General features: G+C 41.4%; 1 protein-coding gene across 1 annotated transcript; it reads left to right on the top strand.

Annotated features, from left to right (window-relative positions):
• Window positions 1-3,488: 3,488 nt before the first annotated feature.
• LOC134349535 (sodium/hydrogen exchanger 2-like) lies at window positions 3,489-103,074 on the top strand. Its single transcript, XM_063054014.1, has 12 exons — window positions 3,489-4,124; window positions 16,541-17,004; window positions 26,345-26,595; window positions 48,461-48,678; window positions 52,619-52,821; window positions 70,621-70,710; window positions 77,751-77,821; window positions 81,256-81,417; window positions 82,249-82,345; window positions 87,318-87,440; window positions 95,216-95,303; window positions 101,101-103,074. The coding sequence occupies exons 1-12, from the start codon at window positions 3,827-3,829 to the stop codon at window positions 101,445-101,447; spliced, it is 2,412 nt and encodes an 803-aa protein (XP_062910084.1). The 5' UTR covers window positions 3,489-3,826; the 3' UTR covers window positions 101,448-103,074.
• The last annotated feature ends 17,222 nt before the right edge of the window (window positions 103,075-120,296 follow it).

Consider the following 120,296-nt stretch of genomic DNA (forward strand, 5'->3'; position numbering starts at 1 on the left):
TTTGGAACTCAAGGTTTAGCCATGAGCCCCAGCTACACCTGCCTTTTCACTACGTGGAACAGTCCATGTTCCAAGCCTTCCTTGGTCATGCTCCACAACTCTTTCTGCACTACATTGATGTCTTCATTGGTGTTTCCTCTTGCACCCATGTTGAGCTCATCAATTTTATCAACTTTGCCTCCAACTTCTACCCCGCCCTGAAATACACTAGGTCCATTTCTAACACCTCTTTCCCCTTTCTTAATCTCTCTGTCTGCATTACTGGAGACAAATTTTCTGCTGAAATCTTTAGCATCCCACTGATTCCCATGGCTATCTTGACTATACCTAATCCACCCTGTCTCCAATAAAAACACCATTTCTTTTTCTCAGTTCCTTCATCTGTGCTATTTTCCTTTCCAGAACATCAGAGAGGTCCTCCTTCTGCAAAGAACAGGGTTTCCCTTCCTCCACTATTGATGCTGCCCTCAGCCACATCTCATCCATTTCCCAGACATTCGCACTCACCCCAACTTCCCACTGCCTTAACAGTGTAAAGTTTCCCTTGTCCTCACTTAGCTCCCCATGAGCCACTGTATCCAGTACGTCATTCTCTGTAACTTCCAGCATCTTCAACGGGACACTACCACCAAACAAACTTCACCCACCCCTCCCACACCACTCTCTGTTTTTCACGGGAATCATTCCCTCTGTGATTTCTCTGTCCATTTGTCCCTCCCTAATAATTTCCCTCCTGGCACTAATCCTTGCAAGCAACAGAAATGCTACTCCACCTGTTCATTCGCCTCCATTCTGGGACCTAAGCAGTCTTTCCAGGTGAGGCAGCACCTCACTTGTGAATCTGCTGGGGATCTTTTATATCCGATGGTTCTGCTATGGCCTGCTCTACATTTGTAAAACTAAACATAGATTGGGGACCAACATCGAGCACCTCAATTCTATCTGCAGAAAGTAGAATTTCTCAGTGGCCAATCATTTCAATTCCTATCCCCATTCCTCTTCCAACATGTTGGTCCAAAGCCTCCTCTTCTGCTATGGTGAGGCTACTCTCAGGTTGAAGGTGCAACAGTTCATACTCCGTTTAGACACTCTCCAACCTGATAGCATGAACATCGATTTTTCCAACATCTGGTATTTTTTCCCTCTTCTTCATTTCCCTACTCTGGCCTCTTTCCTCTTCTCCTAACCTGCCTAACACCTCCCCTGGTGCACTCCTCCCTCCCTTTTTTCAATGATCCACTCTCCTCTCCTGTTAGATTCCTTCTTCTTGGCCCTTTGCCTTTTCCACTTATCACCTCCGCCCCCCCCCCCAGCTCCTTACTTCATTACCCCCCTCCCCACCCACCTGGCTTCACCTATCAACTTCCAGCTTATTCTTCTCCCAGTCCTCCCACCTTCTTATTCTGCCATCTTCCCCCTTTCTTACCAGTATTTATGAAGGCTCTCGGCATGAAGCGTCGACTGTTTATCCATTTCCATAGATGCTGCCTGACCTGCTGAGTTCCTGCAGCAATTAGTGTGTGTTGCACTGGATCTCCAGCAGTTGCAGGACCTCTTGTGCTTCAGACATCAGTGTCCTTGTTTTCTAGGTGCATGGCAGATGCGATGGCATTTGTGGTAGAGCCGTTCTGTCCATAGGCATATTGGTGAATGCATGCCACTTCTCTTATTTGTTTCTAAGCTGCGTATCTTTTGCTTTTGTTTCAGATTCCATTTACTGAAACCATTTGTTGCCTTCACCTATCACCTTGCAGCGTCTGTTGTAATCCTCACCCTTCCCTCCATTAATTGGCTCAATTTCCCATTCAACTCCCTCCTTACCTGGATCCACCTGTTGCTTTCCGGCTCTTCCTCCCCCATCTTATTTTATCACCTATCCCCCCTCTTTCCATTCAGATGAATAGTCTCAACCAGAACCTCTGAATGTCCATTTCCCTCCAATGACACCACCTAACCTGCTGAGTTCCTCCTGCAGCTTTTTTGTTGTCCCAGATTCCAGTCTCTCTGTCCTTCACCTTTCTCAATGAGACTGAAGGGCAAAAACAGGAGGGTGTCTAAACTGGGCACAGAAAAAACACAAGGAGAGACAAAATAAACTTATAAATAGCAAAAACATTTACAGTACTTATGAAATAATCCAACAATATTGGGCCGCCCAGTGGTACAGCTGGTAGAAGTCTTGCCTCATGATAGCCGAGACCTGGGTTCCATTCTGAGCTCAGGAGCTGTCAGTGAGGAGTTTGTATGTTCTTCCTGTATCAATGTGTGTTTCCTCTCATAACCCAAAGGATTAATTGGTTTATTGTAGGCTTCTGTAACTTGCCTCCTAGTGTATAGGTGAGGAGTAGAATCTAAAAGTTGGTGCACAAGTCAGTGGGGGTAGTAACAGAGGTGTATAGCACAATTACATTTAATAGCCAAGGAACTGAGTTCAATACTTAGAAAGTTATATATCAGATTAGGCACCATGGAGAGTACTGTATTCATTTCTAGTCACCTTCCCCACCAGAAAGGATGTTGATGCCATGGAGAGTTCAAAGGAGATGTGCTAGTCGAATTTTATTTTTAATTCTATTCAGAGAGCGGTGGATTCCTGGAATGCGCTGGAGATGAACACCGCAGGGAATGTTAAGAGGCTCTTTTCTGGCACGGGAATGTGCAGCGAATGCCGGGATGTGGACCAGATGCAGACGGAAGGGATTAGGTGACATGAGCTTTATTGGTTCAACGCAACGTAGTGGGCCAAACGGCCTGTTCCTATGTTGTATCCTTCTACATTCCAACCTGAAGGAAGTTGATGAAAATATGGGGATTCGCGTAAATGGACGGTTGATGGCTTGTGCAGATTAGGTGGGCTGAAGGGGGCTTGCTTCACGCTGACGACTCTAGGATGTTTTGATCACGGTACAGCCTCCAGTGCTACTATAAATGTCCCGTCTGCCTATAAGTACCTGATATGTCAGCGTCACAGATCTCCATTCAAAAATCCTCAGCAGAAATACAAGATTCACATCCACAGACCTTTCCGAATTAATGCCGTCCTGCTTTTAGCAATCAAGTGCGCATTGGACCGCCAAACACAATCCGTCCGAGGAACTCAGGGCAGGATCGGTGGGAGGAAACGGCATTTCCGATCGAAGCCCTAAATCAGGACAGCTCCCTCCCTCCTGCCGATGCTACAGTCTCTTGTATATCTTTGTATATTAGACCGCCTTCCCGTAGCCTAACAGCCTTTAGTGAAAATCGCCTTCCTAAAGTTGTTTTATGTAAATTTAAAAGTGTCGGGAACGTCTAATATTACAGTCGTCCTACAAAATTTGCTGCGATCCCTGCATTCTCCTGTGAGCAGGCAAGCGCTTTACTTGGCCAGGTGGGACTCACTACTGCCCCAGGTTGTTTGAGTATCTGTTGATGTTTACCCAAACTGAAAACGGAATCCATACAGGGGCATTAAGGGGTTGTTATGTATATCGGACTGCTGAGCAAGGACTGCAGCTGATTGTCAATGAGAACGAGATTGCTCTGCGTTCCTTGGTTAGTTGTTTCAGTGTACAGGACTTGATTTACCTGATACACCGAAAGGGGAAGTGCAGTCAGTATCAATGAGCTGTAAAAGTAAACTACTAGCACGTTCGTCGGAGGGCGGAAGTTGTTGCACCTGTTCAACTTGTTTAGGGGACTCTTGTTGACTTACCTTACAGCCTGAGTTAGGCCAGGATGTGTTCAGACCATGTACTGACTCTAACTTTACAGAATGCGCTGTAATTAACTTGGCTGGTGCATTTTGGCAGAGTAAAGTGCTGATTTCATTTCAGCGTCTGTGACTATGGGCGGTGGATCATCCCGGATTACTGGCAAACACTGCCGTTCATTGCCCCATGTCTATTTCATTTTACTAGCTTATTTTTTAAACTCGTTTGTGGATGCTTCTGGAAACAACTCGGCTTTCGGTATCCAGGATACGTTAGGCAGTGGACGGCATCATGATTCTAACACATATTACGGCGCTACGGCCTCTACTCTTCAGGAGCAGCGACTTAGTGTCTTCTCCCTGGATTACTACCACGTACAAGTTCCATTCGAGATCACCCTCTGGATACTCCTGGCTTCCTTAGCTAAAATTGGTAAGCTTGAGAAGATCAACAAACTGGCATCGTGTTGAAGAACATTTCCACAAGTGGAAAACAGCTGTTTGATGTGATTAAACAAATCTTGTTTTTATGTTAGTGACACTTAAACAGGCGAATCTACATGTTACAATTTAAATCACAGCTTTAGTGAATTGGCTGTTGTGGGGTCCACGTATTCTTCCGTTTTCTCTATCCTTCCCTTTAGTAATAATTCAGTAAATCCATAAATCAAAACTTAGGTGCAGCTATAGAGAAGACTTCGTTATTTACACCTTGAAATGTTTCTTTTAAAGTGTCTATATTTTTAAAAAATACAGCTTTCGCCGTAATGGTCTTGATATCAAAAGGGTTTTTAAAAAAAACTTTTTATAGAATGGGTAGACCTAGGGAGAGCAAAGCTGTTGAAGCCTGAATTATGAATGAATGACAAAGTTATTGATCCTTTTAGCACAGCTGTTCTATTTCTGCAGAGAACTAAAGAGAAGAGAATGCTTTCCTGGGGATATTACAGTTTGTTAAAAGGAACAGAAAAGAGCGAAAACAAACGGGTGGGGGAAGTAGATATTGCCTAAAAACTGGTGAAATAAGCAATACTGTGTATGGCATATTTAATCGAATGATATACCATTTCATAACTTCCAGTTAATTATTCAGTTGGTAGTGAAATCTTAAGGAACATTTGTTTGGAGCTGGTTTCTTTGCAGCAAACATCTGATGGATGAAATAAAAGAAATATGTTGATAACAGGAATGCCAGCGATGTTAGTAATTCAGTTAATCAGATAAGAAAACAGTTTCTGTAATCAACAAAAATAAAAATGCTTGCTGCCCTGAAATTTTAACTCTGCTTTTCTCCTCAGATTGTCCCTGTTGTGCTGAGCATTTTCAACAATTTGTTTTTACTTTGGATTTCTAGCATCTGAAATTAAAAAAAAATCAGGCAAAAAATACCTGCTCATTATCAAATTCATTATATCTTTAATATGCATCCCAAGATATTTCACTGAACATATTCAAACACAAAATTGACATTGAGCCAAAGCAAGATTGTTTCAGAGCGGTGACTGAAAGTCTGGGTGAAGAAGCGGACGTAGGAGGTGATAACATTGGAGAATGGAATAGCAGAAACTAGGACTGGCACTGGCGTGCTTTTGCTTGTGTCGTGCTGCAGTGTCTTTACTGGGCTGCAACAATTTTGCCTGGTTTGCCACCAGATTGTACCACTTCGTGTTTTGGCCTCAACTGTTTCAATTTCTTTGTGGAACTAAATTCCCCAAAGCTTTCATCAACCTGTTGTCTATATTTAAGTTGGCATATTACACACCTTCTCTTGTGTCGTAACTAATGGAGCCCTCGCTCGGGATCCTGCCATTTATTGGCTGGCTGTATTTCACTCTGTAGACTGAACAGAGAAATAATTGCCTTGGTCCTTGCCTTTCTCTCTGCCAGCACATCATTTTCAGTATGTCCACCAGCTGCAAAGGAATGCTACCACTTGTCCTATTACCCACCCACCCCATCCAACAGCTGCAAACCTTCCTATATTTTGGATTTCAACCCCAGTTCCAATCACATACCTGGCTCATAATCTAGAACTCGTCCTGACATGCTCTAGAACCCAAGATAAGCCTCTGGATTAATGAAGAAACCAGGTTCTGGATTGTCAGACCTCTGAATGAAAGGATGCTAGATTTTCAGAGTTTTACTTTATGCCTTTATTTTTGGAAAAAGATGTGAGGCATTTTATCAACTTGGGGTGAGGGACAGTCTCCCAGTTTCAACATTTCCTTTGATGAGATTCTATTCTCCTATTGCTCTGATATTCTTGAATTCTTTTTTGCTACCAGATTTCTTTATCCTTATTGTCGTATACTCTTAATGTTTCCCTTCCTGTTATCCTTCCTTTGTCTTCCATCTACTATGCATTCCCAAATGCTGTTTCATCAGTAATACTTGTATCTATAGAAGACTTGTTTTTGTGACTCTGTTTCTCTGTTACATTACCCTGTTGGCTGTATTTTCTGTATTAGTATTTCTAACTTGTCTCTTTCCTTTGGTGAGCTCTCTCAATAACATGTCTGCAATTGTGACATCATCTCCTAGATTTCATTTACTAAGATACCACCCGCATCCCTCACCACCAATCCTTTTGCACTTTCGATTAAATTTCTGCCATTTTCATCACTAGAAGATAAGCTGAAAACAAAATACATACTACAAGCCATTCCTTTCTCTGCATTCTGAAGAGGAAATCTGTTTTCGTCATTTCGTTTCTCCAGCATATACATTTCAGCTGTTTTTTTTTTGGCAGATTTCTATACAGTTGTAGCAAATGCAAAGCCAGTTTATCTGGGGCCTCTGGCACCTTGTGTGCTGTACTTTATTGGCCGGTGGGAGTTGCTGCAAGTGTAATCACACTTCTGTCCACTTTTGAACCTGCCTAGCATGTTGGTTATGAACTATACTTATCTCCAAACTTGTTCACCACTTCTCATATCTGTCAAAGAATTGGCTTCCAGGGGAGGATACGTAATCTCACCTGAGCATTTTGCAACCTTCTAAAATTATTGTTTTTATATGTGGCACGTCTAACTTGGGTGGAGAGATTACTTTTGTCACAATATCAGGGTAGCAGATAGCCGGGGTATCAACTTTTATATAAGCAAAGCATGTGAATTGTTCTGTATATTTAATTTAAAGCAACTAAACATGGAGGTCAAGGAGGGAGAATATAGAATGTATATACAGTAATGTATCAAAGCCCATTGGAACTTGTGCTTGAAATTAGATATAGTATCACCTATGGATAGAGTGCTCAGTTTACTCAGTGATTCATTATCTTTTGATAACAAAATCAAAAGAGATTAGGTTTAAAAGAAGTGAGGATAAGGCTGAAGCCACCAAGCCTATTATCTTATTGCAGTATTGCCATTATATATGAGTGCAATGGCCTTGATTGGGCCCCACCTGTGGTTTCACTTGGCATCAGTCCACCGTACAGAAAAAAAGAGGTGTTCTTACTTGATGTATTCAGACATGCATCTAAAATTGACTCTCTGAGATTTTGCATGGTCCTTAATTCATACTCGCTCTGGGTTTGGGTATGAAAGTTGCGAGCCTACTCTTAAGCTTACTGGGGTCACTTCTTGACATTGCACCCGCCGATCAATAATTATTGAGGTTATTCTTTCAATCTGTTCCTGCTATCTTCTTGCATCCTTTTGTCATCTAATGTCCTTGACCTGCACTCAACTATTATGAACAAGCTCAGATAGTGTGTTTAAAAGAACTTGTCCCTACAGCACAATATTGTGCATTCCACCCTGTTGATCAGCATGTCATCAATGTATTTAGTTTGGCAAGCCTGTTCACAAAATCACAGAATGATAACAGCATACAGAGGTCATTCACACCATCATGTGCATGATGATAAAGGTGTTCTCCACCTTCATATGGTATGAAGACAAGTCCTTTGGCTTATGAAGTCCGTTTTCATCTACCCATGTTTGGCCCATATTCTTTATATCCATGTACCTATCCAAGTACTGTACCTTTCAAATGATGTTAAAATACCTGCCTCAACCACTTCTTCTAGCAACTCATTCTATATACTGACCTGCCTCAGGATGAAAAATTGCCCCATGGATTCTTATTAGATTTATCCTCTCTCACCTTAAATCTATGCTCTTTAATTCTTAATTTCCACAATCCTCGGAAAAAAAATGATCTCATCTATGCCCCTCATGATTTTATACACTTCTGAACACTTGTTGGTGCGTGGCCAAGTGGTTAAGGCGTTGGTCTAGTGATCTGAAGGTCGCTAGTTCGAGCTTCAGCTGAGGCAACGTGTTGTGTCCTTGAGCAAGGCACTTAACCACACATTGCTCTGCGACGACACCGGTGCCAAGCTGTATCGGCCCTAGTGCCCTTCCCTTGGACAACATCGGTGGCATGGAGAGGAGAGACTTGCAGCATGGGCAACTGCTGGTCTTCCATACAACCTTGTCCAGGCCTGCGCCCTGGAAACCTTCCAAGGCATAAATCCATGGTCTCACGAGACTGACAGATGCCTATAATAAGATCATTTATTCTTCTGTGGTCCAGTATAAGCAGTCCCAACCTCTATAATTCAGTCCTGGCAACATCTCCTCTGCACTCTTTCCAGCTTACTGACATCTTCCCTATGTCAGAGTGACTGAAGCTGAACAAAATGTTCCAAGTGTGGCCTGGCCAGTGTCATGTACAACTGCAAAATGCCTTCCAACTTCTATCCTCATTGCCCTGACTAATGAATGCCAGTGTTTCAAAAGCATTCTTCACTACACTGTCTACCTGCAATACAAATATTCCTAGTTCCCTCTGTTCTACTACACTCCCCAGTGCCCTGCTGTTAACTGTGAATGTCTTACCCAGCAGATCAAGATCCCTCTATGAATCCTGACTTCACTGTCAGTGATACTGTCAATCTGTGAACTTATTAACCATGCCTTGTAAATTCTTATCCAAAGCATTTGTGTAGATCATCAATAGCAATTGACCTAGCACTGACCTCTGGGGAACACCACTAGTCATGGGCCTCCAGTCAGAGAAGTAACCCTCCACCATTGTATGTTCTCTGGTTTCATCCAATTGCATTTTTCTTTTAAACCTTGTAATTTTTTCTCCATGTCACTGTATATTTGTGAATTTTCCTCTTGAAAGACACAATGGAACCAGTTTCCATCACTTCTGCAGGCAGTGACTACCAGGTTTCAACCACACACCGTGGAAGAAGGGTTTTGGGGGGAAGGAAATCATCTTTCCTTATGTCATTCCTCTAAGTTCTCTTCTGTTTCATTTTGTACTTTTCATGCCTAGTCCTCAACTCCCTTGACTGAAGGTACAGCCTTTCCTATTGATTCTGATTTGATCCCTTTACATCTTACATCTTTTAAACATGTGTATCTCCCATTTTCCAGAGGAAGTGGTCTCAGTGTCTCTGCTCTGACCTTGTAACTACAATCCCTCTTCTCAGGAACCATATTTATAAATCTTTTCTGGACCCCCTTTCTATCCTTTCACGTTCTTCCTCTAGTGTGGTGACCAGAATTGACAAAATACTGATCCAGCTTCAGATTAAGTACTGAGGATCAGCATGAACTGTCTGCCTTTGTGTTCTGCCTCTATTCCTGAAGCACAGATCTGACTGTCTTATTAACCACTTTCTCAACCTGTCCTGCTGCTTTCAATGATTTATGCAAACCTGTCTCTCTGCCCTTAGACCTTTTGTATTCGTAATTCAATATTACTTTTCTACATTTTTCATACTAGAATGCTTCTCCTCACATTCATCTGTTCAACTTTACCTGCTATACAATGGCTATTCTATATTCTGTTTATATACCGATGTACCCTGTCACTATCCTTCTCATAGCTCAGAATACTGCCAAACGCTGAAGATTCTTAGCTGTGTAAATACTGGGAATTAGAGAATGAAGTATATTTTGGCTATTTCTGGTCTGTGTTACACTTGGATGGGTGATAGTGTAATCTATATTTGGCTTTGGTAATAAACTAGTTAGGAAAAATAGTGCTTGAGGTTGAAAATGAGAATAGGTTATGTGAGTTGGAGTGTAATATATAACACACAATATATGGAATTGTGAAATTGTCTACTTTTGAATGAGATAAAGAAGTGTTAAAGTTAAAAAACTTTAAATGTTGGTATTTAGAGGTCCATGATTTAGAAGTTAACACGCAGGCATAGAAGCAATTAGGAAGACAAAGTTTGTCTTTATTTCACTTGATTTCAAATACAAAGCATCATAAAGTTTTGGTCCAATTATACAGAGCTTTGTAGATTATGGAAAAGGAAATCTATTCTTCAGGTCATCTGAACTACCTCTGAGAATACGAAAACTCCCATATGCAGATTTTGTGTCTGATGGGTCGGTGTGCTCTGGAATTTAAAAGGATGAGAGGGGATCTCCCACCCAAAAAAAAATTGTTGCCGGCTCATCGAAATAGTTTGAATGTGTTTCTACAGTAGGTGCAGATTAATTTTTTCTTTAGCTGTTATCCTGTCAGTACACTGAGGTGAGGAATAAAACTGCATTTTTGAGGCTGGTCATGATTCTGTGATGAATTTGAACCCCACTGTGTCCCATACATTATCTTTTAATCCCTTAGGCCTCATCCATTATTTTCCAATTTCCACTGATCATTGCCACTTCTCTGGCTGGCCGGTCAGACCTGACCTGTAGCCATTGGCCTGCTTTTCGTGCACTTGCCTCTCCAATTTAGACAGGACCTTAGATACCACCAAGTTCACAATAGAAATCTCCCAACAGGAATAACTTTTAGTGTAATTCACTACAGTTCTGAAACATAAAATACCGCCTAAAGAAAGTACTAGAATTTTGACACCATTGAACGAGAGTTCAAAAGTTTACTGACAGGAAATATTATGTAGGTTAGGACGTGACATTCTGTTGGCATCATTCGGCAATAACGTACAACATTTGGAGTTCCAAGATCCATAGAGTGCTAACTTCTCTGATTTTTGCTCATTATTCAGAGGATTTGAAAACAAAACATTTAACATTGCAAGCTTTTCTCTGCTGAAGTTGAAGTGACACATATGTGTATAGCACAGAAACCTGCCCAGTTAACTTTCGATCCACTTTCTTCTTATTTGAGGCTTTCCCTTAACCATATCTGTGACCTGCACCATTTCATATAATAACGATGTTTATTTGTGAATACCTGTACTTCATTTCTCCATTCCTCAATATTGAATTTGCCTACACAAGGAAAGCTGATCTCAGCTATGCTATGAGACTTCTGCATAATTTGAGTCTATTATCAGATCCTAGTGTAAGGGGGTTTCGTCTCTTAAGTTACTGCGTAGGCTAATTAAAGTGGCTTCTTTGTTATGTTATACTTGGGAATGCGTCTTTGTTATGTTAAATGCTGAGAAAGTTTTTGCGCTAGCAGCATGTTTTGGGTTAGGCGGTGATAAGATGATGTTACGAACCAATTGGGATAGTTGTTATGATTTTGGTGTATCTGGAAGATTTGTATGTGCGGGGTTTTGGAGGCAGAAGGCGGGAGAGAGAGAGAGAGACAGAGGATGGACCAGGTGCTGTGATGTCCGCTAACGGGTCGGACCCTGAGGAGGGCGTTCGGCGAGGAGACGGAGAGGGACTCGTGGAGCTTCTGGTCGACCGCTGTTGTTGGTCCCAGGTGGCCGGTTGAGGTGGTCCAAGGGGTCACAGGGTGAAGAAGAAGGGTCCTGAGCTCCAACTGTTTATGCACGAAGAGATTGAACATTGATAAGTGTGGCGCCTTTTATTTTCCTTTTATATTTTATTCTCTATTAACTATATAGTTCCAGTAATATCTATAAACTGTAAATCATTTAATCATATCCGGTGTATTGTCTGTTATTTGGGTGGGGTGGGGTACATCACACAGCGTCCACACAAACTAATTAACCAGTTTGGTGGGGCCGAGGACTGTTTCCCTAGACGACAGCGAGCCAAGCGACCCTGAGGTTGGCCAGGGGGGCTACACTAGTACCTCCAGAGAAGGACAAATCCACAATGATAGCATGTAATGATTCAGAATGAGTTGGTTTGATAAGGCAGAGTGAAGTGCCTTATTGACTCTTATGGAAGCTTTAAAGTCTGTCCTATTTGCAATTGGCAGAAAACCAAATCACAAATAATGTTATTATTTGAATACAGAGGACTTGAGCATTTTATTTCTTGCTGTACCCTAAATCTGGGAACAGGATGCATTTTTATTTAAACCATATTATTGATTTGACATGTTCAGATATTTACAGTGTTGTAACTATAGCCAATATTACTTTAGCTATATGTATAGTAACTATTATTAATAACACCTTTTCTGAAGTAAATTGTGGTCAATTATCACCACAAACAACGAAAAAACAAGCAGAGATGCAGCTGATTTGAAGGATGGGCCGTGCGAGTGCATCACAAAACCGAGGGGCAAAATGTTCAAGACAGGGTTGCAGATGGAGTTCATATTGCTGTCACTGGTGGAGTGAATGATTTGGAGAGGAGTCGATGCGGAAGAGTTTCAATGCCCGTCCACCTAATCCGGGTGCAAGGTTCAACCACTCCAAGCGCTGAGCCAACTTGGTGAGATCGAGAACGGCTTTGGACTGTGCGGCCCAAGTGTATCACTGCGCTGGGGCCCGGGTCCTGGAGCGTGGCTCTAGATGGTGCTTGGACAATTTAAATGCTGGTCCAGATAGACTGGAAAGCCTGGGTGTCGTGACCAGAGGCGAGGGTCAGCCTGATTTCGCTCGCTTTCCAGCGATATTCATTCCTCTCTCCAGCGGCTGTCATCTCTGCGTGTTTTGCAGTGTTTTTGTCCCGCTAATATGATGAACTGAGATAGCTAATATGATCAAGCTTAGGTTCACTCCGGCTGCTCTGGGGAGTGGATCTAAGAACTCAGTCACATTTGGAATATTGTCATTTGCTTCTATTCTTTGCACGATGTGTGTTTGTTTTTCCTCTTTTATGGTCTTTTTTTAAATTGGGTTCTTTGGTTTCTTGCTTTGGAGCTGCCTGTAAGCAAACAAATCTCAAGGTTTTTCAAGAGGTGCTTTTGGAAGTTAGCTATTTGATTACATTTTTGATGGCAGCTTGTTTAGACTCGCAGGACATTTGTTTATGGCATACTTTGTTGAGCTAATATATTGCAACTATACTACTTTTATGATAATGGCGAGTAAGATTTGTATCCAAATCTTGCAGAGAGAAGTTAATTTGAGAAGAAGCACTTTGACTGAATTGAGTAATCTTATTCAAGCTAAGTGTCTGAGAAACTACCATGAAACTACAATAGCACAAACTTGCTGTCTTGAATATTATGTTGATAAACATTATTCTGGAAATGTTTACAACATTATAAATTTAAATACATCTTGTACAGGAGAAGTGAGAAGACTTGAGTAAAGAGCTTTGCTTAGTCATAGCAGCACAGATCATATTTCCGTGAAATGTTTCATGGTCGCATTTCACCAGTATTGGCTCCTGTCCATTTCCAAAAGTATCGGTCTAAACATCCTTAAGAAACTAGAGGGGAACTCCAGGCACTTTGCAAAACTACTTCAGTTAATGTTCAAATGTAAGGCGATTGATGTGAAACATTAGCTGTTTCTCTTTCCACAGGTGGTACGGCACTTTCTGCTTTTATTTCACATTTTCAGCATCAAAAGTTTTCTTTTACTTTTCCATTTGTTTAATTCACTTTTGCTTCTCTTCTGTGAATACTCAGCTTGAAGCTTTGCTTCTCTCACTGATAAGATTTCCTCTTGTCCCTTGCTGCTCTGTTGAAAGGCCATTGACCTGAAATGGTCAACGCTTCCTCTCTACACAGTGTTCAGCAGATCAAATAGCACTTCTAGTTTCTTTAGCTACACTGATTCTGCAACCCAATATTTCACTCATTAAATTGGGGTACATTTTTTGATCACCATTTAGTTGTGAAGTAAATGTTTGCTGACTTCTGATTAAATGTAATCTGATACTATCAGCCCTTTATATCAAATAAGGAATGTCAAAGTCTGTTTCAGACTTTTTTGAAAACCTTCCGATCTTCCATATTCCCCAAGATTTGGAAGCCTTAATTCACTTCACTTTTTCTTGTGATCATATTGCATTAATCGACGTAGCACCCTCATCTGATTTTATAGCTGTACATTTGACTGTTGCAGACCCAGAGGCATTGCACATGGAAGGATATCTGCTTTCCACGTTATTCAGTGCTGCCACCCACCTTTCTGTGTGACCACACTCTTTTCTGGTGCTGACTCGTGGTTGGGCTTCTGACCCACCCAGGCACCATCTCCACTTATACCATTGACTCATCTGGGTGTCTGTCTCCTTCTTCCCCTGTTATGGTGTTAAACGAAGAGGCGAAACAGCTGATTCGGGAAAGAAATACGAGACGACTTTGCTGCTTCTCTCATCCTCTTTCATTAAGTGCAGAGCTTGCCCAGAATATGTCACTCCAGAGTATGTTAATCCTGTCCCTGCTCACTATTTCAGGTTTCTGGGAGCAGTCTACAATAATTACCAATATCACAGCTTCCCTATTATCTTGGACTATAGTGCACTTCAATAACTCTGGTACTTCTTTGGAATAATACTCATTATTTATGGTACATGGCCAAGTCTGTGGCTGTGGGCTCTCAGCTCATTATCGAGCAGTAAGCTGTGGGATCTACACTCATTATAATGTGCTGACAATTTATTTCTATTTTTTTGTTGAAATCTTTTTCCATACATAAACTACAATTTTAAGATGAAGAAATACATAACACAATCCCTTGAGGGTTGGAGTAATCCACCAAGCTTAAAGTAACAGTTTATTGAACAATTACTGCATATGTCACCTTCATAGTTGAATATAGATGCTCATTTTCATAGAGCAATGTGATGCATGACCAGATTTTATGTCTTGATCAATAAGCTACAGAATCTCCCTCTGCAAATGGATCCTCAGCTTCCTAACCAGATGACTACAATCTGTGCAGATTGGTGACATCTCCTCCTCACTGACAATCAACACTGGTGCACTTCAGGGGTGTGTGCTTAGCCCACTGCTTTACTCTCTCTCTATACCCATGACTGTGTGGCTAGGCATAGCTCAAATGCAATCTATAAATCAACTGATGATACAACCATTGTTAGTAGAATCTCAGATGGAGTTGAGAGGGCATGAAGGAGCGAGATATAACAGCTAGTTGAGTGGTATCACAGCAACAACCTTGTACTCAATGTCAGTAGGACGAAAGAGCTGATTGAGGACTTGAGGTAGGGTAAGATGAGGGAACACATACCAATCCTTATAGAAGGATCAGAAGTGGAGAGAGTGAGCAATTTCAAGTTCTTGGGTGTCAAGATCTCTGAGGATTAAACCTGGTCCCAACATATCAGTGCAGCTATAAAGAAGGCAAACAGCAGTAATATTTCATTAAGAGTTTGAAGAGATTTGAAAACACTTGAAAATTTCTATAGATGTACCGTGGAGAGCACTCTGACAGGCTGCTTCACTGTCTGGTATAGGTGGTGGGGGGCTACTGGATAGGACCGAAACAAGCTACAGAAAGTTGTAAAATCAGTCAGCTCCATCTTGGGTACTAGCCTCCACAGTATCCAAGATATCTTCAAGGAGCGATGCCTCAGAAGGGTGGCATCCATCGTTAAGGACCCCCACCACCCAGGACATGCCCTGTTCTCATTGTTACCATCAGGAGAGAGGTACAGAAGCCTGAAGACGCACAATTAGTGATTCAGGAACAGCTTCTTCCCCTCTACTATATGAACACTACCTCACTTTTTTGTTATATATATTTCTGTTTTGCACTATTTTTAATTATTTAATATACACTTATTGTAATTGATCTACTTAATTTTTTTTCTTTCTATATTATCATTTATTGCATTGTATTGCTGCTGCTAAGTTAGCAAATTTCACGACACAGTGATAATAAACCAGATTCTGATTAAGGGATAATTTATTGGCTAGGGCAAAATGATCTCCCTGAACTAGCCTACCCAGTTTGAAGTGGTAGTTTATTTAACCTATGCAAATTCATGCAAGATTTAAATTGCTGCAGGTAAATTCTCCTGCAACCTTTAAAGCCAAATATTTATGTGAAGTTTTTTCTGGAAACCAGCAGTAGTATTTCCTACCACATATATCACTAAGAATGTAAAGAGGTTTGCACTGTTTATTCTTTTGTGTTTATGCTTTTATTATGAGCAAATTTATTTTTGAAATAATAAAATGTAATTATTCCCACCTCATATCTCATTCAGTAATGGCAGCTCAAGGGGTAAGAAAGTGTAACACCTTTCAAACAGAAATCTTCAATACTTTCTTCTTGTGTGTTTTAACAAACAATTTCTTTTTTGGAATGCCTTCATTCTTATTTGCATTTGAAGCGGAGAATATCATAAACCAGACTACTGTGCAAAGGAGCTTCTGCATACAGTAAGGAAATGCATGAGTGAGTTGTTTTCTACCCAAACTAAATTGTATTTTGCTGCTTAGATTTGCAAAGCACAGAATTACAGTAGAATTTTGTCAATACTTTGTGTAATTTTATAAATTTTGTTTTGATTTGTTGAGATCATTACACTTTGTAAACAAACACCCCATTTGGCCTTTATTTGTAGTAACTCTAGATGATCATTGACCTAAAACAATTCTGTTCTACTTGCAAAGAATTTTCTGAGCATTTCGGAATTTTCTGTCTGTAGCTCAGATTTCTAACATTTCAATCCAAGAAAAATCTAAAAAAGATTCTTCTACTGAATAACCATAACTTTACTGAATTGCTCTTTTAATAGGCTAACATTTTTTATTTTGCTTTCCTCGCAGGATTTCACCTTTACCATAAACTCTCCACTTACGTGCCAGAGAGCTGTTTGCTGATCATAATTGGGCTATTAGTGGGAGGAATTATCTTTGGAGCTGAAGAGCGATCTCCTCCTGTTATGAGCACAGATGTATTTTTCCTATACTTACTGCCACCCATAGTCCTAGATGCAGGCTACTTTATGCCCGGCAGGCTCTTCTTTGAAAATATCGGGACCATCTTGTGGTATGCTGTGATTGGAACCATATGGAACATAATTGGCATCAGCCTGTCACTATATGGAATATGTCAGATTCAGGCTTTTCAGCTGAGCGACATCCCACTCCTGCAGATCTTAGTCTTTGGAAGTTTGATCTCAGCTGTGGACCCTGTGGCAGTTTTAGCTGTTTTTGAAGAAATTCATGTAAATGAACAACTTCATATCTTGGTATTTGGGGAGTCACTGCTTAATGATGCTGTCACTGTGGTAAGTAATTCAGTCATTATCCATTAATTTGTATATGCTTAACATTGAATCTGTCTCTGAAGTCCCTTCCCTTAACATCCCATCCAATTTTTTGACTATTAACATCTCCAACTAACTCTTTCCCTCAAGACCTGATTTATCTTGGATTTTCATCAACTAATAAGGAATTCATCTTCTGTTCATCCAGGGAACTGATCAAATACAGTACAACAATATTTGTTACTCATCCAGTAATCTTATCATTATCCTTTACTTCAGTTGTCTTTTAAAGCTGTTCAAAACCTCTTTTCCTCCAATCAGATGTTAATATACGATGTAACTGATATAGATGGGAGCAGGAATTTAAAAGGGGCACATGCACATAAGAGAAGTGTCAAACCTGTGGTGGATGGACTTCCATGTGGAGTTTTGAGTCTACAAGTTAGAAGTCCTGATTATGTTGCTGAAGTGAGGAAACTGGGAACAGTGAAGGGATTGAATTGTTGGTATACACAAATCACTGAAAGATAATTTACAGGTAGAGAACTATTTATCTGGATTTTAGTGGATTAAGCTGCTGTGCCCAGACCTCTTGCCCAATTTCAGCATTCCAGAAAATAGAGGCAGGTTGCAGGTAATTTGCTTTAAAGAAAGAAGCTGATTTAGCTTGCATTCCTTTTTTTCAAAGGGCTTTAGTGTTAATCTAATTGTGTTCAATAGTATTTTTCTAGGGTTAAAAAAATGTTGTATTTTTGCCAGTGGGGAATCCAAAGCATTTTAAAATTAATTACAGTAAACTATTTAAGTGAGAAATTGGGAAGCACAGTGCTAAATGGAATAATTGAAATTTGGAACTAGAGGCTTCAAATGTCTTTGGTTTTGGATCAGCTTAAGCTTTAAAATTGACAGATTTTAGTTGCTGAAAGCTGAGGCATAAAGAAAATGTGGATGATTTAAGTTTAAGCACCAATTGAACATGATTTGATGGTCTGAAATAGGCTTGCCTTGAATGGTCTCTTCTTTATACCTATGTATATTTTCATTCCTCCTTAACCCACTCCCACCTTCTTAAAAACCTCATGATTAAAAATTGCACATCACATTTGTATTAATGTTTAATGTAAACGTAAAACCTTGAAGTTGTTGTAGCTGGGAGTGGTTCCCACTACCTACTAAATGCTCCCAATGGCGTGTGCTTCAAACAGCCTTTAATAACAAAGCCCAGCTCTTGGCCTTCACATGTGGCTTAGATACTAAGGTTGGTGGAACCATCTCTACTGACAGGAGAAGGGGCAAAGGTAGGTTACTGGCTCCTTAAAACCAGCCGCTTTGGGCAGATGGGTCTCGTCAACTGTGGTTGGCAGCTCATCTCGGAGAAGGAAAACTCTGATCTCAAACCTTCACTGCCTTGTGGCTATACCCACTCATGGGGAAGGCTTCGGGAATAAACTCTTGAGCTAAAAATTCACAGCAGGAGTCCCTAAGGCAGTCCTACATTGAGTTTAATGTTGACTCTTAACTCCTGCGATGCTTCTAGTATCGAATTGTACCGGTCTCTGCCATTCCTTTGGGTTCAGCAGATGCATGTAGATGGGAACTTGCTATACATGGGCAACAGCTTGCTCTCCAGATCGTACTGCCCAGGCTTGCGTATCTAGACAGCTAGGATGCAATATCCATGGTCAACTCTGACTCACAGATGTAAACCCATGTATTTAATAACTCATGATCTATTAATGGATGAACTATTTTAAAGCTGGCATAGCAATTGCTCTCACAACACCTTTTGATGCAATCCAAATGATGGAAATTTAAAGTAGGTTTTGTTCTGGGCCATGGCTAATTTTATTTTGTTTTCTTTGATGTTTATGGAACAGAAATAACCACCACTTTGTTACCTACACCTTGACACTTCAACTTGTTTATCACTGACTGATTTTATAAATGATTTTTAGTTCCATAATATGAATTGGGTGGCAGGTGGAAATACCCGCTATAAAGGAGGTGTAAGGTGCTCCTTCCCTCTGCTAGCCTGCAGGTCACCCTTGGGAAAGGTGTAGCACCTTCTTAGTCCCCTAATCAGGGTCACGTGAAGCCATGGGAGCAGGTGGTGGATGGTTGTTTGAGCAGCTGGTGCTGATCACAAATCCTGGTTATGCGACCACGGATGCCAGCCAAACAATCTCTGAAGAGAATCCACAATAGCTGGGGTCACCCATCCCATAAGACCACTTCTGTAGAAAAATTTGCAAAGAACGATCATGGTCAAAAACCCATGATCGCCCACGTCACACGACATGACGCATAATGATGATGATAAATAAGGTATGGTGAAATATTTCTAATAATTTCTGTTATTGACTGACGTAAAGTAAAGGATACCTAGTATAGGAACCTTCTTCAGAAAGTTCCAGTTGTGTCAGATAGCAGAAAGCCTACTGCAGTTAACTGAAACCACTGATTCTTTCCATTCTTCATTTCTTGAGAAAAGCTTGATTAGTTTGGTTTTGAACATGGTCAGACAAGGTGAGCCTGAATACGAATGTAAGTGCTATTGCTAGGTGACCGTTTTCAATGAGCTAGGCCTTCAGTAATTTTATTAAAGGGTAACCTCATGTTTTTGCATACACCTCTCATTAATGTTCCTACCCACTGCTTTGAATGCAAAATTAACTTTAAATAAAACTAAATTTGTGGTCTCATTTACTTTACCTTGAAAAAGAATTCAGACCCCACAACTATTTTCACATTTTACTGCCACAATATATTTTCTAAACTTAAAATATATTAAAGTAGGAATTTTTTAGGTAATCTACGAAACATTGTGCATCATGTCAAATCAAAATAAAAATTCCAAAACCTGTAAACATTTTACAAATTAAAAACCAAAATTGTGAGGCTGAAAAAGTATTCATCCTCTTTTTAATTACTGTGCTACCTTTCCTCAGTAGCAATATATTACCTTACCAACTCACCCAATTTGTTGATAAAGAAAGTTGGAGGATCGCCTGCTTCCAATGAATTCACAGGGATACTGTTAATACCCCCTCCTGCTGTAAGGTCCAACAGTATGGTAGATTTTCTACAGACCAAAACGAAGACAAAAGAGCATTCAAGACAAGTCAGGGAAATGATAACAGAGAAACGCAAATCTGGGGAAGGGTACAAGAGCATCTCAAAGCCACTGAACATACTCTGAACTCAGTGCAGTCCATTGTAGAAAAAGTATGAAACCATAGCCACACTGCCTAGGACAGGCTACCCATCTAAACTTAGTCGCTGGAGAAGAATAAGAGAGCCAAATTTGTAGGTAAACTGCCGAAGTTAGCAGCTGCACCTGGAGATGAAGTTCATGGCTCCACAAACACTGCCTTGCACAAAAGGAGTATTTATGGAAGAGCGGCAAGGAAGAATCCCTTGGCTAAAAAAGAAAGCATATCCTTGCCCAGAATGTGTAAAACATCACTTAGAAGATGCTGTAAAGATATAAGATTGAGTGTTTGATGGCTCTGGGTCTGTATTCGCTGGAGTTCAGAAGAATGAGAGGTGACCTCATTGAAACCCTTTATTGAGTGGATGTGGAGAGCATGTTTCCTATGGTGGGAGAGTCCAAGACTAGAGACCAGAGGACACAGCCTCAGAATAGAGGGGCATCCTTTTAGAATGGAAATGAGGAGGAATTTCTTCAGCCAGAGAGTGGTGAATCTGTGGAATTCTTTGCCACAGGCAGCTATGGGGGTCAAGTCTTTATGTATATTTAAGGCAGAGGTTGATAGGTTCTTGATTCATCAGGGCATGAGGGATATGGGGACAAGGCAAGAGATTGGAGCTTAGGGGAAAATGGATCAGCCATGATGAAATGGTGGAGCAGATTCAATGGGCCAGATGGCCTAATTCTGCTCCTATATCTTATGGTCTTATGTGCCAGAAGGTCTTGTGGTCAGATGAGACAAAAATGGAATTGTTTGGCCTCAACTCTAAATGGTACGTGTGGTGTATATCTAATACTGCACATCAGCCAAGTAGCACCAGCCCTCCTGTAACGTACGGTGTTGGTAGCATCATGCCATGGGGATACTTTTTAGCAGCAGAAACTGGAAATTTGGTCAGGATTGATGCAAAGATGAATGCTGTTAATTACGCAGAGATCATGGATAAAAAAACCTGTTAGCCTCTGCCAGAAAGCTTAAACTGGGGAGGACGTCTGTCTTTCAGCAGGACCACACCTAGTGTACTCTGCCAGAATGGAGTGGCTTCAAATGAAGAAAACTAATGTCCTTGAGTGGCCCAGTGATAGTCCTGACCTTAACCTGATCAAACATCTCCAGCAAGACCTCAAGGTTGCTGCCCGCTGTCGCTCCCCAACTAATCTGACACAGCTTGAGCAATTTTGTAGGGAGGAATGGGCAAATCTTGCACCATCACAGACTTATCCAGAAATACTGCTGACTGTAATAGCTGCGAGCGGTGGTTCAACTAAGTACTGAGCGAAAATGGATGCTTTTGAACTGCTGACATCTCAGTTTTTGGATTTTTAGTTTTTCATGCCTTACAATTTTCTGGGCTCAACTGTGAAGAAAGGAGCATGTGATTGACAAATAAAATTTCTCAGTTAAATTAATCAAAATCCCTCTTTGTAATACTCATTTACGTGAACAAGAGGTTTTGGGCTGAATACTTTTTTAAGGCACTGTACATTAATTCAAATTTTGGATTTTTAAAAAATATCAGCTTTGGCTTTGTAATTCCATTGTCTAATTGCCATTACTGATGCCAGTTTGAGACCATGAGTTTCCACATTTCATCGGTGAACTGTGTTTTCTCATCCTGGTAAAGGTGGTGGGTGTAGAGCTGTAAGATCTTATTGATCAGTCTCAGCACAGCATTGTACACTAGTTTTTGAGTTTTGTGATTGCCACTTTGCATATGAAGGACATGTTTACCCAAAACTGGCATGTTGAAAGGCATCATCAGCTATTTAGACAATAGGTATTGGTGACATTTAGTGAATTTAAATCCAACCATTGTGTTTTTGAGGGAACAGATGCACAGAGCATACATGGTTAGTGTTGGCGGCGTGCAGTCCTTTGCCATATGTATATAATGAACTGTCATGTGCCGCTAGCATTTGTCCTAAACATTTTCAATGCCTTTCTGGATATGATGCTTCACTATTTTGAGTGTTTTAGGCTAGGCATTCAGTAGGGATTTTTCTTTCTCTGCAAGAAGGCTCTGAGAACATGCTGGAGACTGCAGATGCTGAAATCTGGAACAATACACAATTGCTGGAGGAACTGCCGCCAAGCTTTAGAGTTGGTGAATTTTCAGTGATGAACTTGCTCCCATTATCGAAACAAGCCATTCAGTCCACCACTTCTGTGTGGACTGTCATGCCTATTTACATTAAACTCACTTGCCTGCCTTAATTCCATAACTCTCCATTCAAGTACCTGTGCAGTTGCCTCTCAAATATTATTACTGTTCCCTCCACCATCGCCTCCAGATGCTGACTACTATTGGTGTGAAAAAGTATACCTCCTCAGATCCTCTTTTAAAGCTCCTCCGTCCCGCCCTAGTTTTAACCACACGTACCAAGGGCAAACAGACTCTGGCGATCAACCCTATCCAACCTCTGGTAAATTTATATTTCTCTATCGTGTCACTCTTGGCCACCTTTGCTTCAGGAAAAACAAACTCAGCCTATCTGATCCCTCCTCATTATTTAAGCCCTCCAATCCAGGCAACATCCTTGTGAATCTTTTCCAAGCTCTCTCTATTCTAATCACATCCTTTCTGTAGTGTGGTAACCAGAACTGCTTGCAATGCTCCAATCAGTGTAGCCTAACCAATGCCATGTGCAATTTGACATGACATCCCAAGCCCTATACTCAATACCTTGACCAATAAAGGCAAGTCTGCCGTCAGTCTTCTTCATTACCCATTCTAAAAGTGTTGTCACTTTTTAACATTGTGTTGTCACAAAGTACTTGCACACCAAGGTTTCATTGTTCATCAGCACTCCTAGGACCTTTCTGTTCACTAAAATTATTATGTCAAGTTTCAACATTCCAATATAGATCTGACCACATCTGAGTTATTTTTTTTATTTTTTTTATGCATTTCTACAATACAGCAACAAAAAAACCCATCAACAAAATAGAGATTTATACAGTGCAAAACAAATGTGTCCAATATATAATTCATAACAATAAGGAAAAAGCACCCAAAATAAAATCATATAAAATTAGTGTCCTCCCCACCCTCCCACTATATACCCCAGGCCTACCATTTCTATGTATAAAACAAAAATTAATTGGAGCATTCAACCCCACAGAGCTGGAAGTATATATATATATATATATATATATATATATATATATATATATATAAAAAAAAAGAAAATATAATGCCAACTACCAAAACTGTAATGTAATTCACAACAAAAAACCGTATACGAAAAAAAGGATAAACTTAATCTAAAGAGGAGTTACGAAAGTATTCAAGAAAAAGTCCCCACTCCTTATGAAACTTTATGTCCGAATTAAGAAGTGAATAATGAATCTTTTCAAGGTCTAAGCAGGACATAACATCACTAAGCCATTGAGCATGAGTGGGTGGGGCAGCATCTCTCCACCTAAGAAGAACTAACCGTCGAGCCAAGAGAGAGGCAAAAGATAGTGTTTGATGTTTAGTCAGACTCAAGTGCATGTCTACCTCACCCAAGGTGCCAAAAAGAGCAATCAGAGGGTTAGGTTCTAAGTGGGAATTAAGAATATGGGATAGAGTTGAAAAAACTTCTCTCCAGAATTTCTCTAGACTAGGACAGGCCCAGTACATATGAATAAGAGAAGCCTCACCCCCTTTACACATCACAAGTGGGACTGATGTCAGGGTAAAACCGCGATAATTTAGTTTTAGATATATGAGCCCTGTGTACAACTTTAAACTGCAAAAGACAGTGGCCAGCACATGGAGAGGCTGAGTTAACTGACTTAAGAATTGAATCCCAAACCGCATCAGATAAGGAAATATTTAAATCATGCTCCCAGGCAGTTCTAATTTTACTGAAGGGGGCATGCCTCAAGATCACTAACTTATCCCGAACAGCAGATATTAAACCTTTACCCAATGGATTAATACAAAGAAACAGGTCCACAATGTTTTTCTCAGGCATCTCGGGAAAGTTTGATATTAAAGGGTTAATAAAATGTCTAATTTGAAGGTATCTAACGAAATGAGTATTAGGTAGGTTAAACTTTACAGACAGTTGTTGAAAAGTTGCAAAACGATTACCTATGAAGAGATCTTCAAAGCGCCTAATACCCTTTCTATACCAATCATAAAATGTTGAATCCTGCATAGAAGGTAGGAAAAGATGATTGTGTAGAATAGGACTAGAGAGAGAAAAACCATGAAGACCATTAAAGTTTCTAAACTGAGCCCATATTCTTAACGTATGTCTAATAGGAGGATTAACAATAAGTCTAGACAAATGACAAGGAAATGTGGAACCGAGAAGTGTAGAAATGGAAAGATCCTTAGTAGAGTTCAACTCCATTGCCACCCATTTTGGGCAGTCAGACTTACTATGGAGGAAAGACCAAAAAATAAGACAACGAATATTGGCTGGCCCAATAATATAAACGAAAATTAGGCAGGGCCATACCACCTTCCTTTTTAGATTTTTGAAGGTGAGCTTTATTAAGTCTGGAGTGTTTGCCCTTCCATAGATAGGACGAAATAATAGAATCTAACGCATCAAAAAAAGCTTTAGAAATAAAAATTGTTAAAGTTAGAAATAAATACAAAAATTTAGGAAGGATATACACTTTAATAACATTAATTCGACCTACCAGAGACATGGACAAGGGTGACCACTGTATCAGATTCTGTTTTGTAGAATTTAGAAGATTGGCAAAATTTTCTTGAAAAAGATTCTTGTTACTGTAATACCAAGGTAAGTGAATTGATTATTAACTACTTTAAGAGGGAGGTCATGAAATACTAATGTTTGTGCTTCTGTATTGATTGGAAAGAGTTCGTTCTTGTGTAAATTAAGTTTATAACCGGAAAGCTGACTGAATTTATTAAGAAGTGAAAACATTGGGGGTAAGGAGGGAGTCGGGTTTGATATAAAAAGTAAAAAATCATCGGCATAAAGGGAAACTTTATGCTCAACACCTCCCCTCCAAGTCCCCATCAATTCAGCACAGCTACGAAAGGCAATCGACAGTGGCTCTATAGCCAATTCAAAAAGTAAGGGACTTAAAGGGCATCCTTGACGGGTGCCATGTTTAAGGCTAAGAGACTGGGATTGCTGAGAGTTGGTTAAAACAGAAGTAGTGGGACATGAATATAACAATTTAATCCATGTAATGAAACCTTGTCCAAAATCAAATTTTTCTAAAACTGCAAAAAGGTAATTCCATTCCACAGGATCGAATGCTTTCTCTGCATCAAGAGAAATAACACATTCAGGAGTCCCAATTGAGGGTGAATATAAGATATTAAATAAGCACCGTATATTAAAAAGGGAAGGCGATTTTTAATAAAACCAGTTTGATCTTCAGAAATAGTAGAAGATACAATGTTCTCTAATCTATGACATCTGAGTTAAATTCAATCTGCCATTTCCTTGCCTGCTTTTCTTGTCGATCTAGATCCTGTTGTAACCCTAAACAGCCTTCTTCATTGTCCAAATATACCACCAATTTAGGTGTCATCTGCAAACCTACCAATGATATCCCCTACACCAAACCGTTCTAGTTTTTTCCGATGGGGAATGGAAATGACAGGTACCTATAACAGAGGCTCTCAGAGGCTTTGGTGTTATACCGCAGATGCTCTTCAGCTCCTGTCAGTTGGGCATTGTCAATCCATTGAGCAACACACACAAAATGCTAGCGGAATTCAGCAGGCCAGGCAGCATCAATGGAAAAGAGCGCAGTCGATGTTTCAGGCTGAGACCATTCATCAGTTCTGTGTGTGTTGCTTGAATTATCACCACCTGCAGATTTTCTCTTGTTTTTAATCCACTGAGAAAGTGCTGGTGGAGGAGAACCACCATTTAGAATCTCCTTGAGCCCGTAAACATTGATTTTCTTTTGGCAGTGTTTCTGTTAGTTATTACTTTGGGCTCAAGCTGATTGAGGAAAGAGAGCAGCTTTGGTGATTTTTAGTGAAGCTACTTTGGTCCAACTTTGATTCCAGGTATAATTCTTTTCCATCATGTAATTCATTTCATTATGTAAAACAAAATTAAGTTTGTGGTATAAACATTATTTGTTCGATTGTACAGTGATGGAATTTCAGCCATCTAAACGTGATCTAATGGATAATTGTTTTATTTCGTTTCTTTCAGGCTTTGTACCACTCATTCAAGTTGCTCTGCCAGATGCGCACCATTGAAACTGTGGATATCTTTGCCGGCATTGCTCAGTTTTTTGTGGTGGGCGTTGGTGGTATTCTAGTTGGAATTATTTATGGATTTGTCGCAGCTTTCACCACTCGCTTTACAGAAAATGTTCGCATTATTGAGCCGCTGTTTGTCTTCTTGTACAGTTACCTCTGCTACCTGACGGCAGAAATGTTCCGCATGTCTGGCATCATGGCGTGAGTATCTGATAATCTGTCTTCTGTTATTCGAAGATTACTTTATCTTCAAAGTCAAGTAATTAAGGTTGAGAGTGGGCAGAAAAATAAATCACGTAAAATGTTATCTGGGTTGGAGGGCTTGAGTTTGAAGGAGAGATTAGATAGGCAGGAAGTATTTCTCCTGGAAGGAAGGAGGCTGTGGGGTGCACTTTAGTAATTTATAAAACTGTGAGAAGCATAGACAGTCAGCCCAAAACATTGACTGCTTATTCTTCTCCATAAACACTGCCTGACCTGCTGAGTTCCTCCAGCATTTTGTGTGTGTGTGGCATATCCTTTCCAAAGCAAGGGAAGTGTAAATCTTAGGTTCAACATGAAATGAAAACTTTTACAGTAAAAGGGATCTGAAGGTAATTTTTTCTATACAAAGGGTTGTAGGTATATAGAATGAGCTGGAAGAGGAAGGTACAACTGCCACATTTAAAAGGCATTTGTAAAGGCACAGAAAGTACATTAAAAAGAAAGGATCGGGGGATGTAGACTAATCAGGAACAATGGTATTAGCATAGATGAACATTTTGTTCATTGAGGACAAGGTGAGCCCAAGACACTGTTGCAGTCCTGTGTAAGTCTGAAGAATCTTTTCTGCATCTTATTTTATTCAATTGAGTCTGTTGTTTATACTTATTTATTGCAGCATCCTAAAGCTCTTTAGTATTTAAATTGCTTCACTTTCATTCCACTCTGCCTTATCTTAAATAGCAAAGCCATGCAATGAAACTTTGGTTTAGTTGTCCCCTTAACCATTAATGTTCTGTGCATTTTGAAGGCAATTAGGATTGTTAGTAAAAATATTTTTGACAAAGCATATTAAGAGAAAATATCACCTTTTACTATCACCTTTCACAATCGATCTCAAACTGCTATATAGACAGTTAATGAATGGTTGCTGGTGATGCAGAGGTCATGCAGTACAATTGTATACAGCAAGCTTCTTACAATTTTTTGAGGAAATTACCAGTAGGCTAGACAAGGGAGATGCAGTGGATGTTGTATATTTGGATTTTCAGAAGGCCTTTGACAAGGTGCCACACATGAGGCTACTTAACAAGATAAGAGCCCATGGAATTATGGGAAAGTTACATACGTGGATAGAGCATTGGCTGATTGGCAAGAAACAGAGAGTGGGAATAAAGGGATCCTATTCTGGTTGGCTGCCGGTTACCAGTGGTGTTCCACAGGGATCAGTGTTGGGGCCGCTTCTTTTTACATTGTACATCAATGATTTAGATTATGGAATAGATGGCTTTGTGGCTAAGTTTGCTGACGATACAAAGATAGGTGGAGGGGCCGGTAGTGCTGAGGAAACGGAGAGTCTGCAGAGAGACTTGGATAGATTGGAAGAATGGGCAGAGAAGTGGCAAATGAAGTACAATGTTGGAAAGTCTATGGTTATGCACTTTGGCAGAAAAAATAAATGGGCAGACTATTATTTAAATGGGGAAAGAATTCAAAGTTCTGAGATGCAATGGGACTTGGGAGTCCTCGTACAGGATACCCTTAAAGTTAACCTCCAGGCTGAGTCAGTAGTGAAGAAGGTGAATGCAATGTTGGCATTCATTTCTAGAGGAATAGAGTATCGGAGCAGGGATGTGATGTTGAGGCTCTATAAGGCGCTGGTGAGACCTCACTTGGAGTACTGTGGGCAGTTTTGGTCTCCTTATTTAAGAAAGGATGTGCTGACGTTGGAGAGGGTACAGAGAAGATTCACTAGAATGATTCTGGGAATGAGAGGGTTAACATATGAGGAACGTTTGTCCGCTCTTGGACTGTATTCCTTGGAGTTTAGAAGAATGAGGGGAGACCTCATAGAAACATTTCGAATGTTAAAAGGCTTGGACAGAGTGGATGTGGCAAAGTTGTTTCCCATGATGGGGGAGTCTAGTATGAGAGGGCATGACTTCAGGATTGAAGGGCGCCCTTTCAGAACAGAAATGCGAAGAAATTTTTTTAGTCAGAGGGTGGTGAATCTATGGAATTTGTTGCCACGGGCAGCAGTGGAGGCCAAGTCGTTGGGTGTATTTAAGGCAGAGATTGATAGGTATCTGAGTAGCCAGGGCATCAAAGGTTATGGTGAGAAGGCAGGGGAGTGGGACTAAATAGGAGAAAATGGATCAGCTCATGATAAAATGGCGGAGCAGACTCGATGGGCCGAATGGCTGACTTCTGCTCCTTTGTCTTATGGTCTTATGGTCTTCAAACAGTACGATAGTTCTTTTTCAGGGGTGATTGAACAGCTGATAGGTTAAGCTCTTTAATGGAAAGATATGGGTTTGTGTTATGTTTTTGGGCTAGAAATTAATTTCATGTTGTCCATAAACAGGGGTAGAAAATCTAGATGTTACGGCTGCACTGCTCCTGGTGGGTGGCATAACTGAACCTGCACTTCATCTGAACTTGAAAACTTTCTTTCATTTGTCTACAAATATACGAACAATTGTTCCACAAGGCCCAATTATATCTCTGTGAGAGCTCACGGTAATAAAATCCGTGTATTTTTTCCTTTTCTGCAAGCACTGTTTGGTGAATGCATTTTCAGAAACACAATCTGCCTCGGCAAGCAGTGAGAGTTTAAAACTGTTCACGGTGTAGTGTTACTTTTGGGGAGATGCTTTGTGTTTTGGGTTGTATGGGATCAAACAAGTAGGAGAAGGGAGTCTGGTGAAGATGCTGTTTTTCTGAAAAGGGACAATAGGCTTTAGCTGAATAATTTGCAATATTTAAAATCTGATCTTTTAAGAATAAATCGTGTGCAGTGTGTCTAGTTATCGTAATCCAGTAAAATGAATCTTTAGGACAAAGCAGTGACATTGCAGTCTTTTAGCTTTTAGTTATTCTGCATCTCAGTTGCACAGGCACGTATTTCTCATTTTCATGGGTTCATTGCAGCTGTGGCTTACTACTACTGCTTTAATAGATGGGGAAACACTTTGTTCAATTAGATGCAGTTGAAACAGGACTCCATCCATTACTTCATTCTCAAAATTAGCTTCACCATATTATCCAAGTCTATAAATTCTATGGCGTATGATTTCCAACTTTATTCAATATAAATGCTTGAGATTAAAAATAAAGCAGATGTAGGAGTAGGTTGTTGGCCCTTCAAGCCTGCCCTATCATTCACTGTAGCTGATTTTCTACTTCAGCACCATCTCTGCATTTCCTTGATTTCCTTGACATCAAGATTGGTTTTCGAGTAACAATACTTGAGCCTCAATAGAACTCTAGGGTAGAGAATTATGAAGACTCACCATCCTCTAAGTTGCTTCTTTTCCCTCTTCTGTCTCAAACTGTTTGCACCTTATTCAGAGACTGCCATCAATGACCATAGGCTCCTCAGCTGGAGGAAGCATTCACTCTGCATCCAAGTTTCAATGTGATCTCATCTTTTCCAATTTGGTTTTGAAATGCTCTAAGATATAGTCAATGAAAATTTAAAAAAAACATACAACTACTGGAAATCTGAACTAAAACTAGAAAATTGGAGAAAATTCAATGGATCAGGCATCTGTTCTCAGAAAGAGATTTACATTCTAAAACATCTGAGATAACCTCCTTCAAAGAACAGTGTTTCCCTCCCCCTACCATTTGTACTCTCCTCATCCACATCACCTCCATTTCTCAGACATCTGCTCTCACCCCATCTTTCTACCACCATGATAGGGAAAGAAGTCTCCTTTTCCTTACCTACCACCCCACAAGTCTCTGCATCCAGCATGTCATTCTCCATAGCATACACCTTCTTCTATGGAATCCAACCACTAAGCATATCCTTCCCTCCCTGCCACTCTCCACTTTCCAAAGGGATTATTCTCTGTGACTCCCTTGTCCATTCATCCATCCACACTGATTACCCTCCTGGCAATTTTGCCTGCACGGAATTCCCTTAAATCAACCCAAAGACCTGGCTTCCAGAGAAGCCTGTGGCAACAAATTCCACAGATTCACCTAAAGAAATTCCTCCTCATCTCCATTGCAAATGGATATCACTCTATTCTGAGGCTGTGCCCTCTGGTGCTAGACCGGCTCACTATAGGAAACATTCTTTCTACATTCATTTTATCTAGGCCTTTCAACGTTCATTAGGTTTCAATGAGAACCCCCCTCATTCTTATTTAAATTCCAGTGAGTATAGGCCCAGAGCAATCAAAAGCTCTTCTTTTGATAACCCTTTCATTTCCAGAATCATTCTTATGAACCTCCTCTAAACCCTCTCCAATGTCAGCACAGCCTTATTTAGATAAAGGGCCCGAAACTATTCAAAATACTCCAAGTGAGGCCTCACCAGTGCTTTATAAAGCCTCAGCTTTACATCCTGGCTTTTATATTCTAGTCCTCTCAAAATTGCATTTGCCTTCCTCACCACAGACTCAACCTGCAAATTAACCTTCGGGGAATCTTGCACAAGGATTCCCAAGTCTCCCTGCACCTTGGAGTTTTGATTTTACTTCCTGTTTTGAAAATAGTCTACACTTTTATTTGTCAGGCAAGATTTCCCCTTGGGGAAACCATGCTAAATTTGGCTTCCAAGTAGCCTTAGACCTCATCCTTAACCATTGACTCCAACATCTTTCCAACCACTGAGGTCAGGTTAACTAGCCTATAATTTCCCTTCTTATGCTTTCCTCCCTTCCTGAAGTGTGGAGAGACAGTTGCATTCTTCCAGTCATCTGGAACTATGCTAGAATCTAGTGATTCTTGAAAAATCATTGCTAATGCCTCCACAATCTCAACTACCTCTTTTAGAGCCTTGGGGTGTTGTCTGTCTGGTCCAGTTGACTTATCTACCTTCAGAATTTTCAGTTTCAAAAGCACCTTCTCTCTATTTATAGCAACTACACTGACTTCTGCCCGACACTCGAACTTTCAGCTTACTGCTAGTGTCTTCCACCATGAAGACCGATGAAAAGTGCTTATTCAGTTCATTCACCATTTCCTTGTCCTCCGTTACTACCTCACTAGCATCATTTCCCAGTGGTTCAATATCTACTGTTGTCACTTTTTTATTTTTTATAAATGTGAAAATTCTTTTGGTATTCTTTTTGATATTATTGGCTAGCTACCTTCATATTTCCTCTTTCCCTCCTTATGGCTTTTTCGGTTGCCTCCTCATGGAGCTTCCCAACCCTCTAACTTCCCACTAATGTTTGCTCTATTATTTCCCCTTTCTTTGCTTTCAAATCTGGTTCATTACAGAACACCCAATCCTGTATAGCCCTTCCCCCAGTGGGCTCGATCTCAAGCTGCTTTAAGTTCTTCCAGGTGAGGCAACACTTTATCTGTAAGTTTATCCAATGTTCCCGGTATGGCCGCCCCTACATTAGTGAGGCCCAACGTTGATTGAGGGACTGCTTCGTTGAGCACCTTCCCTCTATCTGCTACAACAGGAGGGATTTCCCGGTAGCCAACTATTTTAATTGTATTTTCCGTTCCCACTCTGACATGTTGGTCCATGGCCTCCTCTTCTGACATGATGAGACCACTCTCAGTTTGGGGATGCAACACCTCATATTCTGCCCTGGTAGCCTCCAAATGGATGGCATGAACATCTATTGCTTTAACTGACGGTAATTTCTCCCCCTTCCATTTCTGTCATTTTTTAATTGCACCTCCTGAATCCCCTTTTATCCCTTCTTCTCTCATCATCTGCCTTTCACCACCCTTCGGTATCCCTCCTCCCTCCCTTTATCCTATCAGATCCTTTATCCATTAACCTTTTCCATTTAAGTTTCTCACCATTCCCCTTCCTCCAGCACCTAAAACCTGCCAGCTTGTACTCCTTTCCTTCCTCCCTCCTTTTTATTCTGCTCCACCCCCTTTATTTCCAGTCCTGATGGAGGGTCTTGGCCTGAAATTCAACTATTTATGAGGGAGGGATTTCAGCCCACCAACCAGAGATCCTTCTGGCCAAGTAGGATGCATTGGCATACTCCAGCAACCTAAGGATGTGAAGGCTGGTAGGTTAATTAACTATAACTACCTTTGGTGTGTGGGTGAGTGGCGAAAACTGGCTGGTGCTGATGAGAATGTGGAAAGAATTAAGTGGGATTATTGTAAACGGGTAATTGATCAGTAGGGATAATTATTTGGAGAGTGAATAGCGTTGGATAGTTTAATTGTGGATTAACTAAATGGGAACCAGGCTTCAGGAAATAAAACCTGTACACAATTTAACTCCCGACTGATATTTTATGGCTAATGAAGCCATAAAATGGGCATAGGACATTCTCTGTCCTATTGAAAACACAACACATGGATGTTCCTGCTATTAGAACATTGTTAAAGGTGTATCTCTGCCATTTAATGCACAGTTACAGTTCAGGACAGGTTTGGTTTGTCTTCTGGTTAGTTGTATATTCATGGAGCCATCCTTCTACTGTGTAATGAAAAGGATGTATTTAGGCTGACTACAGTTTATACGTTTGTACTTATGAATCTTTTGGAACAGACACCAAAGGGGTTCTGCTAGTTGGGATTTCCTACCATTGTGGATATGTAATTCTGTAAATCTACCTGACTATATTTAAAATGTTAATTGTAAATTGGGGGATCACTTCATTGAGCATCTCCGTTCTAATATGTTCTCCTCTTATGCCAGGATGAGGCCACGCTCAAGATGGAGGAACAACACCTTATAATCCATCTGGGTAGCTTCTGGCAAAAAAAAAAATCCCTACCCCTCTCCTCTTCTATTCCCCACTCTGGTCCCTTACCTCTTCTCACCAGCCTATCACCTCCCCCTGGGTCCCTCCTTCCCTTTCTCCTATGGTACTCTCTCCTCTCCTATCAGATTCCTTCCTCTCCAGCCTTTAATCTTCCTCCCAACTTTGCTTCACCTTCTAGCTATCCTCCTTCCACTTCCCCCACCTTTTTATTCTGACATCTTCCCCCTTCCTTTCCAGTCCTGAAGGATCTCAGCTCGAAATGTCGGTTGTTTGTTCATTTCCATAGATTCTGCCTGGCCTGCTGTTCCTCCAGCATTTTGTGTGTGTTGCTTTGAATTTCCAGCATCTGCAGAATTTCTCGTTCAGAATGTTAAAGTTAAATAAATGATCATAGCAATTGAAACTGTAGTTAATAATTTACTGTAATCTTTGTGTTGAAGAGGTATCAAGCAGTGTGTCAGGAGATAAGACTCTCTCTTTTGGAAGTTCGCTATGGCACTGATTGAGACAACTCCTAAAGAATGTAATAGTGGGCATCAACTTGGAAGCTAAGGCCTGCTTCAGCAGCCGGGGAATGTGTGTGGGCATTAGCAAAATGCACAATAGCTCTGTGAATGCTAATTTGACACAACTGTAAATGTTTTAGCAGTTTCTGTATTGAAGTGCTTTATCATGCAGCACAGCATAGCAATTTGCAGAATGCAGAATGGACATTATTGGTCTCTGGCCCTCTCCTGTTTTGTTTCAATTCTGGCAGAGGTCTGAGAAACATTATCCCTCCAACTGTTGTGACTAAAACAGGTTACTTTTCTATAGACCGGTTCTATAGACTGTTCTATAGACAGGTATATGGAGGGGTTATATGTGAGGCAGGGTTTGAGGGTCAGCACAACATTGTGGGCCGAAGGGCCTGTAATGTGCTGTACAATTCTATATTCTATGTAATTTTCCACTTATCTCACTTGTGGTTTGTTTAACCTTGTGCTGGATTTGCCTTTTTAAAAATTGCTGAAGGCAAGTTAATCCATATTAAATAGGACCTAATTTGAGTTTATGATTCACCAGAGTTTTTCCTGCTGTGACAGCTGAGCATTTAAAAGGATTAGCGAATTACAAAATGTTTTCCACTACGTTTGGTGCAATTGAATATGCAGAGCTCTTTTTGTGATTTCCTACTTTGGCAAGGCACCTTCTTTAGACAAGTCTTCTGTATCTGCTGCCTATAGACTAGCCATATACTAAGCACATGAACATATGCCCAATATGATTGTGATCCAGGGAGTAAGCAGCCTAGAAGCCAGGGTGGTTGAACTTGCTGAGGTGGCAACTTCTAACTATGTAGGGTTTTCTTATGTAAAACGGAAGCAAGCAAAGAATTGCTTTGAAGTTGGTCATGAATGGGATGCTTAATTACTTATTTCAAATTATCATATTTATAAACCAGAAGCTGAATAATGTAATAGTTTCTAAGGATGATATGGGTATTTGGACTTCTGGTGAATAGGAATTTGAGGTTCAGGCCAGGAGTCTATCAGTTGTGTTCTTTGATGGCAGAGTAGCATTGAAGGGTAGCATAGGTCTGCCCCTAATTCTGCTTTTCTGTTCTTGTGTTTTTATTATAATTCAATTGTTTGAGGTGAATGTCCACTTTTTGAATTTGCTTTGCTTTCCCTGATACTTATCACATGGACCTTTGAAGTGCATCTGGGAGTGTGTCTAATCTTGGTCCAAATGCTCGGTCTGATCAGTCACTGCAATGCTGCCTTGTGCCATAAAATTTTCTTGTAATGAGTTGGAAGACACAATTAAAACAACCAGAGAGCTTGAAGAATTGATGATTGATGGTTGGAACCTATCTTGTGCAATTCTTTATCTGTACTCATGTTTAATATTGGAGCAGTGTTTTGACTCTGACAGTATTTGATCTAAGATTTGTCTCTACATCTAGGTTATCAGCTGGGGCAGTCTTGTATGTAGCTGATTGTATTATGCTAACTGTTTCATGTCACATGATCTGAATTCTATTAAAACTAAAACAAATGGAATATGGAATCTGGTTTAAGATGGCGCTAGTGAAGCACGGTGGTGACTTACTGACAGCGAATGAAGCTATTAACTACTTATTAATCGCACTTTCTCTGGTAAACGATCACTGCAATCAGTAGCCTGTAACTTCCCTTGTTGGGTTGGGCTTTTGAACCACCTGTATAACCTGGCATTTTTGCAGTGTGAACCGAAGTCTCAACAGAGCAGGATGGTTGCAATGTGGCGGATACAGGCCGAATCGAGGCGATGGAGCCCAGGCCCAAGAACGAGGAATGAGCCAGTCCTTTGCTGGAGTGGACTTAGAGGCAATTCAAAACAGCAGACCTGAGGCAAGACAGAGCCAATGCAGTGGGGCCTGTGCCCGAGAGTGAAGAATTAATTGAATTTTTTTGAATTGAATTGAATTGAATGAATTGAATGATCTTTAATGTCATTATACATAGGCACAATGAAACTCTGTTTGGCTTCCTCTCAGGCAATTAAATAAAGCAGTAGATAAAAACAAGACAGTAATAGAAAAACAGTATTAAATAGATAAGCAACAGAAAATAAGTTGCAGCAGCACCCGAATATCACAGTAATGCACAAAGTGCCGTTAGTGCAAGTATTTGAGTCCCTGTGTGTGTGCTCACAGTTTCAGTCATTGTTCTGTGGGAGTGGTGTGAGGGAGGCCACAGCTCTGGGATAGAAGCTGTTCCTCAGTCTACTTGTTCTGGCTTTTAGTGTCCTGAACCATTTGCTGGACGGCAGCGGGTCAAACAGGGAGTGGCCAGGGTGTGTGGTGTCTCTGGTTATGCTGATTGCTTTCCTCCTGAGTCTGCTGGGATAGATGGTGTCCAGTCCTGGGAGCTCCATCCTGACATTTCGCTGGGCCGCCTCCACCACGCGATGCAGGTCTTGTTGCTCAGCGGCTGTGCAGCTGGCATACCACACTGTGGCGCTGTTGGTCAGGGTGGTTTCAATTGTGCTTCTGTAGAAGTTAAGCAACAGCTTTTGTGGAAGTTTGGTCTGCTTCAGCTTTTTGAGGAAGAAAAGTCTTTATTGTGCCTTTTTTACATGCAGCGAAGTGTTGGTGGTGCGTGTCAGCTGTTTTGACAACATAACTCCAAGGAACTTTAAGTTTTCCACACTTTCCACTACCTCTCTATGTATATGGAGGGGGGGGGGTGTACTCTGTCCTTTGATCTCCTGAAGTCAGTGATCATCCCTTTTGCTTGGCTGATTTAAGCACTGCGTCAGATTGTAAAGATTGAGTAGGGGCTGGATTAAGTCGCGATGCCCAGGTCCAAGAGCAGGGTCGATCCAAGGTTTGGCAGATTTAAGCACCGGGCCATATTGAAAATGTCAGGGTGTTGGGATCGGAGGGAGGGGATAGGCTGGTGCTCAGTTGGCTGCTCACGAGCTTTACTCATTTCTGCGCTGAACTGAGGCTGAGGCTGAGGCCTGCAACTAACAGGCTCCTGAATCAGCTGATGACTTGCTTCATGGCTTCAGTTCTGAATGTTATTTGCATACGTTTGTGTTTGCACAATTTGTTATTTTTCTGCACATTGGGACTGTGATGGTCTTTTTTTATGGGGTCTTTTGGGTTTCTTTGTTTTGTAGCTGTCTGTATGGAAACAAATATATGCATTGATAATAAATGTACTTTGAAATTGGAACTTAATGGATGCTTTGCAAAGTGGCCAGTCTCCTTTCTGGGTTCTTCAATGTGCATGCAATGTAACGTATAAAGTGTAGTGACATACAATGGCATTAATTTAGGTGCCATTTCTAGTCTTGTTATTTGCTTTGGGATGCCCTATCATACATGCAGGTCACTCTTGAAGGCAAAGACTCCTGATGTATCTGTGAGACTTGCTTTTGCATGTCTTAAAGTTGTCCTTACCAGGCAGGTTCCAGGCCAGCACTGGGAATCTTTTTCTGCTAGGCCTCTAAGAAATTGGAATTCAATGATATTTATTTCCTTACTCTGATATTTTTCCATGTGATTAACCCAAGCACTACAACAAGCAGGGTCTTTGCTGACTACCACACCTCTAACTGTGCCTCTTTATTGGTGCTTTAAATATCTCATACCTTGTTTCAACATTCTTCCCTTTCCAAGTTAAGTTGGTACATTTCCCCCAAGGTTTCAGTTTTACCCCTTGTTCCTCTGGCCAACGAATCCAGCCTTCATTGCCTGAAGCTTCTGTAAATTTTAGGCCAGTGGTCTTGGATGACTGCTGATATCCAGTACTCCTGCTTTCTCAGCCTTACTACCTTGAAATTCATTCAACATCTTGACTGCTTGCATACCCCAACTCGAATTTAACCATGACTTTGGTCAATTGTCGCTGCTTCCAATTTAAAATAAACTTTTCTCATTGTGCCTCATCCCAAAACGCTACAGTCTCAGTTTCCTTTCCCAGTCACTGTCCTGGGCACTGAGCTGAACTTTCATTCCCAGGTTTTTTCCATTACTAAAACCAATCCTTCCCATTGTCAAAACTGCTTTCACAACTATATTTTATTTCTGAAAGCTCATGTAAATTCCAATATTTACTTAATTCATTCTGTGCTTTGGCCTACCTCCCACGGAATCTAATTCACTACTTGCATATGCTCTTCCAAATTAATTCCTGCAGCAAGATTGAAATCAATTGGGATAAGCAGATATTCAGTGCCATCCTCCTGCACTTGACCGGTCTTCTGCTCCTCCTCCTCCTCCTTCTTTTCTCCCTCTGTCCCTCTGTCCCTCTCGCTGAAGGAAGGTGCAGGAGTATTGGGTCCTTGGCATGGTTTAATCAGCACAGTTTGTGGATTGGACTTGTTTTTAGAGGAACCTGTTGTTCACGTTGTATCTATTTCTGGTTTCTAGTTACACCTTTTTTATTGCTATTTTGCACAATTTTGATCAGGGCAGATGGGTTCTGCAGCCTGCAGTTAATGAATAACACAGCGCCACATTGAAGAGAACTGAACTAACTGAACATTCCTCGAGGCTGGGTGGCACTCCAACCAAAAGTCATGGGTTAAGGGTGAAAGGTGAACCATTTAAGGGGAACATGAAGAGAAACTTCTTCACTCAGAGGATGGTGAGAATGTGGAACGAGATGCCAGCGCCAGTGGTACATGCGAGCTCTGTTTCAACATTTGAGAAGTTTGGATAGGTACATGGATGGGAGGAGTATGGAGGGGTATAGTCCAGGTGCAGGCAGTTTATATGGTTCAGCATGTAGTAAATGGGAAAAAGGGCCTGTTTCTGTGCTGTACTTTTCTATGACTCTATCTTCCAGAACTATCTGTTTCTCTGACTTTGACCTATGAGGTACTTTCTCTTGATGTTTTCCCTGCGTTTTGATTGGAGCCTGGGCTTTTATCTTGGTCTCCCACACTTCATCTTATATCTTGCATTATCTAACATACTTTCAAAACTATTTCTAGGTAACACTGAGTTCAGTGTTTTGGATTGTTGCCCATCTGTGAATCACCTTTAGGACTTTCCAGTATGTTAAAATTACCATGATTCATAAACACTCCTGATTAATGTATTACCTGCCAGAGACTTGATGGGGGGCGGGGCGGGGGGGAGGGATGAAAGTCATGTATTCAGATTAAATGCTTGTCAAAGAAATTTTGTTGTGAGTATTTTTTTCCTTGTGGAAATCGGGCTTAAAATGGCAAAGGAGTAATGTGACTAAGTAATAAAATTGAAATGGGTGAAAGCTAGTTTATTTTTGCTTTAAAATTTCTTATATATGTTCAGTTTTATAATTCCTACCTTGTAAACTATTGTTGCCAGTTCAGTGACTTGAAATATAAATCAGATTGTTTGAAACTTTTTGTTGCTGAGAGGCCTGTTGTAGTTTTAAAAGATAAAAGGTTTCTTTGTGAAATAAGCTTCTATTGTGAAGGAACTGAGAGTCTGGAGCCTCTCTATTAACTTCTCAGAAGTTCAATTCGCTTAAGAGTAGTTTCTGTTTATTTCTGTTGAAGTAAGACCGCACAGCTTCATCTTTCCCCAATATTTAACCACTTCCTTCTCCCTCTGGCAGATATATATTTTTAAAATAAAGGGAAGTTCACTGGTTAGATATGGGTGCATTCCTGAATTTTTTTTTGTTAAAGAGGAAACTATAACCTGCAAAACACACAAGAATTGGATCCTATATTTTGACAGCATTACACTAATAAAGTAGCTTAAGAACTGTAACTTGTGTGACAAGGAATTTAATAGTGAGGATGAAGTGCTGCCTGATGTATAGTCATTAAATGATGTAGCACAGAAATGGGCCCTTTGGCCTGGCCAGTCTGTATTGATAACCATTTACAGTACACCAATGTGACAGGACACCTGTTTTTAAACTTTCTCCCCACACTCTCATCATCTTGCCCGCCCCACCCCTTCATATTCTACTATTTGCCTACATGCCAGCAGCATTTATAGTTTATTCCAGGTAGACGTGTGGCAAAATGTTCACTTGTGGCTCTGAAGAATTTTGGAAACCTAGAAATTTTTGAATGTTGCATTTGAAATCTGTATTCTGGTTTCTTACTTCTTCCTTTCCAATCCTAATGAAGGGTCTCGGCCCGAAATGTTGACTCTTTATTCATTTTGAGTGTGTTTCTATTAACCTATTGCTAACCTATTGCTGTGCTGTGTGGCTTGCAGAGTAAAGACCACTTATTACATACTAGGTTTGTAAACAGTCAACTACTAGCCTATTGCCACAAAAATAGGAACAGCACTGACACACAAGCCTAGATATTTACAAAGTCAGATGCCTGTTGTTCAGAATTAAAGCCTAGTTCTTCTGGATTTCTTTGCAGCAAAGTCAGATCACTAAAATCCAGTTTCTGAACGAGATCAGTTTCAAGTGACATCAGAGTAAGATGATTCAGCCTGTCCTGTCCCATTGTGGATCTGAGCCTATGTAGTTGCCGTTATCAGGCCTGCCAAATATGTCACTGGAGCCTCAGATAGCCAGTCCCCTCTTGACCAAAAACTTCACAACCACCAACACTCTTCTCAATACGTCAGTCCAGTAGACACACTCTGACTCAAATTGTTTTTGCAGTTCTGTATCTATTCTTCCGCTGTCAGACGCTAGTGTAACGTAGGTCAGTATCATTTTGAGGAAGAACTTCTTCACACAGAGAGTGGTGAATCTGTGGAATTCTCTGCCACAGGAAACAGTTGAGGCCAGTTCATTGGCTATATTTAAGAGGGAGTTAGATATGGCCCTTGTGGCTAAAGGGATCAGGGGTATGGAGGGAAGGCTGGTACAGGGTTCTGAGTTGGATGATCAGCCATGATCGTACTGAATGGCGGTGCAGCCTCGAAGGGCCGAATGGCCTACTCCTGCACCTATTTTCTATGTTTCTATGTTTTCCTGCTGTGTTTGCTATTTTCATGCTCTCTTATGCGCTCAGCGGCATGTTTCCAGTCACTAAAGCCAGTTTCGAAGGTGGACTGACAGTTACCATCACTGAAGATGCAGCATGCAAAACAAAACACACAGCCGGTGGAAGGGGAATATAAGAGCCATTGCCTTGATATGTACTCACCATTTACGAGCTTGCATTTGAAGTGAAATTTGGAGAAAAAACGTCTCTGCTGTTTGTATACTCGTCCCAAAGCTTTGATATCTACATCCTTATTCTGGCAGGACTCCAGCCCTTTCTTAGCCCAGTATGCTCGGACTGAATCATCTACCGTTTCCTTTCCCCGGCGAGCAGGATCAGTGCTGTAACGTTGAAGAAGTCAGTACTGATCCTCAGTAGCGGTAACGTTAACATTAATGGCGGCCCGACTTGGTTGTTCGGAGGCCTCTGTGGTCGGGAATCCTAAAGTCATGCTCTCTGCCTCTTCAACATTAGCTGCTGACTGTGGCAAGGACGGTGGTCCTGTGCTGGTGCTAGCGCTAGCTGTTGAACAAGTCTCCATTTGTCCACCGGTCTCAGACTGTGACAAGAGCGATGGTACTGCAGCATCATCGAGAGCAGGTTTAAAAAATTCTGTCAATTTCAATGTCTTTTTTAATGCTTCTCTCTCACGGTCCTCTTTTTCTTATTTATTTTTTCTTTTCTCATATTTTATTTTGCAGCCGTGATGATAGCTACCTATTTTGGGCCCCTGGGCCGCAGCCCAGTCTAGCCCTGCCTAAAGTCCGGCCCTGACAACAATGGTCACTTTGCCAGCAGTACAGGTTCAATTTGTATGTATTAACTTGTGTTCCCAAAGATCTTTAGTCAACTTGTTGATTATGTATATCTATTTTTTCAATTTATATGGGGAGTGGTGGAGGTTGTATGTCAATTAGCTACTACCTTTTAAAGCTGATGGCTGTTGCCCATCACATGGTTATCTTTTGGGACATTGCTTACATAGAATGCAACTCAGTTGCTAGACCAATTGCTAGAAACAAAAGTTGTGTTCAAGTTTGTGAGTGAAAGCTTGAATGTAATACTCGTCTCTGGAGATTGGTTTGAAAGAACCCGTAATGCAAATAAAAGTGAAGACATGGGATATATATGTGTAAGTCTTCGACTGAATGCGGAGCTTAGGGGAAAAATATGGCAGAATAGATGATATGTCATTCTGGTACATTTGTTTGTATATGCTAATCAAGAATACACTGGAAGTCGCAGGAAATACAATAAAGCTCAAGAGATTGTTGGTATTGAGCTGAAGTGTTTGGACATAATCATCATGGTGAATATTATTGTTTAGACACCTAAACAATGGAAAGGATGAAGATCAATATGTGATGAATCTCGAGCAGAAAATGCCCTATTATTAGAGTCATAGAAAATCATAGTGTTGTAGAGCAGCAGTCCCCAAGCACCGGGCTGCAAAGCAAGTGCTACCGGGCCGTGAGGAAACGATATGAGTCAGCTGCACATTTCCTCATTGCCTGTCACGCACTGTTGAACTTGAACATAGGGTTGCCAACTGTCCCGTATTTGCCGGGACATCCCATATATTGGGCTAAATTGGCTTGTCCCATACGGGACCGCCCTTGTCCCGTATTTCCCCTGCTAAGGTAGAGTGTTCCTATGAAACCTTTCATGTTGAAATGGTGTAAAGCGAAGAAGCAATTACCATTAATTTATATGGGAAAAATTCTTGAGCATTCCCAGACCCAAAAAAATAACTTAGCAGATCATACCAAATAACAAATAAAACCAAAATTAACACTAACATATAGTAAAAGCAGGAATGATATGATAAATACACAGCCTATATGAAGTAGAAATAATGTATGTACAGTATAGTCAGGAAGATGAAGGCAAAACCGATTTGTGGGAAAAAAAATTGGCACGTACGCGCATGCACACACAGGTGCCCGCGCAAGGTTTCATGGTCATGGTAGTCTATCCTGGGGTAAAGTGTCCTGGGATTTGACTGCTACTTTTGTCCCTTATTTGGGAGTGAGAAAGTTGGCAACCCTAACTGTAAAAGACATGTTGAGGGTTGGGGACCCCTGTTGTAGAGGACTACATACAGAAACAGGCCGTCCTGCTATTTTGTCCATACTGAACTATTATTCTGCCTAGTCACATTGAGCTGAGTCTTGGACCATAGCCCTTTACACCCATCCCATCTGTGTACTTATCCAAACTTCTCTTGAATGCTGAAGTCAAAGCCACATCCATCAGTTTCACTAGTAGCTCATTCCACTGCTAGCAGAACCAGTAGAGTTAAGATCCAACATTTGCACAACACAGGCAGAATTTTTGGGATCACAGTTCAATAAACATCATATATTATGAAACTGTTGCCAAGTAAAAAGTGCACTTCTATCTTCACCAGCAGGAATACTTCAGAGAGAATTTTGGCAAGCAGAACCAAATGAAGAGGTAGTGATGGGGAATTGTATCATCCAAGGGACTTGGCGAGATAGTTCTTTGACAGAATATTAAGGGATTAATTAATGTGTGGGTGCAGTAACAAGAGTACAGACTAAACTCTTTACGGTGCAAGTGCTTGCTTTTGAGAAGGCTGCAAGGTTTATGCTTTGATACAAGGACACTATGAAATACCTTAAGCTGAAGAGGTACCAAGGGAACATGAAGATTGCTTGACTATAGACGGCCCTATAACTAAAGGTGAAGGAAATTGTGCAAATTTCCTTCTGTCTGTGTAAAGCAGCCTGCTGTGATAATTGTAATAATATTGGATAGCAGGCTGTGTTTTGCAGAAGCAAAGGGTTTGGATAATGCAGAATTGCATTCCACAGTTTGTTTGGTGGTAGGAAAATGTGAGACCGAATACTCCCACGAAGAATGATGATATTGATCGTAACAACACACATAAAAGTTGCTGGTGTATGCAGCAGGCCAGGCAGCATCTCTAGGAAGAGGATATTTATTTATGTATTTATTTATTTATTTATTTAGCGGTTATTTATTTATTTATATACACATTCTTTTTCTCTCTCTCCTTTTTCTCCGTCTGTCCCTCTCAATATACCCCTTGCCCATCCTCTGGGCTCCCCCCGCCTCCCCCTTTTCTTTCTCCCTAGGCCTCCTGTCCCATGATCCTCTCATATCCCTTTTGCCAATCACCTGTCCAGCTCTTGGCTCCATCCCTCCCCCTCCTGTCTTCTCCTATCATTCCAGATCTCCCCCTCCCCCTCCCACTTTCAAATCTCTTACAGCTCTTCTTTCAGTTAGTCCGGACGAAGGGTCTTGGTCCGAAACGTCGACTGTACCTCTTCCTAGAGATGCTGCCTGGCCTGCTGCGTTCACCAGCAACTTTGATGTGTGTTGCTTGAAATTCCAGCATCTGCAGATTTCCTCATGTTTATGATATTGATTGTGGTGACTTCACCCTTGCTATTAGAACAAGTGGTCAGAATATCAAGTGGGGATACTACAGCAGCTTTCTTTGTTTGATGTTTAGGTACCCACAGGTACAATTTGGAACAAATATAATGAAAGAAAAATAAAGTCTTAAATGTGTACTTTAGAATTTCTTAGGAGAAATAAGATGAAAATAGCCCAAGTTGATTCGGAAGGACAACCATTGATTGCTCTAGCACTCTACACCCAGAAACTAGATGGTGGTGGATTAGGGCACTTGGAATGACATGTTTTGTGCAAGTTCAGTGCTCGGTGGAGCAGGAAAGAAGCAGTGTTCCCTCCAGAATCAAGTGTTTGTGTTTTTTGACACTGTGAAGAGGAGGGAACAGTCCCATGAGGTTAGACGCCCAACCATGAGTCAGCAACAGGAAAGTGTGGCCATAGGATAGGTGAACAGCAGCACAGATACTGTGGGAAGTGCCCCAGAGGTGGGCAGATGCAGGGCAAGCATTGAGAAATCAGTTGCAAAATTTACAAGAAAAATGGTATGTGTGTTGTAATAGGCTTGGTTGATCAGACCCAACATCTTGAGTTCCAGGAGATGTAGTGATAAGCGTACAAGCAAAGTAACTTAAGCTTGATTTATTAACATAAAACAGAAAGCACAAATAAACCACACAAAATGTTGCTTAACAGTCACAAAGGTTTCAGGCCTCACAATTCTTAGTCACCACTTGATCGTAGATGTTGTCTGAGAAACTCTGAACCTGGACTTTCTTATGAAACTACCCTGGGTCACAGGCACCAGTCGCAATCTGGCCCTGCTTGATGTCCAAAGAAAATGCAAAGGCAGCCCAATATATTTACAAGCTTTGCAAGGCAGAGGCACACAGAAGTAGACAAACTCTTTGTTCTTGCATTGACTCAGCCTGGTTTCTTTCATTCAAACAACACATGTTCATTAACATAATGTTCAACATAGCTTCATAAATCTATTAGGTACTCCCCATAGAACACAAGCTTCCCTGGACTTATGAAATGGTATTAATGTCTATACACATAAACAGTTGGCTTGAGTGCAAACACTAAGAAAGAGTCCATCAATTGTAGCTCTCAAAGTGGCCAACAGACATTTAGTTGTTAACAGAGATCCTCATGTTGATGGTGCCTGAGACTAAGAAACAATCCAGCTGCTATCAGCAAACATTCTACTGACATTAACAGACCCACATTGTTTATCTTGTACATTCACGCTACGTGCTGCACGCAGAAAGAATTAAGTTGTTATTTTACCTTCCAGGCATTCATCTAATGTTTTACAAAATTTAATATAAAACCGTCAACTGCAAAAAGCTATGAAAACAGATGGTGATATAGTCCCAAGAGAAATTGGAAATGGACATTCTAGCACTTGTGAAGAATCTGGACCATGAGACAGCAGGCTGGTAATTCTGGACTGAGTTTGACTGAAAGTCAACGATCAACAGATAGCAGTTGAAAAGGCACTCCAGTTTAATGAGCATGAAATAATGGGATGGAGAGACAGTATAGTCAAAGCGACCAGACAGACCAGGGAATGGAATAGTAGTGCAGCTAGTGGAGCCATTTCCTCACGGTGCTAGAGACCCAGGGTCCATCCTGAACTGTATGTGTGGAGTTCGTACTCCCTGTCACTGCATGTCTCCACTGACGGCCCTAGACTTTTCTCACATACTGAAGACATGAATTGTTAGGTTAGGGGGGCACAGTAAATGGCCCCTAGTGTGTAGATGATTGGTGGATTCTGGGGGAATTTGAGGAGAATGTGGGCAGAACAAAAAATATATTTAATGTGAAGTTAGTGTAAAGTGGGTGGGCCCACTTTCTATGCTTTATCTTTCAACGTCTGTGACAGAGTGTGAAGACAGTCAGAAGGAGGAGAGGAATTGGTGTTTACAAATGTGAAGTAAGCAGTGTTCTGCTTGTAATTGGACAAATAGAAACACTCATCGTCAATGTCACAATGGTACTTTCTCTGAAAAGGCACCTTTGAATCAATTGTTGGGAGAGATGGGGTCACTGGCTCTCCACACTGGGTCAAAACTAATGCAGGCAAGGCCCATTAGCAGTATGAAAAGCATGGTCAATGGTAGGTCTGCCTTCTCAAATAATCCAAAGCTTAAAGTTCATGGAATCTCTCTTGAAATGTCCGGACTCAGTGTTGCAAATTATAATGTTCCCATTGAGGATTAATGTTGGTGAGGAGAATGTTGTAGCCACAGCACTGGGATGTAGCAAGGAATAAATCATTTCAACAAGTTGAAGGCTGATCACTGATATCTGTTCAACATGCTATTGTCCAAACACAGCATAACCAGCTTTGAGGTGTTTTGGCAAAGGTAGAGAGAGCTAAAGGAAAAAAAAAGTTAAAATAGGGCTTGAAAGCTAAGCCTTTAAAAAGGGAAGCAATGGAGAAGAGCAGCACAAGAATATGACAGGTTAAAAGCATCACTGTAAATACACATTGAAGTACTGAAACTATAGAAGTTAAGTCCAGGAGTGGGTAAGTCTAATGGCTGAAGTAGTTGTGCCACTTTCTCAAGGTACAGACTTCCTCAGAGACAAGAGTCACAACTGCACTGGGGCAAAACCTAATGGAAAATCCAGGGTGGGGTTGTAGTGCAAAAAGATGACAGATGCTTCTGGCCAAAAAAAGAACTGCGGTATGTCTAAGGGTGTATGTATATGTTTTTTGAAATGTAGTTAAGTTAAAACATTGATGTAATATGCACAAAAGCTTTGTTAACAAGTATACATAAACCAATAACCCAATACAGCATTGCATTGGTTTTTAAAAGGGGAGGTGGTATGGTGTAAGTCTGTTAGCTACTGAGCAAGTCTACCTTTATGATCAGTAAGTTGCTCCTACCTTAAAAGACCATGTCACCTCTTTGGTGACACTTAGTGAAGCCTGGTCGCCACAATGATCAATTGCTTATATTTCCATTTAAGTGATGAAAGTTGCAGCAATATAGCATGAGAAGCCTCTGTACATTGAGAGGTTGTAGCTAATGATGGATGTGTATGTCTTCCTATTATGACTCTGGGTAATGCTGATGACTGTAGCATAATGGAGATTACTCATGGCCTTCTACGTGAAGAGATTTTGTTCCTTTTGCTAATTTATCCTGGGCCCCTAACCTCAAATATACCCACGTCTGGGATGAATTAAAATAAACCTACTATGCAAAAGAGAGACTTTAATTATGAAAGCGAGAATTCCTTTGCTTTCCCAATAGACCATTTAGAAATGGAGTTGTTTTCATCAACTGCTCTCAGTGGTTAGAGAATTACGGAAATATTTTTCACCATGAAAAGACTTGGAGAGATTTACTTAGTTTAATTGTCAACTAGTCACTCCTTTTTGTCTGACCACACATTGTTTCACTCGCTCTGTCTTGAAATCTTGGTCTCACCCCTCTCCCAACCCCAAGAAAAGTAAGACTAAACTAAATAAACTTAAGGTCAATACTTCAGCTTTCTTGCAAGAAAAAAATCCATTCACAGTATCTGTCTAATTACATATCTAACAAGAGTTCATGTGAACATCTGATAATTGGTGGAGATTTTTGAGGTTCTCCTTTCCAGGGTGATAGTTGTCATGATTACTTACTCTGTCCTCCAACTCATTTTCTTTGATTGGCAGATAACCATTGATGACAGGTCCAGCAGTTCCATTCTGATGCTGGTTTAGAAGATGCAACAAGAGCTTAATAGGGCTGTATCTCTGTCAGCAGCTCCTCTTCCCAGCCATATAGTTTCCCGCACTTCTGTGGCATTGATAATCGGCAACATCAGTTGAACATTCTGAATTACTGGGGTCAGCTGCATGGCCTTCTGACTCCATTAGGGTCCGTGTTGCCAGTTCTTTGGACCTATGAGCAATTACCACACTGTAGATACAAACTGTGCTGAATTAATCAAACTTAAAGAGCATTTAAAAATAGGGTATTTGGTGGGTGAGAAAATGGAGGCATGTATTTTTTAAAACCCAACTGATGGAACAATGTTTTGTTAGGCACCCTCTTGCATTACTCTCGGGGGTGGGGGGTGGTGGGTTTTTTTGCTTACTTGACAATATTTGTTTATGCACATTTTCAGTATTGCTAAGTGGCAGTATTCTACAGGGGGGTACAATATCAAATGGTGCTTTTAACTATTCAGTTACTGGGCGTAAAATGATCTTTTTAATGGGAAGGAAAGTGACATCTTTTATTTTTTTTTCTTTTATGATGTTTGTGGACACTCAACTTCATACAGAATCAATATCTTTTCCCCTTCAGTCTGATAGCCTGTTCTATGAGCATGAAGCGCTATGTGGAAGAAAACATTTCGATGAAATCCAGCACCACAATTAAGTATTTTCTGAAGATGTGGAGCAGCGTCAGTGAGACTCTCATTTTCATTTTTCTCGGTGTATCAACAATCACAGAAAAGCATGAATGGAACTGGGCCTTTGTTTGCTTCACTTTATTATTCTGTTTGATTTGGCGTGCTCTAGGTAAGCAGCTGTTAGTATTATTACTTATCTGTATAAAACTGTTTTCACTGGCTCTGCATGCACACTAAAGCTTTTGGGTGCAAATGATAAGGGATTTCAATCTGTGAAGGCAATTTTTGGATTTAAGTTAATTCAAGTTAATGGGAAGAAAGCTGGATTATTTTTGGTATGGATGTGCATTCCAACATATCCTGCTTTCCAACTTGTGCTGTAATATCCCTTATTGCATTTGAGTGTAGAACCAGGAAGGCCTCCCCATTAGTCCATAAAAGTGTAAAAAAAAGTGCAACTTAATTCTTATTTGTGCTTGCACTGTTTTCTTCCAGTCTCCTCAGTTAAAAATCAAAATGTTTCAAAATGATTGGGAAGGTTGCAAGAAGTATATGGAGGCGAGACTCCCTTAGCTGTTCAGTTGAAGCAACAGATGAGGCAACAATTGAATTGTGCTTCAGAATGTGTATTAGTTATACTACCACAAACAAATATTTAAATTAGTTGCAGTTGTTTCTTTTCCAACAAGTGGTTAGCATAGCGCTTTTACAATGCCAGCAACCCATGTTCAATTTCCATGCTGAGGAGTTTGTTCATTCTCACTGTGACCACATGGGATTCCTCCAGACGTTTCGGTTTCTTCCCACATTCCAAAGGGTCAGTAGGTTAATTGGTCATATGGGTATTACTGGGTGGCTACAAGCACCTCTTACCAAGCTGTATCTCTAAATAACTAAAAATAAAACCTTGCATTTTCATCTCCACCTTGACAATCGTCTGTCTGTTCCAAATAGATGAACTAGAAATGCTGGTAAACGATTAGGACAACCAGGCCTTCAAAATCGATCAAAATTTCATACGTATGTATCCTTTGGGGCAGTCAAGCTTTGACAGAATTCGAAAATGTAGAATAGAAGAACAGAGCTCATAGTTATTTGAAATAATGTAAAATCATACATTGATGTGGAAATGTGAAACGCCTCATTGTTTTTATAATAAAGTCCAGTTTTATGGGTTTAACATTACAATCAGACTCACACTTGAATCTAAACGCGCAAACAAGAGGAATTCTGCAGATGCTGGAAATTCAAGCAACACACATAAAAGTTGCTGGTGAACGCAGAAGGCCAGGCAGCATCTCTAGGAAGAGGTGCAGTTGACGTTTCAGGCCGAGACCCTTCGTCAGGACTACCTGAAGAAAGAGTGAATAAGGGATATGAAAGTTGGAGGGGGAGGGGGAGATCCAAAATGATAGGAGAAGACAGGAGGGGGAGGGATGGAGCCAAGAGCTGGACAGGTGATAGGCAAAAGGGATACGAGAGGATCATGGGACAGGAGGTCCGGAAAGAAAGACAAGGGGGGGGGGACCCGGAGGATGGGCAAGGGGTATATTCAGAGGGACAGAGGGAGAAAAAGGAGAGTGAGAGAAAGAATGTGTGTATAAAAATAAGTAACAGATGGGGTACGAGGGGTCGGTGGGGCATTAGCGGAAGTTAGAGAAGTCGATGTTCATGCTACCCAGGTTGGAGGCTACCCAGACGGAATATAAGGTGTTGTTCCTCCAACCTGAGTGTGGCTTCATCTTTACAGTAGAGGAGGCCGTGGATAGACATGTCAGAATGGGAATGGGATGTGGAATTAAAATGTGTGGTCACTGGGAGATCCTGCTTTCTCTGGCGTACAGAGCGTAGGTGTTCAGCAAAGCGGTCTCCCAGTCTGCGTCGGGTCTCGTCAATATATAAAAGGCCACATCGGGAGCACCGGATGCAGTATATCACCCCAGCCGACTCACAGGTGAAGTGTCGTCTCACCTGGAAGGACTGTTTGGGGCCCTGAATAGTGGTAAGGGAGGAAGTGTAAGGGCATGTGTAGCACTTGTTCCGCTTACACGGATAAGTGTCAGGAGGGAGATCAGTGGGGAGGGATGGGGGGGACGAATGGACAAGGGAGTCGTGTAGGGAGCGATCCCTGCAGAATGCAGAGAGAGGGGCGGAGGGAAAGATGTGCTTAGTGGTGGAATCCCGTTGGAGGTGGCAGAAGTTACGGAGAATAATGTGTTGGACCCGGAGGCTGGTGAGGTGGTAGGTGAGGACCAGGGAAACCCTATTCCTAGTGGGGTGGCGGGAGGATGGAGTGAGAGCAGAAGTACATGAAATGGGGGAGATGCGTTTAAGAGCAGAGTTGATAGTGGAGGAAGGGAAGCCCCTTTCTTTTAAAAAAGAAAGATATCTCCCTCGTCCTAGAATGAAAAGCCTCATCCTGAGAGCAGATGCGGCAGAGACGGAGGAATTGCGAGAAGGGGATGGCGTTTTTGCAAGAGACAGGGTGAGAAGAGGAATTGTCCAGATAGCTGTGAGTGTCCTAGCTATGCCTGCCTTTTTGTTGGCTTTGTGGAACAATCTATGTTCCGTGCCTATTCTGGTATCTGTCCCCCACTTTTCCTTCGCTACATCGACGACTGCATTGGCACTGCTTCCTGCACGCATGCAGAGCTCGTTGACTTTATTAACTTTGCCTCCAACTTTCACCCTGCCCTCAAGTTTACCTGGTCCTTTTCCAACACCTCCCTCCCCTTTCTAGATCTTTCTGTCTCTGTCTCTGGAGACAGCTTATCCACTGATGTCTACTATAAGCCTACTGACTCTCACAGCTATCTGGACTATTCCTCTTCTCACCCTGTCTCTTGCAAAAACGCCATCCCCTTCTCGCAATTCCTCCGACTCCGCCACATCTGCTCTCAGGATGTGGCTTTTCATTCTAGGACGAGGGAGATGTCTTCCTTTTTTAAAGAAAGGGGCTTCCCTTCCTCCACTATCAACTCTACTCTTAAACGCATCTCCCCCATTTCACGTACTTCTGCTCTCACTCCATCCTCCCGCCACCCCACTAGGAATAGGGTTCCCCTGGTCCTCACCTACCACCCCACCAGCCTCCGGGTCCAACATATTATTCTCCGTAACTTCCGCCACCTCCAACGGGATCCCACCACTAAGCACATCTTTCCCTCCCCCCCATCTCTGCATTCCGCAGGGATCGCTCCCTGCGCGACTCCCTTGACCATTTGTCCCCCCCATCCCTCCCCACTGATCTCCCTCCTGGCACTTATCCATGTAAGCGAACAACTGCTACACATGCCCTTACACTTCCTCCCTTACCACCATTCAGGGCCCCAAACAGTCCTTCCAGGTGAGGCAACACTTCACCTGTGAGTCGGCTGGGGTGATATGCTGCATCCGGTGCTCCCGATGTGGCCTTTTATATATTGGCGGGACCCGATGCAGACTGGGAGACCGCTTTGCTGAACACCTACGCTCTGTCCGCCAGAGAAAGCAGGATCGCCCAGTGGCCACACATTTTAATTCCACAGCCCATTCCCATTCTGACATGTCTATCCACAGCCTCCTCTACTGTAAAGACGAAGCCACACTCAGGTTGGAGGAACAACACCTTATATTCCATCTGGGTAGCCTCCAACCCGATGGCATGAGCATCGACTTCTCTAACTTCCGCTAATGCCCCACCTCCCCCTCATACCCCATCTGTTACTTATTTTTATACACACATTCTTTCTCTCACTCTCCTTTTTCTCCCTCTGACTATACCCCTTGCCCATCCTCTGGCCCCCCCCCCACTTGTCTTTCTTCCCGGACCTCCTGTCCCATGATCCTGTCGTATCCCCTTTTGCCTATCACCTGTCCAGCTCTTGGCTCCATCCCTCCCCCTCCTGTCTTCTCCTATCATTTTGGATCTCCCCCTCCCCCTCCAACTTTCAAATCCCTTACTCACTCTTCCTTCAGTTAGTCCTGACCGAAGGGTCTCGGCCTGAAACGTCGACTGCACCTCTTCCTAGAGATGCTGCCTGGCCTGCTGCGTTCACCAGCAACTTTTGTGTGTGTTGCATATATATATATTGCAACTAGTTTTTAACTCAGGTTTATATCTCCCTTAGGTGTTATTGTCCTGACATGGATTATTAACAGATTTCGTAAGCTATTGGTTACCCGCAAGGATCAATTTATCATTGCCTATGGAGGGCTGCGTGGGGCAATTTGCTTTTCGCTCGTATTTCTACTCCCATCTCATGTCTTTCCTCGGAAGAATTTGTTCATCACAGCAACTATTGTGGTTATATTCTTCACCGTCTTTATTCAGGTTAGAGATATAATCCCAGTATTGTTTTTGTTGAAATCTTTTGCATAAGGTCTTAAAATATTATCAATGCTGCCAAAATAACAACTTTTCCCTTAATGTCTTTGCATTACAACAGTTCCTACACCATTACAACACTGGTTTTGTTTGTATTACTTGCTACCCAGAGAAACAAATTAATTAAGCCTACCAAGAAGTCTGTGTAGTTTATATACGTGAAGGAAGTAGGGCAAATATTTCAAATTCTTCAAGTTCCAGCGTAAGCAATCAGGTTTCCTCAAGTCTGGGCAGTTTTTCATGAAAGTTGTGTTTTAGTTTTATTTCAACAGTTTTGGAAAGTTGCCAAAACAGAAAATGCTCTAAGTACTCACTGTCACATTGTATCTCTTAAGGGATACAAAGTTAATGTTTCAGTTTAATGACTTTTCTTCCAGAATTCACTTGGGTGTGCTAAATTTCTGTAATATTTTCTAATTTTTATTTAGTTTCCGGCATCTACAATTTTGTGATTTTGGAAAATGTAATACTTTATCTTTTTAAAGGGGAAAATAATAGAACCTGAAAGGTTGTAGCTTCACATTGACAGGAGTTAGCAGTCAAATATGATGCCAGAATTGAAATGAACATAAATGATAAATATTACTAATGTCCTGAGCATTGGCTTTAAAGTAACACTTGCCATTCACAAGGTATATTTTATTACCCAAAGGTCAACACCACACAATTATTTTGGGTGTTACCCTCAAGCATTTGACCTTTTTCTAATAAAGCTAAATTTGATGATCCATCCAGCCAGATCCAAGTTATACATGCCAGAAGCTGTAATTTGCCTATTTTATTTTAGCCATTTTGTCTTTAGTATGTGGAGGATAGGAGTATTTGGTGAGGTGACATAAAGAGAAGCTCATTTGGTATGAAAAGCATTGATGTCTGAATTGATTTTGCTTTTTGCGACCTGTCCAAATTTCAGATTTGATGAGGGAGCAACACTGAAAAGTTGAAATGAATTGAATTTACCTCACAGTTTGAGTGGTGCGATCTGCCTTCCATCCTTTTTGTTCTGCACTTGCTATCCACATCAAGCAAAATTAAAAACACATTCTGTTGTAGGCTGTGGTTATTCATCACTGGGTGTTTTTCTTCAGTAAGAGGGATTCATATTTATGTTAAATAGCTCTCTCCTAGTGATCATTCATTGAAAAGATATGCTGATTTTAGAAAACATACCTTCAGGAACCTTTTTGCTCTGAAGCAGACAATATTAGCATTTGCAAGTTTGATGTCTGCATGACAATTGAGAAGTTGTGCTGCACTGTCAATATAGTTTAATATATGTCAATATAGCAATAACTTAGCTGTGTCACTAACTAAATAAAAACAAAATAAATAGCTTAACTACTTACTAATTCTGTTATAGGTTTAAACCCCAGTAAGGAATCTCAACACCTAATCTAGTCTAACTCTGTTATGTAATATCTGTTATGAAAGTTCAGGTGGATATTGGGGATTGTATTAAAAAATAGGAGGTTCATATACTTTCAAATCCCTTACTCAGTCTTCCTCAGTTAGTCCTGACGAAAGGTCTCGGCCTGAAACGTCGACTGCACCTCTTCCTAGAGATGCTGCCTGGCCTGCTGCGTTCACCAGCAGCTTTTATGTGTGTTGCTTGTTCATATACTGGTGTTTTTTTTGTATCTCAAAGCAGCATTTTCAGTAATTGGCTAATTTATCACACTTTGCTGTTTGAGGGATCTTGTTTTGCTATTTGTGCTACATGTTTACCGATGAATGTGACTAGGGTTTTACAATGATGATTAAATGTGAGCACTTTGGGGCGTTCAGAGAGAAGTAAAGGTTTACTGACAACTCCAGACTGGATAGGAAACAGATTTATATTTGTTCTCTGGAAAAAGTTATTAAATTAATTCCAGGAGTTTGCTCCTCTTCTATACCTTTATATCCATTCTCCCTACTGAGTCTTTTAAATATTATTTTTGAATCTGTTTCCAGCATCCTTTCAAGGCAGTAATAGTTGTTTATAACATGTAATTATTTTAATAGGGTCGGAAACGTCATCAGCTTGTCTATATTCCAACAAAATTTCCCTCATTCAAGCTGCTGTCCCTACATGCTTCAAACCAGCCACCATCATCCCTGTACTAAAGAACTCTACTCCTTCAGAACTAAACAACTACCACCAGGCGGCACTGATGCCAATCATCATGAGGCACTTTGAACAGCTGATGACGGCACATAGCAAAACTCTTGCCACATTCTTGCCACATTGGACACTCACCAATAAGCTAACTGACAGAACTGTTCTACGACAGATGCCATAGCACCTGTCATGCACCTGGCCCTGATACACCTAGAAAACAAGAACACTTATGTCAGGATGTTGTTTCTGGATTTCAGTTTGGCATTCAACACTATTCTTTCCAGAACTTGATGTACAATCTCCCACTCAAATCTAATGGCTAAGAAATTAAAAGTGGTCCAGGTACAATCTCCAGAAAGCCATCTCACAGGTTAAATGGCAACTCTGGATTAAACTTGATTCAACAAAGGATGCTCAACAGTTGTGGCTGGGCACGAATGCTATTATCTCTAATAAAGTAAAATCAAGTGACATAGTTGAGCTCAATGCCTTCTGTGCTTGCTTTGACTGTCAAAACATGGAGGAACCATCACAAACTGCTTCAGTTCTGGATGAACCTGTGATTTCAGTCTCTGAGGCTAATGTGTGAGCAGCCTTCAGGATAGTTAATCCATGTAAAGCATACAGCCCGGACAGGGTACCTGGCCAAGTACTAAAGGCCTATACTACTCACCTGCTTCAAGCAGACTTCAGTTATACTGCTGCCTCAGAAGAATGAGGTAAGCCGTCTCAATGACAATCATCCAGTAGCACTTACATCCAGAGTAATTAAACATTTTGGGAGGTTGGTGATGAAACATATCAACTCCTGCCAGAGAAGTGACTTGGCTGCTCCAACAAGAGAAAATCTGCAGATGCTGGAAATCTGCGCAACACACACAAGATGCTGGAGGAACTCAGCAGGCCAAGTAGAATCTATGGAAAGAGTACAGTCGACGTATCGGGCTGAAACCCTTTGGCAGGACTGGAGAAAAAAAGCTGAGGAGCAGATTTGAAAGATGGGAGGAGGGGAGAGAGAGAAATGCCAGGTCAATAGGTGAAACTTGGAGGGAGAGGGGTGAAGCAAAGAGCTAGGAAGTTGATTGGTGAAAGAGACAGAAGGCCGTGGAAGAAAGAAGGGGGGGGGAGCACCAGAGGGAGGCGATGGGCGGGCAAGGAGGTAACATGAGAGAGGGACAAGGGGAAGGGAAATAGTGAAGGGGACATTACTGGAAGTTTGAGAAATAAATGTTATTCTCCATCCACGGCCTCCTCCACTGTTGAGATGAGGCCACATGTCGGTTAGAGGAACGACACCTTGTATTCCATTTGAGTAGCTTCTAACCTGATGGCATGACCATTGATTTCTCAAACTTCCAGTAATGCCTCCCCCCTTCACCGTTTCTCATCCCCTTGTCCCTCTCTCATGTTATCTCCTTGCCCGCCCATTGCCTCCCTCTCGTGATCCTCCCCCCTTTCTTTTTTCTTCCATGGCCAAAGCGTCGACAGTACTTTATTCCATAGATGCTGCCTGGCCTCCAGTATTTTGTGTGTGTTGGATTTGCTCCAATTTGCCTACCAGCACAACAGATGCACTGCAGATGCCATTTCATTGGCTCTTCACTCGATGCTGGAACATCTGGAAAGCAAAGGTGCAGACAACAGGATGCTCTTTATCAACTGCAGCTTGCAATTCTTTCAAAACTAATCCAAAAGCTTCAAGAGCTGGGCCTTAATACATCCTTGTGCAACTGGATCCTCAATTTCCTCACTTGTAGACCCCAGTCAGTTCAGATTGACAACAACATCTTCTCCATGATCTCCATCAGCACAGGTGCACCACAAGGCTGTGTGCTTAGCCCCTGTTCTACTTGCTTCATAGTTCTAACTGTGTGGCTTAGCACAGCTCCAATGCTATATTCAAGTTTTCTGACGACGCCACTGGTGTAGGCCAAATCAAAGCTGCTGATGAATCAGCATATAGAAGGGAGATTGTAAGTCTGGCTGAGTGGTACCACAATAACAGCCTCTTACTCAATGTCAGCAAGACCAAAGAGCTGATTATTGACTTGAGGAGAAGGAAACCAGAAGTCCATGAGCCAGTCCTGATGGGGGATCAGAGGTGGAGACAGTCAGCAACTTTCAATTTCTCTATGTTATTATTTCAGCGGACCAGTCCTGGGCCCAGCACATAAGTGCAACTACAAAATAAGTGTGGCAATGCCTCCTCTTCCTTAGGAGTTTGCGAAGATTCAGCATAATATCTAAAACTTTAACAAACCTCTATAGATGTGTGCAGGAGAGTATATTGACTGGCTACCTCACAGCCTGGTGTGGATATACCAAAGCCCTTGATTGGAAAATCCAACAAAAAGTAGTGGATATGGCCCAGTCCATCACGTGTTAACTCTCCCAACCATTGAACACATCTACATGAAGCCTTGTCCCAGGAAAGCTACATCCATAATCAGGAACCACCACCCACCCAGGTCATGCTCCCTTCTCACTGCTGCCATCAGGAAGCACGTATGGGAGCGTCAGGACACACACCGCCAGGTCAGAAGAGTTATTACCCCTCAACCATCAGGCTCTTGAACCAAAGGGGATAACTACATTCAACTTCACTTGCCCCATCATTGAAATGTTCCCACAACCTTTCAAGGACTCACTTTCAAGGACTCTTCATTTCATGTCCTTGATATTTATTTATTATTATTATTATTATTTCTTTCTGCAAAAATTTTGTTGTCTTTTACGCACTAGTTGAATGCTCAAGTTGGTTCAGTCTTTCATTGATTCTATTAAGGATTTATTGAGTATTCCCACAAGAAAATGAATTTCAGGGTTGTGTATCTGTGACATATATGTACTTTGATAATAAATTTACTTTGAACGTATTTGTACTTATCGGTCTAAATACACCACTGTGCAACTGAGCGTTGGACTTCCAAGTGAACAGACCTCAGCACAACCACTCTTTTCTCATCATTCTCAATATGGTTGACCACCCCCCCCCCCCCCGGCTGTCTGCTGAGCCCATTGCTGTACACTCGGATCACACTTGACTGCGTAGCTAAACACCTGAGCAATCGCATCTTCAAGTTCCTCAATGACACAACAGTGGTGGGGCGCATCACCAACGATGAGGAGAGAGCCTACAGAGAGGAGGTGGAGTTCAAGTCCTGGTACCAGGTGAATATCCCCTTCCTTAATGTCAACAAGACAAAGGAGATGGTTATCAACTTCAGGAGAATTCACACCACTTTTATATCAGCGGCACAGCTGTGGAAACTGCACACAGTTTCAAACAACTGGAAATGCACATCATGCACAACCTCTCATGGTCCCACGTCACATCCAACACGGTCAAGAAAGCTCAACAATACGCCTACTTTCTGAGGAGGCTAAAGTGGGCTGGGTTTTGCACAGCCATACTCATGTCATTCTACAGGTAAGCTGTAGAGAGCATCCTAACTAGCTGCCTCACTACACTGAATCTGAGCAGCAGCGGACAGGAAAACTGTGCAATGGGTAGTCAAAAATGCCCAATGCATCACTCACATAGGCCTACCTGTCATCAAGGACATATACTGCAGAAAGGTGCCGGAAAAGGGTCGGTAACATCATGAAGGATCCCACCCACCCTGCTCATGGACTGTTTGTCCTTTTCCCATCAGGGAGGAGGCTACGTAGCATCCACACCAGGACCACCAGACTCAACAACAGTTACTCTCCTCAAGCAGTAAGGTTGATCAACCCACTATCTCCACCACTATTTTATTATTTCCTGTCAGTCACTTTATGTACAGCCTAGCATCGTTTTATAGACAATCAATGTAGATAAGCTATCTTCTATATTTTGTGTGTTTTCTTTACCATTGTTATTGTGCCTTTATTGTCCTCTTTGGTGGTTTTTTGCATCATATCAGGAAGTAAATCATTCTTCTTACACTTGTATACGAGAAATGACATTAAACAATAGTGAATCTATCATCAAATCTCATCTTGTTATTCTCTGTCTGAAGGATTTAGTACTGCCTTTTCTCATAACTTCCTGTATGCGTGACTCCATTTTGATAAATCCTTCATGTACCCTGTATTTCCAATCCCTCCTAAAATAGTTAACTATGAGACTGAACACCATGTCCCAGCAGGTTCTATTTATGATTGTCGATCTAAGCCAAGTCTGCATTTATAGCTGCACACTAATTAAGTTGAGGCTCTCTATTAAGACTCTGGGAACTGTTTGATAATTCATCACTCAGACTATGTGCTCAGTTGAAAAAGGGTATGTTCCTCGCTCCAGATTTTACTCTTTACTTGGCTACTTCTCTGCTTGGTTTATTTAGTCTGACACAAATGGCACTAATTTATCTTGACTTGTGTAAATTGTTGAAGTTTGTTTATCTGTACTGTTGAAGGAGTAGTATAAGCCACTTCAGTAATTTATGTAACTAGTAACTGGTGCAAGTCAAAATTACATCGTCAAGCTGTCAGTTTTGAGGTGGGTGCAAAAGTAAGTTCTATAATTACTGACTTTTCTCCCCTTTTGGAGGATTATAATTGCTGTATTTACCTAGATAATCAGCAAAGTTATGACAAATTAAATCTTAAATAGTAAAATATACAGATGACAAATAATAAAGGTTTATGGGTTTGGAGACCATCTTTTGGCTATATTAGAATCTGAATCAGATTTATTGTCTCTGACATAACGTGGAATTTATTGTTTTATAGCAGCAGTACAGTGGAAGTCATAAAATTACTAGAAGTTACAATAAAAAGTGCAAAAGAGGAATAATGCGGTAGTATTTGTGGGTTCATGAACTGTTCAGATAACTGATGGCAGAGCGGAAGAAGCTGGTCCTAAAATTTTGAGAGTGGGCCTTCAGGCTCCTGCATCATCTCCTCAATGTCACTGGCTTTTGAGCTGTCCTCTGAGGTGGGGAGAAGCTCTGCATATTGTGTATTGGAAGCTCCATACCAGGCAGAGATGCAACAAGTCAGAATGCTCTCCACTTACCTCTGTAGAAACTTTCTGGAGACTTTGGAGACATACCAAATCTAAAAATCCTAATTAAGTATAGCTACTGACATGCCACCTTTATGATTGGCCCCAGGATAGATACTCTGAAACATTGACGGCCAAGGACTGTTGACCCTTTTCACTATTGACCCCTCAATAAGGACTGATGTGTGTTCTCCTGACTTCCACTCCATGAAGTGCACGATCATTTCCTTGGTCTTGTTGACGCTGAGTGCAAGGTTATTGTTATGACACCACTCAAGCAGCCAATCTATCTCGCTCCTGTACACCTCTTTGTCACTGTTTGAGATTCTGCCCACAACAGTGGTGTCATTGGTAAATTTAGAGATGGTGTTGGTGCTCTGCATAGTCATGTGTAGGCAGAGAATAGAGCACTGGGCTAAGCACACATCCTTGAGGTACACCTGTGTTGATTGTCAGCGAGGAGATGTTATAACTGATCCACACTGACAGTGGTCTCCCAATGAGCAAGTCAAGAATCCAGCTGCAGAAGCCCATGTTTTGAAGCTTGTTCATTAGTCCTGAGGCGATGATGGTGTTGTACGCTGAGCTGTAATCAATAAACAACAGCCTGACATATGTGGTGGTGTTGCTGTAGTGCTCCAAAGCCGAGTGGAGAGCTTGTGAGATTGCATCTGCTGTAGACAGTTGTGGTGTAGGCAAATTACAGTTGGCCCAAGTCGTTGTTCAGGCAAGAGTTAATTTTCGGCTTAACCAAGCTCTCCCAGCACTCCATCACAGTACATATGAGTGCTACCTGGTACTAGATATTGAGGAAGCTCACCATTTTCTTCTTGAGCAACAGTATGACTGATACCCTTTGGAAGCAGATGGGAACCTCTAACTGTGCCAGTGAGAGGGTGAAGATGTCTTTGAAGACTCCAGCCAGGTGGTTGGAACAGGTACAAAGTTCAAAGCAAATTTATTATTGAAGTTCATATATGTCACCATATACAAACCTGAGATTCATTTACTCACAGTCTTCCATAGCAAATACAAAGAAACACAACAGAATCAATGAAAGATCACACACAAGGCGGACAAACGACCAATGTGCAAAAGACGACAAACTGTGCAAATATAAAAGGGGAAAAACAAATTATAATAAATAAATAAAGAAGCAAAAAATATTGAGAACATCAGTCCTTGAATGTGTCCATAGCTTGTGGTATCAGTTCGGTGTTGGAGTGAGTGAAGTTATCCCCTCTGGTTCAAGAGCCAGATAGTTCAGGGGTAATAACTGTGGGTTCTGAGGCTCCTGTACATCTCCTTGATGACAGCAGTGAGAACTGAGCATGGCCTGGATGGTGGGTGTCGTTGATGGTGGATGCTGCTTTCCTGTGATAGCACTCCTTGAAGATGTGACAATGTGGAGAGTGCTTTACTCATTATGGACTACCTTATATCCATGACTTGTTGAAGGTTTTTCCATTCAAGAGCATTGGTGTTTCCATACTAGGCCATAATGCAACCAGTTAATATACCCTTCGCAACACATCTATAGAAGATTGTCATAGTTTTAGATGACATGCTGAATCTTCTCAAACTTCTTAAAAAAAAAAGTAGAGGTGCTGCCATGCATTTTTTGTAATGGCACTTGTGTGCTGGAACCAGAACAGATACTCTCAAATGTTTAAATAACCAAAGTTCAAAGTAACATTTATTATCGTGTACACAAATGTCACTTCATACAACCCTGAGAATCTTTTTTTCCTGCGGGCATACTTAGCAAATCTATAGAACAGTAACTGTAAACGGGATCAATGAAAGAGCAAGAGCATAGAAGACAAAAAAACTGTACAAATGTAAATATAAGTAATTACCAATACATAACAGGAGCATGAAATATCAAGATAAAAGGTCCTTAAGTGAGATCATTGGTTGTGGGACCACCATATAGAGTGTATGTAGTTTTCCTCTTTTGTTCAAGAGCATGAATGGTTGAGGTATAGTAACTGTTGTTGAATCCGATGGTGTGAGTCCTGAGGCTCATGTACCTTATTCCAGTGAGAAAAGAGCCTGCCCTGGGTGGTGAAGATCTCTGATGATGAATGCTGCTTTCCTATGACAGCATATCGTGTAGATGTGCTCAATGGTTCGGTGGGCTTTACCTGTGAGGTATTGTGCCAAATCCACTACCTTTTGTCGGGTCTTCTGTTCAAAGACATTGGTGTTTCCATACCAGTCCACGATGCAACCAGTTAATATTCTCTGCTACACGTCGATATAAATTTGTCAAAGATTTTGATATCATGCTGAATATCCACAGACTCCTAAGGAAGTAGAGGCTTTGTTGTGCTCTCTTTGCAATTTCTGAGTCCAGAACATGTCCTCTGAAATAGTAACACCCAGTAATTTAAAGTTGCTGACCCTCTCCACCTCTGATCCTCCGATGAGGACGGGCTCAGGGACCTCTGGTTTCCCTCTCCTGAAGTCTACAATCGGTTACTTGGTTTTGCTGACATTGAGTGAGAGGTTGTTGTTATGACACCACTCAGCCAGATTTTCAATCTCCCTCCTGTATGCTGATTCATCATCAACTTTGATATGGCCCACAACAGTGGTGTCATCAGCAAATTTGAATATGGCTAAGCTGCCCTTAGCTACACTGTCATAGGTGCAAAGTGAGTAGTTCAGGGGGCTAAGCGCTCATCCCTGTGGCGCACCTGTACTGGTAGAGATTGTGGAGGAGATGTTTCCACAATCCAAACTGACTGAGGCCTGCAAGTGAGGAAATCCAGCATTCAATTGCATGAGGGTGTATTGAGGCCCGGGTCTTGGAGGGGATGATGACATTAAATGCTGAGCTGTAATTGATGTATGCACCTTTGCTGTCCAGATGTTCCAGCAGTCTGTGATGAGCCAATGAGATGGCAACAGCTGTAGACCTGTTGCTTTGGCAGTTAAATAGGAGTGAATCCAAGTCACCACTCAGACAGGAGCTGCTCTGTTTCAACACCAGCCTCTCAAAACGCTTCATCATTGTAAGTGCCACTGGGCGATAATCACTGAGGCAGGTTACCACACTCTTCTTGGGCACCGATATGATTGAAGCCTGCTTCAAGCAAGTGGTACCACACATTGCCAAACGTTGAAGATATCCATGAACGCGCCAGCCAGTTGGTCAGCACAAGTCGTCAGTACTCAGTCAGGTACTCTGTCTGGACAAGAGGAACTTAAAGTTACTGACCCTCTCTACCTCTGATCCCATAATGAGAACTGGCTCATGGACCTCCAGTTTCCTCCTCCTGTAGTCAATAATCAGCTCTTTAGTTTTGCTGACATTGAGGGAGTAGTTGTTGTCGTAGCACCATTCAGCCATATTTTCTATCTCTCTCCTATATGCTGATTCATCACCACATTTGATTCGGTCAACGACAGTGGTGTTATCAGCAAACGTGAATATGGCATTGGAGCTGCACTTAGTCTCACAATCAAAAGTGTAAAGCAAGAACAGCAGGGCTAAGCACACAGCCTTGTGGTGCACCTGTGCTGATGGAGATTGTGGATTGTGCTGTTGCCAGTCCGAACTGACTGGGATCTACAGGTGAGGAAATCAAGGATCCAATTGCACAAGAAACTGGAGCATCCTGATCTATGCATCTTCGCTTCATCACTGTGGATGGAAGTGCTACTGGAAGATGGTCACTGAGGAAGGTTAACATTTCCTTCTTGGGTGCCGGTATAATTGAATCCTGCTTGAAGCAGGTGGTACCTCAGACTGCTAAAGTGAGAGGTTGAAGATATCAGTGAACCCTCCAGCCAATTGATCAGCGCAGGTATTCAGTACTTGGCCAGATAGACAACATGGGCCATATTCTTTCCATTGCTTCACCCCACTGAAGGATGCTCTCAAGGCAGCCTCAGAGACCGAAATCACAGGGTCTTTGTAGGTTGTGGGAGTTCGTGAAGGTGCCTTCAGTTTTGTCAGTCAAAGCTAGCATAAAAGATCATTGAGCTCCTCTAGGAGGGAACATTGTTGTCACATATGTCACCTGGCTTTACGTTGTACGAGGGGAGAGCATTCAAGCCGTGCCACAGCTGTCAAGCATCCTTCTGTGATTTCAGTTTGGTCTAGAATTGCACTTTGCATTTGAGATGACTTTCCAGAGGCCGTACCTGAACCTTTTGTATTTAACTTGGTTGCCCACCTGAGCACCACTGACCAGGCCCTCAGCAGATTGAGGATCTCTTGGTTAATCCAGGGCTTCTGGTTGGGGAAGACTCTGAATTACTTTGTGGAGACACACTCATTCACAACTGATTTTACAAAGTCTATGATGATTGTGGTGTATTCATCCAGCTCCTTAGGTGAGTCTTTGAACATGGCCTAATCTACTGACTCAAAGCAGTCCCATAGCCTTTCCTCTTCCTCCTATAACTACCTCTCCATGACTCTTACTGATGGACTCTTGCTCTTTAGCTTTGCCTGTATGCAGGTAGGTGGAGGATAGCCCGCTGATCAAATTTACCAAAATGTGGTCTAGGGATGGAACAGTAGGCATTCTTTCTGGTAATGTAGCAGTGGTTGAGTGTGTTGGGTCCCCTGGTGCTGCAGGTGATATGTTGATGTTAATTGGGCAGAGATTTCTTCAATCAAGTTTGATTGAAGTTCCTGGCAATGATCTGAAAGGTGTTGGGGTAAGCTGTTTCCTGTTTGCTCATTGCAGCACTCAATACATTGAGCGATTGCTCAGTCTGTGGCAATATGTAAACTGTGATCAGGATTATGGAGGAGAATTTTCTCTGTAAGTGATATGGATGGCACTTAACCATCAGATGTTTCAGATCAGAAGGACAAGAGGGCAACGTCTGAGCACCACAATGAGTTTATCACGAAGCACAGACTCTCATCTTTTGCCCTCTTTCAATATCCTGCCAGTTACATCATCGGGACCTGATGCCTTGCGAGTGTTTACACTCTGGATCAATGTTCTGACATTGGTCTTTGAGACAGAGATTACAGGGTTGCCAGATGCCATAGGGATTTGCACCAGTGTGATTTTATTCTCTCTTTCAAAGCAAGCATAAAAGTTGTTGAACTCATTGGGGAGTGAGGTATCACTGCCATTTGTGATGTTATGTTTCACTTTATAGGAAACAATGGTTTGCAAACCTGCCACAACTGTCACACATCCAATTGTGTCCAACTTTACATGAAATTGTCTTTTACTCTCACTATGGCCTTCCATAACCTGTTCCTGAATTTCTTGTAGGGTTCTGGAGCACTGGTCTTGAACACCACAGATCTAGACGGCGAATGTCCTGGTTTACCCAGGCCTTCTGGTTTGGATATGTTCTCGAAGGCACAGACTCATCCATCCAGGTCTTGATGAAGTTGATGATGACTGTGCATATTAATTCAGATCTGAAGATGAGTCCCTGAATATGGTCATGTCCAACAATTTCAAAGCAGTTTTATAAACACTCCTCTCCCTCCCTTGAACATTCCTTCACCATCAGGTTTTAAGATCAGCCTATATGGCCTCAGCCTATGTACTGGGAGTAGATGTATAGCCAGTTGATCAAACTGTGGGATGGCATGGTCAGTGTTCTTAATGATGGTGTAACACTGATCGAGTGTGTTGGTTCCTCTTGTTGCACAGGTATGCTGATTGTAGGTAGTCTGAAACTTCAAACTGGCCTAGTTGAAATTGCCTGAAATGGCTGAGCAGGCATCAGGATGCTTTGTGTCATGTTTGCTGATCATCGTGCTTGATGCCAGCTTGATATTTGCTGATGGAACCAGGATAACAGCAGGAAATATCTTGGCAGATAAAATGGGTGTCACTTGACTGCCGATGTTGCTGGTCAGGGGAGGAAGGCTGAGAAAGAGCAGCCACATCTGTGCATGATGATGAATAAATCATGAAGCCAACACCAGCACCTCTGCCAGTACCTGACACTGCTATCTGGTCCATAGGGTGGATGGTGGATAGAATAGGAGGTTGGAAACAGGAAGATGGATGGCTTTGTGCTCAAACTGGCTGAGATATGACACGTCTATAAGAGGGCTGTGGCCAATTGATGACATTAAAGAAATATTCCTTTATGGTGACAGTGAAGGAATAGAGAGAATTTCTTAGTGTGTGGGGACAATAAATTGGAATGATGGAGTAAATTGTGTGCAGTGGCTACAAGTGCAGGTTAACATCTGAGCATTCTCCAGTAAGTAATTCTGATAACTCAATTTTCTCACCGCCTTTGAGTCAAGTTAGGCGTACATAGGAACAGTCTTTACCTACTGTATGAATGGCGCTCCAACAGTAATTTCAATGGCCATCAATATTCAATAGTACGCCATCTACCATTCTCTGTGTTTACTTCCCCCATCAACAGATTGTCAGATGTGTGTACCATCTTCAAGCTGCACTGCAGCAACTTATAAGAACTTCTTCAAGAGTTCTTGCCGAAGAGCTTTGGCCCAAAATATCGACTGTACTTTTTTCCATAGATGCTGCCTGGCCTGCTGAGTTCCTCCAGCATTTTGTGTGTGTTGCTTGGATTTTCAGCATTTGCAGAATTTCTCTTGTTTGTGTCAAGAGATCTCACACATCAGGAACCTCAACTACATAGTAGGACAAAAACAATATATGCAAGAGAACAGGTCCACTTGCAGGCTCCTGTTAAAATCACTTGGTGCCCCTTTGTCTCTGCTGGGGCTAAAAGCTCAGAATTCCTTTCCCTAATGACACTGTGGGTGGGAGAGTCATTTTCAGTGCAAGGTCCACAACAGTTCAATAGCTCATCACAACCTTCTCAAGTGCAATTAAGGAATAAATGATTTAGCAAAATTTGTAATGGATTTCACTGAGGTGATCAACACTGAGCATGAGAAATGTAAATTATAAGGTTAGGAAATGCATCTATCGAATCCTCTCTCCCCATCTCTGTCCATATCCAGTAAAACGTCTTACATGCAGTTTTCAGAAGTGAATGAAATGCTCTACACAGGGATCGAACCGATCTCTATACAAGTGTAATGCCCTGGTTCATATCTTTACTGTTATGCTGTAGGTATTTCATTTAGCAGCTCTGTAAGAGTTGTTTGTTCTGCTTTCAGCCTGTTTGGGTTATTGGTGAAGATCAGGGATGATGTGGAATGTGTGTCATCCAATTAGTAGGAGATTTTTCTTGGTGAGGGACAATAAGGTTGGTCTTGGGCTTTTGATCGAGAGGAGATGAACTGGTCGTAGCATCCGATCTGATGGGAGACTCATTTGTTCGAGCTGGGATTGCGAGAGATGTTCGAAAGGTGGTGTGTGTTTTCACATTGACCGAGGGCCCAGCATGTGAGTGACAGAGAAGTTCAAGATGAGATCCAACTTGTGCACATTTAACTGTTTAATTAAAATAGGCCCTTTTCTTTGTAATTCTTTACTAACCCTTTAGTTAAGATTCATAAATATAATTCCTCTATCCGTATGCAATGTACTGTCTGTTATTTCGTGGCATTAATTTGTAATAGGGTAGCGAATTATGCAGCATCCACACAAACGGGAGTTTAGGGAAGGGGCTCATGCCTCAGTCTCACACCTTTGGCAGGGCCAGTGATTGCCTTCCTCAGACTTACGCCGCTGTGGAAGCCAGCTCTGTTCAATCCCAGTGTGGGGCATTTCGTTCACTTCTGAAAACTGCATGTAAGACGGTTTATTGGATATGGACAGATGGGGAGAAAGAATTGGATGAGATGGCTCTTAAAATTAGTACTGGGGACTATTCAGGATGATCCCTAACATAGAGTAGCAGTAATCTAGAGATCTAAATTCAAAGCAAATGATAGATCATTTTAACATGTTTTGGGACCAAGATGGAGATGGAGTTAAGACACAGAGCAATTATTTGTTGATCCAACTGAATCTGACAGGGTTGTATTTGTTTTCTTCTTCCTATCTAATGCCTGTTTTACAATTTGGAATGTAGAAATTGTGAAATTATGTTACTTTTAAAAGGACTATTTGATGATGGGACACTGAAAAGTTTGGGGATCATCAGTATGATATTTTATTGTAAGGAAACTTTTTCTTCTGTTGATTAAATCTCTGTTGTGGTTTCAATTGATCAGCTGTGGATGACGATGGTAAAAGCAGATTTTATTAAACATTCTTAACTGCCTCAACGGCACTTCTTCAGTAGGTCGTGATTCTTATGAGAGCCAGAATGGGTAAAGATGCAAAAGGGATGAGGTGTTGAAGAGATAATTTAGGGAGCTAGGCAGAAAGCTGAAAAGCAGGATCTCCTGGGTAATAATCTCTGGATTATTGCCTATATCATGTGGCAGTGAGGGTAAGAATAGGGTGATTTTGGCAAATGAATGTGTGGCTGAAGAACTTGTGCAGGGGATGAGGCTTCAGATTTCAGGATTATTGGGTTCCCTTCTGGGGAAGATATGTCTCGTACAAAGGGGCTGGGTTACACCCGAACCTGAGGGGGGTCAATATCTGTGTGGGCATGTTTGCTAGAATTTTTGGGGAGTGTTCAATCCAATTTGGCTGTGTGATAGGGTTGAGGATGGGCAGTTGGTATACAAGCAGAGACAGTGAGACAGTCAGGAAGGACAGGCAGATGATAGGGCAAATTTGCAGTCAATAGAATGAGTTGCATTGAAATAGGGGGATAAAAACAAAGAAGAGTGACAAGAGCAGGACTGAAGGTATTGTATTTGAATGTAGGCAGTGTACAGAATAAGGTAGATGATTTTGAAGCACAGTTAGAGATTGGCAGGTATGACATTGTGGGCATCACTGAGTTGTGCCTGAAAGAAGATTATAATTGGGAGCTTCACATCCAAGGATACACATTGTATTGAAAGGACAGGCTGGTAGGCAGAGAGGGAGGTGTGGCTCTGTTGGTAAAAAATTAAATGAAATCCTTAGAAAGAGGTGACATAGGATCACAAGGTATAGAATCATGATGAATAAAGTTAAGGAACTGCAAGAAAAGAAAGACCCTGATGGGAGTTACGTATGGGCCTCTGAATACGGGCTACAAATTACAATGGAAATCAGTGTTGGGAAGTGTATGGTCATGCCCTTTTGATTGAGGAATAAAAGCTTAGACTATTTTCTAAATGAGGAGAAAATTCAAAATCCGAGATGCAGGATCCGCTGAAGGTTAACTTACAGAATGAGGCAGCGGTGAGGAAGGCAAATGCAACGTTAGCACATATTTTGAGAGGACTAGAATATAAAATCAAGGATGTAATGCTGAGGCTTTATAAGGCACTGGTGAAGTATTGTGAGCAGTTTTGGGCCCATTATCTAAGAAATGATGTGCTGATATTGGGTCAGTGTCAGAAGAGGTTCACAAGAATGATTCTGGGAATGAAAGGGTTTATTATATGAGGGGAGTTTAATGACCATGGGACTGTATTTGCTGGAGTTCTGAATATAGAAACATAGAAGTATAGAAAACATACAGCATAATACAGGCCCTTCGGCCCACAAAGCTGGCCGAACATGTCCCTACCTTAGATCTACCTAGGTTTTACCCATTGCCCTCTATTTTTCTAAGTCCATGCAGCCATCCAGGAGTCTCTTAAAAGACCCTATCGTTTCCACCTCTACCACCGCCGCCGGTAGCTGATTCCATGCACTCATCACTCTCTGCGTAAAAAAAAACTTACCCCTGACATCTCCTCTGTACCTACTTCCAAGCACCTTAAAACTATACCCTCTCGTGCTAGCTATTTCAGCCCTGGGGAAAAGCCTCTGACTATCCACACGATCAATGCCTCTCATTATCTTCTACACCTCTATCAGATCACCTCTCATCCTCATAAAGAGGGATCTCATTGAAACCTATTGAATGTTGAAAGGCCTAGAAAGAGTGGATTGGAGAGGATGTTTCCTATTGTGGGGGAGTTTAACCTCAGAATAGAGGAACATCCAATTAGAATGAAGATGAGGTAGAATTTCTTTAGCTAGAGTGTGGTGAATTTGTGGAATTCATTGCCACAGGTGGTTGTGGAGGCTAGGTCATTGAGTGTATTTAGGGCGGAGGTTGATAAGGTCTTGATTAGAAGGTGTAAAAGGTTACAGGGAGAAAGCAGGAGAATGGGTTTGAGAGGGAAATAAATCAGCCATGGTGAAATTGCGGTGCAGACTCGATGGGTCGAATGGCCTAATTCTGTTCCTATGTCTTATGGTCTTAGTATAGTCTAGCCCAGTACTGTAATTACTTGTGATATTCCTGCTTTAGTTTAATTTATGTGGAATTAAATTCTATGGCAACATTGGTGGGATATAAGCTTGTGTTATTGGATCAATGGCCTGGTATCCAGAATACTGGGACAGGAATTTGCTGTCACATTCATAAAACTGAAGGATTGAAAACCATTTTGGACAACATTTTACTTCTACAATAAAAACTTCTGGTATAAAACTTGGTCCTATTTATATGTTCAACATTTGAGATAGTAACTTGTGCATTGATTTCACTATTGAAATTCAGTTCTGTTGGTTTTTGATTTCAGAAGTCAAGTTCAAAGTGTATATATTAATCCACTTGTCATTAACACACTATGGATTTCTACCTTTTACGTTTAAAGTTTTAAACTCCCCAAGTAAAGTTGTCAGAAGTACAATTTTGAATACCAACTTTTTTTTTCTCTTTTCAGGGAATGACTATCCGTCCATTAGTTGCGTTCTTGGAGGTTAAAAAATCAAATAAAAAACAACCAACAGTGAGCCAAGAGATTCACATTCGAGTAAGTAGCTTGTATCAGTTATTGCTGTTCATGAGTATTATAACTTTGCAAGTATGTAGTAGCAATTTGTAACAGATTTTCCAAAATACCCTATTCAAGTACAGTGGATTCTGTTTAATTGGGACTAGTACACATTGGCCCAATTAGGTGGCTGCTTCAGTTAGCCAAAGTTTCATTAAAGTAGTTAAAAAGTTATTTTAAAAAAAGAAACTAAATTTCAGTGAATAACAATTATGTATTTAAATGACACACGGAACAAATTGGAACACTACTAATACTTCTACAATGCTATAAAACTGTTTATTAGTTCCTAATTGTTATTGATGGAAGAATTCATCTAGCCTATGCCCTGGTACTCCTTTGACTGTAAATGAACAAAATCAGTGCAGACACCTAGTGCAGATATTGGACATCCTTTATACAATACTATTTTTTCCATTGGATCTTCCAAATTTTACTTTCCATTGTATCATTCCAAATGATTGTGGATACCTTAAAATCCATTGTAGTTCCTAACTTGTTAAAGTAGTGAAATCATTTCATTTTCACTCCCAGCTGTTTCTGGCATTATCAAGCCTGAATGCTTGAAACCACAGTAAACAAAACAGTTCCGATTTATCTTACTGCTTATTTCTTGGCAACGATCAATGATAAAAATCACTGCTTTTTGAACACAAATGCTGCAATTGTTGTTATTTAAAACTCTTCACTCCAAGCATGGCGTAGTGTCTAATGGCTATGCAAGTGCATGTATCTGACACTAGTTAGAAACTGTTCAGGAGCACTCTCCTTTCCTAATTAAGCAGCATAATGTCCCAAATAAACAAAGAGAATATTGGCTATTTTCTCGAGTAGTTTTCTTTTTCTTTAAGAGTTGTCCCAAATAAGCAGCTGGCCCGATTTATCGATGGCCCAGTTAACTGGAATCCACTGTATATGGGAATACCCATGGCAATCCTGGGATGATTTAAAAATTGGATTCAAAAATCCAATTGAAGATGGGCGTTTTTAAAGAAACAATTGTCTGTGATCTTCAGTTATATTCTTTACACAATGCTGATCCATCATGGGTAAAGCCCTCCCCAATATTGAGCACATCTACCTGAAGCATTGTTGCAGGAAAGTAGCATCCATCATCAGGGAACCCCATCACCCAGGTCATACTCTTTTTCTCGCTGCTGCCATCAGGAAGTAGGTACTGTACATGAGCCTCAACATTCACACCACCAGGTTCAGAAAGAATTATTAACCTTCAACCATCAGGCTCATGAACCAGAGGGGATAACTTCGCTCAACCTCACTTGCCCATCACTGAACTGTTCCCACAACTTAGGGATTCATTTTCAAGAACTCTTCATCTCATGTTCTTGATAATTATTGCTTATTTATTTAATATTATTCTTTTATTTCTCTTTTTTATTGGCACAGTTTGTTGTCCACCCTTTTAGGTGCAGTCTTTCATTGATTCTATTATGATTATTGGAGTTGCTATGTATGCCCACAAGAAAATGAATCTCAGGGTTGTATACGGTGACATATATGTACTTTGATAATATATTTACTTTGATCTTTGAACTCTGAGCTCGAAAGCCCCACCTTTCTTGCTTTGACTCCTGGACTATATGACTTAGAAACATAGAAAATCTACAGCACAATACAGGCCCTTCAGCCCACGATGCTGTGTTGAACATGTACTTACTTTAGAAATTACCTAGGGTTGCCCATAGCCCTCTATTTTCCTAAGCTCCAGGTACCTATCTAAGAGCTACTTAAAACATCCTATTGTATTTGCATCCACCACAGTCATCGGCAGCCCATTCCACACATTCACCACTCTTGGTGTAAAAAAAAACTTGCCCTTGACATCCCCTCTGTACCTACTTCCAAGCACCTTAAAACTGTGCCCTCTCATGTTAGCCATTTCAGCCCTGGGAAAAAGCCTCTGACTATCCACACGATCAATGCCTCTCATTATCTTATACACCTCTATCAGGTCACCTCTCATCCTCCGTCGCTCCAAGGAGAAAAGGCCAACTTCACTCAACCTATTTTCGTAAGGCATGCTCGCCAATCCAGGCAACATCCTTGTAAATCTCCTCTGCACCCTTTCTATAGTTTCCACATCCTTCCTGCAGTAGGTGACCAGAACTGAGCACAGTACTCCAAGTGGACCAGGGTTCTATACAGCTGTAAGATTACCTCTAGGCACTTGAACTCAATCCCACGGCTGATGAAAGCCAATGCCTTCTGAACCACACAGTCAACCTGTGCAGCAGCTTTGAGTGTCCTATGGACACAGACCCCAAGATCCCTCTGATCCTCCACACTGCCAAGAGTCTTACCATTAGTGCTATATTCTCCCATCATATTTGACCTACCAAAATGAACTACCTCATGCTTATCTGGGTTGAACTCTATCTGCAACTTCTCAGCCCAGTTTTGCATCCTGTCAATATCCCGCTATAACCTCTTACAACCCTCCACACTATCCACAACACCTGCAACCTTTGTGTCATCAGCAAATTTACTAACCCATCCCTCCACTTCCTCATTCAGGTCATTTATAAAACTTACTAAGATAAGGGGTCCCAGAACAGATCCCTGAGGTACACCACTGGTCACCAACCTCCATGCAGAATACGACTCATCTACAACCATCTTTGCCTTCTGTGGGCAAGCCAGTTCTGGATCCACAAAGCAAGGTCCCCTTGAATTCCATACCTCCTTACTTTCTCAATCTTATCAAATGCCTTGCTGAAATCCATATATACTACATCTACTGCTCTATCTTCATCAACGTGTTTAGTCACAACCGCAAAAAATTCTATCAGGCTCGTAAGGCACGACCTGCCCTTGACAAAGCCATGCTGACCATTCCTAATCATATTATGCCTCTCCAAATGTTCAAAAATCCTGCCTCTTAGGATCTTCTCCATCAACTTACCAACCACTGAAGTAAGGCTCACTAGTCTATAATTTCCTGGGTGATCTCTACTCCCTCCCTTGAATAAGGGAACAACATCTGCAACCATCCAATCCTCCGGAACCTCTCCCGTCCCCATTGATGATGCAATGATCATCGCCAGAAGTTCAGCAATCTCCTCTCTCACCTCTCACAGTAGCCTGGGGTATATCTCGTTCAGTCCCGGTGACTTATCCAACTTGCTGTTTTCCAAAAGTTCCAGCACATCCTCTTTCTTAAGGTCTATATGCTCAAGCTTTTCAGTCTGCTGTAAGTCATCCCTACAATTGCCAAGGTCATTTTCTGTAGTGAATACCGAAGCAAAGTATTCATTAAGTACCTCCACAATCTCCTCCAGTTCTATACACACTTTCCCACTTCCACTGGTCCTATTCTCTCATGTCTTATCCTCTTGCTCGTCACATACTTGTAGAATGCCTTGGGGTTTTCCTTAATCCTGTTCGCCAAGGCCTACTCATAGTTCCTTCTGGCTCCCCTAATTTCATTCTTAAGCTCCTTCCTGCTAGCCTTATAATTTTCTGGATCTCTATCATTACCTAGTTTTTTGAACCTTTTGTAAGTTTTTTATTTCTTCTTGACTAGATTTTCAACAGCCTTTATACACCACAGTTCCTGCACTCTACCATCCTTTCCCTGTCTCATTGGAACGTACCCATGCAGAACACCACACAAATATCCCCTGAAGATTTGCCACATTTCTGCCATAGATTTCCCTGAAAACGTCAATTCCCAATTTATGCTTCCAAGTTCCTGCCTGATAGCTTCATATTTCCCCTTACTCCAATTAAATGCTTTCTTAACTTGTCTGTTCCTATCCCTCTCTAATGCTTTGGTAAAGGAGGTAGAATTGTGATCACTGTCTCCAAAATGCTCTCCTACTGAGAGATCTGACACTTGACCAGGTTCATTTCCCAATACCAGATCAAGTACAGCCTCTCCTCTTGTAGGTTTATCTACATATTGTATTAGGAAACCTTCCTGAACACACCTAACAAACTCCAGGCCATCTAAACCCCTCGCTCTAGAGAGATGCCAATCAATATTGGGGAAATTAAAATCTCCCATCACGACAACCCTGTTAATATTGTATCTTTCCAGAATCTGTCTCCCTATCTGCTCCTTGGTGTCCCTGTTACTATTGGGTGATCTATAAAAAAGCACCCAGTAGAGTTATTGACCCCTTGCTCTTCCTAACTTCCACCCACAGAGACTCAGTAGACAATCCCTCCATGACTTCCTCCTTTTCTGCAGCCATGACACTATCTCTGATCAGTAGTACCACATCCCCACCTCTTTTGCCTCCCTCTCTGTCTCTTCTGAAAGATATAAAGCCTAGCACTCGAAGTAGCTATTCCTGCCCCTGAGCCATCCTAGTCTCTGCAATGGCCACAACATCATAGCTCCAAGTACTGATCTACACTCTAAGTTCATCCGCTTTGTTCATGATACTCCTTGCATTAAAATAGATACATCTCAAACCAGCAGTCTGAGCATATCCCTTCTCCTTCACCTGCCTATCCTTCCTCTCACACTGTCTACAAGTTTCCTCGATTTGTGAGCCAACCGCCCCTTCCTCCGTCTCTTCAGTTCAGTTCAACCCCCCAGCAATTCTAGTTTAAACTCTCCCTAATAGCCTTGGCAAACCTCCCTGCCAGGATATTGGTCCCCCTTGGATTCAAGTGCAACCCGTCCTTTTTGTACAGGTCATGCCTGCCCCAAAATGAGGTCCCAATGATCCAGAAATCTGAATCCCTGCCCCTTGCTCCATCCCTTAGTGACGCATTTATCCTCCACCTCACTGTATTCCTAGACTTGATGGGTGTTATGTGTACAATGGCTCTCTTTTCCTTTTTGAGCTCCCATTGCTGTGATTTATCCTAATCATCACCACCTCTTCGATTTCTGTGCACTTGCTCCCATGTGTTTCTCTGGGTCTGATTCTTAAATAGGTAACTTGAAAAACTTTTGGTTTGTTCCAGATTTTTCATTGGAAAACCTGCTCTACATCATCAACTTCATTCCCTTCTTTGACCACTGTTTTCTGTTAAATTTAATGGCTTTTCCACAATAACATAGTTCAAGTTCAAGTTTATTGTCTTTCAGCTATACACATGTATACTGATAAATGAAACAACGTTCTTCTGGGAACAAGGTGTACAACACAGTACAAATAACTCACATACAATACATAAAGATATTACCACTAATAAATTAACAAATAATACGATGCATTTATGATACAAGTTTAAAGAGTATACAGTATAATGCTACTGACGCTTCGTATGTGATGAGAGCTGGTACAAGGGAGTACATGGCATGGGGGGAGAAGTTGTTTCCCATCTGAACAGTATTGTCATACTTCCAGCCTATTGGTAGAGGGTCACCAAGAGATTGTTGGACAGTTGGGAAGGATCATTGACTATGTTAAGGGCCCTGTGTATGCAGCACTCCTGGTAGACATTTCGGATGGACAGAAGAGACTCCAATGATTCACAGCAGTCCTTGCAATCCTTTGATGGGTATTTTGGTCATGTGTCTTGCAATTCCCATACCAGACGATGATGCATCTGGTCAGGACACTCTAAATGGTTTTCTTGTAAAAACTGATTAGAATGGGGTGGGGGGGGCATAGTGCGGGTTGTGAGTTTCACCTAACTCAGTCTTCTCAGGATGTGGAAATGCTGCAGTGCGTTCTTGACTAAAGAGATGGTGTTGAGGGACCAGATGACACTGTCCATTATAAGCACTCCCAGAAACTTGGTGCTCCTAACTCTTCGCATGGAGGAGCAATTTATCTGCAGTGAGGAGTGGTCAGCCTGCACCTTCCTAAAGCACATCTCTGTCCTAACTCAGCAGTTCCATTACTTCACTGTAGTGTCATTGTTCTGTTCAGCACAGACATGGGCCCCTCAAGTCTATGCCCTCTAATTTTAGACTCCCTACCCTAGGAAAAACACTCTGACCATCTGCCTTATCTCTGCCCCTCATAATTTTATAAATCTCTCAGTTCACCCTTCAGTCTCTCCTATGTTCTAGTAAGAATAAACACACACTATCCTCTCTCTCTCCTTACAACTACAGCTCCATAAACCATGAAACATCCTGGTGGAATTGTTCTGTCCTCTTCCTAATGCTACCATGTCTTTCCTGTATTAGGGTAACCAGAACTGTATACGTACTCGCTGTAAGTGCAACCTGAACAATGTTCTGTAAAGCTACGATGTGATATCCTGACTTTGTTACTCACTGTCTCAGCCTAGGAAGGGAAGCAAGCCAATTGCCTTGTTCATTACCCTACCCAACTTATCTCCATACTCGACCATTCTTGGGTAGTTCACATGATTTGCACAATCTTCACTTTATTTCCTGATTTCCAATCCCTCAAGTACGTGTTTACATGTTTAGTTCCCACTGTGGCCTCACATTTTCAGCTGTCTGAAGTCTCTTTCAACTGCATCACTTCATCTAACCGCAGCCCTGCCTGTCTTCAACCCTTGATTTCTCTCACCACTGGCAACCTTCAGCTAACTGGACTGCACACCATTGAATCCTCTCCACCTCTGACTTCCCTTCATTCAGTCAGGGTTTCCTGAAAGTCACGTCTTTAATCAAGATAACAATCAATTCCCCTAATCTGTCTTCGCTCTTAATGTTCATTTGATTCTTGGGTCAAAAAGCTGGCAATAGTTATTTTACTCTTAATGTTATAAGATGCTGATAGTTAATAACCATTCTGGAAGTGTACAAAAACACCAATTAACTTCCTTTATCTTGAGAAAGTATAAGCTGAAACCTCAACGTCAAGTCAGCTTCTGCACATCTGTGCCTCAATCAACAGAAGAGATTTGAGCACATGAAGGAATAGTCAATGTAGTTCAGGGCTCCACTATTATTTTAAGTTTGAAAATATCACTCTTCTCATTGTAATCAATTCACAGTATTGCAGTACTCTTGCTCATTCCAGCACAAAACTAATCTAGTTGTTTTCTTTTAAAAACGCAAGACCCGCAGGGGGAAAAAATGGTATTTTAATTCTAAATCTCATTTCCATGTCTAGCTTTTTGACCATGTGTTGGCCGGAGTTGAGGATGTCTGTGGACAGTGGAGTCACTACTACTTGAGAGACAAGTATGAATATTGCCTCATTTTTGTTATTTGTAAAAAGCAAATGCCTTTGAAATAATTTTTAAAACATTATTGTTTTACATGTGTAACTTTTTAGTCCAATTATCCTTCCATCAACCTAGCTACCAAATAAATTCTGCTGGTTTTAGTTTTAATTTGTAAATTAATCACTAATCCATTTGCACAATATTTATATGATAAATATGTGTTTACAGTTGCTGTCATAATTTAGAAACAAGGGAGGGGGAGGAAATGTATATAAGTATACATTTATATACAAGATATATAGATATGATATATATAGATGAGATATATAGATATGATATATATATATATGAAGATGGCTTTCCTTGAGGAGAAGTAGCAATAAACTAAACTGTACATGTAAAGCAAAACCAAACTACAGCTACTAGGAATCTGAAATAGTAAAAATAAGTGATATAAAAACTCAGCAGATCAGGTTGCATCTGTGGAGAAAAATGCTTGATGTCCAGATCAATAATCATCAGATTAGTTCAAATACCTACTTTTCCATGTGAGCATATGAGAGTGGGAGAAACAAAACTGATGGACTTGTCTTGCTCATTGTCCATCATGTGATGATGTATTATGGAATAGCTACAATAATTAATTGCATTACATTTGTCACTTTGCATGAAGAGACATGTTCTTTAATATCATTTACGACATTGATTGTATGGGCCGAGATTCCCATTTGGGTCATATTTACCCATTCCAGTTTGAAAGTAATGATATTGTACTTGTTGCAGACTGTCACATGCAATGTTTCTGTTCCTTGCTGCTGTACAATGTATGAACACTCATTGATACAAGCAGAGGCTTTGGAGAAATGAGGCTCAATTGCAGTAAACCATCACCAAAAAAAAAATTATTTTGCTAGCACACCTAAACCTTACCAGGTGTTGTCATCAATGTACGTCACCTACTTGATAAAAATCCAGCTGAGAACCCATTAACATCACCACTTCGTAATATGTTTACAAATGCATATACATGAGAAGAAGTTATGGTTTATATGTGTGTTGGAACAATTAGATGTTTATCAAAGCTCTGTGCTTCGGCTCGAAGTGAGTGCCCTAGTCACTGTTATGAAGTTAGCACACTATATGAGTTTCCTCAGGAACATGTGTCCAAGTATAGATATTATCTCTGTCTATGGTTCAATTCCTGTATGTTTGCTCTCATTAGTCACTGTCGACAAGAAATGAGACAAAGGGGGCAACAGTTCCGGATCATTGCAACACACGCAAAATGGTGGGGTAACTCCTCAGGTCTGGAGGGTAATGAGCAGTTGGTGTTTTAGTCTGAGTTCCAGGTCATTGTGTTTTGTTCGTGCATCATCATTGATGAACACCTCGACACCATTAGTAGTTTTTACGAGGTTGAGTTGCTAACTCAACACAACCCGGTACGGATGGAAAGCGTGCCCGGGAGCTGCTCGACTAGATTTGAACTCAGGAACCTTCGCTCCCGGAGTCCGGCACTGATGTAACTGCACCACCAGCTGGTTTGATGGTGTCAAGACTAGCGCTTGATTTGGATTTAAGTGAGGGAGAGTTGCGCAGTGTCAGCCTCACTCTCTCCTCCCAATGTATTTTGTACCGATTGCTGCAACAACAGAGCTGAGGTGCGTTCACTTAGATAAAATGGTGTTGAGTTAACTCTACAATTAATTAACACATATAATGAAGGAGAGCAAGGCATAATTCAGGAAACGATTAGGCAAAAGCTGACATCAGTAACAAACATTTAAATAGCCTGGACTATCCACATGATATTCAAAGGACGAGCAGCTTTTCAGTTATGTTAGGATGTAACTACATATGCTATTTTTAAAATACTGACTACTAGAGAGAGTTCACTTGAACTGTAAAGAAAAAGAAATAAATAGTTAACCATAGGCATGAGACTCTGCTGGTGCTGTAAGTCCTGACCAACACACACAAGATGCTGGAGGAGCTCAGCAAGTCAGACAGCATCTATGAAAAGGAATAAACAATTGACATTTTGGGCCAGGACCTTCATCAGGACCGAAAAGGAGGGGGGCAAAGTCAGAATAAGAAGTTGGCGGAGGGGAAGGAGTACAAACTGGTGGGTGAAAGATGAGGGGGAAGGCGGGTAGGTGGGGCAGTGTGGTATGAAGTAAGAAACTGGGAGCAGATAGGTGGATAAGGTAGAGGACTGAAGAGGAAGAATGGCTTGGTGGCCTAGCAGTCAGTGTAACACTTTACAGTGCCAGCGATCAGGGTTTAATTCTTGCCGCTGTCTGTAAGTAGTGTTTATGTTCTCCCTGTAACCATGTGGATCTCCTCCTAGATTCAAAAGGTTAGTAAGTGGTGGGCATGCTAGGTTGGTGCTGGAAGCATGCGACACCTGTGGGTTGCCCCCAGCACACCCTTGGACCATGCTAGTCATTGATACAAATGGCGCATTTCACTGTATGTTTCAATATTTAGATGTTCACATGACTAATAAAGCTGATCTTTAAGAATATAATAGGAGAGGGCAGTGGATCATGGAAGGAAGGGAAGGAGGAGGGGAACCCAATGAAGGTGATGGGCAGGTGCACCAAAGAGAAGGGGTAACAAGAATGAGGAATGGGAGAAGAGGAATGCAAGGAAGGGGTTAGAAATTACCGGAAGCTAGAGAAATGAATGTTGGAGTCTATTGAGACAGAATGTGAGCTGTTGCTCCTCCAACCTGAGTTTGGCCTTATCATCAGAAACAAAAAGTGCAGTTGCTCAACACCTTTTCAATGCCCTTGATGTTGGGTAATTTTAAATTGTTTGTTCATCCTATCCTTCTCAACAGTGTGCTAAAGCACGCCTGGGTTCACAGTCCATGATGAATTAATGTGGCAAACACTCAGAGCTCCAGGACCTGTATTTGGTTTATTGAAAGTTCTTCTTGCACCATGTGGAGGTGTGCACAATACACTTCTGATCAAATATGTCATCCAGAGACATCATAGATTTACTGCACCAAAGCTTTTTCAGCAGTGATGTTGTTGAGATTTTGGTTAGTCTCTTCTGTTTTATTTGCCTTGCATTGTGTATGAAACATGCTCCCACGATGAATGCTGGCTCTCTCTGCTACAGGAGAGCACAGGCTGCTGGGTAAAGGAGGTCAATAAATCCATTTTATATGGGTTATTTTAAAAGGGTAGTTATAGTAATTAGGGTACTTTTGTTCTTGCACCATTCTGCTCTAAAAACTATTACTCAAACTTTCTTCAAAACCATCCCTTCTAGATGGAAAACGAGGGTGTGCATGCGGTATCACGAAAGAAAGGAATCCAAGATGCCCTGTGCATCGGTAAAATATAAAATGCATCAGCTCATCGTTGCTGGTAAACAATGTAAATTGCTGTGCTTCATGCACTCATTAATACATTTGATCTTGGACTTTATTTCTAGAGCCAGGAATTTTGATCACAGTTATTTGGCAAAGCTTTTGATACGGGGTAATGAACCAAAGAACAGTATTGTTGCTCTATATAAGAAATTGGAATTGAAGCAGGCCATTGAAATGGCTGAATCAGGTCAACTCAGCAAGGTGTCGTCATCTGCCTCCCTGTTGTAAGTAAAATATTTAATTTCACTGTTAACTCAGAAGTTAAATATACTGTTGTTTATTTAACTTTATGTCTTATATGCACTTTATGTCAACTTGTACCTCTACAGAATATTTTAATGTTATTTTATGTGCTGTGTATGGTATGTATGTACTATGTTTTCCACCTTGGTCCCAGAAAAACATTGCTTTGTTTAACTGTATACATGTGAGCTGTTGAGACAATGAACTTGAACGTGCTTAGTCTAAATTTGTAACTAAACAACTAAAACTGGAATTAGTTCTGTCAAGTGTGAGCTTAAGGGTGTTCCCAAGTGCACAAACTCAGAACAGTGCTGATATTAGAGGAAATAAGATACAAGTAGTGCATTGTTTCAAATGAGTTTTGGCTCAATGCATCAAATTAACTAAGTCTGAATTTTAAGGGTAGGAATTTTAGAGCAGAGGAAAGAATATGATTTTTGAATCTTCTAAAATTGGGTTAGATTAATTTTATCATGAAATTGTCACTCTATTAATTTTCATTCAGTTTTCACCAGCACCCTTTGCTTGTCATGTGCTTTCATTTACCACTCCTTACACTACGTGAAAGTGTGCACACTTCTGATCAAATGTCATACTTTGATATCATACGCATACCGCACCAATTTTTGTAGTGGTGATGCAGTGAAGAATAAAATTTTTTTGAGAGTTACTTTTTATCTCATCACTGAATTGCTTGATAGATTGATAAGCAATATTTGTTTTCAGATAAGGTTTTGAGAGGTTTTTTTATTTGATTGTAAGTAAAATATCAAAACTAACTGGGTTGTGGTTTATTTTATCTGAATTTCCAGGGGTAAAAAACCTAACGAAGTTAGAAGTCTCTCACCTGAAGAACTGAAGAATATGAAAGAAATTTTAGCTAAAAATCTGTATCGGACAAGGCAGAGGGTACGTTCAATTATCTGCGGTGGCTGCTGAATACCAAATAAAACTTCACATAAGTTGGGCCTGTGAATGTTGGGATAATACACTGCTTTTTTCCTGTAGTATTCCCAGAGTCGTTACAAGTTGATTTTATAATTGTTCTCGCTTTGAATTGTTCCTCACAGTGAGCCATGTTCTTTGTACTGCTCCTGTGCTCTGACATCAGGTGATTTTACTTCAAGAAATCTTCTGCAAAATCAACAAATGCTCACAAGTTGTAGATCATGCTGGCATTACTACCTTTATTGACTGTGATGAATTTCATAAGAGACATTTCCTTGTTAGTCCAGAATTCTGTGTTTGTGTGGGTTGCAGAACCTTTTGTCCTTTTTGATTGGTAAAGGTTTATGAACTGGGAGTGATAACTCCTTTAGCTTGTTGAATTTTTGCATTATTTAAGAACATAACATAAGAAATAGGAGCAGGAGTAGGCCATCTGGCCCATCGAACCTGCCCTGCCATTCAATAAGATCATGGCTGATCTGTCCGTAAACTCAGTTCCATCTACCTGCCTTTTCCCCATAACCCTTAATTCCCCTACTATGTAAAAACCAACCTAACTGTTTCTTTAATATATTTAGTGAAGAAGCCTCAACTGCTTCCCTGGGCAGAGAATTCCACAGATTCACCACTCTCTGGGAAAATCAGTTTCTCCTCATCTCCGTCCTAAATCTTCTCCCCTGAATCTTGAGGCAATGCCCCCTAGTTCTAGTCTCACCTACCAATGGAAACAACTTTCCTACTTCTATCTTATCTATCCCTTTCAAAATTTTGTGTGTTTCTATAAGATCCCCTCTCATTCTTCTGAACTCCAGAGAGTATAGTCCCAGGCGACTCAATTTCTCCTCATAGGTTAACCCCTATTTAGTTATGCAAACACAAGGAATTCTGCAGGTGCTGGAAGTTCAAGCAACACACATCAAAGTTGCTGGTGAACGCAGCAGGCCAGGCAGCATCTCTAGGAAGAGGTACAGTTGACGTTTCAGGACGAGACCCTTCGTCCTGAAACATCGACTGTACCTCTTCCTAGAGATGCTGCCTGGCCTGCTGTGTTCACCAGCAACTTTGATGTGTGTCCCTCTTTAGTTATTTTGTTTTTAATTAGAAAACTTTGTCAATACATTTTGCAACATTTAATCAAAGCCTTTTTCCTGAAAATTTTCAGTTCACCTCATAACTTTTGGCAAATAATTAATTAGTGTTTTTCAATACTTTAAACCTCTTCTATTTTGAACCCAACAACAGTTTGGAGAACAGACCTAACAGAAGATCTAATAAGCCAGCAGACATAAATGTGTGCAGCATCCATGCACTGGAACTACTTATATTCCTGAAACTAGTATAATAGAAACAAGTATGTTGGACATGCAAAAACTAAAGATGCTGGAATATGGAGCAATGAAAAAATAGCTGTTGGAGGAACTCTGCAGGAGCAGCATCTGTGGCAGGCATGGAATTGTCGGAGTTTCAGGTCAAAACCCTGCATCAAGACTGACAATAGCTTCGACCAGAATCGTTGACAATTCCCTTCCCCACACAGATGTTTCTGGACCCACTGATTTCCTCCAGCAGTTTGTCTGCTGCTGTAGATGTTATTCAATAATGAAGTCAGTAACTCAAGTTTCATTCTGAGACTCCCAATGCTACAGAACTAAATGTTTTCTGTTCAGAAGGTCCTGGCTGATAGTAAGTGCCCTACGTGCGAAAAAAATTACTAAAGTGAAATAAAATCATCATGTCTGAGGTGAGCAGTTGAAAAGACACCACATTAGAAAATGTAGAATGTCAGTCTGTGCTATGTGCTAGATGAGTTAGATGCTAAGTTAAAGCGCAGGGCCTCTAAGGTTGTGATCTCAAGATTGCTACCTGTACCACATGCTAATGAGACCAGAACTAGGAAGATTAGATGTGGCTAAGAGGTTGGTGTAGGAGAGGGGGCATAAGACTCTTGGATCATTAGGCTCTCTTCTAGGGAAGGTGGGTCCTGTACAGATGGAACATTTGCACCTGAACTGGAGCGGGACTAATATCCTAGCAGGAAGGTTTGTTAATGCTCTGTGGAGGGGTTTAAACTAGAGTTGCAGGGGGATGGGAACCAGAGTGCCAGAATAGTTGATGGAGAGGTTGTGGAGGCAGATGTTGGTAAGATGTCAGACAAAATTAGGAATCAAACGTTGGAGTATGGTGCAACTAGTGTCCTGAGCTGTGTGTATTTCAATGTGAGAAGTATCGTAGTTAGGGCGGATAATAATGCTGAAGACGAGGTAGCTGGTTTGCAAACAGAGGAAATTTGTAGTGAGGGGAGGCTTTTGAGAGGGTAAAGTTGCAGTCAACAGGATAAGTTGCAACATAAAAGGCAGACTAAATCGAAAAGGGTGAATACAGGATTGAAGGTGTTACATTTGAATGCGTGCAGTATACAGAATAATGTAGATGAACTTATAACACAGTTGCAGATTGGCATGTGTGATATTGTAGGCATAATAGCTGGGAGCTTAATGTCCAAAGATACACATTGTATCGAAAGGAAAGGCAGGAAGGCAGAGGGGGTGGCATTGCTCTGTTGGGAAAAAAAATGAATGCAAATCATTAGAAAGAGATGACATAGGGTCGAAAGGTATTGAAACATTGTGGATAGAGCTAAAGATTAGAGAGTTTAAGGTAAAAGAACCCTTGCGGACAAGTAATCATAATATGATCAAATTCCCTCTGAAATTTGAGAAGGAGAAGCTAAAGTCAGATGGATCAGTACTACAGTGAAGTAAAGGGAATTATAGAGGCATGAGAGAGGAGTTGATTGGAAAAGGACCCTGGCAGGGATGATGGCAGAGCAGCGATGACTGGAATTTCTGGAAACAATTTGGAAGGCATGGGATATGTACCTCCAAAAAAGGAAGAAATATTCTAAAGGCAAGATGACACAACTGTGACTAAGAAGAGTAGTCAAAGCCAAAATAAAAGCTAAAGAGAGGGTGCATAATAGAACAAAGATTAGTGGGAAGTTAGAGGATTGGGAAGCTTTTAAAAACCAACAGAAGACAACTAAAAGGCTATTAAATATGGAATATGAAAGTAAGCTAGCCAGTAATATTGAAGAGGATACCAAAAGTTTCTTCAGATACATAAAGTGTAAAAGAGAGGTGAGAGCGGATATTGGACAGCTGAAAAATGATGCTGGAGAGGTAGCAATGTGGGACAAGGAAATAGCGGGTGAACTTAATAAGTACATTATTTTGCATCAAGTCTTCACTGTGGAAGACACTAGCAGTATGGTGGATGTTGGAGGTGTCAAGGGTCGTGATGTGTGTGAAGTTACCATTACTAGAGGGAAGTTTCTTTGGAATCTGAAAGGTCTGAAGGTAGATAAGTTACCTGGACCAGATGGTGTTGTCACCTCAGGGTTCTGGAGGAGGTGACTGAACAGATTGTGGAGGCATTAGTAATGATCTTAGAGGAATCACTAAATTCTGGAATGGTTCCGGAAGACCAGAAAATTGCAAATGTCCCTCCACTCTTGAAGAAGGGAGAGAGGAAGAAGAAAGGAAGGGTGAGTTAGTCTGTCCTCAATGGTTGGGAAAATGTTGAAGTCGATTATTGAGGATGGGTCTCAGGAAGCACAAGATAAAATTGGCCATAGTCAGCTTGGTTTCCTCAATGGAAAATCTTGCCTGACAAATCTGTTGGAATTCTTTGAAGAAAGAACAAGCAGTATAGCAAAGGAGAATTGGTTGACGTTGAGTATTGGGATTTTCAGAAGGCCTTTGACAAAGTGCCACACATCAGGCTGCTTAAGGCAGAGGTTGATAGATTCTTGACTGGTCAGGGCATGAAGAAATATAGGGAGCAGGCAGGAAATGGGGCTGAGAGGAAAATTGCATCAGCCATGATGAAATGGTGGAGCAGACTTGATAGGCCAAATGGTCTATTTCTGCTCCCACATCTTATAGTCTTATGTTCTTATCAATGCTTTCATTTTCTTTCTTTGGAAATCTGACCTACTCTTTTTTTTGAAAGATGTTTATCTAGAAATTTTGTACAATAAAAATAAGTTTATTTTGGTAATGCCAATTTAACTCCTCTGCATAAGAAAAAAAATCTGTGACCAAATAAACATTTGGAAAGGTGTTAAGGTGATTTAAATACAGGTTCCCAACAGGTCAAACATTTTAATAATGTAGGGGGAGCTCGGAAGGTTGAGCAGCACCTGTGGAGAGAAAAAAATTGGTGATGTTTTAGGTGAAGATTGGCCTAGTAAACAGTCATTCTGGGCAGAGACCCTTGAGTCCAGATGAAAGGTCTTGGCCCAAAGCATCAACTGTTTACTCCTCATCATAGATGCTGCCTGACATGCTGATTTCCTCCAGTATTTTCTGTGTGTTACTCTTTTCCAGCATCTGCATGCTAATGTAATGCCTTGTGTCTTTGAATAGTAGGATGTTTCACATAGGAGCAGCTAATTTCATTTCACCTGGAGATAACCTATTCTAAGTAAAACCAAGTTGTCTATGATTAGTGGTGAATAAAAGAATCCATTTTCTAGGTTAAGGTTTTTTCAACTCTAGTAATTTCACAACATGAACTGCATCTGCGTTAAGTGTTACAGACTATAAAATGAGCATTGCACATTTTTCTGCAGCTGTCATGTACCATTTAAAAAATATATATCAACTATAAATGATAAATTGCTTAGCATGTAACTTTAGACTTTTGCAACTGAATGTGTACATACAACATCTCAGCAACTGATTTAATAATTTACGCCATTAATCTCAAGCATCAGTAGTCTTACCTTTTTCTGAATATATCTCAGGAAAGAGCACTGCCAAGGACATGCAGTATTCAACCCACTGACCCATAATCGTAATGCAAATTAATACCAGATTTCTTCTCTGTGCACTAATTGATATTTATGTACCATGAAATTTTTGAATTACAGACACCATCGTACAACCGGCACAGTCTACCAAGAGAGGCCAATGAGAATCAGGTTAAGGAAATCTTAATCCGGCGACATGGCAGCCTACGGGAGAGTATGCGGAAGACTACCAGAGCCAGGCAGGTGTGTCCTTGAAAATGCTGCATTATGGTTTATTCATTCAGCATTGCATGCCAAACAGGCCATGGTGGCAAAACCTAGGAAGTTATAAATTATTTTTGAAACTTGACTTTAAGTGGAAATTAAATGGTACAATTTCCTAGTTGGTTTTACCCTGATTATGAATCCTGATAAGTGGAAGTCCAAAATGCATGTTAATTGCACAGAGTTGAGTGTATTTTGTATAATACTTTATTCTTGATGTTGAAAAAAACAATATTTAAAATTATAATTCTCATAAATGTAAATTACTGGGTGTTATGATAATCAGTATAAGGAACAAAGAAATTACTCTTGGTGACTTATATAATCTTTCAAACATCTATTATTTAAAAAGAAACAGTGCTAGGGAGTTTTTTAATAAATGGGATAATCCTCATAATGTTATACAATTCTGGCATGAAGTGTTAGATAGTACATTAAATTTGGCAGAACATCTAAAATGAAATCTTAGCAAGAAGTGAGACAAGATCATAAGATTAGAATCCTAATGGATACAGTTAAGACACTTCAACGATAAAAGTCCCTGATTGGAGTCATATACAGGCCCTTGAATAGTAGCCATGATGTGGGGTACAAATTACAAGAAAAGATGGGAAAGGCATGTAGGAAAAATTGTATTACAGTGGTCAAGGGGGACTTCAATGCAGATAGAATTGGGAAAACTAGGCTAGTGCTGGATTTCAAGAGAAAGAGTTTGTAGAATGCTGAAGAGATGGCTTTTTAGAGCCACTAGTGATTGAGCCCACTAGGGAAAAGACAATTATGGATTTAGTGTGGTACTGGTTTGGATTTGATTAGCAAACATAAGGGAAAGGAACCCTTAGGAGGCAGTGATCACAACATAATAGAATTTATTCTGCAATTTGAGAGGGAGAAGTAAAATTGGATGTATTGGTATAGCAGATGAATGAAGGTAACTACAGGAGAATGAGAGAGGAGCTGACCAAATTGGAAGATGCAGGCTCATTTCATCCCAAAGAAGAAGAAGCATTCTAAAGCAGGGGGTCCCCAACCTGGCGTTCACTGACACCTTGTTTAATGGTATTAATCCATGGCCTAAAAAAGATTGGAAACCCCTGTTCTGAAGGGAGGATGATGCAACCATGGTTGACACTGGAAATCAAAGACAGTATAAAAGCTAAAGAAAGCATACAATGGAAACCCTTTACTGGGCGTCTCTAGAAACACGGCTGATTAGCTCCTCGCTAAGAAGTCAATGGACTCAGTGGTGAGAAAGCCACCTTTCTCAAACTACATATGTCTAGGGTTGATATGACTTGGGTCCCACTGACCAGGAGAACCAGGATGTCTTAACTACCCACCTCCAATCTGAGCGAATACTGTCTAAGTGCTGCCCTCTTGCAATTACCCGACGGCAAGAAATACCAGATCGTACACCACATACAATTATAAAGAAAGTATATTTACAAATTTCAGCTTTATTGAACAGTTAGCAGGAAAAAGAAAATAAGAAAAAATAAAAAGTACCCTTTGCAGTTAACCCAATCTAAATGTGCACCTAAGTTGGAGCTCATCTTGAAGTTTTCTTTAACTCACGTGCTGGACTCACAGTCTGTGTGAAAGCACACACCACTTTCCAGATTGTTGTTCAAGATCTTTCTTGAACAAATGGCCTCTCCCACAGGAGTGTTGGTCCTTCCTCCTTGAAGCTATTCATTTGTGCAACAGGGAAATCATTCACAGCCACCTTTCCTTCTGACTTCTCCCAGCTCCTGAAAAAGAGACCTCAACCCACACCAGTGTCAGTCACAAAACCCTGTCCACCCAGCGTTCTCTAGACCCTTCTCCCAATTCCTCTATCCTGGTTGGCTGTCACAACATTCCTAAGTTGAACAACATAGCCCCTTATCCCTAGCTCAAACCCAAGCATGTTAAAATTAGTACAAACTGCACTTCAGAACTGCTAAAATGAAATACCCACAGCATAACAGTAAAAATTTTAACCAGGGCATTATACTCGCTCCCCCCCACCAAAAGTAGTCATGCCCTCATGACTTTGAAATTCGTCAACCCATCAATAATACAATTTTCAAAGGAATTTTGTGATGTCAGGACTTCCAATCCATTTGTGAATTGTAGTGACATATCTCACTAGGGGGATAGACACAACACTCTGTAACCCGGTGTGTCATAGCCCAGCCTATCAGGGAGTTTCCTGACTCTTTGAGACCTCTTTATCCTATCTTCAGCTCCTCCAGCTTCAACCACTCCTTGTGACCCTTCCTGTCTACTAGAGGATGCCTCCCCCGTCTATCACTCGTGTCTTTCGTGACTCAGGTCCCCCTGCTCCACGACTGAACTTAACTACCTTAAGTTTAAGATGGTGCTGCCAAACATCTTCAACCTCCACTTGTGCTAACCAGCGAGACCTTTCTCCCAAAGGGGTGTCCTTGGTCACTCTAATAGTGTGGCAAGTACTCCTGTAGAAACCAACATCAGCCTCGTCAGTAGAAAATGCATTTTGCAACCCAGCGTCTCAGTTAATCTCCTTTTTCCTTCCTCGGACATTCCGGCAAACTTGGGGGTTCCTGTCACTCTAGCTACTCCTCCAGGATGTAACATGATAGGTTTAGACTGGGCACGCCACACAGTTCCTTGTTTCTGCTCATCATCCTGCATAGGAGAAACCTGCATCTTCTCCAAGGCAACTCTGAACACAGGGTGAATGGACAAGGTTTTCTTCTTGCATTCTCCCACGAGCCCTTTAAGCTCCCTACCAGTCTCAGTTTTCTCATATTACCTGAGCTCTGCCATTTATCCAGTAACTGAGACATCTGCTCAGCCCAAGCCTCATATTCTTCTTCCCCATCAGGTGTGGGCTTGAGCCCAGAGCACACTCCCAGCCTACAATAGCTTTGTTTCTCTACAGATATACTTCTGCATTTATCAACCAGTGATGTATTAGCCAAAACAAATTCTGAATTTAAATCAATCATCGAAGGATTCATTAGATCTTTCACATCAGACAACTCCTTCCCCTCACTCCACAGAAACGAGAGCAACTTGTCTTTAAGGTCTCCACCCTCAGCTATGGAAACTCATTTCTCAATTCTTCACCCTTGCCTACAACCCCTGCTTCCCTAAAAGTATGGACAGCCTATGGCTCCGCTTCTCCAGGTGCCCCAGTCATAGGCAGATCTGCTCCCTTGCTTGTCCTTGCTAGTTTGAACTAACACATCTTAACCAGCCAATTGATCAAAACTCCATTCAGCAAGAGTAACTTTTCCTATTGGTACTTAAAACCCTAATCAACAATTCACCTGGGCTGTGGATATCCACCTTGTTCAGAACACAAGCATTTGTTGTGGGCAATCTCTTTGAAATGCACTAAAGCTTAATCCCTGTGGTGTCCATAATCAAGTATCTTTATCCTTTCCCAGGCACTACTTTAAACACAGGCTTAAGCACACAGACCACTTCAATTCTTACTGCAAATACACAGTATTAGCCAATCAGATCGCGGATGACAGCCCCGACAATGAAACCCCTTTTTTATTAGGCGTCTATAGAAATATGGCTGGTTAGCCCCTCACTAACAAGCCAATGGACTCAGCTGTGAGAAAACCACCTTTCTCAAGTTCCGTACGTTTAGGATCGATAAGACTTGGGTCCCACCAGAGCGGGAGAGCTGAGATATTTCGACCACCCGCACCCCAATCTGAACGAATACTGTGTAAATACTGACGAAGGGTCTCGGCCCAAAACGTCGACTGCATCTCTTCCCAGAGATGCTGCCTGGCCTGCTGCGTTCACCAGCAACTTTAATGTGTGTTGCTTGAATTTCCAGCATCTGCAGATTTCCTCGTGACTGTGTAAATACTACCCACTTGCAATTACCTGTTGGCAAGAAATAAGACTGTACATCGTATACAATTATAAAGGAAGTACATTTACAAATTTCAGCTTTATCGAACAGTTAGTTGGAAAAAGAAAAGAAAACAATATAAAAAGGGCCCGTTACAGTTAACCCAGTCCAAATGTGCACATAAGTTGGAGCTCATCTTGAAGTAGTCTGTAACTCACGCGCTGGACTCTCAGTCTGTGTGAAAGCACACCCCATCTCCTGAATGTCACTCGAAATCCATCTCCAACAAAATAGCTTCCCCACAGGAGTATTGGTTCTTCCTCCTTGAAGCCATTCATCTGCAGAAAACACCTTGTGCAAAAGAGATAGCATCCTCAGCCATCTTCCCTCCTGTCTTCTCCCGCCAACAAAGACCTCGGCCCACACCAGTGTCCATCACTAAAATCTCTCCACCCAGCATCCTCTAGGATCTTCTCCCAATTCCGCCATCCTGATTGGCCTACACAATATTCTTAAGTTGAACAACATAGCCCCTTACCTTTAGCTCAAACCCAATCATACTAAAATCAGAACAGACTGCTCTTACAGAACTGCTAAAACAAAATACCTACAGCATAGCAGTAAAAATATTAACCAGGATGTTGCACGATATAGCAAAACATAGTGGAATGCTAGACGATTGGGTAGCTTTTAAAAACTAACAGGAGGCAACTAAATAAGCAACAAGGAAGAAAAGATGAAATATGAAGGTAAGCCAGCTAGTAATATATAAGAGGATACCAAAAGTTTTTCAGATATGTAAAGGGTAAAAGAGAGGGAAATCTAGACATTTGTCCATGGAAAAATAATGTTGAGAAAATAGTAAAGGGGAACAAAGAGATGGTCGGTGAACTCAGTATGCATTTTGCATCAGTCATCACTGTAGTCTAACAACATGCTTGAGATTCAAGAGAGCCAGAAGGCAAAAATGAGTGTAGTTGCTATCACTAAGAGAAATTACTTGGGAATCTGAAAAGTCTGAAGGTGGATAAGTCACCCTGGCCTGATGGACTATACCCCAGGGTTCTGAAAGAGGTAGCTGAGATGATGTGAAGGCATTAGTGGTGATCTTTCAAGAGTCACTAGATTCTGGAGTGCTTCCGGAAATCTGGAAATTGCAAATGTCACTCCACTCTTTAGGAAGGGAGGGAGGCAGAAGAAAGGAAATTATAGATCAGTTAGCTTGACTTCAGTGGTTGTGAGGTTGTCAGAGGTCATGATTAAGGATGAAGTTTCTGGGTACTTGGAGGCACATGATAAAGTAGGCCAAATTTAGCGTGCTTTTCTTAAGGAGAAATCTTGTCTGACAAATCCATTGCGATTCTTTGAGGATAGAAAAAGGAGAGTCAGTGAACGTTACTTGGATTTTCAGAAGGCCTTTGACAAGGTGCCAAAAGGTTGCTAAGCCAGGCAGGAACCGATGTTATCACAGGAAAGGTACTAACATGAATAAAAGATTGGCTAAATGTCAGTCAGTCAGTGGGTGCCGTCCCGAATCCGGGGTTGGCGGCTATGCACCTCCATCTTCTTTGATCTTGCGTCAGCACCGAATACAGCCTCTCCTCCAGTTTGTTCTCGCTGGCTGCCTTGGCACCGCCCGCTGTCGCCCCGCCGAACTCGAGCCCGAGGCCGTGTTGGCCACCAGCCGCGGTCGCTTCTTTGAGCTCAGCCGTTCCTTAGGCGGAGGTCTTGGGCAGGTCCCGGCACACGGTGCAGCGCCCAAGTTCATCATGTCTCTTCTAACTAGGTGCATAGCATACGATTCGTAGATACGTGGTGAGGCTTTAATCTCTTCCATGGAAGATGGCTTTTGGCTCACAAGGAGCTCATCTGCCGTTTGTCAGGTCTTGCTTTTTCTAGTCCTGCTGGGTGTCCTCACACACTCCTCACCAGACTAAGTCCAGTGGGGGAGCCGGCCCAAGTCGCCGATGGGCAAAGGCAGATTGTGAAATAAAGAGGGCCTTTTCAGATTGGCTGCTGGTAACTTATGGTGTTCCGCAAGAGCTTGGTTTTGAGCCCATTTCTTTTCATGTTACTGTATATGTTAATGATGTGGATGGCAGAACTGATGGCTTTGCCCCCAAATTTGTGCGTGTTACAAAAATCTGTGGAGAGCAGGTAGTGTTGATGAAGCAGGGAGTCTGCAGAAGGACTTCGACAAGTTGGGAGTACAGACAAGGAAGTGGCAGATGAAATACAGCGTAGGGAAATGCATGATCATACACTTTGGTAGAAGGAATAAAGCCACAGACTTTTTTTTTTAAATGAGGAAAAAAAAATTGGAAGTGGAAAGGGACCTGGGAGTTTTACTCCAGGATTCAATAAAGTTTAACTTACAAGTTGAGTAGTAGTAAAGAAGGCAAATGCAAAATGTTAGCATTCAATTCAAGAGGAATAGAATATAAAGGCAAGGATGTACTTTTGGGTTTTATAACGTGTTAGTCAGAGTATTGGTTGGATTATTACAAGCAGTTTTGGACTCCATATCAAAGGAAGGATATGTTGGTATTGGAGAGAGATGAGAGGGGGTTATAAGAATAACCATAGGGTTGAAAGAGTTTAGCATTTAGGGAGTATTTGATTATTCTGTACTCTCTGGAATTTAGAAGGATGAGAAGAGATCTCGTTGAAACCATTAAGTATTCAAGGGCATGAATAGAACTATCGTGGCAAGGATGACTTCAGTGGTAGGAGAGGCTAAGTCTAGAGGGCACAGCTTCAGGATAAAAGGACACCCCTCTAGGACAGAGATGAGAAGGAATTTCTTTAGCCAGATGGTGATAAATCTGTGGAATTGATTGCCACAGATAGCTGTGGAGGCCAAGTCATTGGGCATATTTAAAAGGGAGGCTGATTGGTAACAAACACAAAATGCTGGAGGAACTCAGCATGTCAGGCAGCGTCTATGGTGAGGAATAAAGAGCCGATGTTTTGGGCCAAGACCTTTCATCAGGACTCGACAGGCACTTGATAAATAAGGCTGTCAAAGGTTACAAGGAAAGGCAGGAGATTGGGGGTGAGTATGTAAAATAAATCTCTAGAAACAATTGGTGAAGAAGACTCAGTGGACCAAATAGTCTAATTCTGATCCTATATCTTACGTTTTTAAAAAAAAATTATCCCTCGAGATACAGCGCAACATAGACCCCTCGAGCCACGCCACCTAGCAATCCCCCAATTTAACCCCAGCCTCAACACAGGACCATTTACAATGACCAGTTAACCTACCAACCAGTAGGTCTTTGGACTGTGGGAGGAAACTGGAGCACCCGGAGGAAACCCACACAGAATGTACAAATTCCTTACAGGCAGCGATGGAAGATGGACGTGGATCACTGGTATCTTAAAATGTTGTGCTATCCACAACACTGCCATGCCGCCCCGTGTTTTTACATTTCAAACAGTCAGCCTTTCCATTGATGTTATATGGAACTACATGAGTAAAAGGGATATTTGAATGTCCTTTTCTACCACCCTTAACCTTCCCTGTATATCAATCTTGGTTTATTCTAACATTCCAGTTTGATCTCTTGGGCCTAATGTATAAATTTAATAAAAAAGCTTTATCAGAGACACAATTACTAAATATGATCACGTTCTAATAATTTACTTTCATAAATTTGATCACAGTCATTCATGCATGTAAGTACGGAGCCTTTTGTTGGCGAACACTGTCATGTTTTTCCTTACCTACACATCTGTAGTAATTAGCGGAATTGTTGTCCACCCTGTACCAATCACTCCTCCTTCACCACTGAAGAACTGTTAGTACTTAAATATTTACAAACCAATGCCACTGCAACTGTCAAAAGATACCACAAGGCTATTGGATTGTTGTTACTTACTCTTCTCACTTTTTCTTCTTTTCTAGTCTAGTGCAATAAAAAGTCGTCCATTTTCACTGCCTCATGATACCAGAATTTCTTCCAGATCCCCGAAGAGGAACGCTGCTTTCACAGGTAATGTGGGTACCACGGCAAACTATTTTCAGAAAATTGTTTGAGAGCCTTTTAATATCACAAAGGCAGTGAAAGGATCAAATGACATTGTGGAGAAAGGGAATTCAAAAAACAAAATTCAATGTCGGAAACAGTAGGATAGGCAGTATCTGTGAAAAGAGGAATAGTTAACATTTCAGCTCTGAGACCATTTATCTGACCTAAGAAAGAGAAAGCAGTTGGTTTAGAAGCAGAAAAGGTGGGGAGGGAAACGGGGTGAAAAGAATGTTGTCATTAAGAAGCATAGAAACATAGAAAACCTACAGCACAATACAGACTCTTCAGTTCACAAAGTTGTGCCGAACATGTCCCTACCTTAGAAATTACTAGGGTTACCCATAGCCCTCTATTTTTCTAAGCTCCATGTACCTATCCAAAAGTCTCTTAAAGGACCCTATCGTATCCGCCTCCACCACCGTCGCTGGCAGCCCATTCCACGCACTCACCACTCTCTGCGTAAAAGAATTTACCCCTGACATGTCCTCTGTACCTACCCCCAAGCACCTTAAACTTGTGCCCTCCTGTGGCAGCCATTTCAGCCCTGGGAAAAAGCCTCTAGACTATCCACATGATCAATGCCTCTCATCATCTTATACACCTCTATCAGGTCACTTAAGCAGTTAAGTTTTGATATAGGAAGGCCAAATTATACAACATCAGCAGAATCATTACACAGACAAGAGTTTGAGTTTTTATGGTAGAGGAAAAGACTTTAGTTTCATTGAAAATTTAAAAAAATCAATGCACTGTTGGAAATTGAAAGTTTCACTCGTGAGAGTAAGGACCTATATGTAAAGTTAGTAAAGGAATAGAGAAAATTCTTGCGACAAAAAGCCACTAAGTCCCAGGAAAATGATGTGCATTCCAATATTTTAAGAGATGGTAGTAGAGATTGTGGATGCATTTGAAGGAAGTGAATGTAACATTATCAGTCATCAGTTGTGTGAAAAATACTTAAGTTCACTAATAAGGAAGTACAATTTGGAAGTCATGTGATGAAGTAGAATCAATGTAATTTTGTCAAAAAGAAGCTGAGCTGACAAATCTAGAAGTCTCTTTTTGGAGGATATAATCACTAGCTGTGTTAAAATTGGATTTCAAAACCATTTGCTAAGGTGCCATTGAAGCACTCGTAGCATTAAGAATAACATATTAGCTTGCAGATGATTAGTTTATAGGAAACTGATTAGGAAGAGAACATTATAAATAGACAAGTCAATTTTGATTTGGAAAGCTAATGCCTGGATGTCACAAAAATTGATGCTGGTACCAGTTATTTATAACCTATATTAACAAGGGAATAGGTGTGATATCTCCATTTGTACTGTTGGAGACTGTGGTGTTCATTTTAGAAAGGCACGGACAAGTCACACCTATTGGATGATGGGTGATGTAGCAATTACAGACCATAGAGCTCTTGTTCTGAAGTTCAGTTTTGCTGACTACACCAGGCATTATGTCATGCATCTATATTCCAAACATATTTATTAATCCGTAAGAAATCAACAAATGCTCCTGTAGATATTCAAATATCTTGCATAAAATACATACATTTTTGGGCAGAAATAGCATATCATCATGAAGATCAGCAGAATGCCAGCCTTTACTACAATGGGTTTGGAATGTAGTGCAAGGAAGACACTATAAATGAGCAGGGATTTTGTGCAACCCAATCTCAAGGACTGTGTGTGGTTTTGGTTTCATTATACTTCTGGAAGATATAATTGCCATTGAAAGTCAGTGGCATATGTTTACTAAATGATAATCCTGCAATGAGATTAGACAGGATTCTTAGAAATAGGATTTGGAGCATTTGGAAAATTGTGTCTAAAACAGGGACAGTCAGCATGGCTTTGTGTGGGGCATGCCATTGATTTATTAACTTGCTTGTGTTTGTTAAGGAGGTGGTGAGGGCAGTTGATGAAGGTAGAGCTGTAGCTGTTGTCTACGTGGATCTTAGAAAGGCACTTGACAATGTCCCTCCTGGTAGGTTCATCCAGAAGATGCATCGAATCCATGGTGATTTTGGCTGTTTGGATTCAGAATTGACTTGACCATAGAAGAAAGGGGTGACGATTGATAGGACTTACTCGCCTGTGACTAGTGGTGTTTCATAGGGAATCATATAATGTATAGGGGCCGGTCAGTAAGTTTGCAGATGACACAAAGATTGGTGCTGTGAATAAAGTAGAAAACTGCTAATGGATCATTTGGAGATATGGGCAGAGAAATATCAGATAGAATTTAATCTGCCTAAATCTGAGGTGTTACATTTTGGAGATCAATGTAAAGGAACAATAAATTATATTAATGTAAAAATCCTTAGCAGAGTTGATGTGCAAGGGGATCCTTTGGCCTAGATCCATTGAAAGTGGCTGCACAGGATGGGAGGGAGATAAAGAAGGAATATGGCATGTTCGCCTTTATTAGTTGAGTTCAAGAGTCAGGAAGTTGTATCGATGCTTTATAGAGCTCCAGTTCGGCTGCATTCGGTTCTGGCCACTATTATATGAAGGATGTGGAGGCTCGGGAAAGAGGTCTACCAGGATGCTGATTGGATTAAGGGACATGTGCTATAAGGTTATACACATGGATTGTTCTCTCTGACGTTGAGGAGGCTGATTGGAAGCCTGATAAGAAGCTTAGATGAGAGGCATAGATAGTGTGGACAACTAGTCTTTTTATTTGGTTGTTTGCTCTTTTAGACTTACAACCTTTTCCCCAGGGCTGAAAAGTTTAATAGAGGACATGCATTGAAGGTGAGAGGGGTTAAGTTCAAAGGAGCTGTGTGGAGCAAGTTTTCTTTTAAATATACAGAGTGGTGGGGGCCTGGAATGAGCTGCCAAGACTGGTGATGGAGGCAAATAGGAGTGAGGTATTTAAGGTGCTTTTAGGCAGGCAGATGAATGTGCAGAGAATAGTGGGATATGGATATTGTGTAGTCAGAACAGAAAGGATTAGTTTAGTTATCCATTTAGTTACTAGCTTGATTAATCTGGCACAACAATATGGGCTGAAAGGCCTGTTTCTGTACTGTATTGTTCTTTATTCGAAGATGGATTCTCCGACAAGGAGAAATTGAGTAAAGTGTTTGCGTATTCACTGGAACTTCGAAATGTGAAGTACAGTATGTTGGCCTTCACTAGTCAGGCAATTTAGTTCAAGAGGACAAAGTAATGTTGCAACTCTATATAACCCTGGTTAGACTACAATTGGAATATTGTGTTTTGCTCTGGTCACCTCATTAAGGAAGGACGTAGAAGCTTTAGAGAGTGTGGAGAAGAGATTTACCAGGATGCTGCCTGGATTAGAGAGCATGTCTTATGAGGATAGGTTGAGAGACCTGGAGTTTTTCTCTTTGGAGCAAAGGAGGATGAGGGGGGATTTGATAGAGGTACACAAGATGGTAAGAAGCATAGATCGAGTGGATAGCTAGAGACGTTTTTCCCAAAGTGAAAATGGCTAATATGTGGCATAATCTTAAGGTGATTGGAGGAACATATGGTGGTATATCAAAAGTAAGTTTTTTTTTGCACAGAGATTGATGAATGCATGAAATACACAGCCAGGGGTGGCAGTACGTGAGGGGTATTTAAGAAACTCTTAGACAGGCACATGAATAATAGAAAAAATAGGAGACTACCTTTGAGGGAAGAGTTAGGTTGATCAGAGAGCAGGTTATAAAGTCAGGACAATATCGTGACCCGAAGGGCCTTACTGTGCTGGAATGTTCTATGTGCTATGATCTGTAATGTGACAGCATTTTTGTATTTCCCTGTGTGCAGAACTATGGGAATCTGGATGTTGTTGCTGAGTGCTCCACTGTATAAGAGAACAAACTTGGATTACCTTTTAGAATTCACTAGTGGGTCTAAGGATATATTTTTCAGATTCTATTAAAAAAGTGTCCGAGAGGCTAGGGTACGGGTTTGGTAATTTCATGACACAAATGTTTTTAGTAAAAAGCTCCAAGAACCTGTAATTAACAAAACACTAGTTTTTAAGCTCTTTTTAGGATGATTTCAGACATTTTTGAAAAACCTGAATGTTCAGTATTTGAATAAAAATATATTATTTCCAGCTAAATATGGAGGCATGTATACCTTGATTAATTATAGGACCATAAGACATTAGAGCAGAATTAGCCCACTCAGTCCATGAAGTCTGCTCCACAATACCATTACGGCTGATTTGTAATCCCTCTAAGACCCATTCTCCTGCCTTTTCCCTGTAACATTTGATGCCTGATTTATCAAGAACATATCAACCTTTGCTTTAAATATACACAATGATGTGGCCTGCACAGCCATCAGTGGTGATGAATCCCACAGATTCACCACCCTTTTTCCTCATTCGTGTTCCAAATGCTTGTCCCTCTATTCTGAGGCTGTGCCTTCTGGGCCTCGGCCTACCCCACTATAGGAAACATGCTCTCCTCATCTATTCTATCAAGGGCTTTCAACATTTGATAGGTTTCAATGAGATCCCCCTCATTCTTCTAAATTCCAGCGAGTAGAGGTCCAGAGCCATCAAATTCTCCTCAGATGATAACCCTTTCATTTCCAGAATCATTCTCATGAACCCTCTAGAATGTCAGCACAGCCTTTCTTAGATAAGGGGCCCACAAATGCTAACAGTTCTCCAAGTGAGGCTTCACCAGTGCCCTGTGAAGTCTCAGCATTACATCCTTGCTTTTGTATTCCTCCCAAAATGAAGGCTAATATTGCTTTTGCCTTCATCACCACTGACTCGACCTGCAAGTTAACCTTAAAGGAACCCTACACAGTGACTCCCAAGTCCCTCTGTACCTCTTATTTTCGAATTTTCTCCCTATTTTGAAAATATTCTGCACCTTTATTCCTTCTGTCAAAGATTTAAATTTCTCTACGCTATATTTTATCTGCCACTTCTTTGCCCATTCTCCCAGTACATCTAGGTCCTTCTGCAAACTTCCTGCTTCCTCAAAACTGCCTGCCTCTCCACCTACCTTTGTATTGTTCACAAACTGGCCACAGAGCCAACAATTTCTTCATCCAAATCATTGACGTATAACATGAAAAGAAATGGGCCCCTGCAGAACACCAGTAGTCACGGGCAGCCAACTAGAAAAAGCCCCCTTTACTCCCACTCTTTGTCTCCTGCCAGTCAGCTAATATTCTATTTATGTTAGTATTTTTCCTGTAATTCCATGGGCTTATTAAGCAGCCTCATATGCAAGACCTTGTCAAGGGCCTTCTTTAAATCCAAATAAACAACATCCACTGATTCTCCTTCGTCTATCCTGCATGTTATTTCCTCAAAGAATTCCAACAGATTTGTCAGCCGGAATTTCCCCTTTAGAAAACCATGCTGACTTAGGCTTATTTTATCACCAGCCCTCAAGTAGTCCGAAACCTTAGCCTTAATGATAGACTCAACATTTTCCCAACCACTGAGGTCAGGCTAACTGGCCTATAACTCCCTTTCTTCTCCCTCCCTTCCCTTCTTTAAAAAGTGGAGCCACAGTTGCAATTTTCCAGACCTCTGGAACCATTCCAGAATGTAATGATTCTAGAAAGATCATTACTAATGCTTCCATAATCTCTTCAGCTACCTCTTTCGGTACCCTGGAGTGTAGTCCTTCTGGTCCAGGTGACTTGTCTACCTTTATAGAGTGTCAAATATAATTAATTTATAAATGGTTCTCTAGTTTATCTTCAGTGCTAGAATAAACTTCCTTTTGATTTTAAAATGTTTACATGGTGCTCTTGATCTTCAGTGGGAGACGACATCAACTTGGAAGCAGAATCTTTGCAGCTAGCGAATCTATCACAGTCCAGAGCAAAACCAACCCCTCATCAGAATCCAAACAATGTGGAGTGGACAAATGAAATTCAGAGAGATGACAGGAAGAGTCGTTGGCCTGACTCTGGTAGTCAGGATGATGGTAGAAGGCGTCAAGCACTGATGCCAAGGGTAAGATTTAGTCAACTGGATCCTCAAGGTTTTGAAACTGGAAGAAGTCGGCAAGGAATTGTGGAAATTCCACCAGATGGGTGGATGGCAGAAGATGCACATGAAGAAGATACTGAAATCAATGATCCCTTGCTAAGAAAACCAAAGTGATACCAACCAATACTTGGACCGATATGTTGAGATTTTATTCAATGGATTAACTTTATTACTTGCATAAACTAAAGTTAGATCTCAAATAACGCATTAGTTAACCAAATATAGATGATTAAGAAATTACTTTTTCCCTGCCTATGAATTCTAACAAACCTAACAATTGTCCAATCATCTGAATGCTTTATTCTAAATTGAAGCTTTGTTTTTAACATTAAGGTATTGGGACATGGAGTGGCACATAATCTAATTTATTTATGAGTAGTACACATTGAATACTCAGTCATTTGTCATTCCTAGGCAGTTCTATGGCTAAACCGACTGATCTGTGCCAAAGTGCAATTCTATAATTGCGAAAAATAATTCTCATTCTAAAAATCTTCCTTGGAAAATGTAATCTGCCCCTTGAAATCCTATTGTTTCTATTCAACCAACCAATGTTAATGCTTCAGTTTTGAGCAATCGAGCCAAGCCATAGCTATCTTAATCTCTAATACCTTGAAAAGTCTTGAACCTGCTTGCAAAACTGAAGGGAGGAGATTGCTCACAATCCAAAATGCCTGTTCTTTGCTATCTATCCAATTGTTGGGTTTTAATTTGTTCTGATTGTTGAAATTAACACTTCTACTTTTTGGTTCATTTTGCAAATGACCTACAGTGCTTTTGTACCTGCCACCACACATATATCTTGGGAAATGGCTCATTCCCATTTTTCTCTACTCTCCCCATTCTCTCCTCTTTCCCACAACACCATCATCACTAGCTGTAACCCTTCTCTTTCTCCATTCATTGCTTCCCACCTGCTTTTCCTTTTACCATCTCCTCTCTCCCCGTCTGTTAACAAATCCATAAAAGACAGTTCTTTATGACCTTGCCTGATGTGAATGTCCAAGTGAATATCAAGACTTCTTAGTAGAAGACATTTTTAAATGGTATAATTGCAACATTGTTTTAAGGCAAAACAAAATGTAAAGGCTGAAACTGAAAAGATCCCCCTAAATGTTTCATGCTCAAATTATGCATGAAACATAATAAAATTGGTGATGAAAATTTTATATTACAGATGGTTATTGGAATATTTGATAATTAGATTTTAAACTTAAAACTGCTTTGTATTGAAAATTTACAGTGTCAGTGAATAGTAAATTGCTTTCATTAAATATTAGTGTGGCTAAGGTTAGTCCACATTTCAATTGTTGCTTCTCCATTCTTGGGCCCCAACTGCCAAAACAAAGGCATTTATTAATTACACTCAAGCAAGTTCAAGGCATTTTTTAAAATCAGATTTTGTATCTTTTATTTTCTTAACATAATACTGAATCTTTTGAGGTCTGTTTTTCATATTCAACAAGTGTCTGAAAAATTCTGTAGTTTCATAACTTTTGGAACTTGAGACAGTGGTCTTTGAGCTGTTCAGTCAAAAGTCCTTAAAAAAAAAAGCAATTTCTGTTGATTAGCTATAAAAATTTACTTATTTAGAGATACATTTGGCATTAGCGACTGATCAAGTGATTGGAAGAGAAGAAGAGCTTTGCACAGGTCGGGAAGAAGAGTTTAAATAAGGAGCTTTTTATGGGGCTTAGCGCATTAGCAATGGACCAATCAATTTGCTATTCATTAGCAGAAGCAAATAAAAGTAAAGCAGGGTCAAAGAAGATCGGCCATTCTGTGAGTGGACCAGTGTAGGAATGGGAATTTGAGACTTTGTTTCAAGAGGCTTTGGCGAGGAGGCACAGGTAAGTAGCAGGTAAGGCTTTTGTAGTGGTTGAATAACAAGTCACTAAATTACAGCTGATTAAATAAATAGGGATGATACAGGATCAGGTGATGTGCTGTAGCTGCATGATGTGGGAGCTGGTGGACCCTGTTGTGGTTCCTGGTGACCACAACTGCAGCAAGATACAGTTATATAGGACCCTGGTCAAACCCCACTGGGAGTACTGTGCTTAGTTCTGGTCACCTCACTACAGGAAGGACGTGGAAACTATAGAAAGAGTGCAGAGGAGATTTACAAGGATGTGCCTGGATTGGGGAGTATGCCTTATGAGAATAGGTTGAGTGAACTTGGCCTTTTCTCCTTAGAGCTCGGAGGATGAGAGGTGACCTGACAGAGGGGTATAAGATGATGAGAGACATTGATCGTGTGGATAGTCAGAGGCTTTTTCCCAGGGCTGAAATGACTATCACAAGAGGGCATAGTTTTAAGGTGCTTGGAAGCAGGTACAGAAGAGATGTCTGGGGTAAGTTTTTACACAGAGAGTGGTGAGTGCATGGAATGGGCTGCCGGCAATGCTGGTGGAGGCAGATACAATGGGGTCTTTTAAGGGACTCCTGGATAGGTACATGGAGCTTAGAAAAATGGAGGGCTATGGGTAACTCTAGGTAATTTCTAAAGTAAGTACATGTTCGGCACAGCATTGTGGGCCAAAGGGCCTGTATCATGCTGTAGTTTTTCTATGTTTCCAAGTATTGGCTACTCGAAGAACTCAAAGTTGATGACCTGGAATCTGAGCAAACACCATAGCACATCAAGGAGGGGGGGATTTACCAGGATTTTCTGTTTCAGAAGGTAGTCATATCCATTAGATTAGCTGCCTCAAATTCGGTCTGTGGTCAAGGGCAAGAGGGTGTGACTAGAAGTGAGGTGGGTAGTGGGATCCAAGAGACACTGCTGGAGGAGCCTTAGCCCTTGAGCTTGTCAAACAAGTCTGAGGTTCTTGCTCCTTGTGTGGATGAGATCAGGGGCTTTAGAAAGGATGAGCAATCTAACTGTGGCACTGTTCGGGGGGGGGGCGGATAGAAGAGAAATGTGGTGGTATTGGGGATAGGATAGTCAGGGGAACAAACAGAGTTCTCTTTCATGAGGATAGACTGTTCCGAAGGCCGTGTTGCCTGTTGGTGCCCGAGTTCGGGATGTCTTCTCTGACTGGCAGAAGAATTTACAGAGGGAGAGGAAAGATCCTGCTGTTATGGTCCATGTGGGTACCAACGACATAGGTAGAACGAGAAAAGAGGTTCTGCTAAGGGAATTTGAGCAGCTAGGGACTAAATTAAAAAGCGGAGTCAAAAAGGTAGCAATCTCTAGATTACTTTCTTTTCTAATCATTTTGTTAATTTTCAAATTCATAAACATTGCAACAGTACTAATACAAAGAGATTGGGAATACATTGATGGTAATTGACATGTGCAAGTATAAACTACAGATAATATAAGTATATTAGTCCTCCCAAACTCTTAATATAATTAAACATGATAAAAAGAAAAATGAAAAAATATCAAGAAAAAAACCCAAAAATAAAAAAAACTAAACTAAACTGAACCAAACACTGAACTAAACAAAACTAAAAGTAATCTCTAGATTACTACCTGAGCAAATTGGCATAGAGTCAAGAAGATTGGAGAGTTAAATGCATGGTTTAAGGATTGGTGTGGTAGAAATGGGTTTGAATTCATGGGAAATTGGCACCAGTATTGGGGAAGGAGGGTGCTGTACCAATGGGATGGGCTCCACCTGAACTGTGATGGGACCTGGATCCTAGCGAATTGCATAACTAGGGCTGTGGATAGGGCTTTAAACTAAATAGTAGGGTTGCGGGGGGTGGGGGGGGCTGGGTTAAACGGATTAGAGAAGTATGGATAAAGTAAATATGAAAAGTGTGAATAAAGAGAAAAGTAAGAGTAGAGTGAAGAAAAGTCGAGTGCAAAACAGTAAAAGATTACTAGATTTTAAAAGCACAATGAGTGTAAGGGCACTTGATTTGAATGCCTGTAGTATTCAAAACAAGGCCATTGAACTTGTGGCACAAAATCAGTAAAAGGGGGTGTGATTTAGTGGCCATTACAGAAACATGGTTGCAGGATGGACAGGATTGGGAATTAAAAATCCAAAGTTATCAGGTAATACGGAAGGATAGGCAGGAAGGTAAGGGAGATGAGATCAGGGCGGTATTAAGAGATTATATAAGATGTAAAGTGGAGAATGTTGAATGCATCTGGGTAGTGATTAGGAATAGCAAAGGGAAAAAAATCACTGCTGGGAGTTGCCTATTGGCCACTGAATAATACCATTAAAGTGGCACTGGCAATAAACAGAGAAATATCTGAGGCATGTAAGAATGGAACAGCAGTTATCTTGGGGGACTTTAACTTGCACATAGACTGGGTGAATCAAGTTGGTGGAGGCAGTCTTGAAGAAGACTTCATAGAGTGCATCTGTGATGGCTTTCTTGAACAGCATGTTACTGAACCTACAAGGGAACATGCTATCATAGATCTGGTTCTGAGCAACCAGACAGGTAACACTAGTGATCTTGTAAACATGAAAACATAATACAGGCTCTTTGTCCCACAATGCTGTTCCAAACATGTACTTACTTTAGAAATTACCTAAGGTTACCCATAGCCCTCTATTTTCCTAAGCTCCATGTACCTATCCAGGAGTCTTTTAAAAGACCCTATTGTATCTGCTTCCACCACTGTCGCTGGCAGCCCATTCCACACACTCACCACTCTGCGTTTAAAAAAAACTTACCCCTGATATCTCTTCTGTACCTAATTCCAAGCACCTTAAAACTGTGCCATCTTGTGTTACACACATCAAAGTTGCTGGTGAACGCAGCAGGCCAGGCAGCATCTCTAGAAAGAGGTACAGTCAACGTTTCAGGCCGAGACCCTTCATCAGGACTAACTGAAGGAAGAGTTAGTAAGAGATTTGAAAGCAGGAGGGGGAGGGGGAGATCCAAAATGATAGGAGAAGACAGGAGGGGGAGGGATGGAGCCAAGAGCTGGACAGGTGATTGGTAAAGGGGATATGAGAGGATCATGGACAGGAGGTCCGGGGAGAAAGACAAGGTGGGGGGGGAACCAGAGGATGGGCAAGGGGTATAGTCAGAGGGACAGAGGGAGAAAAAGGAAAGTGAGAGAAAGAATGTGTGTATAAAAATAAATAACGGATGGGGTACGCTGGGGAGGTGGGGCATTAGCGGAAGTTAGAGAAGTCGATGTTCATGCCATCAGGTTGGAGGCTACCCAGACGGAATATAAGGTGTTGTTCCTCCAACCTGAGTGTGGCTTCATCTTTGCAGTACAGGAGACCGTGGATAGACATATCAGAATGGGAATGGGATGTGGAATTAAAATGTGTGGTCACTGGGAGATCCTGCTTTCTCTGGCGTGACAGAGCGTAGGTGTTCAGCAAAGCGGTCTCCCAGTCTGCGTCGGGTCTCGCCAATATATAGAAGGCCACATCGGGAGCACCAGACACAGTATATCACCCCAGCCGACTCACAGGTGAAGTGTCGCCTCACCTGTATGGACTGTCTGGGGCCCTGAGTTGGCCATTTTGTCTGGGGCCATCTTGTGTTAGCCATTTCAGCCCTGGTAAAAAGCCTCTGGCTATCCATACAATTAATGCCTCTCATTATCTTATCCCCCTCTATCAGGTCACCTCTCATCCTCTGAGCTCCAAGGAGAAAAAGCCAAGTTCACTCAACCTATTCTCGTAAGGCATGCTCCCCAATCAGGAAACATTCTTGTAAATCTCTTCTACACCCTGTCTATGGTTTCCGCATCCTTCCTGTAGTGAGGCAACCAGAACTGAGCACAGTGCTCCAAGTGGGGTCTGACCAGGGTCCTATATAGCTGCAACATTACCTCTTGGCTCTTGAAGTCAATCCCATGGTTGATGAAGGCCAATGCAGTGTATGACTTCTTAACCACACAGTCAACCTGCGCAGCAGCTTTGAGTGTCCTATGGACTCAGACCCCAAGATCCCTCTGATCCTCCGCACTGCCAAGACTCTTACCATTAATGCTATATTCTGCCATCATATTTGACCTCCCAAAATGAACCACCTCACACTTATCTGGGTTGAACTCCATCTGCCACTTCTCAGCCTAGTTTTGCATCCTATTGATGTCCCGCTGTAACCTCTGAAAGCCCTCCACACTATCCACAACATCCCCAACCTTCGTGTCAACAGCAAACTGACTAACCCATCCCTCTACTTCCTCATCCACGTCATTTATAAAAATCATGAAGAGAAGGGGTCCCAGAACAGATCCCTGAGGCACACCACTGGTCACCAACCTCCATGCAGAATATGACCTGTCTTCAACCACTCTTCGCCTTCTGTGGGCAAGCCAATTCTGGATCCACAAAGCCAGATCCCCTTGGATCCTATGCCTCCTTATTTTCTCAATAAACCTTGCATGGGGTACCTTATCAAATGCCTTGCATCTACTGCTCTACCTTCATCAATCTGTTCAATCACATCCTCAAAAAATTCAATCAGGTTCGTAAGGCATGACCTGCCTTTGAAAAAGCCATGCTGACTATTCCTAATCATATTTTGCCTCTCCAAATGTTTATAAATCCTGCCTCTCAGGACCTTCTCCATCAACTTACCAACCACTGAAGTAAGATTCATTGGTCTATAATTTCCTGGGTTATCTCTACTCCCTTTTTTGAATAAGGGAAAAACACTGCAACCCTCTAATCCTCTGGAATCTCTCCCACCCCCATTGATAATGCAAAGATCATTGCCAGAGGCTCAGCAATCTCTTCGCTTGGCTCCCACAGTAGCCTGGGGTTTATCTCATCCGGTCCCAATAACTTATCCAATTTGATGCTTTCCAAAAGCTCCAGCACATCCTCTTTCTTAATATCTACATGCTCAAGCTTTTCAGTCCGCTGTAAGTAATCCCTAGGTCCTTTTCTGTAGTGTATACTGAAGCAAAGTATTCATTAAGTACCTCCACTATCTCCTCCAGTTCCATACACAATTTTCCACTGTCACACTTGATTGGTCCTATTCTTTCACGTCTTATCCTCTTACTCTTCACATACTTGTAGAATGCCTTGGGGTTTTCCTTAATCCTGTTCACCAAGGCCTTCTCATGGCCCCTTCTGGCTCTCCTAATTTCATTCTTTAGCTCCTTCCTGCTAGCCTTATAATTTTCTAGATCTCTATCATTACCTAGCTTTTTGAACCTTTCATAAGCTTTTTGTAGTTAGGGATCCTCTTGGAAAGAGTGATTCCAGTATGACTGAGTTTCTCATAAAAATGGAGGGTGCAATAGTCATTCTAAAAGCAGTGTATTATGCCTAAACAATGGAGACTACAATGGGATGAGGGAGGATTTGGCTAGTGTAGACTAGGAACACAGGCTATATGGTGGAACAGTTGAGGAACAATGGAAGACTTTCCATAGAAACCATAGAAACTACAGCACAGAAACAGGCCCTTTGGCCCTTCTTGGCTGTGCTGAACCATTTTCTGCCTAGTCCCACTGACCTGCACACAGACCATATCCCTCCATACACCTCCCATCCATGTATCTGTCCAATTTATTCTTAAATGTTAAAAAAGAACCCGCATTTACCACCTTGTCTGGCAGCTCATTCCATACTCCCACCACTCTCTGTGTGAAGAAGCCCCCCCTAATGTTCCCTTTAAACTTTTCCCCCCTCACCCTTAACCCATGTCCTCTGGTTTTTTTCTCCCCTTGCCTCAGTGGAAAAAGCCTGCTTGCATTCACTCTATCTATACCCATCATAATTTTATATACCTCTATCAAATCTCCCCTCATTCTTCTACGCTCCAGGGAATAAAGTCCTAACCTATTCAACCTTTCTCTGTAACTGAGTTTCTCAAGTCCCGGCAACATCCTTGTAAACCTTCTCTGCACTCTTTCAACCTAATTTATATCCTTCCTGTAATTTGGTGACCAAAACTGAACACAATACTCCAGATTCGGCCTCACCAATGCCTTATACAACCTCACCATAACATTCCAGCTCTTATACTCAATACTTCGATTAATAAAGGCCAATGTACCAAAAGCTCTCTTTACGACCCTATCTACCTGTGACGATACTTTTAGGCTTTCAAAGAGATTCACTTTCAAAGAGATTTTTCACGGTGCTCAACAAAAGCATATTCCAGTTAAAAGCAGGGACAGTTAGGGTGGGGAGAGCCAGCACTGGATAAATAAGAAAATAAAAGAAGGCATCAAACTAAATGCTCGTCCATACAAAGTCACCAGGAGTGATGAGAAACTGGAAGACTGGGAAAACTTCAAAAAGCCACAAACCCAGTAAATGAGCAATAAAGAAAGAGGAGCCAGATTATGAAGATAAACAAGCCCAAAATATAAAAACGGATAGTAAAAGTTTTTATAATTATATAAAGTGAAAAAGGGTGGCTAAAGTGAACGGAGGTCTCTTGGAGGAAGAGAAGGGGGAATTGATATTGGGTAATGAGGAAATGGCAGAGACTTTGATTAACTATTTTGTGTTGGTCTTCATGGTGGAGGACATGCCTAACATGTCAAAGGGAAATGCTATGGATGGTGAGGACCTCTATACAATAGCTATCACTAAAGAGATAGTGCTGAGCATACTTGTGGGCCTGAAGATAGACAGGTCCCCTGGTCCTGATAGAATGCATCCTAGGGTACTGAAAGACATGGCAGTAGTTATAATAGTGGCTTCGGTGATAATTTACCAAAATTCTCTGGTCCCAGTGGATTGGAAGATGGTGAATGTCATGCCACTGTTCAAAAGAGGATATAGGCAAAAGGCAGGTAAGTATAGGCCAATTAGTTTAACATCTGTTGTTGGGAAAATGCTTGAAGCTATCATTAAAGAAGAAATAGCAAGGCATCTGGAAAGAAATGGACCTGGCAGACATAGCATGGATTTGGCAAAGGATATAACATAGAAACATAGAAAATAGGTGCAGGAATAGGCCATTCGGCCCTTCGAGCCTGCACCGCCATTTATTATGATCATGGCTGATCATCCAACTCAGAACCCCGCCCCAGCCTTCCCTCCATACCCCCTGACCCCTGTAGCCACAAGGGCCATATCTAACTCCCTCTTAAATATAGCCAATGAACTGGCCTCAACAGTTTCCTGTGGCAGAGAATTCCACAGATTCACCACTCTCTGTGTAAAGAAGTTTTTCCTAATCTCGGTCCTAAAAGACTTCCCCTCTATCCTCAAACTGTGACCCCTCGTTCTGGACTTCCCCAACATCGGGAACAATCTTCCTGCATCTAGCCTGTCCAAATCCCTTTAGGATCTTATACATTTCAATCAGATCCCCCCTCAATCTTCTAAATTTCAACGAGTACAAGCCCAGTTCATCCAGTCTTTCTTCATATGAAAGTCCTGCCATCCCAGGAATCAATCTGGTGAACCTCCTTTGTACTCCCTCTACGGCAAAGATGTCTTTCCTCAGATTAGGGGACCAAAACTGCACACAATACTCCAGGTGTGGTCTCACCAAGGCCTTGTACAACTGCAGTAGTACCTCCCTGCTCCTGTACTCGAAACCTCTCGCTATAAGTGCCAGCATACCATTCGCCTTTTTCACCGCCTGCTGTACCTGCATGCCCACTTTCAATGACTGGTGTATAATGACACCCAGGCCTCGTTGCACCTCCCCTTTTCCTAATTGGCCACCATTCAGATAATAATAATATGTTTTCCTATTTTTGCCACCAAAGTGGATAACTTCACATTTATCCACATTAAATTGCATCTGCCATGAATTTGCCCACTCACCCAACCTATCCAAGTCACCCTGCATCCTGTTAGCATCCTCCTCACTGCTAACACCGCCACCCAGCTTCGTGTCATCCGCAAACTTGGAGATGCTGCATTTAATTCCCTCATCCAAGTCATTAATATATATTGTAAACAACTGGGGTCCCAGCACTGAGCCTTGCGGTACCCCACTAGTCACCGCCTGCCATTCTGAAAAGGTCCCGTTTATTCCCACTCTTTGCTTCCTGTCTGCTAACCAATTCTCCACCCACACCAACATCTTACCCCCAATACCATGTGCTTTAAGTTTGCACACTAATCTCCTGTGTGGGACCTTGTCAAAAGCCTTTTGAAAATCCAAATATACCACATCCACTGGTTCTCCCCTATCCACTCTACTAGTTACATCCTCAAAAAATTCTATAAGATTCGTCGGACATGATTTTCCTTTCACAAATCCATGCTGACTTTGTCCGATCATTTCACCGCTTTCCAAATGTGCTGTTATCACATCCTTGATAACTGACTCCAGCAGTTTCCCCACCACCGACGTTAGGCTAACCGGTCTATAATTCCCCGGTTTCTCTCTCCCTCCTTTTTTAAAAAGTGGGGTTACATTAGCCACCCTCCAATCCTCAGGAACTAGTCCAGAATCTAACGAGTTTTGAAAAATTATCACTAATGCATCCACTATTTCTTGGGCTACTTCCTTAAGCACTCTAGGATGCAGACCATCTGGCCCTGGGGATTTATCTGCCTTCAATCCCCTCAATTTACCTAACACCACTTCCCTACTAACATGTATTTCGCTCAGTTCCTCCATCTCACTGGACCCTCTGTCCCTTACTATTTCTGGAAGATTATTTATGTCCTCCTTAGTGAAGACAGAACCAAAGTAATTATTCAATTGGTCTGCCATGTCCTTGCTCCCCATAATCAATTCACCTGTTTCTGTCTGCAGGGGACCTACATTTGTCTTTACCAGTCTTTTCCTTTTTACATATCTATAAAAGCTTTTACAGTCCGTTTTTATGTTCCCTGCCAGTTTTCTCTCATAATCTTTTTTCCCCTTCCTAATTAAGCCCTTTGTCCTCCTTTGTTGAACTCTGAATTTCTCCCAGTCCTCAGGTGAGCCACTTTCTCTGGCTAATTTTTATGCTTCTTCTTTGGAATTGATACTATCCCTAATTTCTCTTGTCAGCCACGGGTGCACTACCTTCCTTGATTTATTCTTTTGCCAAACTGGGATGAACAAGTGTTGTAGTTCATCCATGCAACCTTTAAATGCTTGCCATTGCATATCCACCGTCAATCCTTTAAGTGTCATTTGCCAGTCTATCTTAGCTAATTCACGTCTCATACCTTCAAAGTTACCCCTCTTTAAGTTCAGAACCTTTGTTTCTGAATTAATTATGTCACTCTCCATCTTAATGAAGAATTCCACCATATTATGGTCACTCTTACCCAAGGGGCCTCTCACGACAAGATTGCTAATTAACCCTTCCTCATTGCTCAAAACCCAGTCCAGAATAGCCTGCTCTCTAGTTGGTTCCTTGACATGTTGGTTCAAAAACCCATCCCGCATACATTCCAAGAAATCCTCTGAATGTTTTACCTTGATCACAAATGTCCCATAGACACTGTGAACTACTACAAATAACCTATCGCAACAATTTATTTTTACAACATTGTGTTATTTTACAGTACAAATTGGGATTAAGGGTCTACTTTTAGTGGATAGAGGGGAACAGATGGACGTTTGTTTACTTGGATTTCCAGAAGGCATTCAATAATGTGCCACATAAAAGACTTATCCATAAGATAAGGATGCGCAGAGCTGGGGGTAATGTATTAGCATGGTTAGAAAATTTGTTAACTGAAAGAAAGCAGACAGTTGGGATACATGAGTGTTACAATCAGTGGTGAGCGGTGTGCCACAGGGGTCAGTGCTGGGCCCACAACTGTTCACATAATACATTAACGATCTGGAAGAGGGGATTGAGTGTAGTATATCTAAGTGCGCTGATGATACTACACTGAGTGGAAAAACAAATTGTGCAGAAGATACGGAGATTCTGCAGAGATATAGATAGATTAAATGAGTGGGCAAGGTTTCTGGTGGATGGAATACAATGTTGGTAAATGTGAGGTCATCAACTTTGGAAGGTAAAATAAAAGAGCAGATTATTATTTAAATTGTAAAAAATTCCAGCATGCTTCTGTGCAGAGGGACTTGGGAGGTCTTGTGCGTGAATCACAAAAGGTTGGTTTATAGGTGCAGCAGGTTATCAAAAGGCAAATGAAATGTTGGCATTCATTGCTAGAGGGGTTGAATTTAAGAGCAGGGAGGTTGTGCTACAACTGTACAGTGTACTGGTGAGACTGCAGCTGGAGTACTATGTTTAGTTCTGGTCTCCTTACTTGGGAAAGGATATACTGACTTTGGAGGCGGTACAGAGGAGGTTCACCAGGATGGTTCCAGAGATGAGGGGTTTTGACTATGAGGAGAGATTGGGTCACCTGGGACTGTACTCACTGGAATTCAGAAGAATAAGAGGAGATATTATAGAAACATATACAATTACAAAAGGGACAGATAGGCTAGAGGCAGGAAAGCTGCTTCCACTGGTAGGTAGGACTAGAAATAGGGGATATAGCCTCAAGATTTGGGGGAGTAGATTTAGGATGGAGATGAGGAAGAACTGCTTTTCCCAGAGAGTGGTGAATCTGTGGAATTCTCTGCCCAATGAAGCAGTGGAGGTGACCTCTGTAAACATATTTAAGACAAGGTTGGATAGATTTTTGCATAGTAAGGGAATTAAGGGTTATGGGGAAAAGGCATGTAGGTGGAGATGAGTCCATGGCCAGATCAGCCATGAACTTATTGAATGGCAGAGCAGGCTTGACAGGCCAGATGGCCGACTCCTGCTCCTATTTCCCTATTTCTTATCTTCTAATGAGAAATAGGCCCTTCAGGCCTAAGAAGCTGCACCGCCCAAACCAACTAGTTAATCCAGGCCTAATCACATGACAATTTACAATGACCAACTGAGCTACTAACCCTTTGGGATGTGGGAGGAACACCAAGCGGAGACCCACGCGCTCACAGGAAGGACATACAAATTTCTTACAGAGGACCCCAGAATTGAATTCTGAACTCCAGAATGCCCCAAGCTGCACTAACTGCTATGCTACCCTAGCACCGCAAAATTGAGAATGTAAGACAATAATTCTGTGTTGAATGGTCATTTACCAGGCAGTAATTCAGACTCTTAATCTCTGGGGAAAGAGATGTTGGATATTTGAGAGTAGGCTGATTAAATAGGGTATATGCAATATTTTCTAAAGACCAGGTGAGGAGTAAGATGTGTGGATGGGGAAGGAGGATGAACTAAGAAGCTGGGAGGTTATACATGAAGGAGGTAAAGAGCCCTGAAGAAGGAAACTTAGAGAACTGTGGGCCATGGAAGAAAGGGAAGGAACTTAGAGAACTGTGGGCCACAGAAGAAAGGGGAGGAGAAGGGGAACCAGAGGGAAGTGATGCACAGGTGAAAAGAGAAGGGGTAGCCAGAATGAGGACTGGAAAAAAAGAGGTCAGTGGGGAAAAATTACTGAAAGTTGGAGAAATCTATGTTCATCCATCAGGTTGAAGGCTACCCAGACAAAATATGAGGTGTTGCTCTTCCAACCTGCGTTTGGGCTTATCATGCAGAGAGGAGGCCATGGACAGACGTGTCAGAATAGGAACGGGAAGTCAATTTGAAATGACTAGCCACCAGGAGATCCTGCCTTTTGCAGTGGATAGAGCAAAGGTGCTTGACAATTTCAGAGACCTTCAGTCTCCCTGATAGCTACATCTGCATGAAGTGAATCGAGTTGTAACTCCTCAGAGACTGTGTTAAGAAAATGGAGCTGCAGCTTGATGACCTTCGAACCATACAGGAGAATAAGGAGGTGACAGATAGGAGCTACAGGGAGGAAGTCATCCCTAAATTGCAAGAAGCAGGTCCTTGGGTGACTGTCAGGAGAGAGAAAGGGAACAGGCAGCCAGTGAAAAGCACCCTTATGACCATTCCTCTCAATAATAAGTAAATTGCTTTAGAAACTATTGGGGGGGGGGAGGTGGTGATCAGGGGGAAGGCACAGTGACTGGGTCTGTGGTTCAGAAGGGAAGGGGGCAGAAGACAAGTGTAGTAGTGACAGGGGATTCCATAATTAGAGGAGCAGACAGTAGATTAAGGGACACCCGGATGATATGCTGGCTCCCAGGTGCCATGCTTAGGGATGCCTCAGATCAGGTCCACAGAATTCTAAAGAGGGATGGTGAACACCTGCATCATGGTACATATTGTTACCAACGACATAGGTAGGAAAGGGAGAAGGTCCTGAAGAGAGAATATAGGGAGTTGGGCAGAAAGCTGAAAAGCAGGGAACACTAGCAGGGATGACAGCTGAATAGCAATAGCAGGTGTTGCTGGGCGGAATTTGGAAGGTGCAGGAAAACAACAGAGACAATAATAAAGCCATATAAAGAGAAAAGATGGAATATGAATGTAAACTAGCCAATAACATAAAAGAGGAAACAAAAAGATTTTTCAGATATATTGTATAAAGAGTGAAAGAGAGACAAGAGTAGATGTCAGACTGCTGGAAAATGACATTGGAGAGATAGTAATGGGGGAAAATGGTGGAGGAATCTAATAAGTATTTTGCATCAGTCTTCACTGGGAGACACTAGCAGAATGCCAGAAATTTGAATGTCAGGATGCAGAAGTGGGTGTCCTTTATATTTCAGTACTAAGGACAGGATGTTTGGGAAACTGAAAAGTCTGAAGGTAGCTAATTCACCTGAATCAGATAGACTACACCTCATGCTTCTCAAAGTGGTAGCTGAAGAGATTGTGGAGACAATAGTAATGATCTTTTAAGATTCACTAGATTCTGGCATGGTTCCTGAGGTCTGCAAAATTGCAAATGTCACTCCAAGAGGGAAGGAGGCAGAAGAAAGGAAATTATAGGCCAGTTAGCCTGACTTCAGTGGTTGGGAAGATATTGGAGTAGATTATTAAGGATGAGACTTCAGGGTGTTTGGAAGCACATGATAAAATAGAGCAAAGTCAGCATGATTTTCTGAAAGGGGAAATCTTACCTGACAAATCTGTTGGAATTCTTTGAGGAAATAACAGGCAGAATAGACAAAGGGGAGTCAATGGATGTTGTTTATTTGGATTTTCAGAAGGCCTTTGACAAGGTGCCCCACATGAGGCTGCTTACCAGAATAAGAGTCTATGGGATTTTGGAAAAGCTACTAGAATAGATGGAAGATTGGCTGACTGGTAAGAGGCAAATAGTAGAAGAAAAGGGGACCTTTTCTGGTTAGTTGTTAGTGACTAGTGGTGTGTCACAGGAGTCAGTGTTGGGTTCATTTCGTTTTACATTGTGACCAAGTTAGTGGACGATATGAAGATATGTGGAGGGGCATATAGTGGTGCGGAAGCAAGGTCTCGGCAGAAGAACTTAGACTGGGGGAATGGGCAAAGAAGTGGCAGATGGAATATAATGTAGCAAAATGCATAGTCATGCAATTTGGCAGAAGGAATAAAGCCATGGACTATTTTGTAAATGGGAGAAAATTAAAAAATCAGAGGTGCAGATAGAGGGACTTGGGAGTCCTCATGCAAAAATCTCCCTAAAGGTTAACTTGAAGGTTGATTCGGTGGTGAGAAAGGCAATTGCAATGTTAGCATTCATTTTGAGAGGACTAGAATACAAAAGCAAGGATGTAATCCTGAAGCTTTATAAGGTTTGGTCAGATCACACTTGGAGTATTGGGAGCAGTTTTGGACCCCTTATTTAAGAAAGGGTGTGCTGGCACAGGAGAGAGTCCAGAGGAGGTTCACAAGAATGATCCCAAGAATGAAAGGTTTAACATATGAGGAACATTTGATAGCTCTGGGCCTGTATTCACTGGAGTTCAGAAGAATGAGGGGTAATCTCATTGAAACTTACTGAATATTGAAAGGTATGGATAGAGTGGATGCAGAAAAAATGTTTCCTCTCGTGGGGGAGTCTAAGACTAGAGGGCACAGCCTCAGAATTCAGGGATGACCATTTAGAACAGAGATGAGGAAACATTTCTTTAGCAGAGGCTGGAGAATTTGTGGAATTCTTTGCCACAGATGGCTGTGCAAGGGAAGTCATTGGGTATATTTAAAGGTGAGGTTGATAGGTTAGTGAATAATTGGGGCTCAAAGGTTGTGGGGAGAAGGTAGGAGAAGGGGGATTGTACGGAATAATAAATCAGCCATGATGGAATGGCAGAGCAGACTCGTTAGGATCAATGGCTTAATTCTCTCCTAGGTCTTATGGTCTTTTGGACAAAGCAGTCTCCCTATCTGCATTGGGTTTCACTAATGTAGTGGAGGCCACATCCGGAGTGAAGTGTTATGAGTGCTGGATATGAATCAATAAAGGCGGTGAAAATGGGAGTCATTATAGAAGCGAGAGGCGAATGGCTGTTGGAAGTGGATGAAGTCTGTACTTTTATTCTTTTTGATATAAACTCCAAGATATGTTAGCATGACAAGTGTAAGCAGACAGAATTAGAAAACTGACAACCTGAATTCCTTGCAAAGTTGAACATCTTGATCAAGAAAAAAATGCATAACTTTTTTAAAGAATGAAAATGCTTATAAACCAATCCTCATCAGCAATGTAAAAAGGGTGTTTTCTGAGACTATCAAAATAATATGCAGGCTGGAGGACAAAAGTCCTTGGAAGGGGAGGTATTCTCAGCCACTTAAGACAAATCCATGAAACAATACTTTTCACTCTTTGTAAGCAATTAGTTCTGCAAAATATCAAGTGTCTGATTTAAGTCCAATCTGATATTGCACTCACAACGTTTGAACTGAAGTGGGGACTATGGTCTAGTTTTAACTTTCTTGCAGGAGATTATTTCCACATATAACCATATAACAATTACAGCATGGAAACAGGCCATCTCGGCCCTTCTAGTCTGTGCCGAACTCTTACTCTCACCTAGTCCCACCGACCTGCACTCAGCCCATAACCCTCCATTCCTTTCCTGTCCATATAGCTATCCAATTTAACTTTAAATGACAACATCAAACCTGCCTCAACCACTTCTGCTGGAAGCTCGTTCCACACAGCTACCACTCTTTGAGTAGAAGTTCCTCCTCATGCTACCCCTAAACTTTTGCCCTTTAACTCTCAACTCATGTCCTCTTGTTTGAATCTCCCCCACTCTCAATGGAAAAAGCCTATCCATGTCAACTCTATCTATCCCCCTCATAATTTTAAATACCTCTATCAAGTCCCCCCCTCAACCTTCTACGCTCCAAAGAATAAAGACCCAACTTGTCCAACCTTTCACTGTAACTTAGGTGATGAAATCCAGGTAACATTCTAGGAAATCTTCTCTGTACTCTCTCTATCTTGTTGACGTCTTTCCTATAATTCGGTGACCAAAACTGTATACAATACTCCAGATTTGGCCTCACCAATGCCTTGTTCAATTTCAACATTACATCGCAACTCCTATACTCAATGCTCTGATTTATAAAGGCCAGCATACCAAAAGCTTTCTTCACCACCCTATCCACATGAGATTCCACCTTCAGGGAACTATGCACCATTATTCCTAGATCCCTCTGTTCTACTGCATTCTTCAATGCCCTACCATTTACCATGTATGTCCTATTTTGATTAGTCCTACCAAAATGTAGCACCTCACATTTATCAGCATTAAACTCCATCTACCATCTTTCAGCCCACTCTTCTAACTGGCCTAAATCTCTCTGCAAGCTTTGAAAACCTACTTCATTATCCACAACTCCACCTATCTTAGTATCATCTGCATACTTATGAATCCAATTTACCACCCCATCATCCTGATCATTAATGTATATGACAAACAACATTGGACCCAGTACAGATCCCTGAGGCACACCACTAGTCACCGGCCTCCAACCTGACAAACAGTTATCCACCACTACTTTCTGGCGTCTCCCATCCAGCCACTGCTGAATCCATTTTACAACTTCAATATTAATACCTAACTAACCTTCCGTGTGGAACCTTGTCAAAGGCCTTACTGAAGTCCATATAGACAACATCCACCGCTTTACCCTTGTCAACTTTCCTAGCAACCTCTTCAAAAACTTCACTAAGTTTAGATCTAACCCTTTACGTTAGTGCAGAATTTTTAAGTATCTTCCACAATCCATAGAGCATGCTGCAACTAAAACTAAACACAAATTTGAACAGTGAACTGCTAAGATATTCATTCATTGGTGCTTCAAGTGGCAGTCCAATTTTCTACAAGCTATTACTCAAAGTTGTGGTAGCACAAGACTAATCACTCAGGCTAGGTTAAGGATCTTGGGGCAAGAGGTGCAGATGTCTGCATCAATTGGGCATCTACTACCAGTGGGTCTTCAGAGACACCATAAGCTTACCTGAGTTCTTGAATGAGAACAAATATTGTCAGATTCAGGTTTTCCAAGGCTGTCCACTTTAACCAATGGTTCACAAAATGGGCTGGCATCAAGCTAGACTGCATCATCTTACTCATTACAATACAGCACCTCCACTTGGACTACCAACAGCAGCCACCTCAAAGCACAAGGGAGATGGCATCCAAGGTATCGCTGCAAGATCTTGGAAGGACAAGCAAACCAATTTCAATGTCCAGGGCAACATTTTCAATTTGTTTCAATGGGCAGGGTCAAACACCTATTCCACATACTGAGATCAATTCCAACAGGGGTTCTGTTCTCCCTCATAAATAGGCCAGGTTGAAGGCTGATTGCAAATCTGGCCAAAGACTATTTACAATAATACTAATTGTAGGTCTCATAGCGTGCTCTTTCAGCAGTCCTAAATATTGTTCAATTTTCTATACTATTTTCTGTATATATTCTTCTACAGACTCACCTCTACCTTGTTGTGTTTCCATAATCTTAGACCAGTTAGACCTTTTAGGAAAGGCAGTATGTGATGCATTATACATGGTTTTATAAAATCTTCATTTGGCATGGTAGCATTCCTGGCCTGGCACTATTATGGTGTTCTTGAAAGCCCTGAAATTTGACCTCATAAAATCCGTATTTGTGGCCTAGCCATGTCCTCATTACAGTTTCCAAATCCATAATACAAGCTTTTTGACACAAAACAATAGTTTTAAGTTTCTGAATAGCTTTTTCCAATCCTGTCCTCAGTCAGGCAGTTCTTCTACCATGGTCCATAATTCTCCTGCTGTCCAAGATTGATA

Source organism: Mobula hypostoma, chromosome 7, assembly GCF_963921235.1.
Source record: "Mobula hypostoma chromosome 7, sMobHyp1.1, whole genome shotgun sequence".
NCBI lineage: Eukaryota > Metazoa > Chordata > Chondrichthyes > Myliobatiformes > Myliobatidae > Mobula > Mobula hypostoma.

Bases quoted from the DNA above. Each gene is read 5' to 3' on its own strand.
- LOC134349535 (XM_063054014.1), top strand. From the start codon at position 3,827: ATGGGCGGTGGATCATCCCGGATTACTGGCAAACACTGCCGTTCATTG. The intron at 26,596-48,460 runs GTGAGTATCTGA...TTTCCCCTTCAG, and splicing joins CGCATGTCTGGCATCATGGC to TCTGATAGCCTGTTCTATGA. The intron at 82,346-87,317 runs GTACGTTCAATT...TTTGAATTACAG, and splicing joins TGTATCGGACAAGGCAGAGG to ACACCATCGTACAACCGGCA.